Below are 103,658 nucleotides of genomic sequence, written 5' to 3'. Positions count from 1 at the left end.
AAGACTCGTCTACTGGATTTCAGACCTGACTCCATTTCTGTATGACCATGGTTGTATTACTAAACCTTTCTTCCTCAGGTCCTCATTTGTAAAATGATGGAAATGGCAAACCACTCCAGTATCTCTGCCAAGAAAATTCCAAATGGACACAGAGTGACACTGGACTAAACAACAACAACAAAAGGAGTTGAGGTAGAAAAGATTGTTCCAGGAACAGACATCCCCGAAGAAACATGGACAGAATCTTGGGGTTCATGGATAATGGTGACCAGAAGCAGGTGGGAGCAGGAGCTGCATTGAAAGATAAACTTGAAAAAAAAAAAAGAAGATTAAAAAACTTGAATAGTATAAATCTCAAAAGGGGAAAGGTTGCTGAGTTACAGTGATAGGAGAAGAGTCTGGAAATAGCAATGAAGAGCAAGGAGTATTTTTGGATGTGACCATTAATGGTATAACTTGGTTTAACTGGGCATATTTAAAACCTTGATTTCCTTTTAGCAATAAGTGTCTATTATTTGGAAGGTACATCAAAAGAGTCCTGAGGAGTGGAAGGATTGATAAGAGGTTTTTTGGGTTTTTTTTTTTTAGGTTTTTGCAAGGCCACACAGCTAGGTAATTAAGTGTCTGAGGTCGGATTTGAAGTCAGGTCCTCCAGTCTCCAGGGAGCCCTGGGCCACCCAGCCGCCCCAATGAGAGGTCTTGATGCTTGTGGAGGCTGGCTGTAGAAGCTAAGCATGCGTCAGGTTTATTTTTAATTTAATTAGGTTAATTAATTGGATTAATTAGATTAATTAATTTAATTTTTATTTTTAATTTAATTAGATTAACATGGTTAATGGTGACATCCGGGGGCGACCTTCATTCACTCGCATGCCTCCTAAGTCTCAATTTTCTTAAGAATAAGGACTTTGACTCCCCTTTGTGTCCCCGGCGCGTAGTGGAGGAGCCCGGACACACACGGCGCTTAATACATGCGTGTTGACCGGCTAACGTAGACTTTCCTATGTGCCCGGGGAAAGCAGAGCCTTAGGCGGTCGGAGGAGCGGCCACCGGCCCCATAGGGAGGAGAGACGCGTGCGAGGAGGGTCATCCAAAGGCGCCAGAAACCCAACTCGGCATTGGGTGAACTCTAAAAAGACGCTGCCGAGGCCAGGGAGGGAGGGGGAATCTGAAAGGGGCAGTAGAGAACGAGGGGCAATTACTCCTCCCCGAAAATGAAAGAAGAGCCGAGGCTTCAACCTAACGACTCTGGTTCGTCAAAGGCCAACTCCTTTTCCCTGGCATCAACCCCCCCTCGGTGCGTCCCCTGCTACCTTGTTGGTTTCCTCCCCTCTTTTTCTTAAGACTATTGGTACCTTCCAGATTGCGAAGCCAATCAGAACGGAAGCGGCTGGGGGGGGGCGAGAGTCGTCGCTCTGGGGGAACGGAAGTGACGCCAGCGCGCTCTCCAATTTGGCGGGAGATTCGGTTGGCGGAAGTGAGCATCCAGAAGCCTGGAGGTCCCCGAGCCGCAGCTGCGCCTTTGGGTCCGGCCCGGCCGCGAGCCTGGTTTCGCCAGCTCCGCCCGGTAACGGAGGACGGCCCGGACCGCAGAGGTGGGGTCTCTAATTCCTCACTAGCTAGCGCTTTCCTTGCCCGGGCTTGCCGCGGGAGGGTAAGGCGAGGAAGCGGGGGGGGACTTGGGGTCAGCCCTGGGCCCAGGGCCTTGAAGGGAATTCTGTCCGGTTCCCGGTGTTTGTGTCTCGCGCCCTCCACGCCCCGCCCCCTTCCCGGAAGCCGTTCCCCTCCCCCTCCCTCCTTGCCCTCGGCAGCTGCAGACTAATTAAAGAACAGTCATTTTTTTTTAAATTAAGAAATGGAAAGAACTCTTAAAGTCACCCAGCCCGAGCTTTCCATGTTGCACATGAGGAAACTGAAACCCCGAGAGGCCGAGCTGGTGGGGCCGGGCCAGCCCCAGGTTCTCCGCATCCTCATCCTCAGGCTGCAGGTGATCGGAATCTTCTCACCTGACAGCTCTTCCGAGTGGCCTGATTGCTGCTTCCACTCCCCGTGGCCAGTTAGGGATGTTCGGGACCGCGGGGAAGAGCGCTTCTATGTTATTTGCTTAAATTTGCTTAAGCGGCTGTTGAATCTGTCGTCTTCCCCAATGCAGGCTTCACTTCACTCCCTCTCCAAGCTGCCATCTTCCTTCCCCCAACACCCCTCTTCCACCCCTCAGGTATCTTGACTAGAAACTTTAAAACCATCTTTGATTCCAGTCTGTTCTCCCAAATCCAACCAGTGTTCATGCTTTAGCTTAACTTCCTGTTGCTTCTCAGATTCGTCTTTTACTTTTCAACTGTTATTACACTATCTTGGTCTTTTATCACCCTGGATTTCAATAATTTTTTAGCTAACTCGGTTTTTTTAAATTTTATTCACATTCCATGCCACCATCCTTCTCTCCATTTATATTTCTTCTTTTAGGTTTTTTTTTTCTAGGCAAACGGGGTTAAGTGGCTTGCCCAAGGCCACACAGCTAGGTAATTATTAAGTGTCTGAGACCGGATTTGAACCCAGGTACTCCTGACTCCAGGACCGGTGCTTTATCCACTATGCCACCTAGCCACCCCCTTAAATATACTCTTTAGTTTTGTTGATGTGAACTTGTCATTTTGTAAGAGCTTTATCCACTATGCCACACTGCTTATGTCACTCCTCTGCCCTACAATGGTTACTGTACTGATAGTTCTCAATTTTTTAAATTTTTTTTAGTTTTTTTTTGCAAGGCAAATAGGGTTAAGTGGCTTGCCCAAGGCCACACAGCTAGGTAATTATTAAGTGTCTGAGGTCGAATTTGAACTCAGGTCCTCCTGACTCCACTACACCCCCTCAATTTTTTTTCTCAAGGCACAATTACTTTGCCATGATTTATCACAGCACTTAAGATATTTAAATTTTCAAGAGAAGAGGGTTTTCAAGCAGGATTGTTCTGCCTCTCTCCTTCAACTCCCCCCCCCCCCCCCCCTTTACTTATTCTCTTAGGACTCAGAACAGAGGAAGTTGACTTGCTACTTTGGATAAAATTGCAGTTGTGATCTTCCCAGTGCCAAGCCAGATCACTAACTGCATCTGGTGTTGGTACAAGGAATTGCATAGAGCAAAATTAGGAAATTAGTGTTCTAAGGGACACTTTGAGAATTTTGGCCTATAGAACAAGTTCTTGACTTTGACTTTTGAGACCTTCCTCAGTTTGCTTCTGTCCTTCCAACTTTATCTCCTATTTCCATTCCAGCTGAATTTTTTCTCTACAAACATAATTAGTGAAGTCCTAGGTCTTTGCTTTTGCCTTTGTTTCTGTTATTGCTACCTTTCTGGTTTCTTTTTGTTTGTTTTTTAGTTTTTGCAAGGCAGTGGGGTTAAGTGGCTTGCCCAAGGTCACACAGCTAGGTAATTATTAAGTGTTTGAGGTCGGTTTTGAACTCAGGTCCTCCTGACTCCAGGGCTGGTGCTCTATCAACTGCACCACCTAACTGCCTCCCTACCTTTCCCATTTGAAAAGCCTTGCTTGATTATCCCAGCAGAATGTCTATATAGCTCTTTTATATACCACAGCACCTAGGAGATTGTCTTGTATCTTATTTAATAGTATCTAACTAGCCCAATAAAGATTTGTGAATCATACACTTTTTTTTTAGGTTTTTGCAAGGCAAATGGGGTTAAGTGGCTTGCCCAAGGCCACATAGCTAGGTAATTATTAAGTGTCTGAGACCGGATTTGAACTCAGGTACTCTTGACTCCAAGGCTGGCGCTTTATCTACTGCGCCACCTAGCCGTCCCCTGAATCATACACTTTTGAAGTTTTCAGTACTTATTTATAGTAGATATTCAGGAAATATTTGCTACTTATAGAATTCATCTATAAATTCTTAATCCTAAGGCTGAATCTTTTATTACTAGAGTATTCTGCAAGGGGATATTATATCTGAATGTGTCCCATACTGTTCATTGCAAGGCAATACATAAATTAAAATTACAAATAATTTATAGTCCCTAGATAGTGAAGAGTTGAAATATTTTTCCCTATTCCTTTTTTTAAGAAGATGCTAATGTGAAAAGGTGATCTTTGTCTTTTTAATAATTTCTGTGCCAATAAGAAAATAATTAAAGATATATCAAGTTTGATGTTCTTAGGAAAAAAATTGGGATAAATTTGTAAAAGGCCACTTGACATTCATACTAAGTGGCAGCTGTGAAATAGTAATAATTGCTAGTATTTGTAGTGCTTTAAAGTTTGTAAAGTACTTTATAAATATTTCATTTTCTCCTTACAGTGACCTGGGGTATCAGTGGGTATTCTTTTCTCCATTTTACAAATGAGAAAGCTGAGGCAAATAATGGTTAAGTGATTTGTCTAGAGTCAAAAGCTAGTAAGTATCCGAAGCTGGATTTGAATTTAGTTGTTCCTGACTCCAGGTCTAGCACAGTCTTCATTGTATTTTTGTAACCAGTTGATCATTTCATTTCTAGCAATTCTTTTTTCTGAATAAAAGCCATGAAAGACACTTGAGAACAATAGGGATTACTGAGAAAGAAAAGATGTTGGGGAAATCTAGAGACTGTTTTCAATAGATTAAAAATAAGAATACTTTTTTCCTGGAGGTGAGGAAAAGGAAACAAATCTGGTAAATCTTTCAGCTCTGGTATTCTGTGAAAATCATGGCTTCGTGTAATATACTTTCTCTGCAGTTTTCTGAGATGAGCTACAATGGACCAGAAAATTATCTCTCTAGCAGCAGAAAAAACAACTGAGAAACTACAAGAATTTCTTCAGGGCCTGAAAGATGATGAGGTAAGAATGAAGTTTCCAATTACTTATTAATGGGGAAAATCCTACTAAAGAGTTTTTAATAGTTACTGGAATATAATAACATGTAAGTGTAAAATATAGTAAAAGGACAAATAATCTTTGATAATCAAATTTTGGTTTTTTTGAAATATGAAAAGACGAGAATGAATGAAAAGTTTTTTGGTGTTCAGTGATGTCATCAATGTAGAAATACTGGAGTGGTGCCTTTCTCTTTTTAATTTTTCCTGTTCTTGATCTCCTATGAACTCTTTCCTGGGGGTGGGAGGGCACAATTCTCAGTAGACCAGGTCCTCCTTGAGATCTTTGATGTGATCTAGGTCAGCAGAAGCAGAGAACATAGGCCACCTAGGAGGAATCACTTACTCTTGCTTCCTGAGTGGCCTATTTCTTTTGCTACCTCATAGATTCCTTACCTAAATGCTTTCATTACTATTTCTTGACTTGTTTCATTTGTAATAACACTGTTGAGATTGCTTGTTGGACAGCTAATTGTTTCACATTCTGAGTACTAACAATTAAGCTAATGTGTAGATAGAGTTTGAAAACTGATTCTTTGTGCCTTCTATCACCTTCTTTACTTATTGCCACCTTTGCAATCATGGTTAAACACATGGCAATTGAGGCTGACAGTTTTTAATGTATTGGTGCTATAATAATTGAAAATGATGTAGGCTTATATTATTTACATTTTTGGCAGCTCTTACTGAACATTAAAATAGGGCTTCACTTGTAATTCTTTGAAACATGCTAAACAGATTTTGTAGCATACTACTATTTACATGAATTATGATTACTCTTGTTTTACAGGTAAAATAAAAAGGTTAGATTAACAACAATGTTTTATTAAAATTACCTACTACCCAATTTTTTTTAAAAATGAGGGTATTTGAGGTTCTTGGTGTTAGTTAGAGGTCTGTATCTGGTAACCAAGTATATATTTTATATAATTTTTACTAGATAAGGTTATTTCTTATCATTTCCTAAAATTTGAAACCATTCTGTCTTTGGTATTAGCTGACTGGTCTCCTTCAGAAGCATGCATTGAAAGGAAAATCACCTGGAGCACTGCTAAAAGGCATCTTCAAGGGTAATGAAATAATAATAATAATAATAATAATAATAATAATGATATTATTTCCTAAAGCAGCTTTAAAAACTGCCTATTTCTTTGGTTAGTCATTGGATTTATTTGCTGTGAAAATATATAAGCTTGACTATTTTCTTGACTATTTATCCTTCTCTCTCCATTCTCCCAAACATTCCTACCCAAATGGATTTTGTACACCAGGGGTAGTTTTGTAAAATCAAGTAAGGTCACATTGGGGTATGTTATTGTTCTTGGTTTAAAAAATTTTGTTGGCTAAAATTCAAATGGTATTGATTTATTGGTGATTAGAGGAGGATCTTTGCTTACCATCCCCCTTGATTTGATGTCTTTAGAAGAATATTTAAGGCAATAACAGTAATTGCTACTGACCAATGCCTAATTTGAGGCTAAGGAACCTTAGAATTTAATAAAATACTTCATTCAATTTTTTCTTTTGTTGTTGTTGTTGTCTTACCATATAACATTTTTTAAAATTTGTTTTCCAGTTATATACAGTAGTAGTATCTACTGGGGCGGCTAGGTGGTGCAGTGGATAGAGCACCGGCCCGGGAATCAGGAGTACCTGAATTCAAACAGCCTCAAACACTAAATAATTACCTAGCCATGTGGCCTTGGGCAAGCCACTTAACCCTATTGCCTAGCAAAAACCTAAAAAAAAATAGTATCTTCCTATCATTTTTGTAAGGGTTTGAATTTTACAATTCCCCCCTCCCCCCCCAGAAGACTGTCTGATAGTCTTTACATTGTCTTCATGCTGTACATTGATCAAAATTGAATGTGCTATAAGAGTAAACATAAACCACTCCCCCACCCCAAGAAGATGAGAAACCCCAAGAATAGAGAGAGAAGAAAAAAATGTACTTCAGTCCATGTTCAGATTCCATTGGCTCTGTCTCTGGGGTGAGTTGCTTTCTTTATCATAAGTCCATCAGAGAAGTTACTTCAATATTTTTCCCACAGTTGCTTTTACTAGCTGTACCTTCACTCTATTTTTCCCCACTCTCATTTATATTCTTTTCTCTCTCTCTCTCTCCTTTCATCCTGGCCCTGTCCAAAAGCATGTTGCATCTGAGCCCCCCTCCCTCGATCTTCTATCTTCCCTCTCTTCTATCACCTATTCCTTCCTTCTCTCCCCCCCATTCCCCCTTATCCTGTCCATTTCTTTTCATTTTTCTCTAGGGCAAGATAGATATCCTCACCCTATTAAGTTCCTCATAGTTAGTCCTTCTCTTCCACCCCCTCTATGGTTGACCAGAGTCCTGTACTTAGAGACTGAGTGGAATATTCCCTTTTAAGAGTTAATATTCTTAGTGAAGTTCTCTCAGGGTTAAAAATCATTAAAACAAAGGCAGACTATTACTCTTAGACTATTCTTAGAAGAGGGAGAGGGGCCTTGCATTCTGCTAGGGAGTGAAACAGTGGACTATTTCTAGAAAGACCTTGCACTGATTCTGTTAGGGAGGGAAATAATGGAATACTTCCAGAGAAGAGGCCTTACAATCTTAGTTAGCCACCTGTTTGATAATGGACTGTGAGAACAGTAGCCTGCCTTCTATTGTTGGATAAGTGCTAATCTAAGAAGACCTTACATACTCAGACATTAATTCATTTAACAGAAGGTCATTAGAAACCTTCTTCTGATACCCTTGCTATTTGGATGGTGAGGTAATATTTTATGAAAACCTTTTATTCTTCTTTTTGTTGCTGGGCAAATTTTTCACGTAAAGATTATAATTCCAGGGGGTGGCTGCAATGGACAGAGCATGGGCCCTGGAGTCAGGAGTACCTGGGTTCAAATCCAGTCTCAGACACTTAATAATTACCTAGCTGTGTGGCCTTGGGCAAGACACTTAACCCCATTGCCTTGCAAAAACCTAAAAACAAACAAAGATTATAACTCTGAAAACCTTAACCAATCAGGTTGGAAGAGAAGGGGTTAGGGAGGGGGGAATCTCCTAGCTAGGCTGTATAATCTTGCTTGACTTTCACCTTGGGGCAGCTCCTTGGTCTTCACTACCTTTGTGAGTCTTGGGGGTACCCTTTTCCCAGAGAAAGCCAAAATAAACTTTCCTTTTTGCTCAGAGGAGTCTCTATATTTTTTTAAGTGGATTCTTATCCCACGCAGAGATCAAACTTTCCTGTTCAGCTCTGGTTGTTTCAGTAGGAAAGTTTGAGAGTCCCCTGTTTCATTTAAAGTCCATCTTTTCCTCTGAAAGATGTTCAGTTTTGCTGAGTAGTTGGTTCTTGGTTGTAAACCAAGATCTTTTGTCTTCCGGAATATCATATTCCAATCCCTATGAGCCCTTAATGTAGATGCTGCCAGATCCTGTGTAATCCTGACTATGGAGCTTCCATAGTTGGTTTGTTTTTAGCTTTTAGAATTTTCTCTTTGATTTGGGAGTTTTGGAATTTGGCTGTAATATTCCGGATCTCTTTCCAGAGGTGACTGGTAAATTCTCTCGATTTCTATTTTACCCTGTGCTTCTAGGATCTCAGGGCAATTTTGCTGTATTTTTTTTTTTTTTTTTTTTAGAATTTTGCAAGGCAAATGGGGTTAAGTGGCTTGCCCAAGGCCACACAGCTAGGTAATTATTAAGTGTCTGAGCCCGGATTTGAACCCAGGTACTCCTGACTCCAAGGCCGGTGCTTTATCCACTGCGCCACCTAGCCACCCCCTTAAATATACTCTTTAGTATATTTAGTATTATTTCTTGAAAAATGAAGTCTAGGTTCTTTTCCTGATTGTGACTCTCAGATAGCCCAATAATTTTAAAATTATTTCTTCTGTATCTGTTTTTGAGGTTGGTTGTTTTTCCATTGAGATATTTCACATTTTCTTCTAATTTTTGACTTTTTTTTTTTGGAAGAGTTTTATTTCTTCCTGATTTCTTGCAAAGTCATCAGCTTCCTTTAGTTCCATTCTGCATTTGAAGGAGTAATTTTCTTCAGAGAGTTTTTTTAACCTCCTTTTCCAGCTGGCTAATTCTGCTTTTTAAGGCATTCTTCTTATTTGCCTTTTGTTTTGCTTTTTCCATTAGGCCTAGACTGATTTTTAACGTATTATTTTCTTCAGTGTTATATCTTTCACCAAGCTGTTGATTTGGTTTTTCATGATTTTTTTTTTGCATTGCTCTCATTTCTCCTCCCAATTTTTCCTCCATCTCCCTTAATGGCTTTTCAAAGTCTTTTTTGAGCTCATCCATAGTCTGAGCCCATTTTCTATTTTCTTGGAGGTTTTGGATATGGAAGCTTCGATTTTGTCATTGTCTGAGTATGTGTTTTGATCTTCCATGGGACTAAAGTAATTCTCTATGGTCTGATTCTTTTTTTTTCTGTTGTTTACTCATTTCCTCAGCCCAAGACAGCACTTCCAAGGCTTTGGGGTTTTTTTGGGGGGGGGACACCCCACTGGGACCTTTATTCCTCCAAGGTCTTATGCTTTCTTGCCTGTGCTTTGATATGTAGATGCCCCGCCCACTTCCCTCTGCCCTGGAGCTATAAGGAGGGATCCAGCTTGGCTACCTAGTATGGAAGTCCAAACTGCAACCTGGATCTGAGTGTAGGCTAGTGCAGAGTCCTACCCCAAGGGAGAGAAGAAAAATCTCTGCAGACTTCCCTTAACATCCCTGGGGGTTCAGGCTGCTTTCTCCAGTTTCTTACTGCAGATTCTGTGGCCCGTACTCCTCATTCCACACTCATTTTGGTGTAGCAGAGTTCTCTCACTGCCCCTTAAAGCTGTTGCTGGTGATCTCTGGACTGGGCTGGAGCTACAGCTTTTTTCCCCAACCCCCAGTCCTGGTGAAACACACCTTTCCTGCAGAACTTCTGAGTTATCTTGGACTGGGAAAAGGTATCACTCAGTCTTTCTGTGGGTTTTGCTCCTCTAAATTTTAGCTAGAGTCATAATTTGTTGCCTTTTGAATTTTGGAGAAGGAGTTCCTGGGAAATGCTGCCTTCATGCTGCCATCTTGGCTCCACCCCCTGATTCCAATTTTTTTTCTTAAAAGTAGGTAGAGCCCTTTTATTTCTATTTCTTGAATAGGTTCTAGTTCTACAGTGTCATAAAGTGTGTCTCATACTCTTAGAGGTGGACATGCGTATTAGAAAATGGCACATTGCTGTTTTTGTTGTTCACCTGGATCCTCATTACTATTAAGCAATAAGTTTACTTTTCCAGGCTCTATTGGACTACCTACCTGAAGGACTTGTTTCAAAAATTTTTCTTTCCTTAAACCTAATACACAAACTTTTTGACTCCTTTCTCTCATTTGTGAACTCTAAAAAATACTTTACTGAGAAATTATAGACTATTTCCTGTGAACTTTTCCCCCCATATTTTAAAACTGCATAACATCCCTTCCCCCCATTTTCTTTTCCAATGTAAAGAAGTGGCCCATCCCTCAAAGGCTAACTAAATACTTATAACTTGGATCTTATCTCATCTATTTGAGCAGATTGTGCAACTCTTCTACCTCTTTCTCCCTAATCTTAGATGTCTATCTCTGGCTTTCTCAGGTCCTGCTTTCTCTTGCTCTGGTTTCTCCCAGCCTTTAAAAATAAACAAACAAACAAAATAATCCTAATTATGGGTGTGGTTCAAGATTCTTTCTTGGACTTTCCCTATTCTATTTCTATATTTCCCTCCTGGCAGGTCACTCTCAAAAGTATATCCAGCCTTTAGCCTAAGATTCTGTGTATCTAGCTGCTTATTGGGCATTTTCCCCTGGTTAATTCATACTCATTATGATTAAAGTAATTCCTTTTTTACCCATTCTCTCCTCTTTTTTTAACTTGTTTCTGTCAAAGTTAACATATCACCATCCTTCTCACCATGCAGGTTTGCAGTCTTGGAGTCATTCTTAGTTTTTCCCTTTCTTTTGCCTCCCATAGCCAATCTGTTGCCAAGACTTGTTGAATCTCCCTCCATAATATCTCTCTCATCCATTCATTTCTCTCCACTCATGATGATCATTGTAGTTCATTTGTCATCATCTATCAATTAGTCTGTGTAATAAACTTCATAATTGATATCCCTACCTTAAGTCTCTCTCCCTTTATAATCTTTCTTCCATTCAGTTAACAAAATGATACTCCCAGACGTATATCTGACTGTCACTTCTCAACTCAGGAGATACCACTGGCTCTGTTGTATTTAAAGCTCTGCACAATCTGGTTTTGGCCTTCTCCAAACTGATTACATATAACTCTCCCTTCATATGAACTGCTTTCCTGCCAAACTGGCCTCTTTGTTTCTCCTTTACAACACTATCTTTTACTAGTATCCCTTTGAACAGGTTGCCCATCATATATAGAATACATTTCTTCTCCACTTCTGCCTTTTGGAAATCCCTACCTCCCATCAAAACTTAGATCAGATATTGCAGGAGGCCTTCTCTGATTCTGATCCCTTCACCACCTCCCTTGAAATAATTTATATGCATTTATTTTGTATACTTTTTTTCTGTCAATAGAGTATAGGTTTTATTTTAGTCTTTTGCAGGCTTTGTAGGTAAAAGGAGAAGAATAAAAAGAGGCTATCAGTAATGTACATTCACCTCTATTGTTGCTGGATATGCCATGATCTTGTTGAAGATGTTTTTTTCCTAACCTAGAAGTAATTATAGTGACTCTTCTGCTGAACTCTACTGCTTTTAGCTTACTGAAAAGGCATTTCTGTAATTCAAAGAATCCAGTTTTTCAAACCCTGTGTGCCCTTGATTGATTTGATGTGTTTTGAGGTTGCTTATGTTGGTGGTTATTTGGCAACTGCTGTTGTCACAATCAGTGAGAAATGGCCTCTCAAAGAGACTTTTCCCCCCTTGCATTATCTAATTATGTGTAGAAAAGAAGATCTTATGTATCTTCGTTATAGTGAGTTAATAATTTAGTATGTAAAGTACAATGAATTTGCCTTTTGGCCACAGCTCTTAGGTACCACTGTAATTCGTATTAAAGAGATGCATGATTTATCAATCTTTGTCTTTTTTAATCTGTGTTTTCTATGTATCCCATATAATAATAGTAGTATTTCTTCTTTTCTGCCTTCCCCCCATCCTTTCTTCCAAACCAATAAGGTTCCCCATGTTCTGAGGAGACTGGAGCCTTTAGGAGACTCAAAATATACAAATATTGTATCCAGTTGGTAGAATCAGGAGATCTGCATAGAGAAGTGGCATCTGAGATCACAGGGCTATTGATGCTTGAGGTAGGATGAAAGCTAAGAATCCCTTGGGGTGACTCTCTTGGGTTGACATTTTATAAAAAGGAGAGTGGGGGGAATTTCAGTGTATTAAGCTCAGCGCTATGCCTTCTTTTATTATGAGAAACAATTTTTTAAAGTTTGGGTTCATCTATTTTAATTACATTGAGTCTTGTGTCACATACTTTTGAAAACCTGATGTGTTTGTTGTGCAATAAACAGGGTAATTAGAGGGAGATGTTTTACTCTTTTTATGTTTCTAATTTTTAACACAAAGGCAATGATCTTTCAAATTATTGCCTGTGCCTTTTGGGAGTAGTTCACTGCTTCTTGGAAAGACATCAATCAACTTCTGATCCTTATTCGATTTCTTTGACCTTTGAACTTTTAGGCTCACAGTTTGCCTGGCTCTTCATTGGTGGAGCTAGCCAATGGATTTGTTGATGTTGTCAGGGAAGGCAACTTGGTGAATGGGAAATCTTTGGAGTTATTACCTATTATCCTTACCTCCCTAGCTACCAAAAAGGAAAACCTGGCTTATGGAAAAGGTAATTTCTTTCAACTTTTCAATAATTCAATTCAGGAAACATTTATGAGTACCTTCTGTATACAGAACATTATGTTAGGTGCTGGGGAAAGTGTGAAGTTTAAGTAAGTGCTGAGGAAACTTTCAGTCTTGGGGGGGCGGGATAAGTCATACATACAGACAACTTTAATAAGCAATATTGAAGTATCAGTGCATAAGAGAAGTCTATAACAAAGTGTTCTGTGAAGTCCCAAGTAAAGTTTGGAAATCTATAGCACAGCCCTCTTACTTTAGGAAACATTAAGAAATAATACATCATTGTCATGATTTCACATTAATGAAAGATCTAATGCATTTTCCTTGAATTGAAGACAAACAGTTCAGGAATGGATCTTGATATCCTGTCCCAGAGAGAATTTGTATTGTTTGTGCTAACCAAGCCAGGAGGGAAATGTCTTTGTTTAATCCAGTTTAAGAACAGTCTTTGTTCACATTGACAAGGAAATAAACTCTTGGAGAGAGTGGTGAAAATTACAGTAATTAGTTTGGGGATAGTATCTTCTGTAGGTTACATTGATATCAATGTTAATAAAGTTCGAAATAGTAAATCAAAAACCGCATTGCAAAGAGTTGAAGAGAGATATTGGTCCTAAGGCATAAATAATTTTTATAAAAATTGATAACTGAGGAGGAAGAAAGCAATGGTAGTCATATTGGACTAAGGAAAAGCTTTTTAGGCTGAAAACCTGATTATATTTTTAGGAAGATGAGAAGAAATCAGGTGGGAGGGGAGAACTGAAGAAGCATGAGAGAGTAGAGGTGATTCCTGGAAAATAGCAAGAAAGTCTGGGATCAAATGTGTGGGTAGAAGGACTGGCTGTCATCATATAGAATCACAGGCTAGAGAAAAGGATACAGTGGCTAATGATTGGACACTTTGGAGAGGAGCAATCTTCTCACTGAAGTATAGGAGAATGTATTGTGTGTACTGTGAGTGTGGGGATTGAGAGACTGAGGAGGGTATTGTTTGGAAGAGTTCCTGTGGGGTATGAGATAGAGAATCAGTGAAAGAAAATGGAACAGTTGTTGAACAGTTTGTATTTTTTAGGTGAGCTAAATGGTGAAGAATATAAGAAGCAGCTGATTAACACTCTGTGTTCTAGCAGGTAAGTTTTTCAGTCATGTGGTTTTTTGGGAGCTATCCATGTTTGCAAAGAGCAAAAATTTATTTCTTTGAACAATAAATTTCCACTTGTATTCTTGTCATATGTCCTACCATTATAGAATCATTTAATTTATATTGAAATTATTTTAGTCCATAAGAATTGAAAAATTTTAAATGTTCTATTCATGTTCCCAGTGAAGCATATTCCAGTTCCTTGAACAGCTCCCTTTTAGGGTAGGGATTTGGATCACTAAGTACCACTTCAGAAACATCTTGGAACTTCAGGTGTTCTCAACTTCTCAAGCTAATAAAGTTACTACTCCCTCACTCCACTCTTTTTATGATGAGATATTCCCTTACTCTTTGGATTTCATTATATCATAGTCTATCCACTTCCTTTTTGTCTTTCTCTATTGGCATGAGATCTTAGCTGCTTAAGGCTTAGAGTAAGAGTGTTGGTCCAAATGATTTTGAAGGTCCTTTTGCACCTATGTCAGTGTGGTCAGTGTCAGTGGTCAGGCAGGTGGAAAAGTTGGGAGGTGATTGATACTTTTTTGGAGAGGAGAAAAGGACAATTATTTCTTCTGTGCATGACAGACATAGTTTCTCAAGAAAAGAATTGAATTCCTGCTCCCTAACATAATTTTATAGACTCTGAGTCAAAAGGTAAGAAACCTTTTGTAATTAAAAGGCTGAAAATTACTCAGAGGAATCCCTGTCAAACTATAGATTGTCATAGACAGTAGAGGTTATATGAGCTAATTTTTAAAAATTATTGCATAGTGCAAATCTACAGAAGCAAAAGCAATAAAAAATTTCTTCTTTGTTCTTTTCCATATGTGGTCTTGGTCTCTTGCTTTTGTCTTTTTTCAAATCCTGGGTTTTTGTTTAGGGTTGAATTCTGTGTATTGTAATACACTAAATTCAAAAACTGCTGAGTAGGGGCAGCTGGGTGGCATAGTGGATAAAGCACTGGCCCTGGAGTCAGGAGTACCTAGGTTCAAATCCAGTCTCAGACACTTAATAATTACCTAGCTGTGTGGCCTTGGGCAAGCCACTTAACCCCATTTGCCCTGCAAACACCCAAAAAAACCCACAAAAAAACCTGCTGAGTAGATGATTTGAAGTTCATGGAAGTGCCATACCAGTTGTTGTCTTGTTTATTTGGTTTTTTAAATCTTGAGTCACTTACATTACGTGGTGCCCACTTAAACGGTGGAGCAAGTTTACTTCTTCATTTTTACTATAAATAAACACTGCTATGGTGGTAAAGGCAGAAATAAAAAATTGTTTAATAAAATTCCCTAAAAACTAGAGCCATTTCTCTCAATTAATAGAATTGCCTTGTATTTGGTGTTTGTGGTGTGTGTGTGTCAAAAAGACAGAAATGAGGGCTGCAAAAACTTACCATTTCTTATTAAAATTATACTGCTATCTAAGTGTCAAACCAAGCTTGAACCAGCTAAAATTGCTTTCTCTTAGCTAATATTGGCAAATTAAAATTAGTAACTTTTTCTTCTTTTGACATTTTGTTTAATCAGATGGGACCAGCAGTTTGTAATTCAGCTTACTTCTATGTTCAGGTAAACTTGTTGTCTTTTTTTTCCCCTGTCCTGTCCTTTTAAAAACTTGTTGCATAATATTCCCACATATGTCAGAGAGTCATCTATGAAATGTCTGTATTAGTTACTCATTGCTATTATATTTCCTATTAAAAACTCATCCTCTCTGTCATCAATTGTACCTTTTTAAAGCAAAGTATAAGTTTATAAGAGGAATATGGTCTAGTGAAAAAAAGCTGGACAAGTCAGAAGACTTGATCTGTGTATAACCTTGGACAAGTCACTTAATATTTGTGGGCTTTACTTTCATTATTTGAAAAATGAGTGACTTGAGTCAGATTGTAAGGTCCCATCAATCTCTGCATCTGGCCCTTTCTTGGGTGAGTTTATTGGTTCTTCTAAGGCACTCTAGTCAGAAATCAAAAGGTAGATTAATCCAGTGATACCTTGGAATTTTGTGTCTCAGAACTGTATGTGTTTGTGAAACATTAAGGTAGAAGTAAATAGCATTTGGACTTTCAGGTATGTACATGGGCTATAAAAATATTTGACCTGGTGTAGCTTGGTGGCACAGTGCATAGAGCACTGGCCCCTCAGTCAGTTGGACCTGAATTCAAATATGACCACAGACACTTAATACTTAACTAACTTGGGCAAGTCACTTAACCCCATTGCCTTGCAAAAACAACCAAAAAAAATGTTTGATCCACAGGGATGTCCCTCTAAGTATAGAAGAATTAGAATTTGTGGTAGAAAAGGTCCTGAGGCTGCTCTCCAAGTTGGACCTCCAAGAGATACCTCCTTTGGTCTACCAGCTTCTGTTGCTTTCCTCTAAGGTAGGAATGAAAAAGACTTATGCTTTTAAATTTTGAAATTGAACTAATCAAATGGAAATGAGCCATTCAGAGTGATCCAACCTATTATCCTCCCAGGTTAGAGTTTAGAGATAACTCTAGAAATATTCCAGGTCATAGATTCTGCATTTCAGTTGTAAGGGTACATTTGACTGCATTTCATACTTTCCTACTGAGAAAAATTTACATACATGGTGGCAGGCTACATTTTATACTTAGCAGCAAAATTAGTGGCTATGGCATATAGGTCACAATGTAGTGTTTTTTTGTTGTCTGGTTTCTCAGAGCCACTCACATGAAAGTATTCCAATATGTGACCTTAGCATTTAGTTTGAATCCATTTAGCTTTATGCTTTAAGAATCCCTTGGAATGGGGCAGCTAGGTGGCACAGTGAATATAGAGTGCCAGCCCCAGAGTCCAGGAGTACTTGAGTTCAAATCCAGCCTCAGACACTTAATAATTGCCTAGTTGTTTGACCTTGGGCAAGTCACTTAACTCCATTGCCTTAAATAAATGAGTAAAAATTTAAGGAAGATCCCTTAGATTTAAAGGCAGTGTTAAACTTGAATAATTTAGCTCATTTATTTTTGTTATCTTCCAGGGAAGTAGGATAAAAGTTCTGGAAGGAATTATAGCCTTCTTCAGTCAGTTGGATAAATCACACAAGGAGGAAGAGAGTGGTGATGAGTGAGTATTATACAATAGGGTTTGAAATGGTTTTTAAAAATTCATTCTCCTGTAAAACAAAATTTTTTTCTTATTAAAGATTTTATTTATTTTGAGTTTTACAAATTTTACCCCCAATCTTACTTCCCTCCCCCTACCCCCCCCCACAGAAAGCAGTTTGTCAGTCTTTACATAAAACAAAAATTTTTAGTTGTGCATAATTAATTTTTTTTTTCTTGCTACTTTTTTGGCTTCCCAGACCCAAAACCTTCCTAGTCTCTATTTACCCTGCAATGAAACTTTGGAGTTTGCAATTAATTACCCTCTCAATTTTCTATCATTCTCCTATAACCTATTTTGTTAGCTATGGTGTCTGGGTTTTTTATATAAAAATCCTTGTATTTATTCTTGCTATAATCCACACTAAATAACAGAGAATTGAGCTATTTCCTGAATTGTTGTACTTGAAATAACATTCCCAAGTTTCAAATACAAATAGTTCTTGCTTATTGTATAGTGGACTCTTCCACAGACCCCTCCCTCCCCTAGTTAAAGCTAAGGTTCCTTGGCATGGAGCTGCACCCACAGGAGCCAGAGTAATGTGTCTGTATCAGGAAAGTACTGCAAAGGCTTATTTTCTTGTTCACCTCAGTAGTGACTGAAAGACCTTCAGTTTTTTTGTGTGTGTCATGAATTGACAACCAACCCTTCTTTCCTCCCAATAAACAATTCTGTATACCTATTTAAACTGGAAAAAGAAAATTATGTGATACCATGAATCTCTTAGGTACAGGTTACTTTTTTTAAAAAATATAATAAATATGGGGCAGGTAGGTGGCACAGTGGATAGAGCACCAGCCCTGGAGTCAGGAGTACCTGAGTTCAAATCTGGCCTCAGCCACTTAATAATTACCTAACTGTGTGGCCTTGGGCAAGCTACTTAACCCCATTGCCCTAGTAAAAACTAAAAAACTAAATAAATAAACTAAAAAGTATAATAAATGCAACATATTACTTTTAAAGTTATCTTAACATATTACTTAATGTATTACTTTTAAAGTTATTATCATTGTGTCTCCTTCAGAACTTTTGTTTTCTGTGATTTTAAAATGCTTCAGTGACTTTATCTCTATCTTTTTTTCCCTTCCCAAATCCCTCCCCTAAATTGAAAATAAGAAAACACAATCCTTGTAACAAATAGGTATAGTCAAGGAAAACAAATGTATACATTTGCCACATACAAAATGTTTGATTTATTTGGTACCTTGAGTCCATACCCCTCTGTCAGGATATAGATAGTTTCTCCCTCATTGATCCTATGCAGTCATGGTTAATAATATTATTATTATTATTTTTTCAAAATAAGTTATTTTTTTAAGTGCTGATCTTGTTACTATATAAATTGTTCTTTTGGTTCTACTTCACATTGTAATACTTCATAGAAGACATGTTAAATTTCTGTTCTTGATAAAACATTTATTCATTATTTTTAAAAACAATTTAAATTATTGTTATCTTTTGTTTTATATTACCTTAATTTCCAAATATACACATATATACATATACATATACATATACATATACATATACATATACATATACATGTATATATATTTCCTTTCTCAAACACCCATTCCTTGTTACAAAAAAAAATGAAAAGGGGAAAAAAATGTTTAGCAAAACTAACCATCACGTTAACATTGAATATTTTATATGCAACATTCCATACCTGTAGTCCTCCACATTTCCAGTAAAGTAAAGGATTTAACTTTTCTCTTTAGCCTCAAGCTTGGTTAATATCATTATAAAAAAATCCAACTTTGTTCTTTTATGGCTATTATCCATTGTTTTGTTATAATTATTATATATATATTGCTTTCCCAGTTATCTTTACTTATTAGTTTATAGGAACCTATAGTATAGTCTTCCTTTACCTCTATGCATTCCTAAAGTTCATTGTTTCTTATGCACAGTAATATTCCCTTACAACATTGTACCACATTATATATCACTACATCCCTAGTAGTCAGGACCCTAATTTGGTTTCAGCTCTTTGCTGCTACAAATGTCACTATAAATATTTTAGTATATACCCTTCCTTATTTCTTTAACTTCACTTACGCCATTTCTTCTACTAGCAGTGCCCTCTCCAGCTCCAGTCCTACCCATTTTTAAAGGTCAGGCTTAAGTGCCATGTCCTAATGAAACTTTGAGTGATCAGTGATTTCTCCTTCCTTGGAATTCTTTGAATACTTAGTGTCTTTCTTGGACTTTGAGTAAATCTTTTATTTTCTCTGTTCAATTTTAAGTTCCTGGAAAACAAAGACTGCTTCTTGTCCTATACTGCCTTGCACATTGTAGACAATCAAAAATATTTATTGAATAAGTCAATTTCTTTTTTATTTGAGCCTAGTATGATTGGGTCTAGTGCCTAAGTGTCTCAGCTTCTTGCTCAGGCCCGGTGACTTGTAGCCCAGTTCCTTTTTTCTATTCCTTTAGTCTGTTCAATCTTGTCACAATGCCATCTGGCGAACTACGTCATGTGGAAGGCACCATTATCCTGCACATTGTGTTTGCCATCAAGTTGGACCGGGACCTAGGCAGAGAACTCATGAAACACTTAAAGGTAAAGCAAAAACTGAATGTGAGTCAATGTCTTCTGGTGAAATGGAAAGAGATGTAAACTGTAAATCAGTTTATGTTGCTCAGTAATACCAGGAATCAAGTGAGAATTAAAGTAGAGTATTTTTCTACACGAAAAGTTGGATCAAATGATCTTCAATATCATTAAGTAAGCCAGCAGTTTTCATTTAAAGCTTGATAGTATTGCATTTTAATGAAAAAAAACTATCATATGATAGTAAATAGTCTTTTCTCAATTATTATCTTGTATGAACTTAAACCTTGGTTTCAGTTTTCTATTCTAAAAAATTATGGTAACATTTGTTCTGGACAGAGCCTTACATAATCTCCTAGTCATATCTCCTGCTGAGCAATGTAATGAAAGTAGAACCTCTGAATTTAAAAGTATTTAGATTTTTATCAATTAATAATTTGTAACAGATTACTCAACTTGCCACTTCCTATCAGTACTCTGATGGATAGGCAGTCTCATATAGTGGATGGAGGACTGGCCATGGAGTCAGGGACTTCAATCCAGCACCTGTCCTTATTTATTAGCATTGTGTCTGAACTTGTATGAACTTTGGAATTCTCCTCTAGGAAAGACATAGAATACCTTCCCCAACAATCTTATTTGGGAATCAAATGAGATAAGGCATGGAAAGCACTTTGTAATTTTTAAAGCTCTGTATAGATACTGCTAATAGCAAGAAGAATGCTTTTTAAACTCAGTTACTGGCTATTCTACCTTGTTTTGAGGGAATACTTAATAGGAAAAGGACTAGATTTCCTAACAGCGCAGTATTGGGTCAAATAAATGTCACTAACCAACCACTCTAGAAAAAGAGCAAACCACCAGCTTCATAGGGTTTCTATGAAGGTGAATCATCAATTAATGCCTGTTGAGTAGTTATATACAAAAAATATATTAGGTGCTTTTAAACCCCTAGAGAGAAAGACTCCTTACTTAAAAATTGTTGTATTTTTTGCTATGCTGTCCTTTTATTTCTGTAAGTAGTAACTTTTCTTCTGATTTCTTTATCCTAGGCTGGGCAGCAAGGAGATGCCAACAAGACTATATGTCCCTTCAGCATTGCACTTCTACTCTCAGTAGCAAGAATACAAAGGTTTGAGGAGCAGGTATTTATGTGGATTCCTCAACACCTAGTGTGTTGTTAGTGAGCATTTTCTCTATTTCCTTGGGGGAATTGCCCATGGAAGCATGGGTCTCTGCCATTGTTTATATAGTTTAGAGTCTTTATTTGGGTGGCCAGGGTGACTGACCTTTATATGTTGCTTTCTCATGTCTTTGTTTTTGTGGGGGTTTTTTTGCAAGGCAATGGGGTTAAGTGACTTGCCCAAGGCCACACAGCTAGGTAATTCTTAAGTATCTGAGGCTGGATTTGAACTCAGGTACTCCTGATTCCAGGGCCGATGCTCTATCCACTGCACCACCTAGCTTCCCCTCGTCTTTGTTTTCTTAGAGAAAAATTAGGGGTTAGAAGAAGTAAGAGTAGAAATAAGAAAGAGAGCTCCCAAAAGCAAGGATAATAACTTTAACAAATGATTTTTAAGAAATTGCTTCTAGTTGAATAAAAATTAGTTCAGGAGGGTAGATTGGTCAGAAGGATATAGCAACCTGGTGTCCTTTCTCTTCAAAATTCTTGTCTCCCTAACACCAAAGAGTTAGAATGAATGATTTGTAATCTATTCTCTCAAGGACAAAGTTTTAGATCAGGGGTTCCCAACCTGGGGAACATGAAGCTTGTCAAGGATAAAAGGAATATTTGATAAATAACTGCATTAGGCAATTGAAATTTTCAAAAAGTAATGTGAAAACATTTATAGATTTAAGAGAGGATATTTAAGAATGAGAAAAGGAGGGAGTGTAATAATGCACCTGAAAATTTTGATTCCTGCTGACCATAAAAACCAAACGAATGAGATTTGGATTTGAAACAGATTTAAGAGTGATCTAAAAAAATTATTAGTTAACTAAAAATTATGAATTGGTTTCCAGTTACTGAAATTATAAAATTATTGATGTGTCTTTGGAAAAGTGTATTCCATTCTTACTAAACATATTCATCAGGCTTTAATTCTGTTTATAACAACTCAAATCTAAAGCAAGAAAACAATTTGGAGACTGAATATGATATATGCAAGTATCTCTTTCAAAACTAATATCATGGGGCTGTTAGGTGGCGCAGTGGATAGAGCACCGGCCCTGGAGTCAGAAGTACCTGAGTTTAAATGTGACCTCAGACACTCAACAATTACTTAGCTGTGTGGCCTTGGGCAAGCCACTTAATCCCATTGTCTTGCAAAAACCTAAAAAAAAAAAAAAAAAAACCCAAACTACATGAATGCAACTGTTGATTGACAAGGAACAGAACCAAGTCTCCCTGATTCATTTGATTGTGTTCTGATAAACATTTAATAATATTAACATAAGAAGATGATAGTGAGAGTTGCTGTATTTTTGTTTGATTTCTTTTTCTTCTAATTGCATTAGGTATTTGACCTTCTGAAAACATCAATTCTCAAAAGCTTCAAGGATCTTCAGCTTCTTCACAGCTCAAAGTTTCTGCAGAACCTTGTCCCTCAAAAATCTTGTATTTCTACCATGATCCTTGAAGTGGTTAAGAATAGGTGAGTTAACAAATAATGCTTTCCCATCTGCCATTATTGCTTTGAAAAATATGGTTTCATTCCACATATGTGGGCCAACCAGTATCTTAGGAAATGTGTCCATAAATAAGGTCATTTTTTTAAAAAGTTGAACTCTCCTTCTGGGCTTCAGGGAGCTCTGTGCCAAGCTTCTTTCACTGAGGGCCAGGAATCTGGTCACTGGCTTTCTACACCAGAGTCTCTGGGGCTGACAGCTTGCCCACTGTGCTATAGTAGTCCAGCCTAGATGTATCTCTTTTACCCTGGGTTTTGGAACTAGTGGTTTGCCTGCTGCTCTGGCAGCATCTGACCTGCTTTGCCATTGACTTTTTGAGCTAGGACCATGAAGCCTTGGTTGCTGATCTTTGCTGTGGTTTTGTGTGGTTTGCCTAGACATTGCCTGACCTGGACTCTCCTTTCCCATTACCCAAGAAAGACAGATCTTTCCTAAAGTAGATATTGCTGTTCCAGAATTCTTTTAGTGGCTTGATTTAATGTTTCCAAGGGAAACTGGGGAGAGCTCAGGCAATTTCCTGGCTTCTCTATGCCATCATGGCTCCTTCCCTGACCTTTTTTGTTACCTATGAGTATTTATATCTCAACTTTAAGCTCCTAATTGAAACTTTTTATAGTTTTAAAAGCTAACTTTTTATAACTCATTTACCCCAGTCATCAATCCACACTATCACCTTACTTAACTTTCTGTTTCACTTAACTTTTCTTATTTTGCTTTGTCTTATCTTGCCCGTTATCTACTCCTTAGCTTTTTTGAGTCTCTCCAGTTTCCACCTCCTAATTTTCTTTAATTCTTTTATAGCTTTCTTAATTGTCTTTAATCCTGCTTCTTTTTCAACTTGATGGAATCTGCATTTGGACCTGAAAAATTATTGTTCTTCAAATTTTCTTCAATTTCTACACAATTTTGCCAGTTTTTTCCACACCAAATTCAATGTCTTTCTTTACTTGTCTAAATTCCTCCAAGTCACATGATTTTTTTCTAATTCAACTCAAAGCCTCTCTCTTCTTACAATCTTTTCCCACAGAATCTGAGATTTTTTTCCTTAAATCTCTTTAAGATATATGCCTCCTAGTGGTATTGCTGCATCAAAGGGTATGAATTTAGTGACTTTGAGGGTATAATTCCAAATTGTTTTCCAAAATGATTCAAACAGTTCATAGCTTGACCAATAAGATGTGTTTCCCTATACTACCAAAGCTCTTCCAACAATTACCATTTTCCTCTTGTACTGTCTGCCAATTTGATAAGCATGAAGTATAACCTCAGAGTTATTTTAATTTGCATATTTCTAATTAATGATTTGGAGAATTTTTTCATTTGGTTTAATAATTTGCATTTCTTTTGAAAACTACCTGTTCATATCTTTATTCTATTGGAAAATGACTCTTGTTTTATATTTTATCAATTCCTTATATATTTCAGATATCAGACCATTACCAAAGAAGTTTGATAGTTTTTCCTTCCAATTGTTTTTTTTCATTCTAGCTGTATTGAATTGGCTTGTGCAAAAAGTGTTTCAATTTTATATAAAGATTACTTTGCCTGTCATTTTGTCTCGTAGTTTCAGTTTTAGATACTCTGTTCTTCAGTAAAATTGGATTGCTCTGATCAGTAACTATGTCTTAGGTTTTGCCACCTTCATGAGTCTGGTGTTACTATTCTTCATGAATGAAATCTTCTTTGCTCATTGAATTCCTGTCCATCCTCTGAGGATCACTCCAGTGCCATCTCTTCTTGGTGATTTTTGAGCAGTATTGTCCTTACCCTTGGACTTCATGTATCATTTTTATCTATAGTTCATTTAACAACTAGTATTGTTTACTATAATTAAGTGTGCAACTATCCCTTTGCTAGACTGCGACCTTCCAGAGGGATAAGCATATTGAGAACTTGTCCATTTCTTTTTAAATTTTATAACTCTCCAGTGCCTAGCATAGTGTTCTGTCCACAATGGGTGTTTAAAACATATTGTTGAATTAGTAATGCTATCCTTTTAAGCTAAGATTTGTTCCATTAGTGTTCACAGCTGGGATCATGTCACTCAGGGCCTAGTAGAACTTGGTTTCATTCTGATGGACTCATATGGACCAAAGAAGATACTTGGAGGAAAAACTACTGAAGCCAGCTTAGTTCCTTCCAAAACACCACCTCAACAAGCATGCAGATTGGGAGCTAATATTCTGTTGGAAACTTTTAAGGTAAGACTACAAATTAGCCTCTGTTTCAGTTGGTAGACTGAATGGTTATCTCATTTTGACATATTTTTCAGCAATAATAAAATGAAATGTTCTGAACAAGTAAGATTTATAATCTGGAAGTTGAGGTAAAATACATGGATGTGAGTGTGGGTGTAGTTTCTGCCTGAGGACAAGAAATGGGATTGTTTGATAATACCATCATTTCAGTAACAAACTGATGAATCCTTAATATCTAGAAATTCTATTTAGTTGATTTTCTTTTTAAAAAAATACACAGGAGGGGGAAGCTAGGTGGCCCAGTGGATAGAGCACTGGCCTTGGAGTCAGGAGTACCTGAGTTCAAATCCGGCTTCAGACACTTAATAATTACCTAGCTATGTGGCCTTGGGCAAGCCACTTAACCCCATTGCCTTGCAAAAAAAAAAATACACAAAGGGGCAGCTGGGTGGTACAGTGAATAGAGCAACAGCCCTGGAGTCAGGAGGAACTGAGTTCAAATGCGGCCTCAAACACTTTATAGTAATGACCTGACTGTGTTACCTTGGACAAGTCACTTAACCCCAATTGCCTTGCAACCCCCCCCCACCACACACACACACACACACACACACACACACACACACACACACGCTTTGATTTGCCATGTCTTTAAGCTTATTCTACCATTTCTAGTGTTTCCTCAGAATTTTGAACTTAAAATCTTAAATACTATTTTGGTATTCTTCCCTCAAATGGTCATCCATTTTTGGACCCTTTTATGTGATTTCTTTTGCATAGAGATGTTAGCTTAGGTCAGTGGAAATGTGATAATTCTAGAAATTATGGCTAATTGCTGTTTTTAAAGGCCTAAGTGCACAGTTGAACTTTTAAATGTCACAAACAACTGATAAACTGAATTTTTTAAAGAATATGTAAGATTTAAAAATATAAAAACTTACTTTCTTTTATCTTGCTAGTGACAACTTAGCACATTTTGCTACTAGTCTATTTAAATAAATTAGCCACATTTTCACCAGTCTAAGTACTGAAATAAATTAGATTTGCCATAGCAGAATAGAATACAATTAAGAATCTTTACCAAAATGAACTTTCTATAGGAGCTAGAACAGTAGATCACTACCCTGTAGATTAGTCATTGCTAGAAATTGGGGGAAACTCTCTTGGGGAATGGGAGTGAGGAAGAAAATTTTACAAAAATCAATGTTGAAAAACTCTACATGAAATTGGAAAAAAATACTACTAAGATTTTTAAAAAGTGAGTTATTGTCACCTTGAAGAGATTTCAATATCCTGAGGGAAAATCTCCATTTAGTTTTTCTATTCTTTCCAGATCCATGAGATGATCAGAAAAGAGATTGTCGAGCAAGTCCTCAACAGAGTTGTTTCCAAGGCATCTTCTTCCATCAGTCATTTCTTAGGTAATGAGTCAGAAAGTATTGGGGCAACTTTCTGGAAATTTCCTGGAATATTTTCACTGATCTATCTATAAAAAAATTTGGGCAGCCAGTATAATGGAATTCTTGACTTAGACATTGTTAGTCATTAAGTTCCAAAGAGTACGGTTGTTATATTTTTATGTATTATGCAACTTTAACTATGTTTGTGAAAATTTTACCAAGAGCTAAAATGACACAAATTTGATGCATGGACCTGGTCTTTGTTTGAAAACTTGTTCTATTTTTCTCCTTCTTTTCACTCAAACTTCTCATCAGGTCAAATTCATCAGTTTTCCAGAAGCTCACTCAAGCTTTTATTCTTATGACTTTTAGTGTTGCTTCAATTTTCATTAGGGGTAGCTAGTTGTGGAAATGAGCACAGCACTGGACTTGGAGTCAGTAAGACCTGAGTTTAAATCTTGTTACAGACATTTACTAACTCTCACTTTGAGCTAGTCATTTATTCTCTTTGCCTCAGTTTTCTCATCTGCAAAATTAGCTAAGAGAAGGAAATGGCAAACCCAATCCTAGTACCTTTGCCAAGAAAATCCCAAATGGTTTCACAAAAGTCTTTAGCTTTCTTTGCTGGCATGTCACCATTGATTCAAATGGCACTAAACCTTTTTAGGAAGACTGGGTTTCAAGATTTACTTAATTCATTTTCTTAAACTCCCAAACTCTTCTACTTTCTATCCCTTTAATCAATTTATGTATCCATGATTTTTAGTCATGCTATAGCTAGGTGACACAGAGGATAGAGTGAATCTATGACTAGGTGGCTATATATCCAAGACTGAACACAAGAAGATAAATCTTCCTGAGTGCAAATATCTGGCATAAGACATCGTTAGCCGTGTGATCCTGAATGTGTTACACTTAACTCTCTTGACTCAGTGGCAAACTACTTCAGTATCTTTACCAAGAAAACACCAAATGGAATCATGACATAACTGAAATGACTGAACAATATAGTATTTTCAAAGAATACCCTTCTCTAATGCTTTCTTATTTTTCAAGACCTATCTTTGTATACTTTGTCCTCTCTGAAACTGTTCTGAATCATCTCATCAGTGATTCCCAATTTAATATGGCTCTCATTTTTATTTTATAATAATAATTTTTAAAGCATTTGATCTGTAAAAACACTTTACATCTATTATGTTATTTGAATCTCAGCAACAGTGTAAGATAGATAATTAGGTATTATCCCACTTTACAGAGGTGAGTTTCCCGTAATTTAGCCATGGTCACATAGCAAGCAGTTGTTGACAACAAAATTTAAACTCAGATTTTCTTTACTTCAGGTCCAGTTCTCCATTATTACTCTCTTGAGTCTAACGCCATATCCACTACTATCTTGTGTCAGTTTCTGTGCTAAATGAACTTTTTTGGGTTTTTGTATTGACTTCAGTTTAATTCTATAAGCTCATTGAAGACAGTAACCAAGCTTTATTTGCCCTTGTCTCTATGTTATCCAGGGGCTACAGCAATGAATACATAGTACCTTTTATGTAATAAGCAGTTAACAACTATTTGTTGATTGATTGAAAGTTTGAAATAGAATGTATGCATTTTTGTTTAGGTAGTGTAATTGGAATTTCTTGAGTCTTGTCTTCTCTTAAAAATCTTCTCAGTTTGGTAGGAACCACTAGAATTTATCCTTTATTTAAGACATGGATGTAGACCTAGGAGGAGTTTTAGAAGTCATCTAGTCCTCATTTTACTGAAAAAGAAACTGAATTTCTGAGAAGTAAAATCTTTTGCCCAGAATTATGCATATGAGTGGCAGATGAGGTAGGTAAATACAATTTTTTAAAACCTCAAATCTAGTGTCTCTTTTCTTCATCATTTGTTTACTTATTCAGTCTACTGGCATGGCCTTCTGGAACCCATGATGGCCTCCACACCACATGAAGTCATCAGAATAGGACTTCAGTGGAGATGTGTGCTATAGGTGACCTGGCAGGTACTGTAATCCTACAACCTCCACATCCACAGGCTCCTGAAGGCCAGGAAGAGAGTCCTTGGTGTTGTCAAATGTTTCACTGTTGGAAAGAGATATAGTGGTCTTAATGGAAATGGTACTAAAAATGATACATTACTATCTGCTGCACAGATGGGACTTTCCATTTGTTCTGCAGCTGAAGTTTCCTGTACATACTGTCTTTCTCTCTGAATGGGAGCCCCTTGAGAACAGGAACTGTCTTGCTTTGCTGTCTTGATTACCAGCATTTTGCATGGTGCTTGGTACTTGTAAGTGCTTAATAAACATTTTTTTTTCATTCATTCATTGAAAAAGGCCCTTTTTCAAGTTCTGATGACAGTGAAGGAAAAGGCAAAATAAACTTTTCTCTTTCTCCTGTATACATTTTCCTTTTAGTTCCATTCAAATTGCAATATTTGTGGTCTTCAGTTATCTCATGTGACTGATAAGTGATTCTGTTTTTCAGATCTGCTGTCAAATATCATCATATATGCACCTTTGGTCCTTCAGAGTTGTTCATCAAAAGTCACTGAAGCTTTTGACTATTTGTCCTTTCTGCCCCTTCACACTGTGCAGGGCCTGCTCAAAGCAGTGCAGGTGAGACCCCTCAATTCAGGGGGGGAACTTGGCATAGCTGATCTATTTAGACATAAATATGAATATAGGAGAAAATCTACCTGCTCCATTCTAAAAATGGAAAATTTTAAATTAAGAAATAGTCTATTTCTCTGTCCTTTTCACCAAACTTAATCTCCTTCAGCATATTTTAAAGTTAATAATATATCTGCAAAATTTTGGGTTTCTTTGAGGATTATTGATTATGGACCATATTTCACAGTGGACTTCAAAGCTAGTTTTGTACAGCATTTCATAGAAAGCTATTTCTTTGTTGTCACACCTGAAATAACTTTTTTTAGCCTAGCAAAGAAAACACTGATCATAAAGTATTAATAATAAAAGCATAACTTAAGTGTGTAGGGACTGAAATTTCATATGGATTGGTAACTATATCCAGCAAAAATCAAGCTAAGTTCTACATGTGCTCAAAAACTCTGCTTTGTTTTCACTCACTGATTCTTTCTTTCCTTTTAGCCCCTTTTAAAAGTCAGCATGTCAATGAGAGATTCTCTAATACTTGTTCTCCGAAAAGCCATGTTTGCCAAGTGAGTAAGCTTTGGGAGCCTAAAATTCATTTCTTACCATTTCCATCTTCAGCCCAAAAAGAGAAATTCTACCTATCTGTGTGTGTGTGTGTGTGTGTGTGTGTATAAAATGTCAAAATACATTCCTTATAGATAACTTCAGTTATTTCATCGTATGATCCATGAACAATCTTGTTTTTAAACCTTTTATCATTTTGTCAGAAAGATAGAAGGAACTACAGTGTTGTCATGAGTTTAAATAGTCAATTTTTGAAATAATTATTTTTGGAACCATTAATTATTTTAAGCAACTTTGGATATCTAAATTCAATTTGTATCTGTTACTTGCTCATATAGATTCCCTATTTGTAGAGAAAAGATTTAGATTTTTCTCAGAAACCTGTTTGTAATAAAGTTTGTACCATTTGTTGATTTTCTTTTTTTTTAATTCCTTGAGCCAGTCAACTTGAAGCCCGAAAATCTGCAGTTGCTGGATTTTTGCTTTTATTGAAGAATTTTAAGATTCTGGGCAGCTTGTCTTCATCTCAATGCAGTCAGAGTATTGGTGCCACTCAGGTAAGGATGATTCATAAGAACTAACAGAACATTTCAGCAGCTTTCTTTTCTTTTTAATTCAGATCTTGAAGCCTTGATGATCTAATGAACTAGCTCCAAAAATGAACCTCATGAATTCTGAATTCTGTGATTTACTTTCTAAAGATTAGCCCAGGACTTCACTACTTTGAGCTCATCCCATTTGGCAGATGCAGTGTGTTCGGACTTTTTGTTTTAACTTTATATGTCCCTGGTGCCTAGCACAGAGACTTAATACTTAAATGATTCATAAAAACTTATTGAGGGTCGGCTAGGTGGCGCAGTGGATAGAGCACCGGCCCTGGAGTCAGGAGTACCTGAGTTCAAATCCAGCCTCAGACACTTGAATAATCACCTAGCTGTGTGGCCTTGGGCAAGCCACTTAACCCCATTTGCCTTACAAAAAAACCCTAAAAATAAAAATAAAAACTTATTGAATTAAATTGAATTTCTACTCTATGCAAAGTAGAATTCAAGATTTGTTACATCCCTGAAAGAGGTCAGTGCTCAAGTGCAATGAGGTCTCTCACCTCATATAGTTTATTTAGTATAGAACCTATGGCATATTTGCAAATAACCATAATATAAAATTACACATTTCACATATACTGAAAAATACGCAGTCTTTTTTTAAACTGTTGTCTTTCATTTTAAAATTGTTAATAGTACTTTTTCCCAGTTGCAGTCAAGACAATTTTTAACATTCATTTTTATAAGACTTTGAGTTCCAAATTTTTCTCCCTCTCTCCTTTCCTTCTTCCTAAAATATTAGACGATTTGATGAAGGTTATGCATGTGCTATCATGTAAAACATTTCCATATTAGTCACAGTTGTGAAAAAAAATAGATCAAAAGGAAAAAAACAAAAAATAAAGTGAAAAAAGTATACTTCAATCTGCATTCAGAGTTCATCAGGTCTTTATCTGGCTGCGGATAGCATTTTCTTTCATGAGTCCTTTTTACATATCTGGAATTATTGTAGCTGAGAAGAGCTAGGTTATTCATAGTTGCTCATCACACAGTGTTGCTGATACTGTATACAATGCTTTCATGGTTCTGCTTATTTCACTTTATTTCAGTTTCTATAAGTCTAAGATTTTCTGAAATCTACCTATTTATTATTTTTTATTGCATAGTAGTAGTGTTTCATTACTTTCGTATACCATGGTTTGTTCAGTTATTCCCCAATTGATGGGCATCCCCTCAATTCCAAATATGTTAATACTACAAGAAGGGTTACTATAAATATTTTTGCACATATACATTCTTTCCCCTTTTTTATGATCTCTTTAGGAGATGTAGTAGAAGTATTGCTAGATCAAAGAGTATACAGTTTTATAGCTAGTTCCAAATTATTCTCCAGAATGGTTGGATCAGTTACAACTCCACCAACTGGATTAGTGGCCCAATTTTCCTACATCTTCTCAACATTTATCATTTTTGTCATATTAGCCAATCTGATAGGTATGAGGTGGTACCTCAGAGTTCTTTAATTTGCATATATCTTTAATCAAGTGATTTAGAGCACTTCTTCAAATGCCTATTGATAGCTTTTATTTCTTCATTTGAAAACTTCCTGTTCATATTCTTTGACAATTTATCATTTGAGGAATGGGTTGTATTTTTATAAATTTGCTTTAATTCTCTACATATTTAGGAAGAAATGAGACTTTTATTAGAGACACTGGCTGTAAAGATTGTTTTCTAGCTTTCTGCTTTCCTTTAATCTTGGTTGTATTGGGGTTTTTTGTACAAAAGCTTTTTAATATAATCAAATTATCTATTTTACCTCTCATAATGATCTCTGTCTCTTGTTTGGTCATGAACCTGTGACTTACTTAAATATTTCTTTAAGAATTTGGATGCTATACCACTTGGTGCATATATGCTTAGAAGTACTATTACTTCACTTCTGTGGTAGAATGGTGTCACATTGTAGAGGGAAACAGAGGCCATCCAAGATTTTTATGCAGAAGTGTGGCATGAACACAAAGGAAATTAATCTGAAAGCAATGTCAAGAATAGTTTGGAGAGGAAGAAAATGGAGATGGGAAGATCTTTTATCAGGCTATTAAATCGACAAGGAAAGTAGTAGTAAAGGCATATATCAAAATTACTATGAGAATAGAGGGGAAGGGATATTATCATTGCCAGAAGCTCTTAAAATGTAAATGACACACTTTGAGAACTGATTAGATATGGAGAATGAGGAACAAGGAAAAATTGGAGAGTTTCTGACAAAGATGACTAATGGTGGATGGTACCATTATTAGGGACAGGGAAGTATAAAACGGAAATGAGTTTGGGGAGAAAAGTTCTTTTTGGGACATAAATGAGTTTGAAATACTAGTGAAACAAATGGGTGAAGTTTACCCTTGAGTAATTAGAGTTGAAAGTCTGGTTCTCTGAATGGAAGTTGGGGCTGATCTGGGTCATTTGGGAATGGTTTGTATAGAAATAATATTTGAAATCATCCAAATGACTGAACTGAAGAATAAGAGAACTAGAGCCAGCATTAATATTAAGGAATCATGAAAAGACAGAGGTCAATGAAAGAGACATTCTTCTTGATTTCTAAGCGACTTCTTGGTAATAAGCATCATACATTAGGAGTCATGTTCATTCTTTCAGATCACTAAAGTATCATTTAGTATTTTATTATTATACCTCTTGTGGTAGGCAATAGTTAATGTGTCTTCCCAAACACATTGCTTGCTGCCAACTGAGAAAGATTGTTCATTGAGTTAATTTCAGTAAATGTGCTCCAAATCCTTTGATGAAAGATTTAGTTTATAGATCTTGTTTCTAAGTAGAGTTTGAGAAGCATAGCGGCTCAGCTTTGACACAACCACTACTTCATATAGGACTCTGTAATTGCATTTGACAGGCAAAGAGAGCTAGGTTTGAATTTCTTGGCATAGGAATATATATACATACATATTTTCCTTCTTGTTTGACTATCTTGATAAAAGGATGGATACTAACCAGTCTCGTTTTTTTTTTTTTAGGTCCACGTGGATGTTCACAGCCGTTACAATTCTGTTGCCAATGAAGCTTTTTGTCTAGAGATCTTAGATAGCCTAAGGAGATGCTTAGGGCAACAGGCTGATGTGCGGCTCATGCTTTATGAGGTAAATAGATTTAATGATGCTCAAATTTTTCCCTTGCCTAATAAAGTAATTTAGCTAAATTTAAGTCCAACCCTAACCTACTTCAGGGAATTTCAGAAGGGTTGATGGAAAAATCATTTCCTTTCATAATTAGGTACTTAGAACTAGAATGGGTACTTGGGTTGAAGTATAGAGAATATACCAAAGGGAAAGGAACAGACCAGTTACCAGAGGAGGAGTTGTAGACAGAGACTGAAAACAAAGGATGTTTATTAAAATGTTAACATATGCTGACTTTGATAGAGACCCCAATTCCAAAAGTTTTCCTTTCCTTAAACCTAATTTGAAAATTTCTGTTTTAATTAGAGCTTTGTTTTTGCAGTAATTGACCTGTTTATGTTTGCTCTCTTTGCATTGGGGTATATGGAATATTCAGGGAGAACAGTACCTTGGGTATGATGGTATGCTGATCTTTTTCAGATCTGCTCATCCATCTTTGGTGTCTGCCTGACCCTCATTTCTCACCTATGATTCCAACAAGTTTTATCATACAAGCAGCCACACCTTAGTAAATCTTCCTGGCAGATAGACAGGCTAAACCAGATTAAGAATAACCAACAAGCCTTAAACCTATGAGTGAGTTAGGGAATGTGTACTCCAAATATGTGAAGACATCTCCTGGTAGAATGGGTGGGTGATAGTTATATAGTTATATAGTCCAATAGTTATGAAGGTGACTAAAGCAGACAAAGTGGAGCACTTAGAGCCTGGTCAGGCATAAAGACTCTAAGGTCATCTACAGAATCCCTGGGCCCTCACCAATCATCCTGATTTTTTTCTTGCCAGTGGAATACAAGGACTCTGGAAGGGAGAGTGAGACTGACAACTTTGTGCAACTCTGTTTCACTTAAATCCAATTTACCTATGAGTTAAGATCACTGTATGATGTCATTGATCTTCAAAATGAAGGACAAACAACATTTATTCATTAATGTTTAATACTGAACAAATAGGCATCTCTAGCTTCCTTTAAAGGATAATATGTGGTTACAGGAGTGAATATATCTGGTATACTTAAAGCTTCTTTAAGAGAAGCAATGTTATTGTTAAACCATCATCTTAGTCATTAAGTTGGCTTTGTGATGGAGTTTCATGTGTTCCCTGTTTAACTTCCTTCAGGGTTTTTATGATGTCCTTCGAAGAAATTCTCAGTTGGCTAATTCAGTTATGCACACTCTACTCACTCAGGTAAAGTATGTTTAGTGAATCAAAAGCAGATGTTTAAAGGAAATTATTCAAGTGGATTGACCTTTTTAGGATTTCAGAGTCCAAAACACCAACTTCCAACCAGTGCATCTCAGTCCCATGTTATCTTGTATACTAGATGTGTAATAATGGCCTAAGTTTCCTTCTCCCACCAATTATTACAGGATGGCATTACCTGCCATACAGCAAGTACCTAGCAATTATTGCCCACAGATCTCAAATTATCTTAAATTCAGAATTTTGAAGTCCCTCTTAGCAGTAAATAGTATCATCAGAAATGGAAAACTGGGCAAGAAAAAACATTGCATTTAACAATAGAAATAGCAGAATGAAATAATGGGAAAAGAGGTGGTCTAGATGTCAGGAAGCCTGGATTTAGTCCTAGCTCTGCCATCTGTAGTTACTGCATGATCTTTAATAAAATCATTTGCCTCGTTTTTAGGCTAGGACTTTGAATTTTCAAGGTCTAAGAATTTTTTAAAATGGACTTTGAGTTTGAAAAACAAAATTTATTTTGAAAACTCAAAATTATTTTTCAACTTATTTTGTTTAGAACAGATACTGACCAATAAAATAGTGATAGTATGCAAATATCTTAGAATTAGCATTTAGATATTCAAAATAAATAGGTATTCAAAATAAATAGACTCTTCCAGTTGGAATGGAACATAGAGTTCTTTCCTTGGGTAAACCATGACTTTCTTATGACAAGATGCTTGGTCAGCCTCTTTTTATTCAAGGTATTTTGGTAAATTCATATTTTGAACCTCTGTTTCTTTCTCATAAAATAAGGGGTTTCCTCATAAAATAATTTGGTTTGCCTCCCGATCTACTCTTTCAGGGAGATGGGATGTTCAGATTTTTAAAATGTATACTTAAATGTATATTAAAATGTATCTATTGTGCTATTTTTTCCTTCCTTTTTCCCCCCTTAAAAATATGTTAAATGGGATGTTTATTGGAGAGGAGAACATACTATGAAAAACTATGTTATTCATAAATCAGATGTTATCCATAAAAGCTCAATTAAAAAAAAATGTGATATTTAAGAATTGGCAAAAAAAAGTCAAAATATTAGAATACTTTTGAATACCCATACATTTTCTTTCTCCCTTGGTAAAGAACTTAATCCTTTACAAGCTGAGCTTTTTAACTTACTTTGTATACTACCCAACCTGATTCCATATATATCTGAAAATTTACCAATGATTTTTATTATGAAGTCATTAGATGATGTTAAAGACCCATATTACTTACTATTACCAGGACTATTAGAATTTTTTTTTATTTTATTTATATTTTGAGTTTTACAATTTTTCCCCTAATCTCACTTCCCTCCCCTCACCCCCCACAGAAGACAATTTGTCAGTCTTTACATTGTTTAAATGGTATACATTGATCCAAATTGTGTGTGATGAGAGAGAAATCATATCCTTAAGGAAGAAACATACAGTATAAGAGATAGCAAGACCAGACATTAAGATATCAGTTTGTTTTTTTTTTTCTAAATTTAAGGTAATAGTCCTTAGTCTTTGTTCAAACTCCACAGTTGTTTCTCTGGATACGGATGTATTTCTCCATTGCAGAGAGCCCCAAATTGTCCCTGATTGTTGCACTGATGGAATGAGTGAGTCCATCAAGGTTGATCATCGCTCCCATGTACAGTGTTTTTCTGGTTCTGCTCATCTCACTCAGCATCAGTTCATGCAAATCCTTCCAGGCTTCCCTGAATTCCCATCCCTCCTGGTTTCTAATAGAACAATAGTGTTCCATGACATACATATACCACAGTTTGCTAAGCTATTCCCCAGTGAAAGACATATACTTGATTTCCAATTCTTTGCCACCACAAACAGCTGCTATGAATATTTTTGTACAAGTGATGTTTTTACCCTTTTTTATCATCTCTTCAGGATATAGACCCAGTAGTGGTATTGCTGGATCAAAGGGTATGCTTATTTTTGTTGCCCTTTGGGTGTAGTCCCAAATTTCTCTCCAGAAAGATTGGATGAGTTCACAGCTCTACCAACAATGTAATAGTGTCTCAGATTTCCCACAACCCTTCTAACAATGATCATTATCCTTTCTGATCATATTGGCCGGACTATTAGAAATTTAATGAATAGCTGTAAATCACACTATCTTTGTTTTTCTGCTAAGTAGTTAAAACAGTATTATGAGCCAAAGTATGACCTGCTGCCTCCATTGAAACTAGAAGCATGTATTCTGGCCCAGGGTGATCATATCTTTCTTCAGGAACCTCTGGTAAGATCTTTATTACTTTTTTTGGCATTTTTTTTCCAATTAACAAATGTGATTTCTTTTTTTCTCACATTAGCATCTCCCCTCCAAATTAAACAAAACAAAACTCTAGTTTAAAGAAAATTACAGTCACATGACACAGATTCCTACATTAACCCTGGCTAAAAACATTCTGCATTTGAGTCCTTCACTCCTCTGTCAGGAGGTATCATCAGCCCTCTGGAATCATAGTCATTGTATTGCTCAGAGACCTTTAGTCTTTCAAAGCTGTTTGTTTCTACTGTTCTTTATTACTTTTTGCCATCATTGTTTTCATGGTTAAGCTTAGTATCATTTATCAACTGAGGACTCCTTTTCCTTCAGAAGTTTCACCATAGGACTTCTAGGTCATATTTGTTCTTGCCTGTTGTGTTCTTCCTGCCTCCAGAGGTTGCTTTTTTGTACATACTTTCATCCTAACTTTCTCAAGTGATTTGATACCCTTTTAGGTGTGGATGCTAATGGATAATTTGCTTAACCCAGTTAAGCGTAGTAACACGCAGAAATTAGATTGAATAGTTTTTTTCTTCTCCTGTAGGCTCACCTGTTATGCTGTATCCAGCATTGTTTGACATGGTACAGGGATAAAGTGATGCCTTTAGAAGAGAAGGAAGAGGAGGAAGAAGGATTCCTACAAGACTTAGAAGACATGTTGGAGTCAATTACCAATCGTATGATTAAGAGTGAGCTAGAGGACTTTGAGTTGGTAAGTGATGTTTCTTCATGAGAATTATGACTTGGGTGATGTTAATGTTCAGCAATTTATTAATTTATTCAATTTTTCTTTAGGATAAATCAGCAGATTTCTCTCAGACCACTAATGTTGGCATCAAGAATAATATCTATGCTCTCCTAGTGATGGGAATATGTGAGGTCCTGATAGAATATAATTTCAATATGGGCAATTTCAGGTAAAGAACAATAATAATACCTATCCATTTATTATTCAATAGGGTGTGTTGATAGAGATCTTAATTTTTGGTATCTGTTGAATTCTTATCAACATCACCCACTCTGTTGACCACAGAATGTCTTTTTATGATAGTTTACAATCTAAAAGGTTTCAATTTAGTTCTTCATAACCATAGAGCTACAATGTGTGCCAAAGGGTATGTGAATATATAGTTTTCCTCGTGTAAGCTAGTAACAGGGTCTTCGAATTCAAGTCCAGAATTCAAGAGCTTCCTTTAATATTGATATAGTGTCCCAAGCAGCTTTATGTGCCTAATGGGGTAATTATGCTAATGAAGATGAAAGCATAGTATCATTGACCTTATTGTGTGCCCATATGATATAGAAATTATGGCCTTGAAAACATTATTTCTTTACTTACACAGGGGCAAAACACAATAGTTTAATGATTACTTTTACTGCTTTTTTTCCTTCACACAGCAAAAATAAATTTGAGGAGGTTCTGAGCTTATTTAAGTGTTATAGCAGGCTCTCTGATATCCTCAAGGAGAAAGCTGGAAAAGGCAAGTCTACAATGACTAACAAAACAGTTCGTAGTTTCCTGTCCATGAAATTTGTGTCTACTCTGCTTGTGGCTCTATTCAGGTAAAGATCTTTCAGTGTTATCTGGGAAAGTTGTTGGGTGTTAATTTTTTTTAGATAAGGTTCTACATTCAGTGAATTTGACAGCAATCCCCCAGAAGAACAGTATAATTTTGCAAGTATGTCAGCATGTATGAATCAACAGAATTTCTTAATAAGCTCAAAGATCTGTGGAAGAGAAGTACTTCTACTCTCATGCTTAGATTCACCAAATCAAAATCAACATTTCTTCCATCTCCCTCATTTCTTATTCAACATGTATGCAACTCGGTCACAAAATCATTTGCTTTATGGAAGACAATACCAAATAAACCTTAATTAAATAATATGAAATGAGATCTCATGAGGATAAAAAGATATGACAGATAATGTAGGGAAGAATTTTAGCCAAAACCACAGCCCCAGGCTAGTGGGGGGGGGGGGAACTGGTTAAGTGGAAAAAGCAGTTGTTTCCAAAAGTCGGGAAACCTGGGTTCAAGTCTCTACTCTGCCTTTAATTCTCTTAAGTCCTCAGTTTCCTTCTCACCTATAAAATAAAGGTGTTCCACCAAATACTCCTAAAAATCCGTCTAATACTGACATTCTATATATATATAGCAAATGCTATTGAAAAAACAACTCAATTGATATGAACACATAACAGAAGAGAAAAAGCAAAAGTATGACAAAAGAAATCTGCATAGTGGAACAAAAAACAAGAAAGCAGAGCAAGACAATTTAAAGAGCAAATAAAAGGGCAAAGTAGGGAGTAAAGGGAAGGTAGGTCCGTTAAGTACAAAGAAGTGAAGGTGACCTGAGAAATCATATTACTGGACAAGATGGAGAGTTGATCTCAGAGGCCAACCTCAAAAGAATCCAGATCCTCCTGATAATCCAATTATTTTTCTTTAATTGATAAATTTTATTTTGATATGACTCAAAATATCAACAAACTCAGAACTAACCCTCAACAAAGTACAGTGCCCCAAAATAGTTAAGCAAAACATCATGAAAGAATGATTTTAATTAATAGTACACATAACCTTACAATATGGTGGTTTTCTATTTTCCTAATTAATAACTTTATGCTTTAAAAAATATTGGTTAAAATACTATGTGCTTATTTAATTGGTTGATGTCAACTAGATTTAATCTGAATTTTGTTGACATTAAAAATTGTCATTTGTATAGCTGTGTTTATGTACAGTCTTTTTCTACATCACTTTATAGACATGTTCCCCTATTTCTTAGAATTATTTATATTCAAGAAATATCTGTTCCTTATCAATAAAATTCATTCCATTGTCTGTCACAATTTGATAATTCCCCAATCAGCCCAATTATTTTTCTTCCCTCCCCCCAATGATTTTTAAGTTAGGAATCTTGTTGATCCAAGTGCTAGAGAAAATTTTAAAATGTCAAAAAGATGCTTCTTTTTATCCACATTAGAGACAGTTCCCAAAGCCATGAAGAAAGTTTGTCTGTACTGCGGTCCAGCAATGAGTTTATGCGCTATGCTGTGAGTGTGGCTCTCCAGAAGGTGCAGCAGCTGGAGGAGACAGGACAAGTGGATGGTCCTGATGGTCAGAATTTGGACAGGATTTTCCAGAATCTCTGTGAAATCACCCGGTGAGTCCCTGATCCTTTTGAGCCCTTGCTTTCCATCTTTTATATGGAAAAGGACCTAAGAAGGAAAAGATTTTGATTCAGTTCAACAAGCAGCAGATAAGTACCTGCTATGAATAAGTCCCTGGACTGAGTGCTAGGGATACAAAAACCAGAAAAAATAATTCCTACTCTCCTGGGGATTATACTTTTTTGACTGGTGCTAGGGTCCAAGAGGAGAAGGGAAAAGAGAATGTGAACAAAGAGCACAATTGAAATGAATATGATAGGAGAAGCCTTTATGCCTGTGCCTCTGTCATCTGAATTAGCTGGCCCACTCACTCTTGATGTTCTCTGCAGGGTCCTGCTATGGAGGTATACCTCAATCCCCACTTCTGTTGAGGAGACAGGAAAGAAGGAGAGGGGCAAGACCATCTCCCTCTTGTGCTTAGAGGGCTTGCAGAAGATCTTCCATACAGTGCAACAGTTCTTTCCTTCCAAGATCCACCAGTTCCTTAGGGCTCTCGGTAGGTACTTGACTCCAACAGAAATGACATCTTGAACTGCTGAGGATAATGCTGATTTGCTAAGGAGTGACATCTGATGGTTAAAAGTTGCATTTACTAAGTTGTATATAATTAGGAATAGTGACAGAAAAATTTATTATGATATTTTTTAAAGCCTGTAAAATGTATAGAGATATTTTTTAAAATTTATTGTCGTTAGCTTTTCTTTTTTATATCACCTACATTCCCAATATATCCCTCCCATTCTTAGAAAGTCTTCTCTTATAGCACAGAATGAAAAAGAGAAAAACACAGTTCAGCAAAAATTATTCAACATACTGAAACAGTCTAATATACCCAACTGTATCTATAATGCCCCACCCCTTACCCCTTAAAAGAAGGGAGAAGGCTATTTCAGTCATGATCCCATTTGGCAACAACTGCAGTGGTTTGCCATTTCTTTAACCAACTCATTTTATACATGAGGAAACTGAGACAAATGGGGTTAAGTGACTTGCCCAGAGTCACACAGTTTGGAAGTATCTGAGGCTGGATTTGACCTCAGGAAGACTCTTCCTTGACTTCTTGGAACTCTATTCATTGTGCTCCCTAGCTGCCCATGTCTTCTTTGGAGTCAACATAAGTACATTAGTCCTGTACTATAGTTTTTATATGAAAAACTGTTGCTATAAATATTTTTTTCTATACAGAGCCTTTCTTTCATTGACTTCTTTGGTATATACATCTAGCAGTGGCATCTCTGGGTTTGGACAGTAGTCAGTTTGTGTAATTATAAATTGTTTTTCAATACTAAGGACCAATTTACAGTTTGACCAAAGTGTATATAAGTGTGCTTCTCTGTCCACAACCCCTCCAACATTCACTTTTTCCATCTTTTATCATCTTTGCCAATTTGCTGGGAATGGAATGAAACCTAAGATTCATTTTCATTTTCATTTCTTTTATTAATTATTTGAATCACTTTATGATTTTTTTGAAAACTGTCTCTCGACCACCTTTTAAAATATCTTACATATGAGACCCTTATCAGATATATTTGATAAAAATATTTTCCTCTAGTCAATCATTTTCCCTCTTCTCTTTGTCACATTAATTTTGTTTATATACTAGCTTTTTAATTTCATGTAATTGAAATTATTTTTAAAAAATCACTTTTGTAGTCACCATTTTACTTTAGTAGTTATCATCTAACCAGGACTGTAAAAGGTACTTGCACTTGTTCTTTTCTAATTTTAAATGGCAAGGCCATAAATATTTAAAGCAATACATTCATTTTATGTTTATTGGTGAAAGACATAACTTAATTTCTGCCAGACTGCCTTCCAGTTTACCCAGAAATTATTTCCAAACAGGATTCTGATCTGGATAATTTATATTTTCAGATTTGTCTTACACAGGATTAATAGAACTAGTAATTTTTCTGATTCCTTCTTTTCTAGTCTGTATCACTGATCTATATTTGTTTTTTAACTAGTATCCAATTGTTTTGATGATTACTGCCTTACCAATATAGTTTGAAAGAGTAGTAGTTATGATGATGGAAATTAATCTTTTATATCTGTCACCATGCAGTTTGATTTAAAAAACAAACTTATTCTGTCTAATAGAAAAATAATGTGAAATAAATGTAAACATTTAGCTTCCTTTCCCAGATATCACCAATGAAGATGAAGGAGAGGAAGATGTTAATATCACCCAGAGGGCAACTTTTCAGATTAGGCAGTTTCAGGTGAGTAGGAAGATCATCTTCAATTTGACAAAATTCAAGTAAAAATGATCAATTACTGCAGTATTGTTAGTGAATTGGTTTGGCTTAAGCACTGAAAATGATTCTTGGAAGGAGAGATGGGGAGTCCAAAGCAACTGATAAGGGAAACTGTTGGCAAATGTTTCCTTTTCAAGATAAAAAAAAATAAAAAAAATTTTTTTCCCCTAGATCCAAAATGAGCAACAGAACAGAGCTCTTAGATTGAAATGCAGTTATAATGAGTGTCTTGGTGTCCCTCAGGGTTCTGTTTTGGGCCCAATTCATCCCCTGTACTACTTCTCTGCCCCAGGTCTCTGATCCTCTTATCTACCATCTCCAGGAGCCTTTTAGATGTTTCAAACTATGTGTTCAGTAGACCTCTTAAATTGACTATCCAAAACAACACATTGTCTTTTCCCCAAAATCTTCTCTCCCACCTCTTCCCACTTACCTTCCCTATGACTATAGAGGACAACATCATCCTCCCAGAACCTCACTGGATTCACAGCCTTGGAGTTATCCTGCATTCCTTACTATCGCTCATATCTCCATATCCAGGTTGCAAAGTCCTACCAATTTCACCTTTGCAACAGTTCTTCAATACACCTCTTCTCTCTTGACTCGACCACTGCCCAGGTGCAGACCCACCAGGTGGTCTGCCTGCCTCAGAAAGTCTCTTCTCACTCCAGTCTGCTCTCTACTCAACCACTTAATTAAAAAGGATTGTGTTCTCTCCCCATGCACACCTCTCTCAGTAAACTCCCAATGACTTCCTGTTGCCTCCAAGAGCTGACACAGAACTCTAATTTGACATTCAAAGCTCTTCATAACCTAACTCCCTCCTACGTTTCCAGTCTGAAACTCTTACCTCGAATCATTTCTCCCCTGATCAGCATTTAGCATAGAACCTGGCCCAGTATCCCACAGCTATGAAGTATCTGAGACAGACTTGAGCTCAAGGCTTTGCAGCTCCATGTCTCTGGGCTGCCTGGCAGCTGCAGTCACACAAAGAAGAAGTACAGGAACTTTCTTTCTTTAAAACAAAATTATTCACTCTTAGGATCTGAGTAGTGTCCTTTTCCTTTGAATCCATAGGAGATTAGAATCTCTATCACATTGGCTACAAGCTTGAGTGAGGAAAATCATTTCTTAGATCCAGACTAGAAATTTCTAAAACATTTTGTTGTTTGTGCCTTAAATAAGCATTATACTTCTAGGATTTTGAAATTATCAGGACTCCACTTGCTTTTAATTATTTCTCCCTCTCTGATAGAAATCTCTGACTAAATTATTTCTTCCTTGTACCAGGTCGAGAGCCATGTGGCATAGTGGATAAAATTGGCCTTGGAGCCAGGAAGACCTGGGTGCAAATCCTACCTTTGACACATATCGACTGTCTGAACCACTTAATCTCTCAGCATTCTAATCAGCTTTCTAAGATTCTAAATTGGAGACAGGACCTGGATAGAGTTTGCCTTCTCCAGGAACTCCTTATGCCAGGGAAATGGAAGCTCTAATCCCAGTCTCTCTCTTTACCAGGTAGACACATCTATTAATAATCCTGTGAACTTTCTTCACTCAGAGATCTCTAGTGAACTTGCTCAGCACCCAAGATGATGATTTCAATGGCAAGGAAGCTCTCCTAATAGTGACTATTCTTTCCAGTTTGTCTAAGCTACTGGATCCCTCCTCACCTCAGGTACTGGTACTAAGTTTTAAATTCTCAAATGGCTTTCCTCAGAAAAGATAGTTTTTGCATCATATAAATAATTGGATGTCCTGTTTTTGCATGTTGTAAACTATCTACATATATTTATTTCTGTTTTAAAGTTAACTCCCATTAATATAAGGCATGTGCTGTCTCAAAGAGTCTTCTGCCAAGTTGTATATGTGAAAGTATTCTCTTGTCAAAGGTGGTAGACTAGAGGTGCAGAAGGAAACATAAAATTTCAGGCATAGTTAATTTATATATATTTTTAAACCAGTGTTATTTGTTAAAAGGGAGGGCTTTAGAGGGGGAGTTGTGAAATGGAGATGGGGAGGATAGTGATAATGCTGGGGTAAAAATCAATGCAATATTTAAAAATTCACATAAGAGTTCAGAGACAGACATGTAGAACAGTTTTGGAAATACTATGACGAATAATTCCTTTTTTTTTAACAGATTTTGTTATTGTTGTTTTAGATCCTTCCCCCTTTCCTCCTACCCCCAATAATTTTGATTACATGAAATGGAAAATATTTTCCATGAATAGAATTAATGGAGCTAGGATACAAAAGGAAAGTATTTCCCCATAGAATCTTGTACTAGTATTCATTGCATATTAAATGTAATAACTTCTCTTAGGAAATGGCAGGAAGATTAGTAAATTTTAATCTCTGAAAGGATGGTAAGTCTTGAATCTAAGTCAAGCACAAAATCATTCTGAAAGAAGTCTTCGATTATAATCTTGGAATCCATTTTCATAGGGATATTGGAGCAAATTGGAATGAATTTGTGCCCAAGTTGTTGGGAAAGCATTTGCTTAGATTTGGAAATAAATGCCTTGTAGTTGTTTATTTTTGACAATATCTGGAACTCGGTGTTTTTTTGTCTGTCACTAACATATGAATGACTGTTCTACTTTGATGCAGCTTATTCAGATGCTCTCATGGACAGTCAAGATATGCAAGGAAAACAGTCTAGGTATGTGCTTTTCTTTTTATGCCATTTATAAACCATTTTCATCATATAATACTTATTAAAACTTTGATACTAGGATTGTACTACTCTTTTATTGGTTTGCTAACTGTTATATTATGAGAGTGGACACTGCCTTCTCTTCTCTGGTTTGGATTAATAGGAAAACAGACCCATACATAATGGTATAACAAGTTCGTTTTGAGTAAGAGTGTGATAGGATGTGGTCTGACCAGCTCTCCAACTGTTTCCCTGCTTTTCTTGGAGTAGATCAAAATGGACTTAGTGACCTGTAACTTAATCATTGATTCCTAGTTCCTTTCCTTTCCTAGAGGATGCCTCATTTTGCAAGGGCCTGATGAACCTGCTCTTTAGCCTCCATGTTCTATGTAAGAGTCCTGTTAGCCTACTGCGTGACCTGTCCCAAGATATCCATGGACAACTTGGAGATCTAGACCAGGTACTGCAGAATTTTCTGAATCTTCCAGGCCTAGGCTTGGAAGCTTAGAAGCCAAGAGTCTTTTCTAATCTAGAAAGAAGATATCCTTTGTGCTGATGGTTTTCATTCTTTTTCCTTCCCCAGGATATAGAGGTAGAAAAACCAAACCACTTTGCAATGGTGAATCTGAGAACAGCAGCTCCCACTGTTTGTGTAAGTGTTGTTACCAGAGCCATGTGGATTATCATTCACTGCATTCAAGAAGTTATCAAGAAATAATTACAGTAGTTGAAACCCAGGTGTCTGGCTCCCATAATCCTCAGTTCCCTGTCCCAGCTGAGTCCCACAAACCATATCACCAAGTCTTTTTCTTTTGTAGTTACAGGTTCTCAGCCAGGCTGAAAAGGTCTTAGAAGAAGTAGACTGGCTAATCATTAAGCTTAAAGGACATCATGGCCATGAGACTTTATCAGGTAAGTGTTTGTTCACATGAAGTACATGAAAAACAGTTTGGAACTGAGACTAAAAAGCTACTTCAGGGAATTTGAGGAAGAATTGGTATGACTTTGTTAGTAATAGTCATTTATGATAAGTCACAAGCTTATTTTCACTAGACTTCCATGTTAAAGTAGAAGATTTTTGAGTACATAGCTCTAATTTTTAACTCCTCCCCCCTAATCAGAAAATAAAGCTGCATTGAGTTTACATATGCTGTGTTTTTTCCTTTCAGAGGAGGCTTCTCAGGAAGACTCACTAAACCAGGCCCTTGAGAAGGCAGCTATACTGCAGCTTGGGACTCTGCTCACAGCATTTCACGAGCTGGTACAGACTGCATTGCCAGCAGGCAGCTGTGTGGACAGCCTGCTAAGGAACCTCAGCAAAATCTACACTATCCTTACAGCTCTTGTTAAATATGTGAGTAATTTAAAAAAGTCATGATGATTCTGTTCTACTATGGCCAGTAGCCCAGAATGATGAGTCCTCTTCCACATTCATATCATAAAACTGCAACAAACACAGTCTGCTTTGTTCCATTTGTCATTCATTTGGTCTTAACTGGGATGGACTTCTCCAGCATTACCTAACAGCCCTGTGAGAGAAGCACATATAATCCCCATTTTTTCAGGTGAGGAAACTGAGGCTTGAAATGGTTAAATGATTTCCTTGAGGCCATGCAAAACAAGTAAGTAATGATTCTAGGACTAGAACCCAAGTCTCCTGACTTCTGCAAAGGTAGTTGATGATAATACAGTGATGGAGCACTGAACCTGGAGAAAGGAAGACCTGAATTCAAATGCAAAGAGGTGGGAGATGAGGGGGCCATGTAAGTGAAAAAGCAAGTAATTAAGTTTGGCTGGCACATAAAGAGCATGCGAGGGAATAATGTATAATCAGTCTGTAAAAATGGACTAGAACTGGGGTGGCTAGGTGGCGTAGTGGATAAAGCACTGGCCTTGGAGTCAGGAGTACCTGGGTTCAAATTTGGTCTCAGACACTTAATAATTACCTAGCTCTGTGGCCTTGGGCAAGCCACTTAACCCCATTTGCCTTGCAAAAACCTAAAAAAAAAAATGGATTAGAACCAGATTCTAAAGGACTTTAAATGTCTAATGGAGGCATTTCTTCTAAATTTAAACACCGAAAAAGAAGCATTTACAAACACAATACAAAAAGAGGACATACCTATATCTATGAATCTCTTTTACAGCTCTTGCTTTTTTATTTTTTCTTTATTTTTCTAACTACATGTAACAGTAGTCTTCAACAATATTTCTCCCTCCTTTCTGTCTCACCTCCCCTAAAAGAAAGAAATGTAATATAAGTTCTGCATCTATAACCATGTTAAACATAGATCTGTATTAGAAAAAATCTCCGACAATTCCAGGACAATTTATTTTTGAAAATTGAAGATAGTAAACTTTGGTTTGTATTTAAAATTCTACAGTTCCTTCTCTGGATATAGATAGTATTCCCCATCACATGCCTTTGAGTATTGTCTTTGATTTTTGGGCTGCAGAAATGATCAAGTCCATCATAGTTGATGCTCTTCTGGTTTAGCTCACTTCACTCAGCATCAGTTTGTGCAAGTCTTTCTAGTCTATTCTCATAGTCCCATTCCTCATGGTTTCTTATAGAACAGTAGTATTCCATCACATTCATATACCACAATTTGTTCATCCATTCTTCATTTGTTGGGCATCCCCTCAATTTCCAATTCTTTGCCACTACAAAAAGAACTGCTATAAATATTTTTGTACATATGCGTTTTTTGCCCTTTTTTTTGATCTCTTTGGGAATCACTTGTTCACATTTGTGAGCAGGTTTTTTTTTTTTAGATCAGCAAAAATTCACCTCTCCCCACTCCCAAACTACTCCTCCATTGAAAATGAAAAATAAAACCAAAACCTCTGTTCACAAATGTGTAATCAAATGAAACCACCTTTATGGTCCAAAATAAATTTATCTCATCTAGCACTCTATGTCCTTCACCTTTTTGTCAGAAGGTAGGTAGCAGATAGATAGTTAGATAGATAGGTAGGTAGATAGTTGCCATTGCATAAATCAGGGCTGCTCAAAATGTGCAATTTTATGCAGCCTACCTGTGAGTTTACTAAATGCTTTATTAAAGGAAGCCAAGCTACCACAGAGCTCTCACTAAAACGGCAAATCAAAATATATTGTCTGTTGTTTCAATAAAAGCTTTTAAAAGTAAGCTTGAATGGACAACTAGGTGGCGCAGTGGATAGAACACCAGCCCTGGAGTCAGGAGGACCTGACACTTAATAATTACCTACCTGTGTGACCTTGGGCAAGTCACTTAACCCCATTGCCTTGTTTTAAAATAGAAATTGTTCTCCTAGTTCTGTACATTATTAAATCAGTTCAAGTCTTCCCTAGTTTCTCTGAAACCATTCCTTTGATCATTTCTTAAAGCACAGTGGAATTCCATTACATTCATATACCGTAACTTGTTCAGTTAACAAGTTATAACATTTCTAACTTTGTGTATGTCCTCTCAAATTTGTATTCTTTGAAACTTAAAAAAGCTGTAAGTGGTTTTCTGCATTCTCAATTAATTTAGGAATAATCTCTCCTTTTATCTACTATTTCTCTAATTTTTTTCTTCTCCTCTTTCCCTTCTATTTCCCTGCTGAATTAAACCCGTGATTTTTTACTATTTCCTCTTTATGCATCCCTATTTGTTTTCTTGCTGAGTTTGATGAATTTTTACTGCAAATTGTATGTTCAGCTCTTCTCTGTTTCAGATAAGAGGGAGGCTTCTCTGGTTTCCACTCCCCCTCACCCTTTCTTCTTTTCCTCAGTGTTTATATATTCATAGACATCCCAGTTACTAGAAATCACCAATTCTATTCTCTTCCTCTTTTCCACTTTTTGAACCTCCCTTCTTCAGACTCTTGGAACAGAAACAATCTACCTCTGAGGACCCATTGTTTTCCCTCTTAAGAGATTCATTATGCTTGGAAGATAATTAGGTCCTGCAGGGAGACTTGTTTCTTCTTCTCATATTATCATATTAGAAATGCATCATCATATGTCTTCTAATAATGACTCAGATAAATTCTTCTTTCTAGATTTCTCTTGACTCTTGTATTTTTATTTCAGAATTCCTACTCAACTCTGGTTTTTTGATTCAGAGATATATGAAATTCCCTTGAGATTCCCTTTTTTCCCTCTAGGATTATGTTCAGCTTGTCAGGTAAAATATTTTTTGGTTGTAAGCCTTTCTCTTTTGCTCTTGAAATATTGTAGTCCAAGAGCTTCCCTGATTTTTAGTAGAAGCTTCAATATTTCATGTGGCCTTTAATTGAGCTTCTGCTTCCTGGATGTTTCCAATATTTTTTTTGTCTTTGATGTGAAAAGCTCTGTATATTGACTGTGACATTCCTAAGACATTTTGGGGAGGGATATTTTTTTTAAGGTTTTTGCAAGGCAGTGGGGTCAAGTGGCTTGCCCAAGGCCACACAGCTAGGTTATTATTAAGTGTCTGAGGCCAGATTTGAACTCAGGTACTCCTGACTCCAGGGCCAGTGCTCTATCCATTGCGCCACCTAGCCGCCCCTGGGGGTTATTTTCAAGAGGTGGTCAGTGATTTATTTCTTGTTTTACTTTGCCTTCTGGTTCTAACAGGTCTTGGCAGTTTCCATTTGTGATTATTTTAAATACAGTATCCAACTTCTGTAAACATCATTTTTATAGTCCAACTACTCAAATTTTCTAATCCATGGCCTATTTCTTGGGTCATTTGTTTTTGATATTGAGTATATTTTTTCCATTTAAAAAAATTATTTTAGTATTTCATGCTGTCTTGAACTATTTATTTCTGATTTGGTTCATTTCTTAGATAAGACCTTTTTACCACTTTACACTTTTTTCTTCAGCTACTTTTCCAGTTTTTATTGCAAGTGCTTTTATTCCATTTATCTCTTGCTCCATTTTATTCTAAGTATTTTTGGAGTCTGTTAGAAAACTTGTTTTTTCCTTTGAGTTTCTCATTGCAATTTTAGGGAATTAATTTGTAATAATTTTGATGATGGTTGATGTTTTCTTTGATTTGCTGATCTTTCTCTAGTTTCATTTCTTGAATCATTTCCCTACCCCACCTTTGGGTAGAATAATTAGTTTTGCTTGGTTTCACTCTGGATTTCCATACAACCTGGCCTGGAGTGATTTTCCTCCTCTTTTTCCTGCCTTCTGCCTTCCTTCATAGCCTAGATCAAATCATGCCTTTGGCAGAAGCCTCCCCAGGCTTCCTCCCTGCTCTTGTACCTCCTATGTTGGTTACCTCCAGGCTGTGTAATGCCTGCATCCTCTTTGTACAGAGTTGTTGGTGTGTTGTCTCTATTAGACTGGGCACTCCTCGAGTGCAGGGCTGTTCACTTGTACCTATTGGTAACCCTGGTGCTTAGGAAGGTGATGGGAGCACACAGGTTTGAACCTCAGTGGAGTAGGAACAGGATTCACATTTACAAAGTACTTGCCTCAGGCAGGAGAGCCCAGGGAGGTAGGTGGTCCAGAAGGTGTTGCTCCAGAAGGAAATGAGCAGTCAGTTCAAACATAAAACCCTTCAATGGGGCATGCAAAGCCTTTTCCCACCTGGTTCTACCTCCAAGCACTAAACCATGCAGTGATAGTGAGAGACAGATACATACATATTTGCTTGTGTGTGCCTGTGCACCCTGTTCTGGGCATGCTCACTGGCTTTGTCTTCCTCCGTTCTGAGTCCTTCCTTCCCTGGTTCCTTTTCTTGCTAGATCTTCCTCTTATACCAAATAGATTCTGCATTTATGTCATGATTCATGTTGTCCTCCTATTTCAAATGTAAGCTAATGGAGAACAGGGGCAACATTTTTATCTGGCTTTTGTTCATATCCTCAGCATTTAATGTAGTTTTCAGCACACTATTCATGTTTCATAAATGTTTTTTGACTTAGTGACTTGCCTACAGCCAGGATTCAGATACATATCCAAGACTCATTCCCTTCCACCACGATGTCTTACTCTAACTTGAGGAAAGCTGAAACAAAGATTTTCTTTTCTATCAGTATCTCCAGGTTTGCCGTAGCTCAGGAGGAATTCCTAATCGAATGGAAAAACTGGTAAGTTTGCCTTTCTGGAGGGAAGGGAAGGAAAAGCTTTTAATTTGTAATGAATCATTATATGTCTGCTCTGCAGGTTAAACTCTCAGGCTCCCATCTGACACCCCAGTGCTATGCCTTCATCTCTTATGTGCAGGTAAGAGAATGAAAAATGATTTTTTTTTTTAGGTTTTTGCAAGGCAAATGGGGTTAAGTGGCTTGCCCAAGGCCACACAGCTAGGTAATTATTAAGTGTCTGAGACCGGATTTGAACCCAGGTACTCCTGATTCCAGGGCCAGTGCTTTATCCACTGTGCCACCTAACCGCCCCTAGAGAATGAAAAATGAATTTTGAAAAATTAGTTGATTCCTATGTACCAGAGCAGAACAAGGACTATAAAATTGAGATTTACAATTTATACAAATATCTACAATGGATTTCTTCCCTGAAGTTTGCAGAAAGTCTCCAACCTACTGCTGAGCCATCTAGTAGCTCACAGAAGAGACATTTAGAACAGAAACTTTTGAACATAGTAGATATTTCTTTGCATTTATACAATTTGTTCCCAGCAAGAATCTTTTGGTTGTATAAGCAAAGGGGCAGTGAGGACTGAAATATGGTAGCATCACTGCCTAATAAGCTGAATGTGCCAGATAGACTTTTGCATGTCTTTCTCAGTCCAATTGAATAGAGAGCCCTTTCTTTGCCTCCCCAATTCTCATGGGGAGAAGCCTATAGGGACAATCTAATAAGACATCTTGCTTTCTTTAGAACATCCAGAATGAAAGCCTAAGCTTTGCAGGAGAGAAGAAAAAGGAGAAAACTGCTGCAGTGACCAGCGCTATGGTGAGTTTATGCTTTGAGTTTTAAATTCTGACACCATTTATTGGTTCATTCAGTGCTCAAGTATTTTGTAATCCAATTTGTATTGGTTTTTTGTACATTTGAAACACATTAATTTGGAGTTAAAAAATTTTTTGCCAAAAAATTTAGGTGTGCAAGTTCCTGAAGAACTTCGGGAATGTTGTGCAGAAAGGGCAAAAGAGGTAAATTGAACTCTATTCTTGTGGTCAATGCAAAATGAAAATCACAGATCCTCTGTTCCAGCCTTTCCCAGCCTTTCCTTTCCCACATTCTGGGGAAACAAATCATTTGCCCTATGAAAGGGTTCGATCTGAATCTAGGCTTTACTTTAAAGTCAATGCTCTTCTCCCAGTACCATTAGGAAAGGTTGTTCAGGGAGAAGGTGCAATCATTTGTCTACTACACATGAATTCTAAAGGATATGGAATCCTGGCAAAGCAGAAAGCAGTATCTCCAGAATGGAAAAGGAAACACAAGTACTGAAGAGACTTCAATTCTTCTTGATTAAAAAAAGCTTTAAGTTTTAATTAATTATGGTATTTGAATAGTATCAACTCCTACTGTTCCTATAGGATCACAGACTCACAAAGAACTGTATGACTCATAAACCATGAAAATTTGGTTTTAAGAATTGCCTTCTCTTTACCTTATAGGCTAGAGTTCTTCGAGAAACCAAACCAATTCCTAACCTGATCTTTGCCATTGAACAGTATGAGAAATTTCTCATTCACCTTTCTAAGAAGTCCAAGGTAATTCACAACTTAAGTATTAAATTAATAAACAACACTTAAAAACAAATTGGGCATATGACATTGACAAGTATTTATGTAGCGCTTTTAGGTTTGCAAAGTATTTGACAAATATCTCATTTTAACCTCAACAATTCTGGGAGGTAATTAATAGATAATTAAACTGAGGCAGATGGAGATGCACAGACTCACCCATAGTCACAAAACTGTTAAGCATCTAAAACTGAATTTGAATTCAGGTGTTGCTGAATCCAGGTCTAGCACTCCCTTCTTCACAAGAGGAACTGAAAGATCAATAATGTACATATAACATGATTTAAGGTGCTTCAAGGAGAGGTCACATATACAGTGAAAAAAATTTTTTTTAATATACTGTTGTCATTAGGTAAATCTAATGCAGTACATGAAGCTCAGCACCTCCAGAGACTTCAGAATCAATGGGGACATCTTGGACACAGCTCTTCAGGAGCAAGAAACAGATGAAGAGAATGAAAGCATAGCTGATCAGGTCAGCTCCCTTTTTTTCTCTGTCTCAAAACACATGTAATCGGATGTAAGTACAGCTCTGAAAGGGAATAACTGACATTGATGGGGCACTGTGGCACTTTACAGTCTGTAAAATGTTTTCCTCACAAAAATTGTTTGAGGGTGGGTAGTATACAGATAAGAAAACTGAACCTCAGAGAAATCTGTGGTCACTGACTCAAGTCAAGTCTTCCCACTATACTTTTCTTTTACATACATACATACATACACACACAGAGAGAGAGAGAGAGAGAGAAAGGGGGCTTATTGATATAAAGAACCAATCTGTGATGAATTCAGGCCCGATTTGTAGCAATATTAAGGCAGCTGTTCATTCTCTACCTTGCTGCTTTAGTAACACTAAGAGGTTAACATATTTAGATGAAATAAAATTATCTATTGTCATTAAAAAATGAACGTAATAGTTGATGGGATTATATTTGTTATAATGCCCTACTTGTACCCTGAAGGAAAGGAAGAAGAACCTTGGCTCCAAAAACCAGGCATAACACAGGCTTTGACGAGTTTAAATTTCATACTTTTATTGAACATTTCTTTCTCCTTCTAGACTGTTGCATCTGAGCAAAGAAAAGATACTCAAGAACCAGCCAAGAAGAAAAGGAAAAAGAAATGAAATCCCTGAATTGCTACATACAGCTTGACTTCTGACATTTCCAAGTCCTCAAAAGCCTTAGTTTCTTATATATATATATATATATATATCACCTTAATTTTGAACACACTGAAATGAACTCCACTCTTCTTGGCATGTCAGTGGAATGTATGTATTTTCTGTAAGAATGTTCTTTTTTTTTGAGAAATGGTAGTTCCTAAGCAAACCCTATCCTGAAAAAGAGTATACCAAAACAGCTATGGAACAGAATTGTCTTCATCAGTGTTACTGCTCCCCAGGAGCAAATGGGATGCCTTTAGTCAGTGACATGTTCCATGCTTAGCTTCTTTTTTTCCAAGGAGCCTCGGGTGAGTTTAATTATTTGATAAATATCCAGTGCTTCACCTGAAAGACAATTAAAATTAGAGAAACTTGTTTTGTGACCTGGGAATAATACATTTTTTTTCTTCTTTCTGCTTAGACTTTAATATTTATTCTCATTTTGTACAAATAATTTTTTTACATTAATAAAATATTCTTGTTTAAGAGTAACTGAAATACCCCCCCCATAAATAGACTTGCATGAGCGATAAAGGGGAGAGAAAAAAAATTTAAAAAAATAATAGTAATAATTGTAGGTATGGCCAGGTGGCGCAATGGACGGAGCACCAGCTCTGGAGCCATGAGCACCCAAAGCCCACATCCGGCCCTGTACACCCAACAATCACCCTGCTATATAGGCCCCCCAGGCAGGCCCCCCAGCCCCATACCCCCCCCAAATAATAATAATTAAAAAATGTGCTTGAGTCTTTGTTCCAACAACAACTCTATCGCAGGTGGATCACATTCTTTGTAAGTCCATGGCAAAAGTTCCATATTTTTCCACCATTGCCATTGCTGATGGCAACTCCCTCCTTTCGTATTTCTCCACTACCATGTACTATATTTTCTCTTTCCTTTCACTCTGACTCTGCTGTAGGGTAGCTGAGTGGCTCAGCATACAGATCCCTGGTTCTGGGGCCAAGAGGCCCTGAGCCCCCCCATACCACCCCTTAGGCCCAGCATCCACTTGGCCCTATAGTCCCAGACAGGCCATCCAATCCCAGCCCCTCGTGAGAAGTAAAAAAGAAAATGTGTTATACCTGACCATCCCCGCCCCCCCCCCCATGGTCCATCCTCTCCTCCCATCACTCACATCCCCTGTTCCCCCCTTCTCTCCTTACTCTAGATGTCTATTTCCCCATTGAGTATATATGCTGTTTCCTCTCCTAGCCATCTCTGATGAGAGCAAAGATTCCCTCATTTCCCCTCACCTTCCCCCCCTTCCATATCATTGCAGTAGTTCATTGTAATAAGGAAAAATAAGAAATATCTTAGCCTATTCCTCCTCTCCTTTTTCTTTCGCCCATTACATTTCCCTTTTATCTATTGACTCCATTTTTACATCACAATATATCTTCAAATTCAGTTTTCTCCTGTGATTCATCTATAAAAGCTCCTTCTGCTTGCTCTAATAAATGAGAAGGTTCATATGAGTATTATCAGTATCATTTTTCTATACAGGAATACATGTAGTTCATCATCATTAAGTCCCTCATATTTTCCTCTTCTCCTCTACTCTCTATGCTTTGCCTGAGTCCTGTATTTGAAGATCAAACTTTCTGTTCAGCTCTGGCCATTCCAACAGGAACGTTTGAAATTCCCCTGGTTCATTGAAAGTTCATCTTTTTCCCTGGAAGAGGACATTCAGCCTTGCTGGGTAGTTGATTCTTGGCTGCATTCTAAGCTCTTTTGCCTTCCAGCATATTATATTCCAAGCCCTACGAGCTTTTGATGTAGTTGTTGCTAAGTCCTGTGTGATCCTGACTGCAGCTCCACGATATCTGAATTGTGTCCTTTTGGCTGCTTGTAATATTTTCTCTTTGACTTGGGAGTTCTGGAATTTGGCTATAATATTGCTAGGGGTTGGTTTTTTGGGACCTCTTTCTCAGGGGGCTCAGTCGATTCTCTCCATTTCTATTTTGCCCTCTGCTTCTAGAATATCTGAGCAATTTTTCTGTAGTAATTCTTTGAAAATGATGTCAAGACTCTTTTCCTGATCATGACTTTCAGGTATTCCAATAATTTTTAAATTATCTTTCCTAAGTCTGTTTTCCATATCAGTTTATTTTTCAATAAGATGTTTCACATTTTCTTCTAATTTTTCATTTTTTTGGTTTTGAAGTATTGATTCCTGATTTCTGGTAAATTCATCAATCTCCTTGAATTCTATTCTTTGTCTAACTCCTTCATTTTCAAAGTCTTTTTTGAGCTCTGTCATAGCCTGAGCCCAATTTCCTGTTTTTCTTGGAGTCTTTAGATGCAGGAGCTTGTGCTTCCTCATCTTCAGACTGAGTATTTTGATCCTTCTTGGGCTCATATGCAAACCATTTCTCAATGGTGTTCCTTTTTTCTCTGCTTGTTCATTTTCCTAGCCTAAGCCTGTTTTTGGGGTGCTTCCTGAGCTTTTGGGACACTCCCACAACGATCTCAGTGTGTGAGGCTCTGTCCTCCCTCCTGGTCTGTGAATGACCATATGCACCCAGCCCCCCCGCCATGGGGCTGAGGTGGCGGGAGCCCTACTGTTCTATGGGTGGCCTAGACTGCGATCAGAATCTGAATGTGGTCAGAACCCCAGAGTCCTGTTCCAGGGGCAGAGGACAGAGCTCTGCAGTCTCTCTCTCTTCACTCTCCTCCCTAGGTTCAATGGGCTCATGCCCTGGGGGCTCCTGCTTCTGTTCCTGGATCTGGGCTGTGGTGGCCAAGCTGCTCACTGTTCCCCCACTTTGTGCCCGGTGCTCTCTGGGGTGTAGCTCAGGAGACTCCCCCGCTGCTGTGAGCCGGGGCTCCCAGCACCCTGGGGCTGCCTCCTGGAGGCTGAAGTTCTTTTGCTCTGGTGGGCCGCTCCTCAGACTCTGGGGAACAGAGCCTTTCTGCTCTTTTCCAGGTTACCTTGAGTAGAACTGCCTCACTGGGTCCCTCTGTGGGTTCTGTCTCTTGAAAATTTAGAGTCCTTAGCTTATGAGTTTCATGAGAAAGCGCCTAAGACACAATCTGTTCTTGTCACCATCTTGGCTCCACCCCGGGAATAATATATTCTAAAGGAAGTTAGGGTAATGTTTGAGAATGTGAATTCCCAGAAAGAGGTGATTCTATCCAACAGGGTACGGGTTCCTAGCACCCTTTAGCACAGTGGACATTATTTCATTTTAAAAAATTCTTTAATGAAAAAAACCTCCATAACTGCTAATTCTGCTGTAATTTCCAGTACCTGCAATCTATGAGTATAAATGGGAGAATAATGAACTCACCTGGGGGGATCCCATATCTCCTTTCTAGTCCGGTTGGGTTGGAAGGTGTTGTACAATCCATTGTCACTTCCTTCCTTAAGCATCGATCGATATCAACTGTACTGAAAAAGGCCACAGACTGCGGCAGGTCGTTAAGACCTAGTTTATGGGCAAACAGGCACCTGGAATAGATCATGTGTTATTTTGCAGAGTGGACAGTTCCCCAAAAATCAAAGATTGAGGTACAGGTACACTTGTCTATTTTGTTCTCAAGCCATTTGGTCAAATTTATAGTTTTCCATAGAATTCTAATACCAACCTTCCAAAGGTAATGGGCTTCTCCAAACCTAAATTTCATTTAAAACTCCATTTTCCCATGAATACTTAAGAGCCTTCTATGCCCAAATTGTTGTGCTTTTATAGTAAAAGAGATTTGGAGTCATCTGTGTAGATAATTGAAGCCATGAGACTGGATGAGATCACTTAAGGGAGATATTTTATTGTATAGAAGAAAACAGGATAGTACCTTGGAGTACAGCCATGTTAAAAGGTCCCAAGGAGACTGAAGAGATAGGGATGACTAGAGAGGTAGAATTATGAATGAGCAGTTTTGTCGAAGCCAGGGTGGCAAAGGACATTAAGGAGAGTGGTCTGCTGGGTTGTATGTTGCAAAGATCAAGAGAATGTTATTGAGGACTTAATGCTAAGGTCATTCCCTTGACTGGAGAGGAAAGTTTCACTAAAGTGATATGGACTAAAGTTTCATTAAAGTGATAGGAAGATCTGGGCTTGTTTATAGGTTGATTGGAAGGGACAAGAAGACAATTTGGGAATGCATGAAGTGATGATTTATGGAGCAAGGACATGGGAAGGAAGGAGCAAGCATAAAGGTAGGATACCTTTTCTTCTGAGACTAGAGAAAGTTAAAAGAATTAGAAGAGGGAGATAGGTGACTTGTTAAATGGCTTCAATTTTTTTTTTTTGCAGGCAAACTGCACTGATCACTCAATAATCAACCTGCCCACTCCCACTTCTAGATCCCATACTTGAAATGGATTCCCTTCCCCTTTCTCTGTCCCTAATGTCCTTCCTTTCCCTCAAGATTCAACTAGGATGCCACTTTGAAGCTTGTGGCTCCCATCTTGGGAGAGAAAAAGTATTTATTCCTATCTCAAATTTCTTTCTTTATAAAAATTAGTATGGTTTTACCTCTTCAAATTTCTCCTAACACTTCACCTGATCCTCTTCTTTACATTTATTCCACTTCTTTTATTAGTTAATTGGTAGATTTGTCCTTTCCTTCAGTAGACTGCAAGGTCTTTAAGAATATAATTAATAGGGGCAGCTAGTGGCTCAGTGAATGGAGCACTGACCCTGGAGTCAGGAGGACCCGAATTTAAATCCAACCTCAGAAACTTCATATGACCTTGGGCAAGTCCCTACTGCCTTGCAAAAATAAATAAAAGAACATCAACCCTATCTTGGCATTCCTATTGCCTAAGACAATGTCTTTCACAAAATAGGCCCTTAATAAATTGGATTTCTGTGGAAAATGAAACTCGGCCTTTAGCATTTCTAATTTAATAACAAAATAGTCCAGTTAGGGCCATAGGACCATTATGAAACTAACTAAAGCATCTCAGTCAAGTATAAGAATTACAAAATCACAGAATCTGAGAGTTGGATGTGCCTCAATGGCCTCTAGTCCAATTCACAAACCAAAGGATTTCCCATTATAATATCCCCTCACAACTAGTCATCCAGATTCTGCTCACACAACTCACTCTCAAGGCAGCCTACTCCATTTTTGAATAGTTCTATTAAGGAGTTTTTTCCTGGCATGAAATCTAAATAAGGCTCCTTACAGCTTCCACCCTTGTTCCCAGTTCTGCCCTCTGGGGCCAAGCAGAATCAATTAAATCCCTCCTTCATGTAACAGCCCTTCCAATACTCATCACAACCTCTTTGGGGCCATAATAACTACAGTGCCAGACCTGAACACAGAACTCCAGGTGAGGTATGACTAAGGGCAGAAGGACCAACGTTGCCCATAAAACTGGAATCCAGACTCAAGTTCAGCCCAAGATTGCACTTTTTTGGCTGCCACATCACATTTCTGGATCACACTGAGCTTATCTTCAGAACAACTGCTATTTATCCATGTCTCTCTCATCTTGGATTTGTGGGGTTGATTCTCTATATCCAAGAACAGTTTTTTTGGTTTTTTCAAGGCAAATGGGGTTAAGTAGCTTGCCCAAGGCCACACAGCTAGGTACTTATTAAATGTCTGAGACCGGATTTGAACCCAGGTACTCCTGACTCCAAGGCTGGTGCTTTATCCACTGCACCACCTAGCCACTCCCAAGCACAGTTTTATGCTTAACTGAATTTTGACTTGTCCGACTGAGCCCAATGCTAACAGTCCATGGGTTCTTAACCTTTTTTCGTGTCATGTACCCCCTTCAACATTCTGGTGAAACCTATGGGGTCTTTCTCAGAATATGCTTTCATGTTTTTCATTTGAACACAATTCCAAAACACTTCTCATACAAATAAAGAAATCTAAACAACTGAAAAATATTAATTGCTCATGGTCTAAGCCCATATAATAAAAATGACAATTCTGCCTAATTTGATCTACTTATTCAGTGCCATAATAATCAAACCACCAAAAAAATTATTTTATAGAGCTAGAAAAAAATAAAATGTATCTGAAAAAAATAAAATTAATCCTTCACAAAAGGTGAAGAAGGGAATCAATGAAAAAAAAATTGTGAAGAAGGGTGGCCTAGTCATACCAGATGTCAAACTATTATAAAACATTAATCATCAAGCAATCTGGTACTGAGTAAGAAATAGCCAGGTGCAGCTAGGTGGTACAGTGGATAGAGTACTGGCCCTGGAGTCAGAAGGATCTGAGTTCAAATCCAGCCTCAGATACTTAATGATTACTTGGCTGTGTGACCTTGGGCAAGTCACTTAACCCCATTGCCTTGCAAAAAAAACAACCCAACTCTGCCCCTCAAAAAGAAAAAAAAAATATCCAGGTGAATCAGTGGAATAAATTATACAATATATCGTGGGGTATATGACTGTAGCAATTTAGTGCTTGATAAACCCAAAGATCCAAACAAAAATTCATTATTTGACAAAAAAAACTGCAAGGAAAACTGGAAAACAGTATGGCAGAAACTAGACATAGACCTAAAATTTTACACTGTATACCAAGATAAAATGAAAATGGGTATGTGATTTAGACATAGTGATACCATAAGCAAATTAAGAAGCATGGAATATTCTACCTGTCAGATCTATAGATAAGGGAAGAACTTAGGACCAAACAAGATATAGAGAATTGTGAAATTTATATTTACATTCATATTATCCATTTTATAATGGATAATTTTGATTATATAAAATTAAAAAGGTTTTGCACAAAATAACCCAGTACAACCAAATTTAAAAGGAAAGCAGAAACTGAGAAAAAAATTTCACAGCAAGCATCTCTGACAAAAGTCTTATTTCTCAAGTACATAGAGAAGTAAGTCAAATTGATAAGAATACAAGTCATTCCCCAACTGATAAATGGTCAAGGAATATAAAGGACAGTTTTCAGATGAAAAAATCAAGTTATTTATTGTCATATGGAAAAAATGCTCTAAATCAAATGCAAATTTTAGCTAACATAACAGAAAAGGAAAATGATAAATGTTGGAGGGGATGTGAGATAATTAATTAACATTAATGCACTGATGGTGAAATTGCAAACTGATCCAACCAATCTGAAGAGAAATTTGGAACCATGTCCAAAAGGCTTCAGAAACTGTACATACCCTTTGATCCAGCTCTACCACTACTAGAGGTCTGTATTTCCAAAGAGATCAAAAAAAAGGGAGAAGAACTTATTTGTAGAAAAATATTATAGCAGTTCCTTTTGTAATGGCTGAGAATTGGAAATTGAGGAAATACCCACCAATTGGGGAATGATTGAACAAACTGATATATGATTATAATGGAATATTATTGTGCCATGAGAAATGACAAGCAAGCTGATTTCAGAAAAATTAGGAAGACTTGGATGAACTGATACAGAATGAGGTGGGCAGAACCAGGAGAACTCTGTACATAATAACAGCAGTATTGTATAATGAACAACTGTGAATGACTTAGCTATTCTTAGCAGTAAACTGATCCAAAACAATCCTAAAAGACTCAGGATGAAAAATGCTGTCCACCTCCAGAGAAAGAATATTGAATACAGTAACAGCAACACTGTGCAATGAGCAACTATGACAGACTTAGCTCTTCTCAGCAATACAGTGATCTAAGACAATTCCAAAGGACTCATGATGGAAAATGCTATTCACATTCAGAGAAAGAACTCATGGACTCTGAATGCAAATGGAAGCATATTATTTTTACTTTGTGTTTTTTCCCTTTTTTCTGTTTCTTCTTTCATAATATAACTAATATGAAAATATATTTAACATGATTGCACATGTATAACCCAAATCAGACTGCCTGCCATCTTGGGGAGGTGAGAGGGGAGGGAAGGAAAAAAGGAGAAAAATTTAGAACTCAAAATCTTATAAAAAAATGAATGTTGAAAATGATCTTTACCTGTAACTGGAAAAAAATAAAATACTACTTACATTAAAAAAGGCTGTAACATGAAAACAGAGGGCACCAATAAACTTTAAAGTAAATTATTAAAAAAATGATCACTAACTCCATGGCTCCTGGAACCTTACCTAGTCAGAAGATTGGTGATCTGCAAGGCAAGGGCTGCACGGTAGCGATCTTTTTCTTGAACCAGGTAGCGGACCTCATCATGAATACTGATACAGAAACGGCCACTGATATCAAACTCTTCAAACAGCCATTTCATGGCCACAAGCATCAGATGCAGATAATCCACAGCAGAGCTCTGTACCACCCAGTTCACTCGGCTGGTCACGAACTGCAGAAAGAGTAACTGCAGATGAGTAACACCTGAGGAAACGTAAACCTTGGAGAAAGCCAAGACTCAAGATCCTAGGTCTCAGCTTCTTGAACTCCCTTGATCCCAGAAGAAGGAAACACATAGCAGAAGCCCTAAAGAAAACCAGAGACACCACATGGCAGTCTTCCCACTGCAGACTGAGGTGCTCTGTCTCGAGTATATTTATCTGTATGAGGGACAATCACCCAGGCACACTGCAGTTCACTTACCTCCCCTCTGACAACAGCAGGCTCCAGGGCACGGGAAATTTGGCAGCCCAGTACAGGGGTTCTAGGGGTATCTGACATGGCAATGCTCTCCAATTTGTTGAACATCTCCGACTCTGTCCCTCCTGCCCAGACTCGGTCAGCTACCAAATCCCACCTTCTCCTACGAGACCTGAAAGGTCAAAAGAATACGAATACCAAGTCCTCAAATGTGTCTTCTAGCCAAAACAATGATCCCACCATTACTTGGAAATAAGACATGGCTAAAAAACAAACAAACAAAAAAAACCCAGTATTCCTAATTTCTGGAGAGGCAATAGGACAAAGGAACTATTAGTAATTTTATAAATAAACTAAGGGATATAGTAGAATTATTTATTAAAATATCCTGAGAAAGACTAAAATCACAAGCAAAGCATATTTTTGATGCCCCAACATAACTCACATTTAGACCTCTTTTTAGTTACAAATAACTTTCAGATATATAATCTCATTTAATCCTCATAACAGTCATGTGAGATAGATGAAAGAAATATTATCCTATTTTACAGATGAGGAAATTGAGAAAAAGTGAGGTTAAATAACTTGTTGAAGGCTCCTGGCTTCCCACTGCCCTGACATGGGAAATTTTAGATAGTATAAGATCCAGGGGTCTCCCTCCTATCTCTCTGAAGTTTCTTCAAGGATAAACTCAGATGCCATTTCTTCCATTAAAAAAGCTTCCTTGCTCCTCCCTCTACCAAATGACAATGATCTCTCCACACTCAAACTTTTCAGAGCACTTTGCTTGGATCTCTTCCTTGCACTTAAGTTATATTTTCTTATATCCCAGTTGTGTACATATATGTCTCTCCCCACTACACTCATCCCTTACTGGAATGTGAGTTGCTTAAGAACAAGTCTAGAGCACATCTAGCTTTGCATCCCTACACAAATTTCAATACCTTTATCAGTGCTTTTAACATATTAAATGTTAATTTATTTAAGTTCAAGAACTTATGGGAGCTTTGTGATGCCTTCAATACTTTCAAAATGAAACCCTTTAGTCCTAGAAGTTTACTCAGATTCCCATCTACTACCTTTCAATCCATCCTACATACCAAATTAAACTTCCTAAAATGGCACTTTCATTCTGTTACTACTTCCTGGTTCAACAATGCACCACGGTATTCAATTACTTACAAGGAAGACCAACTCTAAACCTTGAAACAGCTTAGTTCCATGTCATTTAATCTCAAAAAGCAAACTCTTTTTCTTACATCTTGGAAGCTTCTTTCTGGATCTTCCGTAGGTCCTGAAGAGAGACCCATCCATCTTCTGTGCTGTCCAGCTGAATCCCCAGCTCCTTCACCAACCATTCACCATCCTTTGAAAGCTTATACCTAACAAAAAAGGAAAGAGAACCAGTCTACAAGGGCTTACTGAGTGTTGGCTCTGTGTTTGGCTAATGCTAGGAGGGTTACACAGCCTGCCTTCCATCAGGGAACTTTCAGTTAGCATGGGAAATCAAATATGCACAATAGCTAATACAAATAATTCATAGACATATAATAAAATTTGCAAGGCAAGCTGTGAGAGGAGGGTCATTACCAACTAAGGGGATGAAAAAAAGCTTCCTGGAGTAAGTGGCATGAAAGTTGAAATTTAAGGGACAAGTAGTGGAAAAAGGCATTTCACAAAGGAGGAACAACATGAGAAGAACATGATGCCAGGAAAGTATGTGTCAGACACTTTGTTAGGCACTTTACAATTATCATTCCATCTGATCTTCACAACACACTGAGACATATAGGTACTATTATCATTTCCATTTTACAGATAAGGAAACAGACATGAGGGGGTTAAGTGATTTGCCCAGGATTACCCAGTTAATAAGAGTCTGAGGTTGGATTTGAATTTAGGTTTTCTTGACTTCAAGCTCAGTGCTCTATCAATTGTACCCCCAATTGATAAATGGTCAAAGAATATGAACAGGCAGTTTTCAAAGGACACTACAAGCTAGCAAAAGCCATGACAAAAATGCTCCATATCACTGATTAATGAAAATTGAAGTAATTCTAAGATTCTCTCTCATACATATCAGATTGGCAAAGTTGATGAAAAAGGGGAAAAGACAAATTTTGAAGGAGTTGGGGGAAAAAACAGGTGTATTAATGCACTATAGATGGAAAGGTTAAGTTGTTTTAGTCATTCTGGAAAGCAATTGGAACTATATCCCCATAGTTACTAAGCTATGTTTCTAAACTGAACCCTTGGCCCAGAAATATCATTATTAGGCCTATATCTGAACAAGGGAGAAAAAACAGTATTTTTGTAAATGAGTATAAAAATACTAATAGCAATTTCCTCTGTAGTATCAAATGACTGGAAACTAAGAGGCTACTCATCGATTGGGGAATAACTGAACAAAATATAATATATGAACATAATAGACAAAAGAGAAGGTTTCCAAGAAACTTGGGAGTCTTGTATGAAATGACGCAAAGCAAAATGAGGAGAACAACTTATATTCTAACAATAACACTAAAGAAACTTTGAAGACTTTAAGAAGTCTGATCAACACAATGACCAATTAGGATTCCAAAGGACTGATGAATGACACATGCTAGCCACCTCCTAACAGAACAAATGCAAAGATGCAAAAAGAGAAATTGTACCTGGCCAATGCAGGAAATTTATTTTGCTTGCCTATATGTGTTTAAGTTTCTTTTCATGAAGGAGAGGGAGTTAAGAGAGAGAAAATAAATTCTTGCTAACTGAAATTTAAAAAAAATTTTAATCCCTCTTTACCAATCACTCAAAATATATTGTCTCAGACATGTAGTAAAGACGACAGTGAGAGATTGCAATTGTGTCTTAACTCCCCCAAATCCTCCTCTATAACAACCTATATAATAAAGTAGGCCACAATGAACTCTGATCTAGCCAAGAGAAAAATCACAATGAGTTTTTTCCAGTCCAAGGAAGCTTAGAAAGATAGCCCAAGTTTTTTCCAGCCCAAGGAGAGCTCTGTGGACACCAGGGCAGGGGTTGGCCGTGAGTGGGGCACAGCAGCACAGTAGCAGCAGACGGAAGAGGAGCCAGACTGTGGCTGTGGCAGCAGTGGTAGGGCGCAGGCGATATATGGAAAAATTGAGAGTATTGAACACCTGGACAGAAAGAGATTCTCAGGGGACCCTGACCTGGGAGCTGCAATGGGTGCCATCTGTCACTCTCATACCAGATCAAAGTTCCAGGGTGCAAAGGAATGACTATGGGTTTAAGGGTCCTACACAGCTGTGTAAGGAGCAAGAAACAAGTTCCAAATATAGTTGTGCAGCTTTGAACCCAGGAGCAGGAAGCAGGGGGGGAGGGGGTCCGAGAAAAAGGGGGAAGAACTCAGTTCTAACCTCTAAACTTGTACATAAATAAGCCTTCAAGTGAGACCAAAATCAAGGAGAGTCATCAGTTCAGACACTGCATTATGTACCAGTTTTGGCTAGCCCCAGTTTATGGAAACTCAATCACACAACAGGCTAACAGACCCATTATGGGTCAGGGATATGTGAAGTGCAGGCAGGAGGGCAGTGAACAGATCTCATCCCAAATCATACCACTTTGGAAGCACCAAAAACTAACAAGCCCCCTCCTAAGACTGAGCTATTAAAAGACAGAAGCTCAGATCAGACACCCCATAGTAGTGAGCAACCAATACTTTCATAAAATCCAAAGTCAAGAAGTAGGTCAGAAAAATGAGCAAGCAAAAGAACATGATCTTAAAAAGTTATTATGATGACAGAGAAGCTCCTCAAGACACAAGTCTGAAAAAGATAATGACTTAAAAACATATACAAGCAAAACCTCACAAAAAAATGCAAATCAGACACAGCCCAACAAGAATTCCTGAAAGAATAAAAGAAAGTGATTTTTTTAAAAAAAGAACAAAATAATGATTTTAAAAATAAAATGAGAAAGAAAAGCTGGGAAAATAAGAGCTATGCAAGAAAATTATGACAAAATAATTAACAATTTGGTATCTGAAAAATGAGCTGAAGAATAAAATAGCAAACTACTCCAATATCTCTGCCAAGAAAACCTCCAAAAAGGATTGTGAAGAGTTGGACATGATTGAAGATGACTGCATAAAAGGTAGGAGGGGGCTAGGTTGTAAAGTACTTTTAATGCCAAACAAAGCTTTTATGGAGCAGATATGTGGCACAGTGGATAGAACACCAGACCTAGTTAAGAAGACATGAGTTCAAATCTAGTCTCAGATACTTACTAACTGTGTGAATCTGGGCAAATCACTTAAAACCTACATGCCTCAGTTTCCTCACCCTTAACATGAGCTGGAGTAGGAAATAGTAAACCACTCCAATATCATTGCCCGCCAAAAAACCAAATGAGATCACAAATAGTAAAACACGACTGAAATCACTAAACAACAGGATACCAAAAAATATTTACAGGAGGAAAAACTCCTTAAAAAATCAGAAGCTCCAGATGGTGAAAGAGGTGTACAAGACCTCACTGGAAAAAAAAAAAAAAACAAACCAAAATAAAACAAAGTCAAAAGAATAAAAAAAAGAAAATGTGAACTATGTCAAAGGAAAAACAACTGTCAAAAAAATAGATAAAAGAGAAATGTTTAAGAATTCTTAGACTATGTGAATGCCAAGGACAAACAAACAAAAAGACTAGGCATCATATTTCAGAAAATTATAGAGAAACTACCTAAAAATCTTAGAATCAGAAGGCAAGGTGGAACACTGAAAGAACCCACCAAACACCTCCTGAAAGAAATTCCCAAAAGGAAACTCCCAGAAATATTATAGCCAAAATTCAAAATTCTCAAGTCAAGAAGAAAATACTACAAGCAGCCAGAAAGAAATGATTCAAATATTGCAGTCATAGTGAGGATCCCATAAGGTTTAGCTACTACCACAAAGGGCTTAGAAAATGACATTCCAGAAGACAAAGAGGCTAGGAATTTATTCAAGAATAACCTACTCAGCAAAACTTTTAAATATTCCTGTGGAAAAAACTAGAATTGAACAGAAAATTTGTCATTCAAACAAAAGACTCAAGAGAAGCAAAAAAAGTTAAATATGAGTGAAAAATAATAATGGAGGGGGCGGCTAGGTGGTATAGTGGGTAAAGCACTGGCCTTGGAATCAGGAGCACCTGGGTTCAAATCCGGTCTCAGACACTTAATAATTACCTAGCTGTGTGGCCTTGGGCAAGCCGCTTAACCCCATTTGCCTTGCAAAAACCTAAAATAAAAAAATCAATGATAGTTGACTATATAAGATCAGATCTTTTAATCAAAAGCTTTTTATTTTTTAAATAAAGTTTTTGATTAAATTAGGAGAACCAAAGCAAAAAGTCATCATCTAGATCATCAGACAAAGCATACTTTTATTTGAACTTTATTGTTCAGACTATCTGGCTACAGCTATGGCACATCACTAACACTTGGTAATGAAATAACTAAATCAGACTTAGCTTTTTTTTTTTTTTTAAAAAGAGATAAATAAGGGCAGCTAGGCAGCACAGTGGATAGAGCACCGGCCCTGGAGTCACAGTACCTGAATTCAAATATGGCCTCACACACTTAATAATTGCTTAGCTGTGTGGCCTTGGGCAAGTCACTCTTAACCCCATTGCCTTAAAATAAAAAGAGATAAATACCTCTTAAAAGACACAACTCTGCAAAACCAAAGGCACAAAATAACAGAAAATATTACACCTTTGAAAGGCATACCAGCCCTGGATTTTCTGTTGGCCTGAAAAAGGGATCCAGAATGATAGGATAACATTCCTAGGTACTGTGCCAAAGAAAGAATGAAGAAAGCATTCTAAGTTAGAGACCTATCCATTCCAAGGCTTCGGGAAGATAAGGTAGGGAATTTGTGAAAAGCAGATAGAAGTCAAAATAAGGTAGAACTCCTTACTGGCGGAGACCTTTGGTAACGGCATACATCTGCTGAGCCTTTTCTTTGGCTTGCTGCTGTGTTAGGCGGTGGTTGAATTGCATCAGTAAACGCTCAGCAAAGGGCTGACCAGCCCCATAAATACGACCATAATTAAAGATCTTGGCATGCTCTCGACTGATGCCTACTGTGGACGCCGTCTTACTGTGCAGATCAGTCCCATTGTTCTTCTTTCCCTGAAGGGTCATCCAACCGAAGGCAGTACAGCCTGGAGAAAGAAAAAGGCACAGAAGCTTTCACTAGATGGCCCAAGGCCTCACCCTGCCAACCTATACTTTCCCGAACTCCACTTAAGATTTCCTGTCCCAAATCCTTCCCTCACCATGAATTCCAGCAAAGTGGGCATCTCCAAACACAGCAGCAATCCACAACTCCTGGGAGTCCACGTCAGCCCCAACTAGAACATAGCCAGGTGGGGCCTGCACCATGGCTTTCAGCTCACTACCTACCCGGTCCACCTATGGAACACACACAGTTCTATTCTTCAGACACCTACAGCAAATGAGGGGGAAGGACGAGGAACAAATGGACCTCCAACCCTCTTCCCACCCTGATTAGGCCACTTCAAGTCACTAGCTCTGAAGTTGAATAGGAAATTATAGGTTCACCATGGAATGGGAGAGTGGTTGGTGGGTTCTAAAAACCTTTATTTGTTAGTCTCAACAATAGAGAAAGTGTGCTTTGGCCTTTTAAAATCTAGAAGGATTTGAAAGGGTAGGGAGAAAAACAAGAAGAATAGGAACAAATTATAAACTTCCCTTCAGGGGTCAAAAATTCTCCTCTTGATACTCAAGAAAGGAAAATGGGAGTCAAGAAAGATTGACCATACCCTGGCATTGCTAGCGGTGAGCCAGGTGGGCTCCACTGCTCTTCGAGTGATGGTGCCAGCTGTCACCACTTGTGGCAGAATGGCCCCATAGAATCCTTCTTCATCATAATCTGAGTGTCTGGAAGGGAAACTTGGAATCAATGTTTGGACATACCTTGAATTTGAAAGACTGTAGTGCGGACACTGAAAACTACACCAAGTTCATCCAATTACAGCACTACAAATGGACACTCCATGCTGCCCCTCCCGCAACACACACATTACAGCAAACCCTAACTTTGTTAGTTAATAGGTCTAAAAGGAGCATATTTTCCATACTCTATTGAGGAGACCAACTGCTTTATGTAAGAGAACAGGATTTGTTTCCCTTGTTTTATGCAAGAGAGCGTATGTAAGAGAGCAGGACAAGTCTCCCTTGGTTTCCCCCAGCTAACAACTTAGCTCCTACCTAATCACTGTTCGTGGCAGCTCTCCTTTCTGCAGCCATACCACCATCTGGGAACTGTAGATAAACAGAAAAAAAGCACAAGGTCACCCAAAATTCAAAAGAAAGTAAATGATAATCAGCCTTTATTCACAATATGGAAGTCTGGTCTGAATTCAAAATTCCAAGGGATTCCAAGCCCAATTTTGAGTGTAGACCCTAGCCCTTAATTTATCCCCATCAGAGTGTTGGTTCAAGTTTAACACTGACTGGACCCTGGATCCTGTTCAGTCTATAACTCCCAAGGTCATAACTCTTGGGGAGCAGACATCAGACTCTATATTGGCTGAGAAACTAATCCTGGGGATTTTCCATCATCACCACCCAAAGACAAGCAGGTGCTTCTTTATGTGTGACACACAGCAAAGACTTCATAATGACTTTATTCAGGTCATCTCAAAATTTATTGTTTAAGACTGAGATGAGTCAGAACAAGAGATGATGCCAAGACCCAGACACTCAAGGTTCAGCTGGCAGAATCAAAGATTAGAATGAGACAATATCTTTAGAGCTAGAATCTTAACACCATCATTTGTAAATAAAGGTCAGTAAGGCTTACATAAGTAACTCTCCCAACATCTTACAGTTCATTAATGGCAGAGTTGGGATAAAAGTAAGTTCTAGGTCAATAGTCATTAACCCAGGTCTTGACAATTTAGAAGACAATTGAAGAAGGTCTCCAACACAGTCTAAAATCATTTCTGGGGGATAAACTACAAGTTTGTTGAAGCAAGGATTTCCTTAGCTATGGGAGGGGGAGGAAAACACCCTTTTGAGGCAATGCATTCTTCCCTAGGGGCTCTAAAGTTTAATAAGGAAGAGATTTTTAAAAATAATTTGTATTGATATAAAGTTTTAAGATTCACAAAGTATGTTGCATAATATCTCACTTATGGCTCACAACCACAAGGAGGCTATTGAAAACACTGTTCTCTCATTTAAAAGTTGAGGAAAAGGAGACAAAAAATAGGTTTTCTAGTGAGGTGTGACACATTCTGAGATCATTCTAGGTTTAGATGGTTCTGAATGTTTAGTTCTTCATTCAGAGACCATCTCAAGGATTTGGGTTAGTCAAGCAAATATAAGAATCACCTTAGGCCTAACCTGGGAGTTGTTACAAACACTTGTAATTCCATTCAGTCTCTCTGTAGGGAAAAGAAATTCAAACCATTTTCCTCTCTTTATAGTTTCTATTCTTTCCATTCCATTCCAGGAACCATAAAAAGGTTATTTCCATCCACACAAGGGGCCCTTTCCCAGGGTTTGCACTAGGCTACCTGATGCGCTTGTGAGCATTCCTCCAGAAGGAGACCATCTTGTTGATTTCGAGAGCTCTGGGGCCACTGGCACCCCCTGGACCAGCTTGCAGTGTACCATCCTCCATCTTTGGCAGGAAATCCTTGGCAAATGGGCTGCCCACATTATAATTATTGCCATCCTTTGGTGGTATGGGAAGAGATCCAAGGTAGAAAAGATTCATGGGTCAGGAATTCACACTGAATACCAAGAAAGCATCTTCCTAATTGGCTGGGCCAGGGAAGCCAGATTTTTGGAGCTAAAGGGCCAAGAGGAGGTGAAGACAGCCCAAAAACACTGTGGGTGAGGGAATTAGGGAGAGCAGGATAGAAGGGAGGAAGACACTGTCCAAAAACTAATTCTCTAAGCAGTGTCAGAGCTCCTATATAATTTCCTTTATCAACTACTCTTCTTTAACATTAAAAAATTCATGCCTTGGCTCCTTCTCACATCAACTTTGTCTCCATAACAAAAGGAATGATAGAACTACACTTGATCTGAAAATCTTCTAGATCAACTCCCTTCATTCTGAAGATAAAGGAAGCAATGTTCCAAAGTATTAACTAACTTTCCAAGGTCACAGAGCTATTATTTTATTTTATTTTATTTATTTATTTTGGTTTTTTTGCAAGGCAATGGGGTTAAGTGACTTGCCCAAGGTCACACAGCTAGGTAATTATTTAAGTGTCTGAAGCTGGATTTGAACTCAGGTCCTCCTGACTCCAGGGCTGGTGCTCTAGCCACTGTGTCACCTAGCTGCCCCTCATAGAGTTATTAAATGATTATTTAATACAAGTGACCTTGCTTTGTTAATGGCAGGGCCAATCCTAAATTCAGACATTAGACCCTGTCCCTAAGTTCCCATCAGGGCCAAGTTTTATTTCTTCAAGAAAGGTGGGGATGGGGTGGGGGGTAGCATATATTCATGTTACTAGCAAATAAAAGGAACCATACTTATCAAAAACAAGCATTTATTATGCACCCTCCTAAGTAACAGGAACCCACTTACCTTGTGTGGCAGTTTGAAAAACCAGCAGCCAGGAATGTTCACATCACTGTAAGGTCCGTTGCCATGGTGATAGGTTGGATGACTAAGCTGCAAATCATTAGCCTCCTCCTATGGGTATGACATATTTATTATCCTAACCCTCCTCTATGAAAATATTGTAATTAGAGTGATAGTAGGGAATAAGGAAAGTGACCTTATCCTGTAAAACCACCCATAAGATGTTAAGCACTGAGGAACAGAGGTAGATGCCAGGTTCTGCCCCCCTTCCAAGACTCAGAGATGCTCTAGTTAGGCCTGTAGTGACTCCTGGAGTCAAGATTATGACATTAAGAAGAGAATCTTCTAAGAAGAAGTTGTTTCAATAAAGAACTCTCTTTCCACCTCTTTAATTTTTACAGTACTCTAAACTCTAATATCACCTGTAGAAATTCACTGAGAAAAAACAAACCAGAAAACAAAACAAATTTGCCTGCTCTTAAATCCCAACGAGAGATCCCAAATTAGGAAACCTCCAAGATCTCAACCACTTACCTGTGATGCTCTTCCATTTTCAAAATCAGCATCAGGTTCCAAGTGACTCAGCTCCTCTACCTAAATGAAGCAAGAAGAGGAATAATTATCAATTACAATGTTAAATGATCTCATTTAAAGAGCACTTAAGTTGAGTAAGGACTTTCCTACTTGAAAAGTAGGTAGTACAAATACTGTGAGATCCAGAAAGGTTAGATGCCTTGGCTAAAGTCACAAGCTAGTGTCAAGTTAGACTTTGAATCCAGTTCTTTTGACTCCAAGAGCTAAGCTTTTTACTTCATCACTCTGCCTTTTCTGGAAAAAAAAAAAAGTAAGTCTAATAAAAAGATGACAAGTAAATTGTCCTTTCCTTGACTCCTAGTTTAGTCAGAATATCCCTTCTCTCCCAAACTACATATTAGATGCCTACAGAAATCCTCTTCTCAAAAGGATTTATGGACACGAACAATGCTTCCATTTATAAGTGCCTCTTTAATACTTCATTCTCATCAGCTATCTCAAGTACCTCAATCCATCTACAAAGGAGGCAAGGAGGAAAACCTGAAAAAGCAGTCTGAAGAGGACAGCAAGACCAACATCACTGGAACTTGGGAGTCCCAATATGAAGTTACAGACTTAATCTTCCCTTCATTCATTCCCTTCCCCTCATCTCCTGGAGATTTTATCTCAGGAGATGCCACAGCCTCCTCATCTCTGAAAGAAAGAAAAGGAGGCCTATATACCCCATCCAATTTTCAAGGAGAACTGCTTTGGAGACCTCAAGGATTAGGACCAGGAAAAGAACTCAAAACTCTTGGGTGAAGCAATGGATAGAGCACCAGCCCTGGAGTAAGGAGAACCTGAGTTCAAATTTGGCCTCACTTAATACTTGCTTAGTTGTTTGGCCATTGCCTTGCAAAAACAAAAACAAAAAACAAAAACAAAAACACAAAATTTCACAGCTAGTCGATAATTCTTTCTTGTTGCAAATGGGAAGATTCAGATATCCCCACTACTTCCTGTGGCTAAAGCTGCCCTTACCGTTTGCCACACTGTGCTGTCAGTGAGCATGAATTCCTCTGACACTGGCTGGGCCATCGGCTCAGGTTGCTCCTTTCCCATCTCCCTGCAGTATTTCTGATAGAGGGCTTCAATGGCTCTGTAAAGGCAGGTTGAAAAGAGCAATGGTTTTAAACTTATATAGAAAGATCCATCCGTAAGGATCCCTGAAGGTAGTATACTGACTTAGAAAGACAGAGGTCAACAGCAACTTAACAATGACACAGAATTTTCAATCTATTCATTCATGTTATCCTCACAATCAAAAACTTATGGGGCAACTAGGTGGTACAGTGGATAGAGCACCAACTCTGGAGGTGGGGAGAACTGAGTTCAACACTGACCTCAAACTTAGCTGTGTGATCTGAAGCAAGTCACTTAACCCCTTTACCTTGCAAAAACTAAAAACTTATGATATTCCCACAAACCAGAATACCCATCTTCCATCTTTACCTATTAAAGTCCTAACTCTTCTTTTTCCAAGTCTCAGTAAATGTCTCATCATAAAATCTTACTTGATACTCCTATCAAAAGTGATTTCCTCTGAACTCACACTTTACTTCATGCTAATTGCCACTTTTATGACCTTTATCATAAAAATAAAGAATTAGGGTTGTGTGTGTGTGTGTGTGTGTGTGTGTATTATCTCCCCTAAAATATAGCTCCTGGAGAGCATTTATACATATTTTATATATCCTCATAACCTCTAGATCCTGCTTATAGCAGGTGCTCAATAAATGTTAAATAAGTGTGGTAAGACTATCTCCATTCTCCAGTCAAGAAAATAGTCATGAAAAGGTAAATTCAAGATCACAGAGCTACAAAGTAGTAGAGCTGGGACAAGAATAAAGGTTTCCCAATTCCAAGTTCTATTGCTTTACCCTGAATTCCTTTAACTTCATTCAGCAACACAGTCTGAGAAGCTTTATCTAATGATATAATTATGTGACTCTTACTATTTTTGTTATTAATATATTATATGTACAGATTTGTTATTGCTTAACCATTCCTGAACTCCTATTAATAATTCCAATCTGGTCATGGTGAACAATCTTTTGAATACATTATTGCAATCTCTGATAATCTTTTATTCAATGTGATTATGTAAGTATACATAAGTATATGTTAGCAATTTAGAGCAACCATTTTCTTTTTCTGCTTTCTCTCTTTCTGTTTTAAGTATTTGGACAACAGTCTGCTTCATCAGAGGAAGGTAATAAAATGCAAAAGGAAAATTTCTCCTGAGTATTGAAAGCCCCAGTTCAGGTTATGGCATTATTCACATCCAACATCCGTAAAGGAGAAATATTTCCAGGGATACAGTAAAATGGATAGTGAATGGGGAGATTTTTCACTTAATCATGGTGCTACATCACTTGATTTTCTTTCCAGTCCAAGTGCTGCCTAGGGAACAGGAAGTTCCTTAAAAACTCCCCTCTCCAAGTGAAAATGCTAAATTTATGATAAGATTTAGGACAGACTGACCTCTCCTATCCCCATCTCTAATGGATTAGTGAATGCTCTTCTGAACTTTAAATGCTTATGATGTTGCTATAATTTTTCTGTGAGGGTTAAAAATTGGTAGAGGAGAAGCGAAATTAACAAATGTTGGGCCTTATGTTAGAACCTGAACCCAGTTATTCCAGAAACTATAGATTTTCACTGCCACCCTCCAAAACAGCATTTGAATAGGGACTGTTTCATTCTTAGTAATTGTAGACCTACCACCTAACAGTTTGTTATTAATAAATTCTATTTAAATAACTGATTGATAAATGTTCTATTTTTTTTTCTCAAAATAATTTTTTTAATTAAAAACAATAGGGTTAAGAGCGACTTGTCCAAGGTCACACAGCTGGGCAATTTAAATAACTGATTGATAAATGTTCTATTTTTTTTTCTCAAAATACATTTTTTTAATTAAAAGCAATAGGGTTAAGAGCAACTTGTCCAAGGTCACACAGCTGGGCAATTTTTAAGTGTCTGAGGTGGGATCTGAATTCAGGTCCTTCTGTCTCCAGGGCCAGTGTTCTGTCCGCTGTGCCACCTAGCTGCCCCTCAGACCATAGATATCTGGATCCCTTCTCCCTATCCATTGAAACTGGAGCCTAACTTCCCCAAGTTGTTTGCTCATCACATAAAATCTCTGAAAGGCCTAGGATCCTACCTGTAGGGACAGCTAGCAACATCTGTCTTGGAAGAATCTATGAATAGATTGTCCTGTCGCCCAGGTACTAAGTAACCCCATCCATGCCGCTCTGAGTAGTGTACAGGGAAGCCATCCCATGTTAACATCATGAGCTTTGGAGTCACTCGCATCTGCAGGCTGATAAGGCTAGGACCTGGCACCCAGGCAGGATCATTCAGTCGAGGACAAAGCTTCCGATACCACCTGTGGTACATAGAGATTACAGTGTTTTAACATAACAGATAACAATGTTTTCCAACTACAGTCATTCTTTCTTTCTCCTGACCCCAAGTTCACAAATCCTATCTATCCTTCAAGGTCCAGCTCAAGTCCTATCTTCTCTGTGAAGCTTTTCTCAAAATATCAACCTAAACTGATTACTCCCTTCTCTTCATTTCTACTGAACTTATAGTCAGCTCTTAACTGTTCTCAAATTATTTAAATATATTAAGATTATCTCCCTAATAAGAATGTTAAGTTCCTTAACAACAGAATCCTTAACTTTAAATATCCTTGTATCTCAGTGGCTGAATAAATTGAGGATTAATTCAAGATGATATTGGGATCCCAAAGATGACAGAAATAAGAACTGTACAGTCACACTCTTCAGACAAACCCTATATGAGAGCAAATACATTGAGGCTGAGAGCTCATGTTATTCCTGAGCTTCAATCCTGAACTTTTTAAAACAAACTCCGGAAATTGAAGGGCCTCCTCTTAGGAGAAATAACAAAGTTGAGATCTAAAAATTGCACAACTAAATTTAATGGTTTGACCCCCTGAGACATGATTTCTCTACTGCAAAAATCTACCCTCCGCTGGAGAATTGGCGAAGAGACAGACGTGAGGCAAGGGAAGAAAATTAAAGACTGAGAGAAGTTTAGCCTATGAAAGGGATAATGCCCAAAGTATCCCTTCTCCCCTTGGCCAGAAGCTCACCCCGGATGTCCAGGCAAGTGTTGAATCCTCTTGGGCAACAATGATACTGTCTCTTTCAACTCCTCCATTCGAGTTCTGATGGCAGAATTGCTCTGCAGCTCTTCCTCTTCACTAGGAGGGCCAGGATCTACCCCAGAAGAAAACAACCCAAAACACAAATGGATTCCCCGAAAAGAGACCTATTCTGCAATGCCACATTCTACCTCTCCAAAAAGAGACCTATTCTGTAATGCTATCCCAACAAAGCAGTCCCTATTTGGTTCTATGACTATTTTGTCAAAATGGATTTTGAAACCATCCTATGAGTTTCCCCTATCACATGTTATGCTATGTCATCCTTAAACCCTACTTTCCACATCTTTTAATATTCCCTGTTCCAGTCCTACCTTCTTGCCTTTCAATCTCTAAGGATTTTTTAGCCTCAGATGAAGAACTGCAAGATATATTCTGATCTTTCTTCTGAATCTTTTTCTTCTTCAGCTTAAACTCCTGCAGATCCCACTCCAGATCCCAAAGCCAGGGGTTATCTTTGTACCTAAGGAACAAAACTACTATCAGCTAACAGATACCTAAGTTGATCTTTCACCCACTTTGGGGCTCCAAGGGTCCATTAGCAGCCACCCCAAGGCCCTTACTCCCAGGACTACCTGTCACCAGACACTAGCTGGCAGGCATCATTGGCAAGGTCCATCAGAGATTTCTTCATCTCCTTCTGCAACTCCTCATATGTAGTCTGAGCCTCCATTAGATAGCGATCCCAGTTTTGATTAACAGGAAGATAAGACACCCCCATCTCTAGCATCCCAGCTAGTGTTACAGGGTGAGGGCACCTTTAAGAATGAATATAGGCCAACATAAGCCTCAGAGGAGGAAAGGGAAGTAAAAGGGGCATGTAGTGGAAAGAGCACAAAAATAGGAATCAAAAGATTGGGTTAAAGTATTGGCTTTACCTTACTCTATACATGTGACCTTGCACCAGTCTCTTAATATCTCTGAGCCGGTTTCCTAGTCTATAAAATGGGGATTATGATATTTGCACCACTCACCTCTCAGTCTAGCACTATATAGATAGGAACTATTAATACTATCACCCTTCACTTCACAAGTGAAGTCAAGACCCAACCAACCTATTCCTTCCTCCAAAAGCAATAGATTTGTAAAATGATTTCCCCTTTCATCTTCCCTTCCTATGCTTTTCCTTCAGGACATCTGTGGAAACAATCAGAGACTACAGTAGCTGAATAACAAAGTCTCTTGATGGACTGTCCCTGGAAAAAAAGAGCAGATTCACCAGACCATTCCCATCCAGAACAGGGACCCTGAAAGCTAAGAAGCTCCTGATGAAGGAACCTTGGGGTGCACAACTCTAGGCTCCTTCTGCCCCCAGGGTTCTCTCACCTCTCCATGAAGAGTGGCAACTGTTCCTGAAAAACCTTATAGGTGGCCTGCACATCCAAAGCACAATACTTCATCAGATCCTATAAGAGAGAATCACAAGGGGTACACATTGCATAATCACGACTCTTCTATTCTCACTCAGTCTAAGAGCAGATTCTGCCACCTGCAGAAAAAAATTCAGTTCAATATTAACCAGTTATATTTCAAAGGAATGTACCATATAAGAAAGAGGCAGAAAAAAAAAAACCAGAATCCTAGTAGCTACTTACAAAAAGGTTTGAAGGTCACGTATATCTTTACTTTCTTTCTCAATCTAAAAAGTTTGTGTCTTCTCAAGCATTAGCCAAGGCACTGTCCTAACTATACCTGGAAGTTTTCCCTGATGTCCTTCATGGTTCCCTTGACAAACAGTTCCCTGGCTTCCTTTTCCAGAGGTGGTCCCCCAACATAAAGACTGTGTACATCTGCTAGGTTGTTGATGCTGCTGATGTCCAACCAGTCCCAGGTACTAATCTAGAAGGATGAAGGAACAAGTGATATTAGCCCCTTTCCTCTAACCTATCCTAATTAAGTTGATATAAAAGAATCAGAGTCTGTCTCTGACTCCTGATGTTAGGAATGAAAGGGGGGGGGGGGGGGGGAACCTGTAGTTTCCTCACTCACCAATGGCCCATTGGCTTTACTTTGGGTTTTCTTGATATGCTTCTGGACCTGCTGATGGCCTTTCTGCTTTCCCTGCTTGGCTGCCATCCAAAGGCTGCGCTGGAAGCTACTCAAGCCAGAGATGGCCATGTGCATACTCAAAGTGTCCAAGAAGCGCATCCGAGAGCCCTGGAAAATACACAGCTGCTGAGATGACAAAAATTACTCCATTTCAAATGCTCATCTTCAGTCCAACCGGTCTATTCACTGTCCCCAAAATAGTACATAAGCTTACTTTAATGTTTTGGTTCATGCCGAGTAGCATAACCCTGTAATGCCTCACCAAGTACTACTCCTATTTTAAGCTTAGTTCAAGTCTTCTCTGACCACCCCAGTCAGAGAAGATCTCTACATCCTCGGAATTCTCAAAGTATTTATTATCTGTTCCATTCATTTGGCAATGCATCATGAATAGCCTACCATCTCTCTCTCTTATTGTTAATTTGGCCTGTTATTTATTTGTTCAATTATCTTTCATTTAACATTTAATGTCTTCTCTCCTCCAATCAGACTACAAACTCCTTGACCACTGGTGGGCAGTGATAAGCCCTCAGCACAGCTGGCCTGCCTTGAATCTAGTTGTGGGGATCAAAGATGGAGACCTTCAACTATATTTTACAAAGAAAACCACATGAGTACCATGTAATTCTTTCCTCTCCCCAGCTGGAGAATAGCTTGATATCTCAAATCCTTGACGACATTAGCAAAGAGAAACAATATCTTATCCACATAAGGCTAGGTAACACATCAATAGAGAATCCTAAAAAGAAAGCAAGTAAATGGGGAAGCTAAGGATCCCAGGCAGAAGGAAAGTGATACATGCAGCAGAGTCCCACCTGAATCAAGTACTGCTCCTTTATGTAGGCCCGATCAAAGCAAACATTGTGGCCCACGACCAAACGCTCCAACCAATCCTGCTTGGCTGGAGCACTAACACTGGTAGGGGTCTCCAGAGGAATGAGGTCAGATAAGCACAGCTGTCTGGCCCAGGAGTAGCGTTCTTCTAAGAGCCTTCGGCTACACCATGAATACCTAGAAACAGTGCAAAAATGGGGTTGTGTCACAAAGAGGAAAACAAAACCTATCGACAACTGGGCACTGAATTCCTGCCCCTGGGATTGGATAAATGGATAGTTTAAGTTCCTTGGTTTAGGGGGTATGGGAGCCAACACCCAATTCTCTACTGATATCACTATTACCAAAAATGATTAAATGTAAGGTGGAAACCAGTGTGCTTGAATAAGGACAGATTAAAAATATATTGAGAAGATACTAGTGAGGCTGAGAAAAAACATACAGAACTATTTTACAAAGAGGAGCCAGATACAAGCCAAAGAGCAAAGAAACAAGGTAAGCTGAAATATCCTTGTCATACTAGTATCTAGTCATGATGAGTTTCCACAAGAAAGAAACTAATTCATGATAGAAGCTATGTCTTAGTACTTGGCATAAGGTTTTATATAGACATGCAAAGTAACTATTGAACTGAATATACAAGTCGGGGTCTGCACAGGGGCTAGGACTCAACAATATGCTATGTTCTGGGTACTACCAGCCAAACTAAACAGAACAAGTTGAAAATGGGAAAAAAAAAGAGTAAGGAACAAGGCAAGGAGAGAGATAGTAAAAGAGGAAAGGAAGATGTAGAAAGAAATGCTGCTGAGTTGTTAAAAAAAAAAAAGCCAGTAACATTTGGCTCTTTTGTTCCTGGTGACAACTGTTTAATGGAATAGGTACTCATGTAAATGCTAAGGTGGCACAGTCTTAACTTACCAAGAATTTGGTGATACAGCTACAGCCAAGGTGGGGCAATTGCCCTCTGTCATGCACACCTCCACATCAAATACCAGGGCACGTTCCTCAGGGAACTCTACCTGTTGTCCCTTCCCATCAGGCTCATATCTGGTCCAGCCTTCCTTCCAGGCCCACTTCTTGGGTAGAGAAGGCAATCTGGCCTGGAGCAACTCATTAGCAGCCTCCAGGTAGGGTAGGCTTTGCTTCTGGGCCAGGATGCGGAAGTGCTGGTCCAAGTCTTCCCCGTAAAGATGGGGCAACTGCAACTCTACATCAGGAAGAGCAGAAGTCTCCTGGCCCCATAGTCCATGTTTCTGCAGATGCTCCACACTCTGCCGGATGGCTTCCTTAGAAGGCTGCACCTCTTGTTGCCCAAAGATCTGCTCATGGAGCCCTCTGGACAACATCTGGATGTGCAATGCATTCTCTCTCCTTTGACTCTTCTCTTGAACCCCCACTGAAGATGCATCCTCTTCACAGGACTGTTGGCTAGCAGAGGAGCCAGAAGCCCAACACCGAAAATGCCAAGGCTGGACTCCACGGGCTGCTACCGACCTCCATACCAGGCGACTCATCTGTAGTGGAAAAGAGCTCTGGACTAGGAGTCTAAAGCCCTGGGTTCAAGTCCCAGCTCCCCCACTTACCAGTTATGTATCTGTGTATCTTTTTATCCTCTCTGACTCTGCTTCCTCACCTGTAAAATGGAGATAAAAGAACTGCAGAATGTGATGTGTAGAGATCCTTCAAGGAGTAAATTTACCTCTGCTTCCTACCCTGGCTATTTCCTACAATCTGTTAACTATTTCTTTCCACTTCTAGTAGATAAGAGTTCTGGTCTAGGAATCTAAAACCCTGGGTTCCAGCTTCCCCCACTTACCAAATATGTATCTTTGAGTAAATCTTTCAACCTCTCTGATCCTGTTTCCTCATCTGTAAAATAGAGATAAAAGAATTATAGAATGTGATAACTGTTGAGATCCTTCAAGGAGCACATTTATCTCTGCTCCCCGCCCTGGCTACTTCTTATAATCTATAATCTATTTCTTCCCATTTCCAGTGGAAAACTGCTCTTGAATAGGAATCTAAAGCCTTGGGTACAAGTCCCAGCTCCATCACATGTATTTTGGAGTAAATTTTTCAACCTTTCTGATCCGGATTCCTCATTTGTAAAATAAGATGGAAGAATTGTAGAATACGATAACTGTAAAGACCCTTAAAAGAATAAATTAATCCCTGACACCCTCACCTTGGCCACTTATTACAAGGTGATACACAAGCAGATTATTGCATAAGCCTTGCTAACTTTCCAGTTTTCTTATACCTTACTCTCCCCTCCATTTATTCTAAACCCAATAACACCGACCTCTTGCTGGGCCTTCCACAAGACATCACCTGATCCCACACCTTTTTTTACAGGTAGTCTCTTATGCTCTCCTTTCTCCATGTCTTCTGGCTTCCTTTAAGTTATGATTTAAATCCCACCTCCTCAAAGAGGCCTTTCCTCCTGCACGGTCTTTTGGGGAACGCGTCTCCATCCCACTTGTACAGAGCTGTCTGGGGGCTGTCCCTCCCATGAGCTCCTTGGGAGCAAGGACTGGGGGTTTTCCCCCTTAATTAAAAGGATCTGGTTTGGGCTTTCTGGCCCGGCACAGTCACCCATGCTCAGGACCGGGCTGCAGGAGCTGAGCGCGCCGGCGGGGCAGCCTGGCGGCTCTGTCCCGGGGCCCCTCCATTCGGTCCGCGGGGCCTTGCTAGGCGCCCCCGGCCGCCCCCCTGGGGTGGCAGAGGTGCGCGCCCAGCCCGGCGCCCCGGGGCAGGCCCCTCCCCCAGCGCCCCCCGCGGGGACGCCGCTCTCACCTCTCCCGCTGCGCCTCCTCCTCTCCGGGCCCCGGAGTCCCGGGCCGGCGGGCTCGCCACGCGGCCTGCACAGCCTCAGGCCGGAGCGCGGCACCTTCGGCCGGGCCGAGCCCCGCCCCGCCCCGCCCCGCCGCCCCCCGCCCCGGGCCGAGGCGGCGGGGGCGCGGAGCCGGGGGCGAGCCGCGGGGAGCGGGCCGGGGAGCAAGCCGAGCCCACCCGCGCCCGGCCCGACCCTCCCCGCGCAACGCGCAGCCTCAGGAACCTGTTTACGTCCCTCCCCCTCCCTCCCGGGGACCCGGAGATTGGTCTAGAACGAGCCCCGACGCGGTGACGCGCCTTTCTAAGCCAGCTCGAAAGGCCTGGCCTGCGTGAGGCCGCGTGGCCTAATGGATAAGGCGTCTGACTTCGGATCAGAAGATTGCAGGTTCGAGTCCTGCCGCGGTCGCGTGGGGCCTGCGGGCGAGCATTTTTCACTTCGCAGGGAATAGTGCAAAGGAGACTTTTGCCGTCTCGTCTGCAAAGGATCCCCCCTCCCCCGTCCAGCCGCCGATTGCATAAGAGAAGACAACATCGACGTTTATTACGCAGGAATTGTTTTTACTTCTATGAATTAATGATAATTGTTGACGTCTTAAAGGCCTCATGGAGCCGCTTCTCCTACCCGTGGAGGGGGCCCAGAAAACCACCCTTTCTCATACCGGCACACTCATCCCTCGATCCCGGGCCGGCGCCTCGGAATGGCCACCCGGAGTCCGGCTTCAGACTGGCCCCTGGCAGCTGGATTAAGAGGGCAACCGCTGGGCCGGGCCCGGGGCGCCCTTGCTCGGGCCGGGCCCGGGGCGCCCTTGCTCGGGCCGGGCCTGCTTCCTCGGGCCGGCTCCCCAGGCTGGGCCCGGCCCTCCCCAGGCCACTTCCAGCCTCCGGACGAGCTGCCCATTCGCGGCCCCCGGGATGTGCTGGAGGAGCCCTTTCTCCTCTCCTCCAGACCCCCCCCCTCCAAGCACCCCTCGAAACCCAGCCCAAGCCTTCTTGTAAGGGTCCCAGCGTGGTTAACGCTCCGCCCGAGTCCCCTTAGATTCATTTCTGCCCTCCTTGCCGTAAACCCGTCCAGGAATACGCACCTCCCAGGCGAAGGAGGCCTGACTAAGCAGGATTGGGGCCCCTGAAGTCCCTTTCAGCAGCGTTGGTAACTCAGGAAGCTTTCCTCTGTGAAGGCCGAACTTGTTACTTGGTAACTTCTCTGGCTCACTGCCTCGGGTCCTGCCCCTGGGGCCAAGCAGAGCTGGCCTGACCCGGCCTTCCTGCAGGGCAGGCTGCCACCCTCGCTGCCACCCTTGCTGGCAGGCCTTCCTGATTCTCTTGGATTTCGGGTTTTTTCCCTTTTATTAGTTTTCCTTCTAAGTATTCATCTATGTATATGTTTTCTCCCTCGAAAAGAATGTAAGCTGCCACTTACCTCGGATTCCACTCATTTTAAATGCCTGTGACTGACTAAACCAAAAGCTCTCTTTCCTAGCCACTGTTCCCTGTCTTTCTCTCTCTCTCTCTCTCTCTCTCTCTGTGTGTGTGTGTGTGTGTGTGTGTATATATATATATATATATATATATATATGTATATATATACACAGTACATGCTAAATACATAAATGTTTGTAGATCAATTGATCATACTGGACCACCAATTCCTTCAACACAGGTTCATGATGCATGAATTCCAGGCCCTTCACCATCCAAAGAACATATTCTTTAGCAGAGGGAACAAAGAAAATCAAAAATGGACAGTTATGCCTTCTCTTTGGCTTTCCCTATTTGCATCTAGGACGTGATGTCCAAAACTTGAATATGGGGCAGCTACATAGCACAGTGGATACAGCAACAGCTCTGGAGTCAGGAGGATCTGAGTTCAAATGTGATCTCAGACACTTAATGATTACCTAGCAGTGTGACCTTGGACAAGTCACTTAACCCCACTGCCTTGCAAAGAGCAAACAAAAAACCCTGAATGCATTCCTCACCCCCTACAAGAATATCATGAGAGATTTTATCAAGTATTTCATTAATATCTAGATAAACTATATCTAACCTTAATCTACCAATTTAGGAATGCTTTCCAAAAAAGGAAATAGGTTAATCTGGAATGCTTTTTCCTGATGAAGTCATGCTGACTCTTGGTTATCATGGCCTTCTTTTCTACATGGTTGTTAACCATCCCTTTAATAATCTATTATAGAATTTTTTCCAGAATCAAGTTCACAGGCTGATAATTGGAAGTTTTAATTCTCTTCCCATTTAGCAAGATTGAACCTCCCCCCCCCCCCTTTTTCCAGTCCTGCTGTCTCATTTTTTCCCTCTTTTTAGGATCACTTGTCATTGGCTCAGCTTTCATAAATGTCTGTTTCTTCAGTACCCCAGGCCAGATAACTTGAAATGATCAAAGTCAGCCAAATGTTCCCTTACTGTCTCCTCACTTATCATCAGGGTCAACTCCCTATTAGTCATTTTTATTCTATCATTTACTGTCCTAATAACATGTTCTTTAGGAGAAGGAAAAAAAAAGCAAAGAAAAAAATGGGCAGTTAAAAAAAATTACTTTGGCATCAGCTATCATTCTATCTGTTCCAAGTCCTAGCTCTTTTTTCCTTCTTTCTTTTTTGTTTTATCCAGCCTTCTTTGCCTTCTCTTTTTTTTCTTTTTCTTTTCATTTTCTTTTTGGTTTTTGCAAGGCAATGGGTTCTACCCACTGCACCAGCTGATCCTACCTTCCCTTTCTTTGAGACAGCTAGGAAGCTCTATGGATGGAGTGTTGGGTCTGGAGTTCGGAAGACCTGAATTCAAATTACCCTTGGACATTTACAAGATTGTGTGACCTTTAATAAGCCACTTAAGCTAGATTTGCCTCAGTTTCCACAAATGTAAAATGAGGATCATAATAGCACCTACTTCACCAGGTTATTGTGAAGATAAAATGAGACAATATTTGTAAAGCTTGTAGAACAATGACAGATACACTCTAAGTGCTTAATAAATGCTCATTCCTTTCCCCTGATAAAAATAAAACCCCTTTTTTGTTATTCTTAACTTTCTTCATCAGCTTCAGCCCATTCTTTACATTGAAATTCCTGAAAGTACAGACCCATGCCGTTCTTTTATATTTATCTCCTATTATCTTGCCTGTTTTTCCCTCTTCTGCAGGTTTTTTAAAAAGTTTCACTGGGTTAGACTCTTTAAACACCACCCTTTTTTCCTCCTCAGAATTTCATTTTTTGAGAGTTTCTACTAATCCTTTCTGGACTGGTTTCTCATTTAAATTCTACTTACAGGAATGGGAACTGGACTTGTGTTAATATGGAGAAACTTCTTGGTGAGGAAATACCCCCTTCCTTCTTTTGGCCCTTCCTTTGTAATTTGTAGTCTTTACAGAGCTGCCCAGAGAATTGGGGGATTAAGAGACTTGCCCAGGGTCATACAGTCAGTAAGTTTCAGTTGAATCCATATCTTCCTGGCCTTGAGCACAGCTCTCTATCCGCTATTCCAAAATGGCTCTCAGAATTGATGAGCAGGCAGAGTTCAGAAAAACTTGTACAGATTTACATGAACTGAGCAGAATTAGAACACTGTACACCTTAACAGTAACATTGTGTTATGATCAACTATGATAGACTCAGCTCCTCTCAGCAATACATTGATCAAAAACAATTCTAAAAGACCTATGTTGGAAAATGCCTACCTAACACCATAAAATAAAGACATAAAGCTATTCTCAGTCTGGTTCCTTGATTTTTCTCATGAGTTTATCTTCTTAAAATACTTGAATGCAACCCTACTATTTTTTTTTTTAGGTTTTTGCTAGGCAATGGGGTTAAGCGGTTTGCCCAAGGCCACACAACTAGGTAATTATTAAGTGTTTGAGGCCGGATTTAAACTCATTTACTCCTAACTTCAAGGCTGGTGCTCTATCCACTGTGCCACCTAGCCAGCCCTATTGCTTTTTTTTAATGCTATTCATTTTGAATGGGGCATTCCCTTCCACAGTAGCCATATTCCACACATTTATTCCATCCTATCAAGTCTTTGTTCTTCTGATGAGATTGAATTTGCTCACATGCAAACATTTTTATTTTTTCAATTATATTTAGAGATAGTTTTTAACATTCATTTTTTTTGGCAAGGCAATGGGGTTAAGTGATTTGCCCAAGGTCACTCAGGTAATTATTAAATGTCTGAGTTCAGATTTGAACTCAGGTCTGACTCCAAATTCAGGTTTGCACTCCAAGGCCAGTGCTCTAGCTGTCTCTCAACATTCATTTTTGCAAAGTTTTCTCCCTCCCACCCTAAGATAGAAAGTAATCTGATACAGGTATATATGTACAGTTCTTTTAGACATATTTCCATATTGGTCCTGATGTGAAAGAAGAATCAGATCTCTTTGAGATACAGACCTCCTAGGTCCACATAAATTTAAAGATCTAAATGCACCTTATTTTATTGTGTGTTTATATGTAAACATCAGAGGTCATTAATTTTACTTCTGGTTCTCTTCTTCAATATAATCATTTGTGAATTAATGACCCTCAACTTCTATTTTTCTCATGTTGGACCTACTTTTTCTAAGTGATATCTGGCTTAGCAGTAGTATTTATATAGCTGACTCAGTGAATAGTGTGCTGCACTTGATTCCCAGGAAGAGTGGGGTTCAAATACTACTCAGATACTTACTAGATGTGGGACCTTGGGCAACCCTATTTAACCTGTTAGCCTTGGCTTCCTCATTTGTATCTCACAAGGTTGTTAGATCAATCTTTCAAAAAGCATTTATTAAGCTTTACTATGTTTTAAACACTTTACTAAATTCTAGGATTACAAAAGCAGAAATTAAATAGTCCCTGTCCTAGTGGAATTTATATTTTATTGGGGAAAGTGACAAATATGTATGTGTATATACATACACACACATATATATACATATATATACATATATATATATATCTTTGTCATGTATAATGCCAAAATCATATAATGTGTGTATATATATAATATATATAATACAAAATAAATACATGCTAATTTTAGAAGGAAAGCACTGGCAACTGGGGAGATCAGTACCATCTTCAGAACATACAAGTACTACCTCTACTTCAAGTAGTAGGAGGTGAAATTTGAAAGAAACTAGGGATTCTGAGAGGTAGAGAGAGTGCATTCCATATGTGGGAGGGGGCAATGATTGCAAGAAGTGCAATGTCATACATGAATATTAGCCAGAAAGCTATTTTGACTGGATCACAGAGTGAATAAAAGGTTAAGAATGCAAAATAAGACTGGAAGAATGGATTTAAGTCACTTGTAAAGGGCTTCAAATGCCAAACAGAAGAGTTTCTATTTGGTTTCAGATGTAATATAGAGGGAGACATGGAAGTTTACTGATGACTACCAATAGATAAAATCTCTTTTATTACTTAAAAATTTGCTTAAATATACTTGTAGGCAAATGCATGTGAGTATATGTGTATATATATATATATATATGTGTGTGTGTGTGTGTGTGTGTATGCATTTATATAAATACATGAACATGTAATTATATGCATAAATGTTTTGTATACATGTATTACTACACATACATATGTGTATACCCAACCATTTGCCTACCTAGAGATATGTATATATACATATATACATATTAGAGTCATATGACTGGAGGTAGGTATGTACTGATAAATATTTAACAAAGGCTCTGAAAAAATGTACGTTTTACACACTTCTAAGTTTAATTTATATTATTAACATTGTTTACATCTATTAAGTCTGGATAATCAATAGAACGATAGATCAGGCTCTGATTTAAAACACTCTCATTTCTAAGGTTTAAATGGTCCCATTGAAAATTTAACCATCAGGGGCGGCTTGGTGGTGCAGTGGATAGAGCACCGGCCTTGGAGTCAGGAGTTACCTGGGTTCAAATCCAACTTCAGACACTTAATAATTACCTAGCTATGTGGCCTTGGGCAAGCCACTTAACCCCATTGCCTTGAAAAATCTAAAAAAAAAAAAATTTAACCATCAGCTCTTATGAGCCTCTATATAAGCTGACTCCAGTTTATCACTGGAAGGGATCTTAGAAATCTAGTCTTTCATGATCTTATCACAAATGAGAAAACTGAAATATAAAGAGATGAAAGGGTTGTAACATAGATAGTTAATGCCAGAGTTAAGATCCAAGTTCTATGGCTTCCTAGGATTATGTTAAGATGACTCATTTGTCTTTCTAGATTATAAACTAATTAAGGATATAACTCTCTCTTATTTATTTTTTCTATCCTCAGCTTATAGCATAGTCCCTTGCACATTTTTGGCAGGTTTATTTTGGTAAATGTTTAATGATAAGCTCTCCAGGAGAAAAATATATTCATAGTACATGTTAAACTTTTATCTGCTTTATTAACTTTATCTTTATCACATTAAGTCTAGACAATCAACAAAACAATGTATAAATCCCTGTTTTGTAACATTTTCCACTTGGTGTAAATACCACAGGAGAAATTTAACAGCTTTTTCTGAACTAAATCCAGCACAGCTTTGTTTGCAGTCATTCAAAAAAGATCTTTATTGATTGAATAGATGAATAATAGTGACATTTTAAAGAAAATGAGCCAAAGAAATGAATCTCTAATACTGGAATTTCAGACATAATAATGACAACTCACAATTGTATATCATTTCCCCATAATAGTTTCATGAATTAGATTATGTATGTATTACCCTGGGTTTGAAGATAAGGAAACAGAGATTCAAAGAGGCTACATGGTTACATAGGATCACCAAATCTAAGATTTGAAACTAGGGCCTTTGATTCTAAGTCAAACACTTGCTAGTCACCCCCCTGCCTTTTTCAGTTCATTCATCTTTTGGGCCTGTGGGATTTGAGGGAAAGAGAATTGTAAGGGTAGAGGAAGAGAGAAAAAACTTCTGAAAGCTATTGGTTTTTTAAAAAATTAGTCCATATTATCTCAGCTGAGGCAGATCTTGCTTCCTATCTGTTCTCACTCCATAAATTCCAAAGATCCTTGTCCCTACCTAAACTATCACCATCTCCAAAACATTTGAATCAAAGGCAGAAAAATTAGATGTCTATCCTATAATAGTAGTGCTGAATAATGCACTTGCTACATATGAATTATCTGTATGGGGCAGGCAGAACCAGGACTAGACAAAGGTATGATCAATACACTTTAGAAACTTTCCTTAAGACTTTTTTCCCCTCTAAATTCACACACTTAAGCATTTTTGCTTGTGTATTTTTAGCATTCATTTTTTAAGATAATGAATTCTAAATTTTCTCAATCCTTCCTTCCTTCTCCTACTCATTGAGAAGGCAAACAATATTGATATCATATATATGAAGTCTATAAAGCAAATTTCCATATTAGTCATGTTATAAAACAACATTCTTCTTACCAGAAAATCTTACTTTTAAGAGCACTTATTATTATTTTATTGCTAAATTATTTTTTAATTAAAAACTTAAAATTCAAGATCTCTAAGTGAATTGTAAAAGGTGCTAGCAGAAATGATGTGTGGAAAATTGAAAAAGGGAACAACTTCCAAATATTGGTGAGGGTTCTCAAATACCTTGTCACTATACTGAAAACATGAATCTTCTTTTGCTGAAAGTATAGAAGGAAAGTGCATAAGATTGTAAATGACCTTATTTGGTCATTGGTACTTGGGAGAGAAATAGAAAATAATCTAAATTATACTGAGTTTCTCTAGGCCTAAAGAGGGTAGGTGTTACCTTGGGAAGAATGGTAAGGGAGAAAAATCAGAGCATCAGAGTATTTTCATAGCAACTGCCTTGGGGGGGAAACAAAGGAAATATTGAGTTCTAATTTTTTTCTTTCACTTTTTTTTTTTATAACTTCTCAAGTAGGACTTTTGGTAACTACATATTATAGCAAGGGCTGGTTACATCCTGCCAAGAAGTAATTTCAGAGAACAATGAGGATTACCTTCCCCCAAACAATACTTTCCTTTTCTTGCCTATGCTTAAAATTCCCTAATTAGTTATAAATTCCTCAGGGAAGGGTTCCATAGATTTATATTAATAATTTGTATCCTAGTAAAAATAAAAGGGATGGGGTCTTACTTATAAGGCATGTGGAGTTTACAAGTAATTCTTTTGGGCTGAATTTTTGACACAATGGGAAGGTTTCATTTCTTGTTTGTTTTTTTTTGCAAGGCAATGGAGTTAAGTGACTTGCCCAAGGTTACACAGCTTGGTAATTGTTAAGTATCTGATGACGGATTTGAACTCAAGGCCGCCTCATTCCAGAGTTGGTGCTCTATCCACTGCACCATCTAACTGCCCCCAAAATTGGATTTCTTGTAGGTTGCTGAATACATGACTTAGCAATTTGAAGTTTGGATGGTAGGAAATTGAAAGTCTCTGAAATTCCCTAAGATACTAGGGTTGGGGGCGGCTAGGTGTTGCAGTGGATAGAGCACCGACCCTGGAGTCAGGAGTACCTGAGTTCAAATCCGGCCTCAGACACTTAATTATTACCTAGCTGTGTGGCCTTGGGCAAGCCACTTAACCCCATTACCTTGCAAAAACCTTAAAAAAAGATATTAGAGTTGTATAATCTAAAGGACAGTAAAGAGGAGTCAGAGGAATGTGTTTTAGGATCTGAGCAAGGCAATTTCTCTGTGTCTCAGTTTCCTCATTTGCAAATGTAGACTATGATCTCTGAGGTTTCTTTCGGTAATGTTTCCTATGAAGGATTGATGAAGATTATATTTTTAGGAAGAGAAAAAGAGGCATTAGCCAGCTGGGAATGGAGGAAGGATAAAAGTGAAACAAGATGGAAAGAAGTGACAATTAGGATGGTCAAATCTGTTAATCATTTTATCAGGGACAGGCCCTACATAACCAAAGGACCCTAGAAGATTCTGAAAAATAACTTTACCTCTTTGTGATTCAGCTTCCCCAGTTGGAAAGGGGGGTAGGGTGGGAAAATTATAGGATAGAATCATGGATGTTAGAGATTCAAAAGATTTTAGAGATCATAAACTCCAATGATCATCAGATTTTAAGCTACACAGAACTTAATTATCCAACATTTTATGGACTAGGAAACCAAGACCCAGGGAGATAAATTGACTTGCTCAGATCTCACACAGTAAGTTACTGTGTATCATCAAAGTCAGAACTAGAACCCAAGCCATCTCATTGTTATCTGGTGCTCTTCTACACTTACTGCTTCATGATCAGAGGGACTGGAATGGATAATGTCTAAGAGACCCTCTGGCTTTGTGGAGACCTACATGGCTTGATGGTAATAGTGAATGAGAGTACATATATATTCAGTGACCCATGAGAATGTTCATTCTTGTAGCTGCTTCCTATACTTATGACCTGATGTGACTGGACACCAGGTGGCAGTGTAACCCTACTTGCCTCCTTGAAGTCAGTGGTCCTTGACTTCTCTAAATGATAACTCACCTCAAGAAAAATCCATCTTGCCCAACTAGGCAGAGTTGATGGGGTGTAAAGTAATGCCCACCTAAAAAGAATGTTAGCAAGTGTCATGTTTCATCTAGGAAGTCTTGTACCATACTACTAAACTTAGCTCTCTTCCCTTTCACTGATAAACTTCAAATAATTCCAAATCTCATGTGTCTATTTCCAATAACCCATTTTCTCCTCATCCCCTTAAAGTCAATCTTCCATGTTTAGGAGTTTAGAAGGTCACCAGCTAATCAAATGGCCTCTTCTTATTTATCATTCTCTTTGACATCATTACAACCTTTGACACTTTTGATCACTTCTACTTTCTTGAGGAGACTCCTCCTTTGACTTCTGGGGACATCATATTCTCTAAACACTCCTGTTTGACCATCTTTGTTGGCTGTTCTTCTCAACTCTTTAAAGTAAGCATTCCCTATGGTTATGTTCTTCTCTTCTTCTTACTTTGTGGTCTTACTGATCACAGTCTTAACCACTCCCATGTCTTCAATTCCCATCCCTAAAGACATGAGATGATTCCCATATCTTTCTATCTGTGACCTCTGCACTGAGCTCAAATCTGATTTTTCAACTTCCCAAATTACATTTCCCACCAGCACCTCAAATGTAATTCATTGGAAAGTTAATATATATTATCTCTCCCACTTAATCTTCTGATTCTCCCAATGCTGATAGTGAAAAAAATAGAATTATACACTCTTCCATGTTTGAAACTTTGGTCTTATCTTTGTCTTTCCCTTCTGCCTTACTTCTCATATTAATTGGTCTCATTCTAGTCCATGATGGTCATTGTATAAGGAGACATCATATAAGGAGAAGTAAGGCTTGGGACAGTATGGTGTCATACAGATTATGATGGACTTGGATTCAGGATAAACTTGGATTCAAATACACATTAGTAATTGTGGGACCATGAATGAGTCACTTAAAAATCTCTAAGATTGAGTTTCCTTATCTCTCTAATGAGGCTAATAATAACTACAGTTTCTCTTTCTAAGAGTTGTGAGAATTAAATGAGGTAAGGTAGATAAAAATGGATTATAATTCTTATTTTTACAGGCTCTCATACCACTAGCTTAGACAATTGGAATAACCTCCTGACAGATCTTCATACTAATCTCCTTTTCCCATTTCCCAATCACTCCTAAAAAACATCCTCCATACTGTGGCCCAGTTTATCTTCCTTATGGATAGATTTTTGTCATATCACTCCTTGGTTCAACAATATTCAGTGCTTCTCTATTGCCAACAAAATTAAAATTCATTTTCTTGACATTCAAGGGTTCCAATAATCTGGTCCTCACTCCCAGTCCTATCTCACACCATTTCCTTCTATGTTCTCAATAGTCCATCCAAATTGGACTACTCACCCCATTGTATTGGCTAAACTTTCACATATTTACACAGAGTTTCTTGAACGTAGAATGTTGTCTCTCTTCCATATTTAACCACTATCCAGTGCTACCTTCACCTACAGAATCCCTCACCATTGTTTTTTAGTTCTGATATTTTTATTTACATTTTTTTGTTTCATTTTGTCTCCCTCCTTCCCTCCCCACTCCACACTAAAGGTAACCTTTTGACATTCATATGTATATGTAAGTGTATATGTATAAAACATACTATGTGTACTTCTATTTATTGCTTCTTTTTCTGGAGGTAGATAGCATCTTTCTTGATAGCCCTTTGTAGTTGATTTGAATATCTATAATATTCAGAATTAACTTATTTATTCACAGGTATTCTTTGAACAATATTGCTCTTACAGTATATAATGTTCTCTTGGTTTTGCTCATTTCATTCTTCATTATTTCATGCAAGTCTTTCCATGTTTTCTAAAATCAACCTGCTCACTTCATACAACACAATAGTATTCCACCACAATCATATGTCACAGTTTGTTTAGTCATTCCCCAATTGATCATCCCTTTAATTTCCAGCTCTTTGCCACTACAAATAGAACTTCTATAAATATTTTAGATCATATAGGTTCTTTTCCTTTCCCCTAAACACCTTCAGAAACAGATTTAATAGTGACATTGAGGGGAGGGGGTCAAAAGGTATACACAATTTTAGAACTCTTTGGGCAAAATTCCAGATTGCTCTCCAAAATAGTTGGATCAGGTCACAGTTCCACCAACAATTAGTATCCTAATTTTTCTGCATTCTCTCCAACATTTGTCATTTTCCCCTTCTATCACTTTGGCCAATCCAATATGTATGAGAAGATATCTCAAAATTTTAATTTGCATTTCTTTAATCAATAATGATTTAGAACATTTTTATATGACTATCTATAGCTTTGCTTTCTTCATAAAAAAAACCACCTGTTTATATCCTTTGGCCATTTATTAATTGGGGAATGACTTAAATTCTTGCAAATTTGACAAAATTATTTCTTCATTTGTGATATGAGACCTCTGTCCAAAAAACTGTCTATAAAATTTTCCCCTAATTTTCTGCTTTTCTTCTAATCTTGATTTCATTTGTACAAAACCTTTTTTTAACTTGATGTGATCAATATTATCCATTTTACATCTCACAATGCTATCTCTTGTTTATTCATAAATTTGATAGGTAACATGTTCCCTGTTCTTCTGATTTGCTTATATCTTCCTTATTTCTAGGTCCTGTATCCATTTTGACCAAATCTTGGTAAATGGTTTACAAAACTGGTCTACACCCAATTTTTTCCAGTTTGCTTTCCAGTTTTCCCTTTATAATCAGATTGCAAATTCTTGGTCCCAAAGTTAAAATCTCATTTGTCAAACACAAGATTACTTATAATCATTTACTACTATGTATTATATGTCTACTCTGTGTCATTGATCCACCTTTCTATTTCCTAGTCAGTTCCAGATAGTTTGGATAATTACTGGTTTATAATTTAAGATTTGGTACTGCTAAACCTTTTTACATTACATTTTTTATTATTTCTTTTGATATTCTTGATCTTTTGCAATTCCTTTTTTTTTAGGTTTTTGTAAGGCAAATGGGGTTAAGTGGCTTGCCCAAGGCCACACAGCTAGGTAACTGTTAAGTGTCTGAGACCGGATTTGAACCCCGGTACTCCTGACTCCAGGACCAGTGCTTTATCCACTGCACCACCTAACCGCCCCTGATCTTTTGCAATTCCAAATGAATTTTGCTATTATATTTTCTAGTTTAATAAAATATTTTTTGGTAATTTAATTGGGATGTCATTGAACAAGGAGATTATTTAAGTAGAATTGTCATTTTTATTATATGGGTTCTGCCCAGCCATGAACAATCACCACTTCTCCAATTATTCATAGCTTACCATATTTTTATATATCTGTAATGTACCAAGAATTTTACAATTATGTTCATATAGTTCCTAGATTCTCAAGTATTTTATGCTATCTGTGGTTATTTAAAATGAGGTATCTCTTAACTATTCTTGTAGGGATTTGTTAGTGAGATATAGAAATGCTAATGATGTATGTGGGTTTATTTTATATCCTGCTTCATTGTTAAAATTATTAATTCTTTCAACTAGCTTTTTAGTTGGATCTTTAAGATTTTCAAGTATATCATCTATCATCTGAAAAAGAGGTAGTTTTGTTACTTCATTGCCCATTCTGATTCCTTCAATTTATCTTTCTTCTCTTACTGCTATTGTTCATATTGGTGATAACAGGAATTCTTGATTGACTCCTGATTTTATTGGAAAGGCTTCTAGCTTAAGTCCATTATAAATTCTTGCTTATGGTTTTAGGTGGATCTTTCTTATTATTTTAAGGAAAAATTTATATGTAGCTATGCTTTCAAGTTTTTTTTTTAAATAAGAAATGAGGGTTGTATTTTGCAAAAGCTTTTTCTTCATCTAGTGATAGTCAAATATTTTTATGTATATATAATTGGTTATGTTAACAGTTTTCCTTATGTTAAACTATCTCTGCATATCCATTTTTGCTTTTCCTGGTTTAGGTTTCTGTACCATTTTGTTTCATAAAAGGAGTTTGGTAAGACTTTTTTGTATATTTTTCCAAATAATTTATTTAATGTTCAAATTATTTGATCTTTGTAGAATTCACTTGTAAATCCATCTAGTCCTGATGCTTTTTTCTTAGGAAGCTCATTTATGACCTGTTCAATTTTCTTGTCTAAAATGGTTTATTTAGATATTCTATTTCTCTTTTTTTAATCTAGGCAGCTTATTTTTTATAAGTATTTTTCCATTTCACTTAAATTGTTAAATTTATTGGCATATAATTGGGCAAAATAACTCCTTATAATTGTTTTGATTTCATCTTCATTAGTAGTATATTCACCCTTTTCATTTTAAGTACTAGTGATTTTGTTTTCTTTTTTTAATAATATTAGCCAATGGTTTATTTTATTGTGTTTTTTTATAAAACTAATTTGTAGTTTTATTTATTAATTCAATGGGTTTTTTTTAATCCTGTCATCTTTTAAAGTCCAATTCAGATACTATCACAGGAAGCCTCTCCAGATCCCCTTGTCATCAATGGCCTCTAACATCACACAGCTCTTCATTCACACCACTCTGATACATTTATCATTTGACTTTCTTTAATATGTGCCTGTCATATAATAGGTACTTAATAAATGTCAGAATCAAATTCAATAAATATTTTTATATATCTGTTATGTACCGGGAGCTGTATTAGATACTAAAAATACAAAGAAAAGCACAAGATTTCTGCTCTCAAGAGCTCCCAAGAAAGAAGTTGAAAGGGGTTGGGGAAGTGGTATGTGGGGAAAGACAAGTTGAAGACCTGTAACCAGGGTGGAAAATGATTTGAGGAAGGGTGAGTTAAATTAACAGAGTTAAGTTGATTTTGCAGAATGATGGCTAAATGTCATGTAGTCCAACAGAGCAGTATGGTGGGAAATGATGAAGTGAATTTCCTGGAAATCCTCCTTAAACACTAGAAGACCTGGGAGGAACTCTGCAATGTCCAAACTCCCCCCTCGCCAATCAGAGGGAGGGAGGGGCCCCAAGGAAACAGGGTCCTGAGGAGGCATGAGTTTCAGAGTTGTTTTCATCTTGAAGAAAGACTTTCTAGAAATCATGAAGGCCAGGAGAATAGTCAGGTTGGAAATAAATTGTTTTCAATTGATTTATTGATTTATCATTGATATAAATATAAATATTTATATTTATATAGTGCAGTTGTGCCTCATGTCCCCCACGTGTCAAATGAGGAAAATAATGTTTACACTTTGTAAATCTTAAAGGGCTGGAAGTTAGAGTAAAGATCAAATGAGATAATGTAAGGAAAGTACATTAAGTGGCATATAGGTGTCATCTATTATTATTTACACACAAAAAAGTAAATAAATGCATCAGGTCATATTCTGAGTGTGGCTTTTCGAAGTGAAGGAAAGAGAATTGAACTTAATTATGGAAGGGGAAAGAGGAATGGGATCTGATGGTAAGAAATCCTTTACTTAGGGGCTTCTGTCAGAGAACAAAATAGATCAAAGGAAGCTACAAGGCCAGAGGTGTTGAAATAAGATTAAAGAGAAGCTTTTGCATAATTAAAAACAAGAAAGTTGAGGAGTTTGGAGATAGGGAAGAATCTAGCTATCATGGCTGAACAGTACCAATCAAACACTTGCCTGGTTGGTAAGTTTTATCAAAGGTCCCTTCCTACATTAAGGTTTATGATTCTATGGTAATCTAGTGAACAGCCTAGACGTTTTGCTCCTTTGAGTAGTGGGAGTATCCTATAACCAGCATGCAGGATGGTATTCTGCAAATAATTACCTACAGTTCAGTGCTGTTACTAGACCTCTTTACTTCTGTTTCATTCTTGTCACTAAATGTTTTTGGACTGAATCAATGTAAAAATTCCACTGTTCCCTAGTGCTTCCCACCCCCAAATCCAATTCTTTCTATTTAGGCTAACCTCCTCACTGTCTTTTCCTATATATTCCCATATATTCATTCTCTCAAAAATTAAAAGCTGATCTGCTCCCCCCCCAACCAAATCAAGTTCCACTCTTCCTGAAGAAAATTCCTGAAGGTTCAGTTCAAAACCAGTTTTCTCAATCTTGCCTTCTCTGACTTCCCCATCTCATTGCCATTTTTAATAGCATAAATAGTGTTCTATCACAATAATATATCACAATTTGTTCAATCATTCCCCAATTCATGGGCATCTCTCAGTTTCCAATTCAATCTTTGCCTTCCCTGAATTTTTTAAAGCATGTAACCTTAGCCAGGTTAATTATTCTTTTTAAATTTAATTTATTTATTATTCTAACTACTTAAAAAGATAGTCTTCAATATTTATTTTTGTAAGACTCTGAGTTCCACATTTTTTCCCTCCCTCCCTTCCTGCCTCCCTCCCCTTGATAATGAGCAATCTGATATAGGTTGTACATGTTTACATGTTAATTATCCTTAAGAGTTAAGCCTAAATAATGTCCCTTTAAATTCTGAAATTCTTCTATGATTTTGTTTTTCTATATACCATATATTTAGCCCTGTGGTATCCTTCCAGAGTCTAGCATAGTCCCTAAACCTGAGGTAGATCCTTAATAAATGGGTTGACTTATTGTTTACTAAACTGGAATTATACCTGGTGATCATCTCATCCAAAGACCTTCCAGTAAGATTAACTGAGATATTAGGGTTGCTAATTATCAGAACTCATTCATTCCTTTACTAAACATCTACCATACAAAAGTTATTATGATAGACAATAAGAAATTCCATGTATTATTGGAGAGACCTGATTCATGTTCGTCTGGTGTTTAAGTTTCTAGTTGTTACCAAAAAAGACACTATTAATTTATTTAATGATTAACAAAGATTTTACTTAGCTATATCAGAGAAAAGATAATCATCAAAGATATGTTATCCTTCAATTGGGCACTACTTCTTTGCCTTTGGATTGTCAATGCTGATGCACAGGTCAGAAAACTGCTTCTGCTTTCTAATGGGCTGGTTTTTGTATTTAGGTGACCAAGAAGTCACATCAATAACCTGAGCTCTAATCCCCCAAGTCAATTAAAATTTATTTTGATGATTTTATGAAAAAAACTAGCCTAGCTTACATGTCAGACATTTCTTCTACCACAATATGACAACTACGAAAGATATCACCCTTGTAAGCAATTTAGGGAACCATGAAAATTTTACCTATAAGTTCTATAGATAATAGAAAAATTTATGACCAAACAAGAGATAGAGCATTATGGAATTTAAAATGGATAATTTTGATTACTTTAAATTAAGAAAGTTTTGTACAAGGAAAATCAATGTAGCCAAGATTAGAAGGAAAACAGAAAAAAACGTTTACATCAAGTTTTTTATAAAGGCCTCATTTCTCAAATATATAGAGAACTGAGTTACATTTATAAGAATACAAGTCATCCCCCCTGTTGATGACTAATCAAAATATGAACAGACAATTTTCAGACAAAGAAATCAAAGCTACCTATAGTCATATAAAAAATACTCTAAATTACTATCAGTTAAAGAAATAGAGATTAAAACAACTCTGAGGGGTGGCTAGGTGATGTAGTACATAGAGCAATGGCTCTGGAATCAGGAGGACCTGAGTTCAAATTTGACCTCAGACACTTAATAATTACCTAGCTGTGTGACCTTGGGCAACTCACTTAACTCCATTGCCTTGGGGAAAAATAAATAAATAAATAAAACAACTCTGAGACATCACCTCAAACCTGGCTTCCCTAACATAACAAAAAAGGAAAATAACAATTATTAGGGAGGGATGCGGAAAAATCGGGACACTAATGCATTGTTGATGAAGTTGTGAACAGATCTAACCATTCTGGAGAGCAATTTGAAACTTTGCCCAAAGGGTAATAAAACTGTACATACCCTTTGAGCCAGCAATACTGTATCCCAAAGATGTCAAAGGAGAAAAGGGACCTGTATACATGAAAATATTGATAGCGGCTCTTTCTATATTGACAAAGAATGGAAAACTGAGAGATGCCCATCAATTGGGGAATGATTGAACATATTGTGATAGATTACTGTGAAAGAATACTATTTATGCTATAAAAAATGACAAGCAGAATGATTTCAGAAAAACCTGGAAATCCTTACATGAACTGATGCAAAGTGAAATGAACAGAACCATTTTACATAGTAACAATAAAACTGATCAATGATCAACTGGAAATAACTTAGACATTCTGAGCAATAAAATGATCCAAGATAATTCCAAAGAATTTATGATGAAAAATGCTATCCAGGTACAGAGAAAGAACTCTTAGAGGCTGAATGTAGATTAAATCAAACTTTTTAAACTTTATTTTTCTTTGATTATTTTGATCAGTGCTTTCTTTTGTAACATGATTAATAAGAAAATATATTTTGCATGACTTTACATATATAATCTTTATCAAATTTCTTGCCTTCTCAAAGAGGGAAGAGAGGAGGGAGAGAATTTGGAACTCAAAATTTTTAAAAACAAATGTTAATTTGTTATGTAATTGAGGGAAAAATGAGAAAAAAAAGTTATCCTCAATTTTGAAGAATTTATAGTGTGCTTTTGTTCTTTTTTGGATTCAGAAAAATATGTGGATTGTTTTTGATTGATTGAAAGGCAGACTGCTAATCTAGATGTTTGTGAGGGTTCTGTCCTTTTCTTTAATGAAGACTGATAATAAACTGACTTATATCAAACTATTCATCATGTTTTCCCAAACAAAGCTATTTACAACTGCTTTTAAAAAGTTGTTTAGGAGCATCTAGGTGATGTAGTGCATAGAGCATCGGTCCTGAAGTCAGGAGGACCTGAGTTCAAATTCAACCTCAGACATATAATACTTACCTAGCTGTCATCACCTTGCAAAAAACAAAACAAAACAAAAACAAAAGTTGTTTAGTAAGTTCCTCAACTTGTCCTCAAAGTACTCATAATACCATATATATGGATACTCCATCCAATAATATAGATTAAAACCCATTGACATCTTTTTTAATCCCATATTAGTCTTCAATGTTTATTAGCACCTTCTCATCTGCCGTTGTTGCTTGTTATTAACATGAAAAGTGAAATAGAATCTGTAACACTAGAAAGTAATTTTGACCTCAAGGTATATTTTGATGGGATGGGAACCATAATTAATATATGACTCTGAGACAGTATATACTCTATTGCAAACCCTCCCCCCCAAAAAAAACAGACTAGATAAAGGGAGAAGAAGAGAGTACTATTGGAGGAACATATGTCTTCATATGAAGAAATCCAGCTTCCAAAAGAAGGAAAAAATGATGAAAAATATTGGATGAAAATTAATAGAAGTGATATTGTCATGGGAGTAGATTATATATATACCTTTTGACTAGAAGGAGGAAATAGATGAGAAATTTAGGAAACAGATCATAAACTTGGAAATTTGAGACTGAAAAGATTAAAATTATATGATAACTATGGAGCTCTCTGTCTCTCTTTCTTTTTCTCCCTCTCTCTCTCTCCAAAACAGAAAAATGAATTCTTTCATACCTTATTTTACTGATAATTTCATCTTTTCAAAGAAAAATGAAGTGATGAAGAAAACTGAAAATTTTCATCTCATTCTAACCAATAAAGATAAGTGTTGCTGAAACAGAAACTAGTAAAAATCTTGACAAGAGAAACAGTAGGGAGTGGTTGAGGAATCTCATCAAATTCTTGGGAAAATTCCTCTCCTCTTAAAGTTTTACAGCAGATATTTTTACATAATCTGCAATTATCTTCTTGGTGATCTTTTTTCCCTTTATGCTCATCAAGAGCACTGTATTTATCTCTCTAAGGTGCACCTGTGAGCCATCATTTATAATAAGGATGTCAATATAGATTTGGTTCATTTCCTCCAGGAGAATATCGAGAACTTTGCTCTTGGACTACTAACTCTCATTTAGAATACCAATAGTCAATCTAACTATTTATATATGCTCTTAAAACTGCAATCCTTTGCACTCTCTCCCCACCATCACTGCAGAAGCAAGAAACAGGGATGGGTAACACAGGAATGAGAGCCATTTGCATTTTCCTTTGTTGAAGTTATCACCTTTTGTACAACCTGCAGGTAATAATTTTGTACTAAGCTAGGCTGGGTTTTGGACAGTATGTAGTCTGGCTGGATAGGCCTTTCCAATTTGGTAAACCTTCCTAAGTTTAGGTAATATTGGCATAGGCTTAGACAACTCAGTTACCTTTATTCCACAGTGGACATCAAAGCAGGATTTGTGGAATCTTTCTTATTATGGTGAAATAAGTTCTTTTTTTTCATTTTATTATATAATTCCCAATTTACGGATAATTTCTGACCCATTCCCACAAACTACTCCATAGTGGTAGGAATATGAGTAACAAAATGCTTCTCTTCCTTCAAATTCTAAACTCAAGTACTACTTCCTCCACAAAGTCTTTTCTGATTCCTTAAGTGATTGCTCCCAGAAACCTCTAAAATAGTAACTTGAGCAAATTCTGACAGCCCTCTTTCCTACTCTAGTAAAAATCTATGATCAAAGTATAACAATGAGAAACTGCAGTATGTAACTTAATTCAAGCCCAGAATCAGACAGAAGCACATAAATGATAGGAAAGTAGTCCCAACAGAAAATCTAGTGTTAGTGTACACATACAAGAAAAAAGTCTCTTCATTTAATTAGAATAGACCAGAATAGGCCTATAGCCTATAAGATTAATCCAAAGTCAGCAAGAAGAGAGAGATCCAACAAGAAAATCTTGAGTAGTCAAAAATGAATAGCATGGACCTTGGAAGAGACTGGGAGTAAGAGCACTAAGATTAGAAGACCTCAAGCCTAGGTCTCTAATTGTCCTAGTACTGCCTTCAGATACCATAGAAAATCCTAAAGATCCAGTTCATTGAACCTCAAAGGGCCTAAATCCTATCAGTGTCCCTGGATGTTGAAGTTAGCAGATGAAGAACAAGCAGGAATTACCATTCCACTAAAAAGGGCAGTAAGAAGTAGAGCCTATCCTGATATAAAGGCCCAATTCAGGAGCTAAAACTGGAGATATAAGTAAAAAAGAAGATAGTGATCAATATTTGAAATTATTAAAGACCTAAAGATACTTCAAAATCTATGATAAAAGAAGAGAGTAATTCTATGACAACTGTAAGAAGACACTCAAAAGGAAAAAAAATGGACAAGGACAATCCTTGTCCTTTTTTGGACAAGGATTATATGAAGATTTAGGGGGAAAAATGAAGAAATTTTAAAATGGAACAAAAGCTTTAGAAGTAACAAAAGAGAGTAAATATCTTAGAAAAGAAAATGGTAATTTCAAGAATTGAATTCTCTAAAAATTAGAATAAACCAAACAGAAAAAGGCATCAAAATAGTACTCCTTTATCATATGGTAGTAGATTGGAACTTTTTTCTAGAATGTCTACACATTCTCCAAGCAGGGGCACAAGACACTTTCAAGAGACAAAAAATATTAGAATGAAATCAAGATTTTCTTAAAAAAAAAATAAAGAAATACGTAAGATGTCTGCTATCAAGAGTAAATGACTTGGGGCGGCTAGGTGGCACAGTGGATAAAGCACTGGCCCTGGAATCAGGAGTAGCTGGGTTCAAATCTGGTCTCACACACTTAATAATTACCTAGCTGTGTGGCCTTGGCCAAGCCACTTAACCCCACTTGCCTTACAAAAATCTAAAAAACAAACAAACAAAAAAAAGAGTAAATGACTCGGAAAATGCATCAAGAAGAGATAATAATTTATGACTCCACCACAATCCTAAAAGTCATGACTTTTATTTATTTCTTTTGTCTGTTTGTTTTTTGCAAGGCAATGGGGTTAAGTGACTTGCTCAAAGTCACACAGCTAGGTAATTATTAAAGGTCTGAGGTCAGAATTAAACTCAGGTCCTCCTGACTCCAGGGCCAGTGCTCTTTCCACTATACCACCTAGCCGCCCCTAAAGCCATGACTTTTAAAAAAAGCATGAACACTATATTTCAAGATTTAATTTTTAAAAGGTACCCATTTCTATAGAATTAGAGAAAAAATAATGGTAAATATAGAAAGTAGCCTCAAATCACCTCCTAAAAGGAATCCAAAAAATAATGTTCCAGGAATATCATAACCTATTAAATTCCTGAAAGAACTGGAAAAGAAAAAGCAACTAGGTGACACAGTGGATAAAGCAATGGCCCTGGAGTCAGGAGGACCCGAGTTCAAATCCAGACTCAGACATTTAATTACCTAGCTGTGTGATCTTGGGCAAGTCACTTATCCCCATTGATTTGCAAAAAAGCCAAAAAAAAATGAAAAAGAAACAATTCAAATACCAGCTAAAATTAGCATTACATAAGACCTAGCACCTTCTACTATCAACAAGAAGAGATCTAGGAATATAATTTTTCAAAAGGCAAAAGATTTAGATTAGCAACCATAAATAATTTATCCCACAAAAT

General features: G+C 37.8%; 2 protein-coding genes and 1 non-coding gene across 4 annotated transcripts; 2 read left to right on the top strand and 1 right to left on the bottom strand.

The window, feature by feature from the left end:
• The first annotated feature begins 1,472 nt into the window (after nucleotides 1–1,472).
• Nucleotides 1,473–53,910, top strand: FANCI (FA complementation group I). Of its 2 annotated transcripts, none has more exons than XM_074234111.1 (38): nucleotides 1,473–1,595; nucleotides 4,729–4,831; nucleotides 5,864–5,936; nucleotides 12,032–12,162; nucleotides 12,548–12,704; nucleotides 13,791–13,848; nucleotides 15,389–15,430; nucleotides 16,122–16,245; nucleotides 16,866–16,951; nucleotides 19,430–19,556; nucleotides 20,600–20,692; nucleotides 22,068–22,204; nucleotides 24,259–24,439; nucleotides 25,770–25,857; nucleotides 28,326–28,456; nucleotides 28,952–29,022; nucleotides 29,463–29,577; nucleotides 32,604–32,726; nucleotides 33,885–33,953; nucleotides 36,135–36,236; nucleotides 36,811–36,978; nucleotides 37,062–37,183; nucleotides 37,665–37,829; nucleotides 39,255–39,434; nucleotides 39,771–39,937; nucleotides 41,590–41,666; nucleotides 43,267–43,383; nucleotides 44,319–44,370; nucleotides 44,697–44,824; nucleotides 44,948–45,016; nucleotides 45,183–45,276; nucleotides 45,534–45,718; nucleotides 50,368–50,421; nucleotides 50,498–50,557; nucleotides 51,173–51,247; nucleotides 51,919–52,014; nucleotides 52,400–52,522; nucleotides 53,108–53,910. In XM_074234111.1, exons 2-38 carry the CDS (start codon nucleotides 4,748–4,750, stop codon nucleotides 53,171–53,173), a joined length of 3,990 nt encoding a protein of 1,329 aa, XP_074090212.1. In that variant the 5' UTR covers nucleotides 1,473–1,595; nucleotides 4,729–4,747; the 3' UTR covers nucleotides 53,174–53,910. The 2 variants fall into 2 exon arrangements, with proteins under 2 accessions (XP_074090212.1, XP_074090213.1); XM_074234112.1 differs by having other exon boundaries at nucleotides 1,473–1,654.
• Nucleotides 51,921–81,819, bottom strand: POLG (DNA polymerase gamma, catalytic subunit). Its single transcript, XM_074234113.1, is given in 26 exon segments — nucleotides 51,921–53,491; nucleotides 53,493–53,557; nucleotides 56,503–56,663; nucleotides 61,233–61,441; nucleotides 61,693–61,861; nucleotides 62,949–63,071; nucleotides 67,623–67,869; nucleotides 67,984–68,119; nucleotides 68,491–68,608; nucleotides 68,939–68,992; nucleotides 70,252–70,412; nucleotides 71,280–71,387; nucleotides 71,811–71,870; nucleotides 72,831–72,948; nucleotides 75,016–75,240; nucleotides 75,976–76,102; nucleotides 76,362–76,510; nucleotides 76,623–76,805; nucleotides 77,374–77,453; nucleotides 77,740–77,886; nucleotides 78,037–78,204; nucleotides 78,912–79,107; nucleotides 79,849–80,444; nucleotides 80,514–80,563; nucleotides 80,747–80,799; nucleotides 81,727–81,819. Coding segments are annotated over 23 exon segments (3,654 nt in total). The 5' UTR covers nucleotides 80,514–80,563; nucleotides 80,747–80,799; nucleotides 81,727–81,819; the 3' UTR covers nucleotides 51,921–53,437.
• Nucleotides 81,820–82,098: 279 nt separating this feature from the next.
• Nucleotides 82,099–82,171, top strand: TRNAR-UCG (transfer RNA arginine (anticodon UCG)). Its single transcript has one exon. It is a non-coding gene; the product is annotated as a tRNA-Arg (tRNA).
• Nucleotides 82,172–103,658: the final 21,487 nt, after the last annotated feature.

The sequence above is a fragment of the Macrotis lagotis genome, chromosome 4 (genome assembly GCF_037893015.1).
Source record: "Macrotis lagotis isolate mMagLag1 chromosome 4, bilby.v1.9.chrom.fasta, whole genome shotgun sequence".
In the NCBI taxonomy this organism is placed as follows: domain Eukaryota; kingdom Metazoa; phylum Chordata; class Mammalia; order Peramelemorphia; family Peramelidae; genus Macrotis; species Macrotis lagotis.
This window is presented reverse-complemented; position numbering and strand designations above follow the sequence as displayed.

Bases quoted from the DNA above. Each gene is read 5' to 3' on its own strand.
- FANCI (XM_074234111.1), top strand. From the start codon at position 4,748: ATGGACCAGAAAATTATCTCTCTAGCAGCAGAAAAAACAACTGAGAAA. The intron at 16,246-16,865 runs GTAGGAATGAAA...GTTATCTTCCAG, and splicing joins TTCTGTTGCTTTCCTCTAAG to GGAAGTAGGATAAAAGTTCT. The intron at 52,523-53,107 runs GTCAGCTCCCTT...TTCTCCTTCTAG, and splicing joins ATGAAAGCATAGCTGATCAG to ACTGTTGCATCTGAGCAAAG.